Source organism: Hippopotamus amphibius, chromosome 13, assembly GCF_030028045.1.
Source record: "Hippopotamus amphibius kiboko isolate mHipAmp2 chromosome 13, mHipAmp2.hap2, whole genome shotgun sequence".
Classification (NCBI taxonomy): Eukaryota; Metazoa; Chordata; class Mammalia; order Artiodactyla; family Hippopotamidae; genus Hippopotamus; species Hippopotamus amphibius.
The window spans coordinates 17,381,380-17,525,558 of NC_080198.1; the positions used below are offsets into that span (position 1 = coordinate 17,381,380).

The following is a 144,179-nucleotide window of genomic DNA, read 5'->3' on the forward strand; positions in this document are numbered from 1 at the left end:
TGTTTTAAAAACTGTAATTTGAATGGGCTGAATGATATTGGTGCAAGGATCAAAAATAGTTGTGCTTAACTCTAAAGGGGTTGAAAAAACGTTGGAGACATCACCAGTGTCAGATTCATGGTCTGCTCTGTCTGTATCCTGTTGGGACCATCCCTTAATCCTCTGTTACGATCCAGTATTCATCTGTAAGCTATCAATGAATTCATCCAAGCCCTCTTGGAATCAGTTTATAACTGGGAATTGCAAAACTTAGGGTATCGAGTCCCATTGTGTACGAAATGATGATTGTTTTTTGCACTACAAGATATGTTATCTAGTGTGTATTCTAATTTTGGTATTTTTATTCTAATTTTGTGATCTTTGCTTATGATTCTACTATTGGTTCCATTTTTTTCCCCTCTCTCAAAACAAATCATCACCTTGTTCACTTCTTAAGAACTAACAATACTAACAGTGATAAAAAAGAAGGGTACAGTTATGGTATAATATTCTTGACAAAAAAGAAGTCAAATTGAAATGTTATAATGATATGTTAGGTGGGAAAAGTGAAAATATAGAGTATGATACCATTTTTCTTTAAAACCTTTATGTACTTTTATGAATAGAAAGGTACTTTTTATGAATAGACAAAAAGTATGAAAAAAATGTATGCCAAAATAATAACAGCAGTTAAGGTGTAGTTTGCAAGTGCTGTGTAAGATCCCACCATCTCCCCACAATGGCTCAGAGAATGAACTAGAGTTATAAACAGCTTATTCAGGAAGCTATTTCCAACATAGATTAAAACTCTCTTGTTTATTAACATTGCCTTACTTGCCTAAATGCCTGCCACCTTCTGGAAGCAAGGGGCACTTCACCGTTAAAAGAATAATACTAGAATTTTGAAATATGGCTGAAATCGGAATTGCTTATAGAAAATAGTTTTTAATTTGGCATTTAATTTTGAACCTTGTGGATCACAATCAAGTTTGTTAGATCAGAAGAGGGTCTATTTAATATAATCAGAGATGGCAGCTTACATACTTATTGTCAATAAAGCGACCACAGGAAAAAACTAATTTTAAAAAATGTATTTATTTATTTATTTATGGCTGTGTTGGGTCTTCATTGCTGAGCGTGCGAGGATGGGCTTACTCTAGTTGTGGCGAGTGGGGTCTACACTTCGTTGAGGTGCACGGGCTTCTCAATGCAGTGTCTTCTCTTGTTGCAGAGCACTGGCTGTAGGTGCGCGGGCTTCAGTAGTTGTGGCACTCGGGCTCAGTAGTTGTGCACAGGCTTAGTTGCTCTGCCACATGTGGGATCTTCCCGGACCAGGGATCAAACCCAAGTCCCCTACATTGGCAGGTGGGTTCTTAACCACTGTGCCACCAGGGAAGTCCAAAACTATTTTTAAAATAGTGAAAGACCATCCAAAAATAAACCTTAAGGAAATGGAAAAACAAACAAAAAATAAAGCAACTTTGAATGCTCAAAAATATTGAAAAATTTCATTCTTAATTGCTTTCCCTCCAAAGCAGAATTAACATGAAATGTTGAAATAATGTCTTTGTTCTCAAGCAATGTCTATATCTAGAAACATGAACTCAGCTGGATCTTTGGTTAATATTGATATACCTAAAAAAGTACCCAAGATAAATAATAAAATAATGTTACAGATTTACATTTATAGTGTGATAACGTACCCATGCACATACAGACATAAAGTAACAGAGTACCTAGAAATGTATATATATATATATTTTACATTAACCTGTTTATTACATTTTGAATTTCTTCCTAGTGCACATGTTGACAGCTTCCCTACAAGGAAAAAGTTCAGAAAAATCAGAGGTGATAGAACTACTTTATTTTTGCAATAGAAAATAACACTGAAATTTCTACAGTAGTTCTCTCCAACAGAACGATAATATACGCTACATAAAATTATTTTAAATTTTCTAGTAGCCTCGTTTCTAAAAGTATATTTTAATAATTTAATTTTATTTATTTAATTAAATCTAATTAAATAGTTTTGATTATTAAATTATATATTATTAGATTAAATAAAATTATTTAAATACATTTATTTAATGTGTGTTTATTTGTGTGTTTATTTATCTAATTTATCTAATTATATATTATTAGATTATTTAATTTAATCTAATAAATCTGAAAATATTATCAACATCTAACCAATACAAAAAGTATTTATGAGATATTTTATATTATTTTTCTCACACTAAGTCTTTGAAATCTGGTGTGTATTTTATACTTACAGAAAATCTGAATTTGGGCTAGTCACATTTCAAATGCTTAATAGACACACATGTCTAGTGGCTACAGTGTTGTACAGGGCAAGCCTGTAGAGTAGTACATATTTACTGTATTTAAACAAGAAATAGAATCTCTTCGATGGAGATCCCTTGCAGTTTCCCCTTGAACTTTTTAGAAGCTTCATTGGCCCCCCTCAAGGCCTTGACACGTTCCTGTCCAAAATGATTATGCCTCAGAGTGCTCTGTATGCTATAAGGGAGCAGATCAACTATAAGCTGATCGTATTGTGCTTCCTTGTATCTTCTGCATTCACATGTGCCCCAAGCCAAAGATAGACCTTGGCTTCTGGCTATGGTATTAATCTTCTAAGTACCCTTCACACTTCGGGGCATCTGGTTCAACAACCTACTGCTAAAGCTGATTTGAATCCAAGAGGAGGCTCATCCAGTTCTGATGGGCCAAAAGCTGTTGTCAAAATGAACGGCCTATCGACTAGCACACACTGAGTATCTATTACATGTTAAGCAGTAGCTTAGCTCATAACCTCATTTACTCGGATCCTCAGTTGCTTTCAGCGGTACCTCAGTAGCATGCTCACCTCTGCCTCTATTCCTCAATTCTTTTTTAAAAATTCATTCATTCATTCATTTATTTACTGGCTGCACTGGGTCTTTGTTGCTGTGTGCGGGCTTTAGTTGCGGCAAGTGGAGACTGCTCTTCATTGCGGTGCATGGGCTTCTCACTGCAGTGCTTCTCTAGTTACGCAGCATGGGCTCTAGGCACGTGGGCTTCAGTAGTTATGGCACGTGGGCTCAACAGTTGTGGCTTGCCAGCTCTAGAGCTAAGGCTCAATAGTTGTGGTGCATGGGCTTAGTTGTTCTGTGGCATGAGAGATCTTCCCAGAGCAGGGATCGAACCAGTGTCCCTTGCACTGGAAGTGGATTCTTAACCATTGTGCCACCAGGGAAGTCCTATTCCTTAATTCTTCAGTCATCCTCCATAGATACACCAGAGTTTGTTTGAACATATCTGATTGTTCTGCTCCCCAGTGGACCTCTGGGATGGCTCCCAAGTTCTAGAGGCTGGGAAGTCCAAGATCAAGGTAGTAGTTGATTTGGTTTCTGGTGAGAGTTGCTTGCTGGCTCACAGACAGCCATCTTCTTGCTGTGTCCTCACATGGGGCAGAGAGAGCTAGAAATGTATATATAAATATAAAAAGCTCTGCAAGAGTGGCTAGAGGGATTACTCTTGGGGAAGCAGGAGAAAGGACAAAAGTTGGACAGCAGTCAAGGGAAATTTAGCTGTAATATTCTATTTTTTCAAAAAGAGAATGAGCTTTTCACTTGTGTAATTTACCACTAATTAGAAATCCAAATAAGGTGAACTATAGCTTGCAAATAAAATAACAAATCTGTTATATATATCAGTATTTTGTGATACAGCAAATGTAATATCTCCAGTAAATAAATAACAGCAGCAATGTACCATGTAGTCTGTTTATCTGTGTTGCAATCGTGTGTGTGTGTGTGTGTGTGTGTGTGTGTTCCCAAACAGAATAGAACATCAAGGAAGTGTACAGCTCTACTTTGTAAAGTGCTTTCGAATAGACTTTTCTCATGCATAGCTTCAGTATCAATTCTTTGGCATTAATAATTTAAAAATATTAATGCTTGTGACCTCCAGGAATGAGGTCCCATGGTAGATGTAAAGATTCTTTTTAGAGAAGCTAATTTGGAATGATTCAGCCCAAGGCCTGTCCCAAGGGACATTTTGAGGGCTTTACTAATTACAAGTTTGTATCAATTCATTTTCATTATTGAGTGCCTGTTATTTGTAAGGCTCAATACGATCTAAAGCTCAGAATGTGAAACAAGTTGGATAGGTGTAATATTAGAGGGAGTCAGCTCTATTGTATTTTAGAGCTTGGGCTCAGGAATCACTCATTTGGGTTTTAATTCCCATTGCACTGCTCACTAGCTGTGGAATCCTGTGCAAACCATGAGGGTATATAATGCCTAGTTCATGGAACTATCAGAATGGGAAAATGAGATTATTACAAATATATATGTGGTACATACTGGCACACAGTGAGTATTCAATCAATTCAATTAATCCCTCTGCTACCCAAGGAATGGATGATTGTGTAAAGAGTACTCTTTAAATTGTTTTACACAAAACCTCTTATTTTGTCTTTATCGAAACTCCTAGATTTAGGCTGAGTGATTTTTATTCTGAATTTTTAAATTTTATTTACTCCTGTTAATATACTTTGCTGAGTCCTAATTAATTTTCAAGACTCAAAAAACTGGAGATTGTAAAGGCTTTTGAGGTTATCTGGTCCACTGTCCCCACAGATGACTTTCACGCACCTTCCACTGATATTTAAGACCAGGGAATAAAAAACATTTCCTGGACTCTTCTAGTTACTGGTGGAATAGCAGGAAATAAGACGAGAGGGAAAGAAGGCCAAGGGACTATGTGGGGGAGGAGGGATACTACTGGGAGAGGCATTGGAAGAATATGACCAGCATAGACTAAAAGGGGGAAATAAAAGGAAGAGAAGGAAAAAAGATGGAAAAGAGAACCCAGATTAAGTATAAGGAGAAAAGTGAGAAAATGAAAGAGGGGAAAGTACAGAGGCATTGCAATCCGTCTATGCAGGCACTAACAGTGTTTTTAATGAGTCAGACTTCAGGGTTTTGGTAATTGTAAAATGCATGATTATAAGACATGTTGCATAATCTCTGTGAGTCGTGTTCTTCGGAGTTCGTGGTGTGGATTAAACGAGGTAAGTGGGATGGCCACTCTCTAAACGAGAAAATTCTACTTAAATAAGGAGTTGGGAAGCGGAGAGAAAGTGGCAGAAAAAGACACAGGGAGAGGGACGTGTAGGGGGAGAAGGAGGAGATAGAAATCGGTGGAGAAAGACGGAGAGGGAAAGGGAGAGAGAGAAAGAGGAATTGTTGACCAAGCAGGTGAGAACTAAGGAAAACCACAGTAACGATGCTTCTGTGGCTACTGCGGTGACTGCTCCAACACACCGAGCACTGACAACTTGCCAGGTACGTTGTTAGGGCTTTACATGCACAATTTCATTCTGTACTCACATCATCTCTACGGGGCTATAGTGTAGCCTCATTTTATAGAAGAGATAGCTGAAGTACAGAGAGGTTTTGTAACTTTCCCAAGGTCTTACAGCTGCGAATGGAGAAAAGGGTCGGGACGGGGAGAGTGGGGGGTAGTCGCGGGAGGGAGGGGATATAGGGATATGTGTATAAATACAGCTGATTCACTCTGGTGTACCTCATAAGCTGGTACAAGAGTGTAAAGCAATTATATTCCAATAAAAAGCTTAAAAAAAAAAAAAAGCCAAGAGAAAAAAAAAACCAAAAACCTCAGGTCTCTCTGCCTGCAAAGCCAATATTAAAATCGTCTCTAAGAACCTCCAAAGAGGCTTGGTGGGTCTAAGGCGGACTCCAGCCTAGGTTCTTCCAAATTATGCCCTCGGTTCAATTTCTGCACCCAAAGGCTCATTCACCACGTTCCTTCTCCACCTCCCCACTAACAGCGTCCCGTCTCCATGGAGATCGGCGTGAGGTGGGACTTCCTCTCTCACGCACAAGCACTTCCGCCCCGAGCCGGAAGCGTCTTGCCTCACGGAACGGGTACCAGCGCGTGGGGACTCGGAGAGTTTGAGTGGCAGGACCGCGGCGGCGGCGAGAGTGACGGACTTGGGCACCGGAGTCCGGCGCGGTGATGCTGACCCCGGCGTTCGACCTCAGCCAGGACCCCGACTTCCTGACTGTCGCCATTCGCGTGCCCTACGCCCGGGTCTCCGAGTTCGACGTCTACTTCGAGGGGGTCGACTTCAAGTTCTACGCCAAGCCGTACTTTCTCAGGCGAGTTCCGGGTGTCTGGCTCTGGGGAGAGCGTGTTTGGGGATTCATGTATTCATTTGTTAGATAATAACTGCTCATCAAGCGAGGATGAAAGAAGACAAGAGCACTTCTCAGCGTCACGACTGCCTGTTCTCGAGGTCCCAGCGGCAGGTGCTGAGGAGCGAATTCTTCCAGGGCGTGCGTTCTGGATGCTACAGCAGCTCATCCTTTCTTAAACCTTCTCACCTCCCCGCCGGGAAGAGATTTCGGAGCCCGTTTAAAACGTGGAGTTTGGGACCATTTCGCCTCTCCATTTTCTCTCCCGTCGCCTTCGTTCTTGTTTCTCTCTGTGTTTTCTCTTCGCCCTGCCTTAAGTCCTCCTTGCCCTGGGACGGCGCGCGCGGAGTTCCCGGCAGACCGGTCCCTTTGACCTTCCTCAGTCCCCGCCTTCTGTTCCCCGACCTCTTGTCTGACCGCCCCCTACTCCCTGGAGTTTTCGCCTTCCTTTCCGCGCTGATGCCAGGCTCGTTCTCCTGCCTCCTCGTTGTCTGCCCCTTCTCTGTTTTGGTTTTGCCCCTTCTTTGTGGTCGTCGTCCCCCAAGCCCCAGGGAGGGACCTTCAGCACTTGTGGGTCTGCATTTTCCTCCTTGCAGAACCGTAAGGGCAGTGGTAGCAACGAACCCCTTCTACTCCCCTTCTGGGTGGCGGGCAGGCAGTGCGTTTAAGTGGCGAGTTAAGTGCTGGTGTGCACGATCTCATTTTACCTGGACAGCGATCCTTGGAGATTCTCGTTATTATGAGACCCATTTTAGAGAGGACACTGCGAGACACTGCCGGATTGTTCTTCCTCAGCATTATCGGTACCTTGTTCTCTCCTTTCCGCTGTAGGAAAACCCATTCTCCTCATCTTTCTCATTCAAGTGTACTTCCAGCCTACCTCTCCTGCCTGAGTACTTTCCCAGTACAGACACTCCTCTTGAATCAGTCTGGTTCCTTCACTGGGCCTGAACCAGTTTTGCTCAGGTATCCATTAGGCCTTAACTTAGGTGCCACCTACTTGAGTATTGAATATCCCCATTTCTTCACGCATTCATTCCTTTGCTTGATTTATTGAGGTCATAGTACATTCCGGACTCTGTTTTCGGTACTGGGGATGTGGTGGTGTCTTATGTAGTTTACATTCTGGTGCGGAGAGAAAAGCAATAAACAAACAAGCAAACGTATAACTACGAATTGTGGTAATTTCTCTGAAGGAAAATAAAATGCACTGATAGAGAATAAAAAGGAGCCTGGGTTTATACAAAGTGGCCAGGGAAAGCCTTTCTGAAAAAGTAACATTTAAGCTGAAACATGAAGAGTGGGAAGAAGATGAGGAAGCTGTTAGCAAACATTTATTGACTTTTTACTGCAGCTTAGTAGTTTATGTAAATTATCTCACTTGATTTTAGGACATCGCTGCGAAGTATGTTCTGTAATTTACCCCTGTTACACATGAGGGCTCAGAGGCTCAGAGAAAAGATCTTAAATGAAATAGGACTGTAAAATTAAGTGAATACAATAAAGTAAAAATTTCAAAATAAAAGCCATTTGCTTTTATTTGGGAGTTTTGGTGAAGACAAAGAGGCTATGCGTGAAGCAATTTAAAGAGTTCTTTTTATACAAATTCATCCATTCCTTGGGAAGCAGAAGCTCGGGAGTTGGGCACGTGTGAGTCTCAACAAGTTATTGTGACTTTCAGCAAGTTATTCAGTCTCAGTTTCCTAGTCTGTAAAGTGGGGCTAATATTAGAGATGCTAAAGAGTTGATGTGAGGATTGAGATAATGCTAATTACCATGCCTGGTAATTAACTATGTGTTCCATAAATGGTAGGTATTATTTATTAGGGGGGGCCTTACTGTTGCAGTTACCTGCTGCCCAATAACCAGTCAAACCTAATGGTGTAAAAGCACAATCATGTAACTCCCTCTCCTGGTTCTTGTGCCTTAGGAATTTGGTAAGGGCTTGGCTGAGCTGTTCTGGCTTGAGATCTTTAATTTAGTTGTAATCACATGGTGGCTGGACCTGGGACAGGAAGGGCTGAAGCAGCTGGGGGCTGATGGGGTGGGTGGAAGAGGGAATCTCTTTTTGTGTGGTCTCAGGACCTCCCTGTGTGGTCTCTTTTCATGGTCTTGTTTGTGATTCCTTCACGGAGTTGGACCACTTCCATACTGCCTGAAGGTTTTAAGAGCAAATATTCCGGGAGCAAGGCAGAATCCATATCATCTTTTAAAACCTAACCTCATAAGTCATAGTGTCACTTCTGCTATATTGTATTGGTTAAAACAGCTCTAGAAGCCCACTCACTTTTAAGGGCAGGGGACATAGATTGCACTATTGGGAGGAGTGATATGAGATGGGCCATTTGGAAATACAGTTTGCTATAGTATCCCAGAGATGAATAAAACCTCACCCCTCTCCTTGAGGAATTGAGAGTCTAGCGGGGAAGGCAGATCTGTGAGCAAATATGATTTTACCATCATGCATTAAGAATTTTTAAAAATTAATTTATTTATTGGCTGTGTTGGGTCTTCGTTGCTGCACATAGGCTTTCTCTAGTTGTGGCAAGTGGGGGCTGCTCTTTGTTGTGGTGTGCAGGCTCCTCATTGCCATGGCTTCTCTTGTGGAGCACGGGCTCTAGGCACGTGAGCTTCAGTAGTTGCGGCATACGGGCTCAGTAGTTGTGGTGGATGGGCTTAGTTGCTCCACATGTGGGATCTTCCTGGAGCAGGGATCGAACCCATGTCCCCTACATTGGCAGGTGGATTCTTAACCACTGCGCTACCTAGGAAGTCCCGCCTTAAGAATTTAACTCTATACTTAAAAAGAATTTAGGAGAAGGGAGATGATAATAATAGTTTACATTTTCTGAATGCTTGCCGACTGTGCTAGCCACTAAGCTTTTTGCACTATCCTTTCTTTCTCACAGTAACTCTAGGGTAAATTCTGTTATTTTTCCCTTTTTGTAAATGAGGAATATGAGCCTCGGAGTTAATTAACTTGTACCAAGAAAGTCACAGAGCTAGTAAATGGCACAACTTGGACTTAAGTCCACAAGTGGACTTAATTCAGATTCTGAGATTAAAGGTAGTGTTTGTATCCGTGATAAACTGATTTATTCATAACTGAATCTTTATGCTGGGTTTAGAAGGGTTGTTTTTGGAAAATGTGTTACAGCTTCAGGAAACATTGGGATCAAAGTTAAGTAGGTTGGAAAGCCCTGGACCTTCCGGGGTCTGCCAAGATGGATGGTGATGATGGTGATGGTGATGGTGATGTTGGAGTAGGAGGTATGGTGGAGGGGGAGGTGGGAGGGAAGGAGGGTCATATTTGAGGTTTGGAGTGGAATGGAGCTGACCTCATATGTAGTACTGGCGAGTTTAAATTGTCTAGTCAGTAGCAAGCAGCCATAGAAGCTTTTTTCAGTAGAAAAGTGACAATCATATTTCTGTTTGAGAAAAATTCTTTCGGGGCCTCAGTGGAAAACTGACTGACCCAGGGTAAAACTGCAAACAGGGATATCAGTTCATGTCCTTTAGTAGGAAAGAGGGGGAAATCCCCATACAGTAATAATGAGATATGAGAAAAACACTTTTGCTTTCTGCCTTTTTTTTTAAAGTAGTAATTTGCCCAATATAAACAATTGGTTTTGTTGGTTCTTTATTCTTTCTCATTCGTTGATCTTTTTTTTTTTTTGGAAGCTAATGAGTACACTTTTATCGAGCCCCTGCTATATTAGGCACCAGGTATATAAATAACTCTCATTAGGAAGGGAAGGAACCATAACAGTTGTGATAGCTAATATTTATTGTGGCTTTTCTTTTTAAGTGTTTTATCAGTGACTAGCACCTATTCAAACAGAAAGATGAGTCATCTCTGATTTCTTTTTTCTTAGCTAGGGAAGAAATATAAGTTATTTAGTTTGTAAAATGTAATGCTAGGAATATCCTTTTAAAGTGGTTGATTTCAGTAGTTGATGTTTACTATAACCATGGTCCCTTATGATGCTTTGTAATTTAAGGACTTCATGAGACCTTTTATTAAATCTGCAGATTAACCCTTCCTGGAAGAATTGTAGAAAATGGAAGCGAGCAGGGATCCTATGATGCGGATAAAGGTACTGCCTTTGAAATTTTTGGCAGTTTTTTTCTTTGGATTCTTCATGTTGGAGTAGTTACATAATAATCTCCTGTACTGTGGGGACCTTTAGGTGTATGGCAAGTGCATTCTGTCCCTGTCACTGTTTATTGTTTCTTAATGTCCAGCACCTGTTATTCATAGATTTTTAACAATTACAGTTTCCTTAGTCCTTTAAAGTACTTCACAATATGCTTTAAAGTTCAATTAGTTTAATACTCTGGCTTTGTTTTCTTAAAGTTTTATTTCCTACTTCTCCCTCCATTTAGTAAGTGTTTAAAAGTTAAAGTTAGATTGTGGGAGGTGACTGATTAGAAGATATGTGGATGATTTTTGTAAGTTGTGAGTTGAATATTTCTTGTGCAGTTTTTTTTCTTCTTAAAAATTTTTAAAATTTATTTTTTTGTTGAAGTATAATTGATTTACGGTATTGTGTTTCAGGTGTACAGCAGAGCGATTTAGGTTTTTATATGTATATTCATAAATATAGTCTCTTTTCTTGCACAAGTTTCAACCTTAAAATTTAGTTACATGTAGGTGAGAGAGAAACTGTCCATAGGGGGCACTTAAAGGCTGATTGAATTTTCTTCCCCTAATCGATAAGCCCTTCATTTCAGCTCATCTTGAAACCATTTATTTTCCTTCTGTAGAAGCCACTGGATTTTCCTTTATCACTGGATATAGAATAAGAAAGAATATCTTGTGTACTGTTGTGTGATTTATTCAGTGAATATCGACCTCAGTGATCTAGAGTAAGGGAGGCAAGATGGAATGAAAGAGTGAAATGACAAAAGTTCTAACCCATAACTCAATATAACTAATGTGGTAATAAAGTATAATGAAACTGCCTTTCTAGGTAGTAAATCTGCTTTCATTACAGATAAGTTGCATACTGAAGCAAAGTTATTAAATCTTGAAAGTACATGGGGGTTTAGAGAGGTTGTATATGTGGAAATATTTGGGTTTAGTTGTTGTTGACACATTAGAATGTGGCTAAGTATACTGAAAGAGGTAGAATGTTCTAAAACATAAGATGAGTGAATAATGTAATCTGTTCATAGGGGAGCCTAGATGAAGTTGAGAAACCAGTCAAGGAAAGGAAAGAAGTACATAGATGGAATTTGGGTCTGCATTAGACAGACTTTAGGGATATATCTCTTGCGATATCAAAGAACTTTATCAAGCCATCATTGCCTTATTTAAGATTTCGTGTATATTTGAAACTGCTGCTATTCTTCATTGGATTAAATATCCCGATCCCCCCCCAAGTCAAGAAGTACATCTTATGAGTTAGCTACGGCTAATTTTAAGCTATTGCCTTCTCAGGCCATTGTGATGTTTGTTTATTCTTAATTTACTTTGTTTATGTGGTCGCACCACAGCACCACATAGCATGTGGGATCTTAGTTCCCCAACCAGGGATCAAACTTGTGCCCCCTCCAGTGGAGGCGGATTCTTAACCACTGAGCCACCAGGGAAGTCCCTTTGACTTGAATTTTTAAAATTATTAATAGGTGAAGGTGATATTGGGTAAGATTTAAGCATTCTGCGACTTTAACAGATTAATTTCTCATAGAGGTGACAGCTGAGTCAGTGGTTCTGAAAAACCTTGTTTGAGCCTTTTTCTATCTTGATTTTTAGTCACTAACTATATAATAAGGGTATAATTTTGGAGCTCTGTGTAATAGAATCATAGTTTACCAAGATACCTGTTTCTTAGCTGTATTTGTGAAGTCTTTGAATTTTTAAATCTAGCTAAGCATAAAACAAATTTATTTTTAAGGAATATTTACCATTCGATTGCCCAAGGAAACTCCTGGGCAGCATTTTGAAGGGCTGAACATGCTTACTGCTCTACTGGCACCAAGAAAATCCAGGACTGCAAAACCGCTTGTGGAAGAAATAGGTATGTTTATTGCAGTTGGGAGGAAATACAGGTAAACGAGTATTTGGAGTGCTGTGTGTTTCTAGGGGGAAAGGGATATAGCAAATAGGAAATTGGAGAAAGTCCTTCAGGTGACAAGAGAAGGAGGTCACGTGACACCCATGTGAAAATAGTTCATTTGGTGGATATTTTTTTTAAAAATTTATTTATTTTGGCTGCGTTGGGTTTTCATTGTGGTGCGCGGGCTTCTCATTGCAGTGGCTTCTCTTGTTGCAGAGCACGGGCTCCTAGGTGCGGGGACTTCAGTAGTTGCAGCACGTGGGCTCAGTAGCTGTGGCTCATGAGAGCACAGGCTCAGTAGTTGTGGCACACAGGCTCAGTTGCTCCACGGCACATGGGATCTTCCCGGACCAGGGATCGAACCCATGCCCCCTGCATTGGCAGGTGGATTCTTAACCACTGCGCAACCAGGGAAGTCCCGGTGACACGTAATTTAAAGACAGAAACAACTCTATTGAAGCAGTAGGTCAGTCATGTTTTGGGACCAGTTGAAATAGCATCTTTGTGTTTGGCAAAATATTGGCCTCTTGACCTAAAATCAGAAGCTTATAATTCAGTGTAGTAAATATAAAGGCAACTCCGCCCAGGTCAAGAAATGGGACATTTCCCACATCCTGGAATCCTGCCCTGGTTCTTTCTCCCTCCTTACTCTCCCAGGTAACCACCACCCTCAGTGTTGCCTGGTTTTGAGTTGTATATGTAATTCATGCAGTAGGTGTTCTTTGCTGTCTGGCTTCCTTTACTTAACATTTTTGTGAGGTTTGTCCATATATAGCTGAGGTCTCTTTGCTTTCATTGCATTTATTATTTATACCTCCTACCATGGATGGAACTTTGGATTGGCTCCGTGTTTTTGTTTCTGTGTTTGTTTTTGGCTAATAATAATAATAGTGGGACTAGGGGTGGGCGAAAGAGGTAAAGGGGATTAAGACATACAAATCTCCCGTGATATAATATTCAAGTCACAGGGATGTAATGTACAGCATAAGCAATATGGTCAATAGTAGTGTAGTAACTTGGTGTGGGGACAGATGGTGGTCATTTCGTACTGTTTGCCAATGTCAAATCATTATGTAGTACACCGGGAATGAACCTAGTATGAAGTTAACTAGACTTCAATTAAAGAAAAAGAATGGTGGGGCTATTCATACTCTAATACATGTCTTTTTGGATACATGGGCAGGCATTTTTTCCGTATACTTCTTCTTCCCCAAGTGGTACCCAGGAAATCCAGTGCTTTGACAAATTAGTATTTCACGCATTTAGGTGCTTCTGAGGTTTCTGAGGAAGGAGCAGAAGATGACAGTGAAGACTTTGATTGGGAAATTGAACAGTCCCCTTATGAAGAGGTACCAGAAAGTGCTTTGAATCCGGAGTGCCGCTATGGGTTCGGGAACTTACGCTCAGGAGTGTTTCAGCGATTACAGGTATGTTTTTCTAAAAGACCTTGGTATATACCAGGGGTTTTACTATTTGTATATTTTAATTGCAGTTCTGCTCATACCTTAGAGCACAAACCACACAGCTCCTTGTGTGTCGTTGTTACACGGATGTTCACCCCTTCCCCGTTGCACTGGCTGTGCTGCCCAGTCTCACTGCGCTTGCACGTGGAAGGCGTCTGGGTACTTTCTTTTTTCTCCACTTTGTTATCGTAGACATGAAGTCTCCAAAATACAGAACAGAACCACTCTCTCATACTTCCTGAAAAGCTTTATGTTTTATACTTCAAAAAAATGAAAATCATATACTTTTGGCATGGTGTCTCTTCTGTTTTATATGTAAATGAGAGAATATTTCTGGTGAGAATGGGTGTGTGTCTTTTTTTTTTTTTTTTTTTTTTTTTTTATTATTTTATTTTATTTTTTTGGGGGGTACACCAGGTTCAATCAACTGTTTTTATACACATATCCCCATATTCCCTCCCTTCCTTGACGCCCCCACCTCGATTCCCCCCCACCCTCCCTGCCCCAGTCCTCTAAGGCATCTTCCATCCTCGAGTTGGACTCCCTTTGTTATACAACAACTTCCCACTGACTATTTTACAGTTGGTAGTATATATATGTCTGTACTACTCTCCCGCTTCTTCTCAGTTTCCCCTTCACCCCCCGCCCCCTCCCATACCTCGAGTTCTCCAGTCCATTCCCTGTATCTGCTTCCCTGTTCTTGTCACTGAGTTCATCAGTACCATTTTTAGATTCCGTATATGTGAGTTAGCATGCAATATTTGTCTTTCTCTTTCTGACTTACTTCACTCTGTATGACAGATTGTAGTTCTATCCACCTCATTACATATAGCTCCATCTCATCCCTTTTTATAGCTGAGTAATATTCCATTGTATATATATGCCACATCTTCTGTATCCATTCATTTGTTGATGGGCATTTAGGTTTCTTCCATGTCCTGGCTATTGTAAAGAGTGCTGCAATAAACATTATGGTACAAGTTTCTTTTGGGATTATGGTTTTCTTTGGGTATATGCCCAGGAGTGGGATGACTGGATCATATGGTAGTTCTATTTGTAGTTTTTTAAGGAACCTCCAAATTGTTTTCCATAGTGGCTGTACCAACTTACAGTCCCACCAACAGTGCAGAAGAGTTCCCTTTTCTCCACACCCTCTCCAACATTTGTTGTTTCCAGACTTTGTGATGATGGCCATTCTGACTGGTGTGAGGTGATACCTCATTGTGGCTTTGACTTGCATTTCTCTGATGATGAGTGATGTTGAGCATCTTTTCATGTGTTTGTTGGCCATCTGTATGTCTTCTTTGGAGAAATGTCTATTTAGGTCTTCTGCCCATTTGTGGATTGGGTTATTTGCTTTTTTGGTATGAAGCTGCATGAGCTGCTTGTATATTTTGGAGGTTAATCCTTTGTCCGTTGTTTCATAGGCAATTATTTTTTCCCATTCTGAAGGTTGCCTTTTAGTCTTGTTTATGGTTTCCTTTGCTGTGCAAAAGCTTTTAAGTTTCATGAGGTCCCATTCGTTTATTCTTGATTTTATTTCCATGATTCTAGGAGGTGGGTCAAAAAGGATGTTGCTTTGATGTATGTCAAAGAGTGTTCTGCCTATGTTTTCCTCTAGGAGTTTGATAGTGTCTGGCCTTATATGTAGGTCTTTAATCCATTTGGAGTTTATTTTTGTGTATGGTGTTAGGAAGTGTTCTAATTTCATTCTTTTACATGTTGCTGTCCAATTTTCCCAGCACCACTTATTGAAGAGGCTGTCTTTTTTCCATTGTATACTCGTGCCTCCTTTGTCAAAGATAAGGTGCCCATATGTGTTTGGGCTTACTTCTGAGTTCTCTATTCTGTTCCATTGATCTTCCTTTCTATTTTTGTGCCAGTACCATACTGTCTTGATCACTATGGCCTTGTAGTATAGTTTGAAGTCAGGAAGCCTGATTCCACCAACTCCATTTTTCCTTCTCAAGATTGCTTTGGCTATTCGGGGTCTTTTGCGTTTCCATACAAATCGTAAGATTTCTTGCTCTAGTTCTGTGAAAAATGCCATTGGCAATCTGATCGGGATTGCATTAAATCTGTAAATTGCTTTGGGTAGTACAGTCATTTTCACGATGTTGATTCTTCCAATCCAGGAACATGGTATATCCCTCCATCTGTTTATGTCATCTTTGATTTCTTTCATCAATGTCTTAAAGTTTTCTGCATACAGATCTTTTGCCTCCTTAGGCAGGTTTATTCCTAGGTATTTTATTCTTTTGGTTGCAATGGTGAATGGGAGAGTTTCCTTAATTTCTCTTTCTGCTCTTCCGTTGTTAGTGTATAGGAATGCAAGAGATTTCTGTGCATTAATTTTGTATCCTGCTACTTTACTAAACTCATCAATGAGTGCTAGCAGTTTTCTGGTAGAGTCTTTAGGGTTTTCTATATATAGTATCATGTCATCTGCAAAGAGTGATAATTTTACTTCTTCTTTTCCAATTTGGATTCCTTTAATTTCTTTTTCTTCTCTGATTGCTGTGGCTAACACTTCCAAAACTATGTTGAATAACAGTGGTGAGAGTGGACACCCTTGTCTTGTTCCTGTTCTTAGAGGGAATTCTTCCAGTTTTTCTCCATTGAGAACAATGTTGGCTTTTGGTTTGTCATATATGGCTTTTATGATGTTGAGGTAATTTCCTTCTATGCCCATTTTCTGGAGAGCTTTTATCATAAATGGATGTTGAACTTTGTCAAAAGCTTTTTCTGCATCTATTGAAATGATCATATGGTTTTTATCCTTCAATTTGTTGATATGATGTATCACGTTGATTGATTTGCGTATATTGAAGAATCCTTGCATCCCAGGGATAAACCCCACTTGATCGTGGTGTATGATTTTTTTAATGTGCTGTTGGAGTCTGTTCGCTAGTATTTTGTTGAGGATTTTTGCATCTATATTCATCAGTGATATTGGTCTGTAGTTTTCTTTTTTTGTGACATCTTTGCCTGGTTTTGGTATCAGGGTGATGGTAGCCTCATAGAATGAGTTTGGGAGTGCTCCGCCTTCTGCAATATTTTGGAAGAGTTTGAGAAGGATAGGTGTTAACTCTTCTCGAAATGTTTGATAGAATTCGCCTGTGAATCCATCTGGTCCTGGGCTTTTGTGTGTTGGGAGATTTTTAATCACTGCCTCAATTTCTGTACTTGTGATTGGTCTGTTCATGGTTTCTATTTCTTCCTGGTTCAGTCTTGGAAGATTGTATTTTTCTAAGAATGTATCCATTTCTTCCATGTTATCCAATTGATTGGCATATAGTTGCTTGTAGTAGTCTCTCATGATGTTTTGTATTTCTGAGGTGTCCGTTGTGACTTCTCCTTTTTCATTTCTAATTCTGTTGATTTGCATCTTCTCCCTTTTTTTCTTGATGAGTCTGGCTAATGGTTTATCAATTTTGTTAATCTTCTCAAAGAACCAGCTTTTAGTTTTATTTATTTTTCTTATGGTTTCTTTCCTTTCTTTTTCATTTATTTCTGCTCTGATCTTTACGATTTCTTTCCTTCTGCTCACTTTGGGGTTTCTTTGTTCTTCTTTCTCTAGTTGTTTGAGGTGTAAGGTTAGGTTGTTTATTCGATCATTTTCTTGTTTCTTAAGGTAGGACTGTATTGCTATAAACTTCCCTCTTAGAACTGCTTTTGCTGCGTCCCATAGGTTTTGGGTTGTTGTGTTTTCGTTGTCATTTGTTTCTAGATACTTTTTGATTTCCTCTTTGATTTCTGTAGTGATTCCTTGGTTGTTTAATAGTGAATTGTTTAGCCTCCATGTGTTTGTATTTTTTGCAGTTTTTTTCCTGTAATTGATATCTAGTCTCATGGCGTTGTGGTCTGAGAAGATGCTTGATATGATTTCAATTTTCTTGAATTTGCTGAGGTTTGATTTGTGACCCAAGATGTGATCTATCCTGGAAAATGTTCCGTGTGCACTTGAGAAGAAAGTGTAGTCTGTCGTTTTTGGATGGAATGTCCTATAAATATCAATTAAGTCGAGATGGTCTAATGTGTCATTTAAAGCTTGTGTGTCTTTATTTATTTTCTGTTTGGATGATCTGTCCATTGATGTAAGTGGGGTGTTCAAGTCTCCCACTATAATTGTGTTCCTGTCGATGTCCCCTTTTATAGCTGTTAGCATTTGCCTTATGTATTGAGGTGCTCCTATATTGGGGGCATAGATATTTACCATTGTGATATGTTCTTCTTGGATGGATCCCTTGATCATTATGTAGTGCCCTTCCTTGTCTCTTTTAATAGTCTTTACTTTCAAGTCTAATGTGTCTGATATGAGTATTGCTACTCCAGCTTTCTTTTGACTTCCATTTGCATGGAATATCTTTTTCCATCCCTTCACTTTCAGTCTATATGTATCCCTTGGTCTGAAGTGGGTTTCTTGTAGGCAGCATATAGAAGGGTCTTGTTTTTGGATCCATTCAGCCAGTCTGTGTCTTTTGGTTGGAGCATTTAATCCATTGACATTTAAAGTGATTATTGACATGTGTGTTCCAATTACCATTTTCTGAATTGTTTTGGGTTTGTATTTGTAGGTGTTTTCCTTTTCTTGTGTTTCCTACTTAGAGAAGTTCCTTTAGCACTTGTTGTAAGGCTGGTTTGGTGGTGCTGAATTCTCTTAACTTTTGCTTGTCTGGAAAGCTTTTGATTTCTCCCTCAAATCTGAATGAGATTCTTGCTGGGTAAAGTATTCTTGGCTGTAGGTTTCTCTGTTTCAGGACTTTCAGTATATCCTGCCATTCCCTTCTGGCCTGCAGAGTTTCTGTAGAAAGGTCAGCTGTTATCCTGATGGGTTTTCCCTTATATGTTGTTTGTTGCTTTTCTCGTGCTGCTTTTAATATTTTTTCTTTGTGTTGAATTGTCGTTAGTTTGATTAATATGTGTCTTGGTGTATTTCTCCTTGGGTTTATTCTGTATGGGACTCTCTGTGCTTCTTGGACTTGGTTCATTATTTCCTTTCCCATGTTGGGGAAGTTTTCCACTAGAACCTCTTCAAATATTTTCTCAGACCCTTTCTTGTTTTCTTCTTCTTCTGGGATGCCTATAATTCGAATGTTGGTACGTTTAAGGTTATCACTGAGGTCTCTGAGGCTGTCTTCTAGTCTTTTTATTTTTTTGTCTTTTTCCTGCTCTGTGGCGTTTATTTCTTCCATTCTATCTTCCAACTCACTTATTCGTTCTTCTGCCTCAGTCATTCTGCTGGTTAGAGCATCTAGAGTATTTTTAATTTCAGTTATTTTGTTATCCATTGCTGTTTGTTTTTCTGAGTTCTTATGAACTGTTTCTTGTACTTTCTCTAATTTGTTATCGAGATTTTGTATCATTTTTACTATCATTACTCTAAATTCTTTTTCAGGCATTTTTCCTATTTCCTCCTCATTTATTTGGTCTTGTGGGTTTTTTTCCTGCTCCTTTGCCTGCATGGTGTTTCTTTGTTTCCTCATGGTTGTCCAAGCTTTTGGGGTTGCTTGTCCTGGTGATAGAGGTGTTTATAGAAGACTGTCCAAGCCTCAGACTAATGTCCAAGTATTGGAGTAGACGAATATTCAGTTCTCATCACCCTCTTGGGCATCATCGTAAGGTGGGAATCAGCTGCATTCTTTATTTATCCCTCTGATTTTTCCAGAACATTTCCTTCAAGGAGAAATCTCTGGGCTCTGCAGGAACTATGAGTGGTGACCACCAGGTAAAGCTGAGACCAGACCAAGTTCAACTTCAAATTGTGATTCTTATTTCCCTTGTAGCAGTCTACATGGTATTAAAGACACCATGGGAGGTGTATATTAGTAGCTACCATGTCTTGGGTCCTGTGGATTACCTTTGTGAATGGGAGCAATTGTACCCTGGAGATGAAGAGGAGGGGGTGTGTGTCTTTTACACTTGATCTTAGCCAAAAGACCGAGACGCGATGGGTTTGTGTCTTTTAATGAAAATGTTTAGTTCTTGATGTACAGTAGGCACTTTTGTCTATTTACTCTTGATGCGGGTTGAATGTAATCTCTTCCTAAAATCTGATCATTTGTCAGTTAGGCTAAAAAGGAATGACATCACTCTTTCTCTTCCTCAAACGTAGGAAATTCTACTTCGTGAATGAAATGGAGATTTTGGATTATTTTCTATTTATGTTGTATTATAGAAAACAATGTAAGTGGGGTCTTAATTTTTTTTTAAAGGAAAGAAACAGTGATGAACAGTTTTTTAACTTCATCCTTGTCTAGGTAGAGGATGTTAAACTTGCTTCACAGGTGGTTTAAGACGTATTTGAGTCTGCTAAGGAAAGTTAAAGCACTTATGTTTTAGTCCCACTTGTACCTCTGTTTAGATTTGGAATGCAGGTCAGTTATTTGACCACAAATACGTTTTGTCTCCTCTTTGTAAAATAGCACTAAATTTGCTCACCTACTTTATCAGGCCATTTAGAAAATTTAAGGAAATGCTGCATTGTGAAAACTTTGAAAAAAAGAATAGGATGCTAGAAAGACCTCTGCTCTTGAGAAATATAAAATGCTCTCAAGAATCCTTAAAGGGAACAAAATTGGGATTTGCTAAAGAGCAGATAATGCTACTTTGTTCAAAAAGCTTATGTTTTTCTGCTGATTTATGGTTTCTCTGTGTTCTCTCTCCCTACTCGTCATCTCTGAGGTAGTAAGAATAGATTCAGTTTTTTTCTACAGCAGGAACTACAGCAAGTGGACCTCAGTTGTTTGGCAGAGTGTAGTTTGTGGTCAGTCTGTTTTGGGATTGTCTGTCTAAAGCTATAAATGAATGAGAGAAAAGATAATATATATATATATTCTTTTTCAGATTCTTTTTCCTTATAGGTTATTATAAAATGTTGAGTATAGTTCCCTGTGCTGCACGGTAGGTCCTTGTTGGCTATCTATTGTATATAGTAGTGTATATATGCTAATCTCAAACTCCTAGTTTATCCCCCTCCCCCAGGACCTTTTTCTGCTAGTAAACCAGCTAGAGGAAACTGAGACCATTACTGCATAAATAAGAGCTTTGAGAACATCTCTTCTATTTTAGAATGATGTGTTTAAGAAACCCTCATTTTCTCAAATAGTGAGAAAATATTTTCTCACAAGTTTATAGCTTCTCTGGTTCTGCCTTTGGACGAGAAAGTATCCATAAAGTTTTGTTGGCTGCTCATATTTTACTAGTAGTTTTACAGTCTTACAGTCTCTTTCCACCCCACCCCCCCTTTTAAATGAAATATAGCTTCATTTTTCTCTGATGATAGAAGCAATACATATTCATTATGAAAATACAATACATTACTTTTACAAAGAAAGTTAAACATCATCCGTAATTTCCAATACCCAGGTATCTTCTCCGAATTGAATAACTTAACCCTTTATTGGGGGACGGGGTATAGTCTTTCATATGTTTTTTCCCACCAGTCATTTACACAGGGTTTGCTTGTGAATGTCTGTATTTTATACTGATACTGAGAAAGAAATAAAAATAAGTGTGCTGAAACAAATCCTCTGTCACCCCCACAAACACACACACATGGGTGCACGCGCGCGCACGCGATCTCTCTCCCCCCTCTCTCTCTCACCCCCCCCGCCCCCCCTTTCTCTGAAATTGCTGCCAGCCGCAGGGCGCCCTTGGAGGACTGCCCTGGCTGCGCCGAGTCAGGGCTCCACAGCAGGCTCTTGGCGGCGGTGGCGGCTGCCAGCAGCAACAGTCCTCGAGTCTCTGGGAGCCAGCCCAGCAGGCGCCCGGGACCACCGCTGCCAGCAGCCGCAGGACGCTGGCCTGCTGGCCCTTTCCTTTCCCTCGGCGACACTGGGGCCCTGAGGCCGTGGTTTCCAGGAGACCTGCTGGCCCGATGGGCACACAGTTCTGCGTTTTCTCTCTGGAGAGTCTCAGCCTCCCTCTGCCGAAACCTACACTCGCCTGGTTTAGATTGTGCACGACCTTTTCTTGGCACTGCCGGTCTTTAAATAGCTCTCCTCGCAGTGACCTTAGCAATGCTTTCAAAACAAAAAGAGAATCCCTTTCACCCTGCTGTAGTGTGTCATTTCTCAGCCTCTCTTCTTCCTTCCCTTTGGTTGACAAGTGCCTTAGACAGATTTCACTACCTCAAGTGAACTTCACTTTTTAGTTTGTTCCAGTTTCTCTTGAGGGTCCAGTGCGCACAGGGCCTCTGTGGACGATTGTGCAAAGGACAGGCCTGGGCGGGGTTTGCACTGCCGGGCACGTTCACGTTCTGCAAGGCACGAGCTGCACTGCTGCGTGTGGAGGCCGGGGGAGGAGGGGGAGAGGATGGAGGGTTGGTTCTGGCTGTTGACATCTCACTCCCACGGGAGCAGGGGCCTTGTCTCTGTGTTTATGTCTGGGTCTCCAGCACCCAGAGCAGGGCCTAGCCCAGAGCAAACCCTCACACGCTGTTCACTGAATGAATGTTTTGAAACTGGACACCGGGTGCAGTGAGCAAGAAGACAGACCAGATCCCTGCCCTCACGGAAGATTCTAGTGGAGAGACAGACAGTCATTGTGTAAAGCGCAGATCAACAGGGTAATTTCAGATACTGACAAGTGAGGGAGAAGGGGGTGATGTGAGAGCCAGGGGGTGCTGCTGTGGCCAGGAGGCCCCAAGAAGGCCTCTTGAAGGAGATGACATTAGCACTGAGTCCTGAATGATGAAAAGGGTACTGCAAACACAGAGACTCAGAGTTCCAGAAACGGTGAGAAGTCTGGTGTGTGGCTCGGGCGTATTGGGCCAGAAGGGGAAGCTAGGAGATGAGTTGAAGTACAAGACAGCAGCGAAATTCTGCAGAGCCTTGAGCCGTGTGAAGAGTCTGGGTTTACTCTCGGTGCAGTTAGGGTTTTGAAATGCCTGGGGTTACTTTGGTCCAGTTATCCTGTGAAATGTGAGTCTGAAAGATTATATCCATTGTTGACCTTATATCTGGCCCAGGTGAAATAATGAAGCAGGACATGATAATCCACCCCCCGACCTCCCCCTTTTTTCTTTTTTACTTTTTCTTGCTTCTTGCAAGGGAGGAAACTGAAGAGGAGGGAGGATGTGTGCTCTCAGTAGGAAGTCAGCCCCTGAGCAACAGGGAACAGCCATGGAGCAGGGAGTCAGAGAGAAAGAAACTGATATTAATGAGTGATCATGCTCTGTACTTATGCCTTACTCGTATTGCTTCATTTAATCCTTCCAACAGCCTATGGGAGGCAGGATGATCTACCCCCGCCCCCCACCCCAACCCCAGATGTCCAAGCACTAATCCCCATGTACTAATTACGTGGCAAAAGGGACCACGCACAGGTGATGAAGTTGAGGATCTTGCGATGGGGAGAGTATCCTGGGTCATCCAGGTGGGCCCTGTCTCACCACAGGGTCTTTACAAGAGGGAGGTAAGGGAGTCAAAGGGAAAACGGAGAAGCCACGTGATGACGGAAGCCAAGGGAGTGGAGGCTTTGTGATGAGCGGCTGTAAGATGGAAAAGGCAGAAAAACACATTGTCCCGCACAGCTTCCGATGGGACCTGGGTTTTAAATTCAGAGTTTGTCTAACTCCAAAGTCACAGGTTTTCTACCTCCTCAGGCTTTCAGAAACGTGTGTGGGGGAGGGGTGGGGGGGGCAGGGAACTCCTTGGGGCCTGAAGGAGGAAACTCATCGGGGGACTGGAGGGTGCTGGGAGAGGGACTAGGGGTCCGAGGGCAGGAAGCAGCTCTGAGTACTCATCCAGTGGCGGGGGTGCTGCGGACACGGCACCGTTGTCGTCTCCTGCCAGGCCTGCGTCACCGCCCCTCGGGCTCTGTGGCTGCGGAGCTGCTGTCAGGCAGGTGAGGAAGCAGGGGCGAGGAGAGGAAGCGGGTTGTTCGGGTTGCCCTGCTTAGGGAAGAGGTGTTTCTGATGGAGTAAACTGGAACCCTGAAAGCACGTTCCCGTGGAAGTGTTGCCGATTGTGAACTCTCTGTGTTGCGAGTGCTCTATTTCCAGTTTATTTTGAATTGAATAAACCTGCGGGCTACCCTGAGAGTCTATGTATAATTATATGTCTGTAGGAGAATACATTCTGAATCTCCCAAAAGTAAATTGTAAAAGAACGTTTGGAATGCAAAGTTTTCCAAGTTTGGGGACAGCCAGTGATCTGGTTTTTGCCCAGAATGTTTATACTTGAAAGTTTTAAGGTGTTTTGGATGTGACTTCCAAAAAGTTCCCTGAGCCCCTTCATTGTACTAGAATGTGCTTAGATTAAATGTTGTTGATGTTACTTGAGCTAAATGGATTGCGGGAGAGATGGGAGTTTTTGTTTTTTGTTTTAAATGCAGAAATTTTGATGGTGTGGAGAGTTCTATATCCTAGTCTCTCCCTGGCTGATTCTGTATAGCTGCTTTCACTGTAGTGATTTTGCTGTGCTACAGCTGTCAACTTTAAGCCTGGGTATTAGGCACTAACCTACCATTCTATTTACAAGTCTGTTTTAACAGTTTGCTTCCACAACTCTCTACCGAGTTATTTCCCTTGATTTTTCAGCTAATTATCTTCAAGCTGCTTCCATTTTGCTCAGGTATCCCTTGCGGTTGGTAGTAGGAATGGGGAGATTGAAGAAAGAAAAGATAGAGCCTTAGGAATACTTTGCGTCGTACAAGTTTTCTTTCTTTCGTAACTCTGATTAAAAGAAAACCATATGGCATTGAAGGTGGTTTTACTAATACACCTGTTTTCTGTGGGGCTGGGCTTGGGAAACACACCCTACATCAGCAGGTATTCAGCCAGGTGAGGATGATTACAGTAACATTGACTCTTACTTCGAATTAGAGTTTTAAATTTTCAAATGGACAGTCACATCCATCAAAATTGCCTTTAGAAATTCTTGTTCGGATGAGAAGGGACAAGAAAATAAGGATAGAGCGCAGAGTTGGCTTGGCCTTTAGGGGTCGACTGGATAGACTGCATTTCAGGTCGGGGGGAGTATATATAGGGACACGAGAGTGATCTAAGTTTCCGTTTGCTGATGTGGTACCCCAGGCAGCAGCAACTCCATCTTGGATCTAGAAATTTATTTCAACTTGTCTTTCATACCTTGCAAATCTCTGGGAGTAAATGGGGAAAATGAATGGAGAATTAAATGTTCCCGTTTGCTTGCAGAGGTTTAGTCTGTTCTGTTTTTCATGTGAAACTTTTCTAGCCTTAATCTGTGTTAATCACTTGGTTTGTTGTAAGGATTAAATGAAAGAATTGATGTGAAAGCTTCTCCCAGGGCCTGGCAAAGAGTAGGTGTTTAACAAACGTTTGCTGTATTTGAATCTAAATGTCACAGGTGGTATCATGGCTTACCGATCAATTAGATTCTTCCTGTGCTTGGGCATTTTGTACAAAATTAGATTTTTCACGGCTGAAATAGGAGATGGCAATTATTCTTTCTTTCCTGGGTGTTCTTAGGATGAATTGAGTGATGTTATCGACATTAAGGACCCAGATTTCACCCCTGCAGCCGAACGGAGGCAGAAACGCCTGGCTGCTGAGCTGGCCAAGTTTGATCCCAATCATTATCTGTGAGTATTGAGGGTTTTTTGAAGGATTAAATAATTTACTTGACATGGAGTACTTAAAAATTTTTTTGAGTGTCTTTTTAACTATGTTAGGCATGTGCTTTTTGGATTCTAGGAATGAGTGATGGCTTACAACTTTAATTGACATTTGAATCAACCTACAACTGTTATACCTCTGTGATCTCTGTAAGATGCTGTTTTTCATTACCTCATTCCAGCACCAGGGAAGTCTTTTAATGTACTCTTTTGAGTTTTTTCCTCGCCAGGCTTAAAAATAAAACACTGCATTCATGAGATATGTACCATTCTTTTCAGAAGACTCTTTGTTGTGATTAATGGTGTATATATAAATGAAAACATGTTTCAGTTTCTTTAAGAATTTGAGTCTCTATGTCCTGCGTTTCTTGGCTGATCCAGGATTTTCCTCACATTTTTATCCACTAGCACCTGTAAGTCGTGGATCCGTTTCAAATTAGCAAATAACTGTTCATTAGGGTAGGGTATAAATAAAATCTAATGTTAAGTTTTGCTGTATTTCCCACCTGTGTTAATTGTGTCTTGAGCCATCGTGTGTCTCTGTCAGGCTTACATCTGTCTAAGGAAGGAACCTAACTAACGGCTAGGTAAATAATCACTTGCCTCGGAAAGACTGCATTGCGATGTCCCTTGTTGGCCACGATAGCAGCATTTCTTTCAAGAAAGTGGTTGTCCATGGGGCTCTGTGGGCATTCGGCGGCTTTCCTAGAATGGGAGTCGTATTTTCATGTAGACCTCAATTATTATTTTTGCCAAGCTCTGGGCCCACAATTTCTAAACTGTTATGTATGCATCTGTCATCATCGTAGTCCCTTACATTTGTGTAGTACTCAGCGTATTGAGTGCTCGAGTGTGATAATTTAATTCACTTTTCACAATAGCTGAGGAAAGGAGGTTAAGGGACTGGCCCAAGGTCACACCACTACTGAGTGGCTGAGCCAGGACTTAAGAGTCTTTCCATTTGTCATTGTGTATTTCCTTTTCATGTACACTATTGCAGTGTAACTGCTGCTGCTCCTGTGATTAACATTCTGTCTCCTGTGACACAGTGGGAGACTAATTGGAATGGCAGAAATATATCCTGTGATGTGCAGATGGGTTGAGTGATGTGTAGGGATGCATGGGGGAACTCTGACATCCTGAGGGAAGCTGGGTGAGAGCAGGGCGGTTTATATTTTGGAGGACAGCTGAGAGATTCAACTCCATTTATACTGCCATTTCTAATTACCTTTATCTCTCCAATTGTGATTTTAAAGGTCCACTGAAGAATAATTTGAAGAAACCCATTTAAAATCATGCTGAATATTTAAAGCAGGAATTTCATTGTCAGCACATTTCCTGGGCAAGCATGAAAACAGATTGAGCTTCACAAGACGGAAATTTCAAGTGGGAGGGAGCTTAATTAGCAGAACTGCCTATCTCTTCTCTTCTAAAACTCGAAGAATAGCGATACAGCCTGAGAGAATTAGGAAATTGGAATTCATAGTTAGCAGTGTGATATTAGAAGCAATCCTTATTTTTCTCCATCTTCTGTGTCTTTATTCAGGAGCACATTTTCTTTAATAGTATGCATGAAGTGTTCTTTGCATTTCTCCAGGAAGAGTTCTTTTTACACGAGTGGTTTACATTTAGTCATGGGCAAGTTGGAGAGTGGGAGTCAGGAGGTAAAAGTTCTTTGTGACTTCTCTGGTAGGAACAAGCCTTTGGCTAATTGTCATTTTTGCATTACTCATTATTTATATTAGCGGTCTGTCACCCAAATGTATTATATGAAGTGCAAGCAAAGTTCTTTTAAATTGTCAATTTAATTTTTTTAGTTCAGTGCTTTTTCTGTCATTCTTAATGGTTACTACAGTGGAAGAAAAAGTTTATTTTAAATTCTTATCTACCATGCAGACAATACATTGCATGTGTTGTATTAGACATTTATACCGATATATGTAAATATGTAATACGTAATATATATTACATTAGCATAATATATGACATTTTCAAGTTGTTTGACTTGTCTCACAAGTCATGATGTCTTTTCATGTTGTCAGGTTTTTTAGGAGCTTAAGGAAAACTAATTTTAATTTCACCCTAAAGCAGAAAGGTAAATGGACTATATACAAAAATTTACACATTTCAAAGACATGTACAAATGACTTTAGATTATTATTGTTTTTAAAATCCTTTGTTGTAAAATCTGGGTGCCAGTGTGTGATTTTTTTCCCCCTGTTTTGCATCCCAGCAGAAAGCTGGGCATATGAGTGATCAGTAAACAATTACTCTTTCTTATTATCCATTTCCTGCCATTTATAATTCCTTTCGAATATTATTTTTGTAATAAAATATGTTGAAGGCATCTTGAAACATTCCTTCACAGTCTTTCCGCTTTTGCTTATGATAGTTAAGTTTTCATATTTCTCTCACTGAGCATGGTGGGTTTTTTTTTTCCTTCCTTGGCAAATTGTTTTTTAATTGTTGGCATATTTTTTTACTTCAACCAGTTCATAAAATGTCACTTGTTTCCTTCTTTGGGAGACAGTAAAAGAATTTAGTCAACATTCAAACTATCTGTGAGATAAGAAGAGGGAGAAAAATGATCGTATAGCATTTGGGGTGCCTTTTTTTGGAACAAGAGAAGGCCCTCTCTTTTATTTTTTATTGAGGTACAGTTGACTTACAATATTATATTTGTTTCAGGTGTATAACATAGTGATTCAAAATTGTTATATATTATACTCCATTTGACTGTTATTATACAATATTGGCTATATTCCCTGTGCTGTACTGTGTGTCTTTGTGGCCTGTTTATTTTATACATAGTAGTTTGTACCTCTTAATCCAGGGTGTGGTGTAGACTTGTAATGCACAGTGCTATACATTTGTTAATGAAGATGATAGGCTGCTCAGGCTTCTGGATTTACTGAGGAAATCTCAAAATGACAAGTAGTAATTAGAAGGCTGAGAAGAGAATCACCTACTTCCAAGGTGGCTCTTTATTTGAAAGAGCAACCTTAGGAAAAAGCACACAGATAAAAATGTCACTTATTCATTCCTTCATGCATGTACTTCGTTTGTCAACAAATGTTTGTTCGAATGACCTCCACGCCAGGCAGCATTGCAGACAGCAAGGAGAGCGTGGTGAATACAAGGTAGCTGCCCTCATGGGGCTTACGCTCCAGTGGGGAAGGGGACAGTATTTCGACTGTGGTAAGTGCTATGAAGAAAAGCCAGGTTAAGGGTTTAGAGAGAGACTGAGCATCTCACTGACTCTTCTATTTCAACATATTCAAAATCGAACTCATCTTGTTACCTGTGAAGTCTTCCTGAATTTTCTGCGTGGCAGAATGCCCTTTTTTTTTCATCCCAGTCACCCAGGTTAGAGACCCGGGCTTCACCTTTGGCTTCATTCTTATCCCACACTCTCAATCAACCCTGAAATTGTACCATTTATCTCTTCACTCTTTCCTTCACTCCATCTCTTCCTGGCCCTTGTCTGTGTCTGGCTTGTTGCAGCTGTGCCCTGACTGCCCAGCTGGCATCTGTCACTGCAGCCTGCACTTCTGCAGATCCGTCAACCATAAAACCACCAGTATGATGTCTTGGGTACTGAGAGTGAAAATCTGCTTAAACCCTTACTAAGTTCTCCTTTGCCTAAAGCATGAACTCCTAACTCCATAGCATGTATAGAAAGTTCTCTGTGATCTGGACACTGCCTGCCTCTGTAGCATCTCTTTTGCCACCCCCTGCCCACGATTCATATTATGGCGGTAATGAACCTTGGCATTCATTCTCCCCACCTGCACCATACCACTTCTCACACACTTTTTACTTCTGGTTGCCGGCTGTTTTCTCCCCATGTCCCGCTTTCCCCGAGTAACTTCGACTTACCCTTTAAGGCTGGGCTCAGTTGTCCCCCCCCCGGCATTCCCACTTGGCCTGGGAGGTGCTCGTGTGTTGTAGCTCATCTTGTTTTTACCGCATGGTTTTGTAGCATTCTGTGTTTGTGGTTCCTGTTAAATTGTGGCGCCCTGAAGGGCAGAATAATTTATTCTAGAAAGTAGAACATCAGTCGATCTCAGATCTTGGGCATCGTAAAGAATAAACCATCACTGTTTAGATGAGGGACTGTATTAGTGAGATTTTACTCAAAACATTTTGAAATTTTTTTTTGGAGAGGGGGCATAAAGGTGCAGAGATACTGTTTTATAAAAGCATTTTTCCCCATTATTTTTCTCCCAGGGGAGAAAACAACATCTTTTGAGATGGACCTTTCTTCTTCTACCCTTGACTTAAAATGGTCTCGGTGCTCCAGCTTTCGACACCCTTTCCTCTCACTCTGCCACCTCTCCCTGGGCGTTCTGTCCTCTTCTTTGGCCCCAGTAACTGTCTGAATGCTCCGGACGCCCGTGTGTCTCTTGAGCATCAGATCTGCATATCTGACTGCCTGTTGGCAGGTCTCTGTTTGCATGTCCTGTGAGGACACCTCAAACAACCCGTCCCAGAGCAGAAGCCGTTCCGTCTCTAGTCGTGTCTCCTAACATCCTGTGTTCCTGTCTCTGCAAAGGGCACTGCGACCCCCTGAATTGTCAAGGCCAGGAGTCCTGGGCAGCAGCCTGATCCTAACAGAAATTGGTATTGAGAATTACAGTTTTAAGATAAGTGCTGTTCAGTTTTATCCAATATGTGCTTTATTTTCTCGGTCATAAAAATGAAATGTTTCTACTGGTTAATAGCTTGGGTATCAGACTGAGTCTTAAATGGGTCCAAATCCTGGCCACACTTCTTACTGGTTCTTTGACCTTAACCACGGTATACAACTTTTCTGACCCTCAGTTTCCACTCTCGTAAAAAGGGGAGTATTAATAGCACCCCTCGCCTATGCGGGTAGTGTGAGCATTCGAGGAAGTGATGGATGAAAAGCACTTAGTGCAGTGCTTGGCACATCCAGAGAACTTAGTAAGTTATCTGTGATCTTTCTAATTTTAAAAAGATTTCAATATCTCAGTTCAAAGAAGAAAGGTCTTAAAACTAGGAGCTAGAGAATGTAATTTATCAAAACAACCAATGTCTTAAGGTTCTAATAACCTGAAATATAAATGAATTTTCCACTGAGTTATACTTTTTGTCATTCTTTTCCCAAGAATATCAATTTCCAACTTTGAGTGCAAGACAGTATAGTTTCTGAATAAGTGTCCTCCAAGAGTGTATTTTGAATTGAGCAGTTATTTTTCTAGTTAAAACTGAGAAAGTGCAGGAAAATTAGTTTTCTGTTCTCTACAAAGCTTGTTTTTATCTTTTGCAATAGTTTTGAATTAAGGAACTCTTAAGATTAGCATAGCTAAATAAAATAGATTGCATCTTGGAAGGAAACGTTGAGTGCACATGCTAAAAAATAAGGGGTGTGTGTGTGTGTGACATCTGTGGAGATGCAGTATCCTAAATATTCTTCTCATGTGTTTATTTTTTTTGTTGGTGGAGTTAAAAGATTCTTTCCTTTACTATAACCTTAGCAAAAATCTGTGATATTTGCAAACCTTCCACAAGTCGTAGGCTTCAGTCCATTGTGTGTTCAGATTTACTTCATCCCACATGGCTGTGGCACAGGGCATGGGACTTCAGGGCCGGAAACTGGTCTTCCCTGTCCCTTCTGTCTAAAGAGATCACAAATGTCAAATATCCCTTTAGTGATACTTAGGTTTCATTTATAACAATTAGTAGTCACAACGCAAGTAATAGCAGTGCTCAGTTTTGCCTTGAAATGTACTTTGAATTAGTCTGTATTTCTATTGCAAATGTGGTGAGTTAAGATAAAATTTTAAAAAGTGAAACAGCCCAATTCTATGTAACAAGCCCCTTCATTTTTTTTTTTTTTCCCAGAGCTGACTTTTTTGAAGATGAGGCAGTTAAACAGGTTTTGGAGTATAATCCTTGGTGGACTGATCTATATTCGAAAACGATGGCTTCTTTGGAAAAAAGTCAGGAGCAAGAGAATCTCACTGTATTAGGTAAGAAACTCAAAATTAGGCTCATTTGTTTATCGCCTTTCCTAAGCACACAATGGTAATTGCCTCATAGAGTGAGGATATTATTTTGATTTGCTAATTTTGGAAATGGGGTCTTCACCCCAGACTGGGAAATGCCATGCAAGAATTATACTTATTTGTCTCAGAAAATTCTTCTGGAATATGTTTTACTTTTGAATCATTAGGGTCCTTTAAAATTTTTTAATTTTTAATATTTTTATCAAATTTGGGGACATTGACACAGAGGATATTTGTAGTTGATGAATAATCTGGTTCAGAGATCTGACTGTTCCTCTGTGAGAGCATTTGAGTATTAGGAGTGGTGGAAAAACACCCAGTTTTCAATCCCTTTGTCTGTTGAATGAACTTGATGAGTTCTCCCCAGGTTTTTCATAAGCGATTTCACGTGGGAGCAGGACTAGTTATCTTCTTTTCTGTACAGAGAGCAGGTGGGCCAGTTTTTACCAATGAAGGCTGAGCTGGAGGGTCTTATGAGCCACAGGAGATGACTGTGCCATCTTTAATATTAAGCCAGATGTTTACACAGAGTCGCTTCTTAGATGGGCATTTTATTAGCACCGTCTCTAAGTGGGAGGTTGGTGTGTTAAGTCTGTAAATTAGAATTATAACAGTTTCAAATAGATCAAGAATAGTGGGCCAGTGTTTTCTGTTATACAGGTTTGGCTTTTAATTATATATTAAAAAAACTGCACCTAGATTTGTGGTGTGGTGATCACTTTGTAGTATATACAGATGTTGAATTTTAATGCTGTATACTTGAAAATTATATAATAAAAGTATATGTAGTAAAATTAAAAAATCCATTCTATGCATTATTTGAGAATGAATAATTTTACTCCCCCCCCCCGCCCAAAATTCAGTGTTTAAATGAAAGGAATACACACACACACACATAAATACATTAAATGGAATATAGAGTTTCCCTGCTCCAAATTCCTCTCCCTCAAAGTAATCGCTGTTAACAGTTTGGGGTATTTTCAATGCATATACCCACATCTAAATATTTGCTTTAAGAAATTTATACACATAGGTTCATATACACTATCTTCTTACTTTGCTTTCTCTAGTTTGTAGTATATGTTGTACATCTTCCATCAGCACTTACAGTTCTAGAAGCTTCTAATGCCTGCCTAGCGTTCTCTTGTATGTTTGTGTCATGACTGGTGGCCATTTGATCTGTTTACCACTGGTGGACGTTTGGGTTGTTTACAGGATTCTGCAGTGGCCTACTTTGACCAGTCATTCAACAGCAAATCAGAAGTAGTTATTGCACCACAATGTTTTGATCCTCTGCACAGCAGTGCAATAGTCTGCTATTTGCTCTATTTCTAGAGCCTAGATAGAACCTGTTACGTAAGAGGTACTCGAAAATATTTGTAGAATAAATAAACATTGCAGTAAATATTTTTGTAGTTAGGTTTCATTAGAGTGTAGGTGATCTCTACCAGGTTGAAAAATTGCCACTGTAATTGTTTTGAATTGACTCTACAATGAAACTCATTTATAAATAATGACTCTTGTTAACATTGTTTTCAACAAGTCCTTGGTTTTATATTTGACTTAAGAACCTTTCAGAGACCCCGCACGTCATGTAGGCGCATTTTCAGGTATGGGATTGCTAACACAATGTAGATGATTAACCTTATATGCCATGTGGATCTGCTCAGAAAGTTTGCTCAAGCTTAAATCATCAGTGCTCTCTGTTGGTCTGAATCAGTTTCCCCAATTTGGGGGCAGTATTTTACTGAAGTGGTCTGGAAGGAATTGGTGGTTGTGTAGTTAAGTTTTCTGTCCACAAGGGTGAGCTAGTTGCCCTAAAAATCAAGAGACAGCATTACCTTTGATTTAAATTTTAACTTGCTCCACTTTGATCACTTGCAGCTTGTTCTAGGTCCTGTTTTCTGTGTCAGCCATGCCTTGGGTTAGTTCTCTATGTGTAGTGTTAACAGACAGTTAAGCCAGTCAGTGCCTTTAACCACTGGCCCTCCTGTCCCTTCATCTTTACCTGACCTGTGGCGTTATGTCCTGACTGGTGCTTCAGGCACAGAGTCTGCTAAGCTATTAAGGTGATTCATTCTAAGAATCACCTTTAAAAACAGCAAGGGCATGTGATAAAGGTAGAAGAACTTGAATTCTGTGTTGTACAGAAAGTGTCTTTTGTAACTGTGCCAGGTATTGGGTTAGGCATAGGATATAAAGTAAATATGGGATTCTGGGTTTAATGCCTTGCTCCTCCGCAGGCTGGCTGTGTGACTTCGCAACTTCTCTGGGCTGCTGTGGAAATCCTGTACCTACCTCATAGAGTTGTCACGAGGATTGACCTAGACCATGGACTCAAAATCTTAGCATACTATATTAGAAACTGTCATTACAGAGTCAGTCAGTGGAAGGAGAGCCAGGAGTTGACTGGCTTCCTTTTGAAATTACAGTTTTTGTACATCTACACAGCTTTAAGGGGACGTTCTTTGTTAACATGATTCCTCTTTCAATTTTTTTTTTCTTGTTCAGATATTTGAGGCACATAGAATTGGACACATAAATTGAAGTGTGTCAAACCAGGCTCAAATAGGGGAGAAAAGAACTAGACCAAAAAACAAAGCTTAAAGTTCTCAGCTAACTCAGGCAGTATGATGCTGCTGTAGTTTTTCCCTCCCTCCTCTTCCTCTTTTTTCTTCTTTGCCTCCCAGACCTTCTTCCTCCCTGTCACCACAGTGGGACGTCACCAGGCAGATATAACCGTGCAGGTGAGGGGTGCCCCTTGATTCCTCCTCCTCATAAATATTAAGGTGGGTTGTCTTGATTTCCAGATAAGCCTTAGGTGGTGAACTTGCCCCCCCGCCCCCCGTCTTTGCCTTGTCATTATGACTTTGTCATTTTCATCGTCACCCTGAGTTACAACACAGAGCCTTTTATTGCCCTCCTCAATTTAGTAAAGATCCGGATCTTCCTCCCCGAAGGCTTGTAAATGAAAGTGGTAAATGCCCTGTTCCCACTGAGCTCTGGTGTCACGAGGATGGACTTCCCGCACTTTCCCTATTATCTGTCGGTGGTTCATCTCAGCCCAAGAATCCTGGCACACGGCTGCTTGTTATGACACCACATAACATTTATAGTCAATGAACTTCCTAGCAGGGACATCCTGTTTGGCAGTGTTTGCAGAGCTAGCTGTCCGCATCAGCCCTGAGAGCTGCAGCACCGCAGGGCTGCCCATGTGGGCCAAGGGTTTGAATGCAGCACATTTTCTTCGGAGTCCCTTGATCTGTTTCCAGAAAGTGTACAATGTAATAGATCTGCATTCCTCTGAGAGGAGCCAGATCATGGATGATTTAGTTGTTGACCTGCAGGGAAGACAGGGATGTTTGTGGGGGGAATTAGGCCGAAGATAAGATTTAAAAGTAGCAAAACCAGACAGTGCTCGAAGTGAAGTGACAAGGTCACTTTCCACTTTGGTGGGAGCCCCTCGCCAGCCCTCAAATGTATTGATGGGGTGTTTCATGTTGGGAGGTGGTCCTGGGCCATTTGCTTCAGTGTTAGGGCACCAGTTTCTCCCCCAAATGAACTGAACTTTCAGCTGGCTTTTGTTTGACTGTAGATTATTTATAGAAGTATAATTAACCAAAATTTTGTGAACTATCGATATATAGCAAAGTTGCTTTGTCGTGTAGCTAAGTCACACAAATGGTTGACAAATGTTACTCGCAGTGGCAAGCATCCAAGTATTGTTGGCATCAAGTCTGGAGTTATTTCCAGGCCTCCTGCTTGGTTAGACCTGACTATGTGCAGACCTCCCCAAGGTCCCCTTTGGGTGATATGAGTTACAGCTCTAATAAAGAAGGCCTGGGGGAGCTTGGACTTTTGGTTTCTCTAGTGATTTCCCGATCTGCTGTTATTGTTATTTATGATCTCTGGTTTCTTTGGGTGAATTTCAGAATTTAAATACTTATGTGTATTATTAATGAACTACTTGGGCCGAAATGAAGCTCAAAACCACTCAGAAGAAGGTGGTGGTGTTTTAAGGGAAGGTTGGGGGCGCCCAGCATTCAAGAATTCGGAAGAGTACATTGAAGTCGGCCTTCCTGGTATGTACAGTCATGGGAAGTGACCCGTGATGTGTCGGAGCACTTACTTGTGGGTCATGTAACATCAGAACCCACAGTTCCCAGGTCCGCCTTTGCAAATCATTGAACACATACAGGTTTGATGATTTAAGAGGAATAAACAAACACGTGGACGAGCTGATGTGTTGTTCAGCGGTTCTGGGCACGCTTACCTTGTGACTCAGACTTCATGGAAGCCGAAGTCTGTATTAGCCAGCTAGCATCTGTAGGCTTTTCTCTAGTGAGATACTATCGTCACGAACACCTGGCACTTTCCTGTTAGCTAAACCAATGAACGTCTCCAAAACTGTACCTAAGGGAATATTGTCTCAGCCCTTCTTGCTAAGTACTAGGGGTCTTCAGATACTTTGTCAGATATACGTTCTTCAGGCAGTGAAGCAGTGTTCCTTCTTACAGTTTCCTTGCATCAGACCACTGTAAGTGAACTGAGAGCTTCTCTTTAAATTGAGAAATCGTCACCCGAGCCCCGCAGTGGGACAGTCAACACCCAGTTGATGTGTCACGTGAATTTTTTTTAAATGTCAGTCTTTAAAGAATGCTTTATCTGACACTCGCCTGCGTTGTTTTAAAAATATACACACTTTTTTTTTTGTACTGATTATGTGTGAAATGTTTATTAGTTAATAACTATGGCAGAATTTTTATGGACTGTAAGATATAATAAAAGGTATAAATATAACTATACCATATTTTTATTTTTCCTCTGGTTATATTAATACTTACTGTGCGACGCCTCCAACTTTGTTCTTTCTCAAAATTGCTTTGGCCCTTTGGTGTGTTTTATGGTTCCACACAAATTTTATCATTTTTTTTCTATTTCTGTGAAAAATACCATTGGAATAAAAATATACATGGTTCTTTATATTGCTGGCCAGCAAATTAAATAAATACTTTTTCATGATTATTTGCTGTTTATGTAGGCAATGCTTGTACAAATACATTAAAAAACTTTTTAAACATGGGATTTTTAACATGGTTGAAAAAAATAATATATTTTATGTCAAAACCCTAAATTTTTTTTTTTGTACTAAGTGTATTTTAGTGAGTAAAGGAATATTGTTTCTAGTAATTTCAAGTAAGTGTATTTAAGGTTTTTTCCCCCAGAGGACAAGCTGCAAAAAACTGCTGGAAGGAAGCCTTACAGCAGAAAGAAGTCATGTTAAACTTAAGACTCCTAAGAGAGTATAGAAGTGAGTTTGGAAAATGATATGTGAAAAGGGGCCATTATATGGAAATAATCATATTCTTTTCCTTCTGGCTTTTGCCCAGCTGTGATGAACAGAAGGGCAGTCTTTTGTTGAGCAGGGACAGAAAGGGACTGGGACTTGACTAGCTATCAAGAGAGTGGTTGGGGAATATTAAAAAGGCAGTTTAATAATTTTTCGTCTCCGAGAAGGTGTCAGAAACACGTGTCTTTTATTAAGCCTTCTAAGAAGAGGCTTCCTGAGTTAGAGCTGAGCTCGTGACCACTCAGCTAGTGGCTGTTTCCTTTCCTTCCTTGCCCCCTGGGTGTGGTCACGAGACTAAGTCCTCGATGACGGGAAGTGAGTGGAAATGCTGTGTGCACTTTCTGGATCAAGACTTTAGAAAGGAGGTGTTTGTCCTCCTCCTCCTTTTCTTCTTCTTCTGCTTTCCCGTTGGTTGGAAAATTTTAAACCCCGAAACAGCATCTTGGACAGTAGATGGAAGTCATATGGTGGGGACGGAGCGTGCCCCCCCCCCCCCATCCTGGATCATTCACTCCGAGTAGTAACATGAGAGAGAGACATCTGTCCTACTGAAGCCACTGTATTTTGGGTCTGTCTGTTACAGTATTTTAGCTTGTCCTGACCTACATTATAATCGACAATTCTAAAACCTGGATTAAAAAGGGTTATTTTGGCATTGCTTTGATATGCACTGGCCCTGGAAGCTGAATGCTCCTCTTGACTGGGCTGAACAACTTTTAAAGTGAATTTGAAAGTGGTTGTCTGATACAGCATGGGAGGAAAATGAAGGATTGCTTTGCAAGAGAGGAATTGATAACACTCTGATTTAGAGGTAACAATATATCTCGATGCTTAAGTTTCTTTACAAATTGCCCTAAGAAAGTAGTAGGCCGTGTTTTGCTCATACTAACTAGGAACTCAGCACATGTATGTGATTAACTGTTACTCTGTCTATAAATCTTGCTCTAAGACAAGACGTATTTTAATTCGTATGTATAGTAGTGAGGAACCGATAATGCCCGTGTTTTGTTAACTTGAGAAGATGGATACTTTATGATAGCTTGCCCAAGTTGTAGACATCAAAGGCAACTTGGAAGGAACTACAGTCTTAGACTTGGTTGCCTTCCCAGTACAGACATAAACTTTTTTCAGTTGTTAGCATTTATTAAATATTTTAGTTTTTTGGTCTGGGTAGCCAACATTTGGTAAGGTGACTGATACGTAAAAAGAAATTGCTTCCCTCTCTTCTGTCAGTAATTTATTGGTAATGGGGAAAAATATTGTATTTTCAAGTGTCAAAAACCGAAAGTGCTTGGAAGCAGTTTTTAGCAAGAAAAGCAGCTGATCTGTTTGGTAAAGTTGGTGGTTCAATACAGTGGAAAAGATGGATTACTGAACAGACTGAGCTGGCACAATTAACTCTTCATCTGGAATTAACCAGAATTTTAAAACCTGAGAAAATAACTTTCAGATGGATTAAAGTCTTAAATTTAAAAGAGAAAACAGTAAATCTTAAAGGAAAGCTGAGAAGAATGTACAGTTCATGGGTTGGGAAAACCTTATTGAAGGCTATAAATTCACAATCTTGTTAAAAAAAAGATAGACATATTGGACTACATACAAACATAATTCAATGGCAAAAGATCCCCTAAACAAACGCAGTAGAGATGCAGTAGATTTGGAGAGATGACTAGGGTTTGTAGCCATAATATATGAGTTCTTAAATACTTGACAAGACAAGCCATCCAGAAAAAACTGGGCAAGACATATTCACATGGATAATTTACAAGAGAGCAAATCCAAATTGTCAACAAGCCTATGAAATAATGTTCAGAGTTTAGCAGTTAGAGGAATACTAACTGAAGTAACAATATATGTCACTGTATAGTTTCCTCTTGCTGCGTGACAGGTTCCCACAAATCAGAAACACAGTTCTAATTTGACTCAGTTTCCATGGGTCAGGAGTCAGGCATGGCTTAGCTGGCTCCTCTGCTCAGGGTCTTGGAAGGCTGTAGACAGATTTGGACATCTTTTCTTTTCTTATTCTTTCTTTTAAAATAGGTGTTGGAAGCTGTGATCCTTTCTGGAGCTCAGGGTCCTTTTCCCGGCTCACACGATGGTTGGCCAAATTCCATTCCTGTGGCTGTAGAGCTGAGGCCCCCGTGTTCTTGCCGGCTTTTGGCCTGGGGTCACTCTCAGATCTTAGAGGACCCCACCGTTCCCTGCCACGTGGCCTCCTCACAGCTTGGCATCTTATTTCTTCAAAATCAGCAGGCGAGTCTCTGGCCCCAGTCTGCTGATGATAATATAACAGTGACTGTTCTGTCACCATTGCCGTATTCTTTTGAATAGAAGCAAGTCACAGGTCTTGCCCACACTCAGATGATGTGACTCTTTGGAGGTCATTTTGTAATTTTTCTTACCACACTGGCTTCACATCCATTAAGCTGGAAATGATGTTTAAGAAAGCATTTACTGCTGGGGGCAGGCAAGAGATAGGCGTAGGAAAGGGTGCTTCTACCCGCGGCCGTCAGGAAGGAGAGTTGTAGCCCTCAAGTAAAGTCTCTCTTAAAAACAGATAAACTTTTTGACCCAATAAATCTACCCATGGGAATCTGCTTTATGGAACTAAAGCCTGCGGTATCCAATGACACGTGGTATGAAAATTTATTGCAGCATTGTTAGCAGTGGCAGAAAGCTGGAAGCGGAGTGAACGGCCATCAGTAGGGGGATGGGTGGACAGAGCTTGCTACACCATGGAGTGTTCTACTCCTTTACAAAATTAGCCAAGTACCAAGTGACTTGGGGCGATGTCCTAGAGATACTGTTGAGTGAGATAGGCTAGATGGAAAAAAAAATCTAATTCTTCGGGGGAGGAAAAAGCTATCAGCTCGTTTGTATACACGTTTGTGTGTCTGTAGAGTTATAAAGAAAAATATGAAGAGATATATGCTAGATTTTTTTTTAACATGGGAGAGGCTATTGATGAGGATGGAAAGAGGGTGCCAAGCAGAAGGAGAAAAGGAAACATCCTCTTCGCACAAGTCTAACGTGTGGTATGGTCACATTTGTGTATTTATGTAAAGCTTTGTTTCTCCATGTAAATAATATTAAAAAAAAGTACTATGCCCTTAAAATTGACCAGTACATGGGAATATTTCCGTTTCTTTGTATAGAACTTTCAAAGTAGATAATGAATATTTACAGAGTGCTTCATTTAGCTATTATATGTTTTCTGTTGTCAAAATGTAATTATCTTAATTTTAAAGTCAGTGACTGTCATTTAGCTGCCTTGAGTACTGAACAGTGTAGTGGAAAAAGATCGGGGGGTGGGGGGTCTGGAAGTAAGGAATAGATATTGTTTAGGCATTTTTTTTCTTTTTTTAGCCCTACTAGGATTTGAGCAAATACATAGCTCTTAATAAAACTGTGACGTCTAGTTAAAAAGTCGTTTCTATGTCCAGAGTTAAATAACTTTTCAGTTTCTATAATGAGTTCTAATTTTGACAAATCTTCTGTCTACAATGCGGGTTTTACCAAATGGACTGGAGCATCTAATTTTTAAATGTATCTTCTTCCAGTGCCTTTTTCTGAAGAAGAGAAATATCAGCTACGAAAATTTGTCAATAAATCTTACCTGCTGGACAAGAGAGCCCATCGTCAAGTGTACTATAGTTTGATCGATATCCTTCTGGCATATTGCTACGAAATTCGTGTGACTGAAGGAGAGAAGAATGTAAGTGCATGTGTGTCTGTGCATGTTGGCATAGACTGTCGTACAGAGTAAATTGTATCAAGGTCATGAGTGAGACCAGTCGTGATTATTTATTTAGCGATGCTCCAAACAGAGGTGCACAGGTGTGTTGGTGATGGGTACCAACAGGAAAGCATAATGCTTTTATTTGGTCTTTTTTTCTTCTCTCGTGGCATTAGTCTCTACCCAGTAGCAGAGTGGGGAAGTAAAGCTGAAGGCAGAGAAGAAGGGTGTCCTGAGCTCTCATCTCTTTTAGGAGATGAATTGACCAAACGAGAGAGCTGTTGCCACATGACACTTGACATTGGCAAGGGGTACTTTACTATACCCATTTCTAGTCTTTTTCTGAGCTGTCTGTTAACACATGTAAAGCATGGTGTTTTACTAAAAAAAAAAAAAAGGGGGGGGAATCTGAGCATTTATCTGCAGGTGTCCCTTGATTTAAATAGTATTTGTACTTCTGAAAAATTGTATGTAAATCACATTTTAAAAACCTGAATTGTATCTTTTTGCTATTCAGTGAAATTCTGTTGTAAAAGTAAATCCTTTTGTAAAGTATGTTTTTTCATTTATTTATTTATTTATTATTTTTTGGGGGGTACACCAAGTTCAATCATCTGTTTTTATACACATATCCCCGTATTCCCTCCCTTCCTTGACTCCCCCCCTGAGTCCCCCCGATATGTTTTTTCTTAAATGATTGTTTTTAAAAAAATATAGACTGTATTGTATTTCTTCTTAAACCACACTTGATTTTGCAAATGAAGAGCTAAACTTCTTTCTCACCTATATCACTGATTGTAAATATATATTTAAAAAAGGCTGGAAAACCAAAAAAAAAAAAAAAAAAAAAACTCCAGTTAATGTCTCCCTGCACCTATTTATAATAATCCTTTCTCAAGGGGTTATTTTTGAGCTTTGACTATGCTTTGCTCTTTTTCATTTTTTGTTAAAAATTTTTTTTAATTGGAGTAAAAAAAGTTGATTTACAATATCAGGTTCAGGTTTACAGCATAGTGGTTCAATATTTTTATACATTTTACTCCATTTAAAGTTATAAAATATTGGCAATATTTCCCTGTGCTGTACACTATATTCTTACAGCTTATTTATTTTACATAGTAGTTTGTACCCGTTAATCTCCTACCCTTATTGTGCCTCTCCCCCCTCCCTCTTTTTAAATTACACAAATAATTCATATCATTTTAAAGGAAAATACAGGAAGAAAGTAATTAAAATTTCATGTCATCTCAGCCATCAGGGGTAGCCACTGTTGAAAGGTGACGTTTCTCTTCTAGGCTTCTTTCATTGTGCATACGTATTTACACTGGGTCATAATGTATATACTGTTATTTAACCTGCTTTTCTCACACAACATCATAGCATGAGCGTAGTGTTAGGATAAGGATTTGATATGTGCCAAGCTTTTTGCTGTTGAGATCCTGAAAATTTCAAAGATGACCTTGAGATTTGCATTTGACTCCAAAGTGAATATTAATGAGAGCATCAAGGGCATACGATAACTGAAAATGGGTTTTGTTTCCGCTCATCTTTTTAGAATACCATCATCAGAGAAAATGTTTTCTTTGACCAGAAAAAAAAAATGCTTCATATTGCTTGAGAAGATGCATGAGAGTGTTTAGTTATGCCTGGTAAAACTGTGCATTTTTGATTCTTGGATGCACGTATATGAAATCATGAAGTCTTGCAACTTTGGGATCGTCTCTAGGTTGCATTTATTCTCAAAGGCATTCTCGGAAAGGCCAGATTCTTGAGCAGCTTTTTAAGTGCCACCGAGAGCACTTCAACATTGTCTTTGAGTCTTTTGATAGATCATTTATAGAATATTTGGGAGGCAGGTAGCCTAGTGGAGAAGGACAGAAATTGAGCACGCATTGCTTTGCTTTTCGTTTCAGAGCCCTTGCTTATGTGCTTTTGTGTTCTGCTACTCTTATCAGTGCAAAAGCTTTATTTATAAGATTCCGAGGAAAGTAGACAGAAACTTGCCTTTGATCGCCTCGATGTCAGTAAAGCCATTATTTTTCCACAGTCATCGATGCTTCTTAGGTTTTGCATATGTCATTACTGTTCATATACTAGTTGAATAAGTGATACATTTGCTTTATTTTTGAATGACTTTTCCTCTAATGTGACACCATCCTTTTTTTCAAAACAAATAAAGGTTGAGTCTGCATGGAATATCAGAAAACTCAGTCCAACACTGTGCTGGTTTGAGGTATGATTTTCAGTTGCAGTTGTTTAGATCTTGTTTGTTCAGGGTTATTTTTTGCTGTTATTAGTTCATTTTGGGTAATTTAAGCAATTCCTTGACTGTTTAAAAGTGGTAGCTTTATTGTACAAGTTGCTTTCCATCTTTTTAATAAAACTTTTGTATCAGCTATTAAGGCAACTAGTTTTGTTTCTATTTTTTTTTTTTTTTCCAGTTTGAATCCTAGATAGTGTACATTTTAAGTTGGAAAATCAGAGTTGTTTCATGGCATCAGTTTGTTCAAATAATAGATAAGATATAAATGGGAACTGAAGCACTTAACTTTAGCAGAGAATCTTACTACTTTAAGCATGTCCATGAACCAACAGCTTGACCAGTATCCTCTGCTGGGAGCTTGTTGGAAGGACAGAATCCCAGTCCAGACCCTCTGAGTTAGAATCTGCAGCAAGATCTCCAGGAATTCATATACATATTTAAGACAGAAAAGTGCTCTTCTCTGAACTTCACTTGGGTTCTGCATATTTCCATGATCATCGTATAATGGAGAAACTGGCTTTTGTAATAATCTCATTGATTATTCCAATATTGAAAACAAACTAGTTGGTGACTAGATAATTTCATAGTTTAGTTATTAAAAATCTGCATGAAGAAATTCACCTGTTTATAATTTTATTTTGACCATTTTTATTGTTTTTGAGATAATTTATAATTGCCAGACATGTTAACTAGCCCTGCTGAACTTTTGTAAGTATTTAGTTTTTTGCCAGAATTTTTTACAAGTTCATCATTCTTTTTTAAATATAAACTATTCTTTGTAGGGTACTCAGTATTCATAATCAGATCACTTAGTTGTTAAAGGATGAATATACATGGAAATGATGTATACTTCCTTAGTTTTAATTTTATACTTGAAATTTTATATGTGGGTTTCTTTTTTATACATTTTTAATCAAACCCAATTAAGAAACAATTTTGTAGAAAATTGCCTTTGTTTAGTGTTTCCAGTAAGTTTTGCATTGCCAATAGTATCAGTCTGATACCGTTCAAGATAAAGCCTTTTTTCCAGAAATGAGTGGTTTTCTTGTTGATAACTGAAAGCAAATTACTCAAGTAAATATGTATTACTCAAGCCCAAAAGAAAACAAAACAAAAAAACAACAAAAAAAAAAAAGAGGGGGAAGAGGGTACTGTGAACACACTTCACTAAAGAGTTCTGTATTTTTCATCTGTGTTATCTCAAATGGTCCTAAAAGACAAAAACGTGAAACATGTATCATTTAGAAATGTCTTTTATGTGCATCTGTATTTTGTTAGTGCCATGTGCTTTACATTCATATTTGTAATTCTTAAAAGACTTTTTAAAACTTTCCTGCTACATATGTGATTTTTAAGGAGCATTTATGATAACGTTGATAAAGTATGAAAAATTATAAAGACTGAGATAAAAATTTTATTGCCAGGTTTACAGAAAGTCTCACTTCGTGGCTTTGTATTTGTCTTCCACTTGGCTTCATGTGGATCCAAACTTGGTTTTTAATTGAGAGTAGTTTTACATTTCATTGTGTGCTTTTGTTCTGTGTAATATGGAAACGATTACTCATTTAAATGATGCTTCACAGACTTGGACTAATGTTCATGAAATCCTGGTGTCTTTTGGAAGAAGAGTTTTGTGCTATCCCCTTTACCGCCATTTCAAGCTGGTGATGAAAGCCTACAGAGACACTATAAAGATATTGCAGCTAGGTAAGATGTTATTATGCTTGCAAATTTGAGAGTGAAAAGTTAAACATTTTTAGTCTGTGAGGATGTAATCCTGATTTTTGCTTTTTTTTTTTTTTTTCTCATACAAAAATAAGTGAGGAAAATCATCCAATCCAACCACTTTTCCTCCCAGGTGTTATATAAAGTAAGTCCCTCTGCATAGGTATGTAATCACACAGAGAAGTGTGGTACTCTTTTCAGAGAGTAGCAGGGAGGGAAAGTAGAGACAGTGTTCCAAGCTATTTTGTGTTATAGTAGATTGTATCATTCAGTATTTCTGTATCATTCAGGTGCCTGTAATTTTCTAGGCATTCTAGGGTTGTGAGTAAAATAATAAAGTTCCCTGCTCCTACGAAGTTTACAGTTTTGCCAGTGTGACAGATGATAAGTAAGTAAGTAAGGAATTGCAGCATAAGTAAAAAGTTCTTTGCTGGGGGAAGGACAGTGATCATAGGAGCAGGCACAGAACCTGGACTTGGGAGATCAGGAAAGGCTTTCGAAAGAAAGCACAGCTACTCTGAGGACTTTTGACTATTGCTAAATCGAACCCGAAAAGGCCAATATTTGCCACTTTTAAGGGTGTGGAAAATTCTAAGCTCTGAAACAATTTCCAAAGTGCCTATAACACCATCACTGGGTTAAGTATACAGTTTCCAGGGTAATGACTTTGAAGAGGGCAACATCCATTTGTGTGTATTAATTGCGGCACATTTATTTAAATGTCGCTTGCTGTACTTCATGGTCATTTCTTGTATTTTTCCTTGGGGAGTCTTCATCATTTCTTTGTCCTTAGAAAAAAATGCTTCTGGGGGTTTTGTTTTCAGACTTGAGGTTGAGAAGGAGAAAGAAAGGAAGAAGTTCTTTCCTTTACATCCAGGTGATTTCATTGGTTTAATGGGAAGAATCACATCTCTTAGGTTTTGTCCCTCCTAGAGGTTTATCTAGGTTTTTCTTTGACTTCTGTGTAACCTACAGTCTTCTTGCCCTGGGGAAAAAAGTCATGTTTGAAGTAGATTCTTTTAAAGTAGGTAATAATTGTAAAAATGAGTCATAGTTAAATGAAAGATACTTTTTTAATCATGCTGTTAGTTTAGACTAGCTATATTTTATTTTAAAGGATTGTTGATTATAGGACAGCAGAGCTACTACCTTTGAGGAACCTGTCTTCTTTAATAGTGGGAAACAAACTACTTTGTTCTTTTTTTACGTGTTCTTTCTTCTTGCCTTCTGTTCAAGATATTTTTTGAACTGCAGAAATTAGCTTGAAAAATCAGTCTATTATAAGTGACTGTTGAACTTGAGTTACACATCACAATTAATTTCTTAAGTCATGCTAGATTATCTGTGCATTATTCATAGATTTAAACAGTGAGAATGCAGTTCTCGATTATCTTGTTATATCATGGCTTCAAGTGGAAAACTGGCAAAACCCCCTTGCGCACGTACACACGAGTGCTCACACACACACACACACACACACCCCCTCTTACTTGTTACTTTTTATTCTGGGAAATAATCTAGTTCTCTGGATTTTTATTTGAAAAGTAATCAGTTCTGTGATTCATAACCCAAAATAAATTTGGTTGCCTTGACTTACACTGTAGTCAATTACTCAGACAGTTTTAGTAGGTCGGAATTGAAAATTTAGACTTAACTTTCCACCATTATCTATCTGACAAAAAATAGGCGTATCAGCTGTGTTGTGATAGTGACAGAAGACCTGAGGTAGCACTCTGAAAATGAATCCCAGCCCTCTATAAACCATGCACAGTATGTTCTGTGGCTAATTTGGGTTGTGGCTCATTAGTGCTGAAACAGAGCGGGGTTGCCTTGAGTTCACGCCATAAGCTGTGGGGATGGCAAGCTCTGGATGAGGGTTGAAGCCTTTGTAGTACAGGTGGGGGACACTGGGGTGCTTTTAATGCCATTGAAGAGGCTCCGTTGTTTAGACACCTTATAATTTTAGTGCAGGTAGCTCTGGTTTGGCATTTCGTGTTTTCTAAGAACGAACTCATGACTACTTATAATTCAACAAAGCGATCACACTTTTATTATGAAGGTCAGTATAGTGCTTCCATAGTTGAAAGTAATAAATAACTCTTTCCCTAGAAGAAATACCAGTCCTAAGAGAAACACAATTCTAAAACCAATGAAAGAGGGCTGGTGTCAGAATCTACAGAAGCTTGACTAAGAGCTAAGTTTCTAAAGAGCCATGAATTTGCTTTAGCCGACTTCACAGAGGCCTTTACGAAGATTCTTTCCTGGGCCTTTGGCTATTTTCAGTTTTACATTCTGTCCACTATACCTTCCCCACGCCCAGAAGACTGTGCAGTCATAGCTCACTGTTGCTGTATGTCTAGCTCAAATTCCTGCAAGGGCAGAAAACCTGCTCTGTCCCTTTCAGTGATATCTTACTGCTTAACTTAGGGCCTTGTATGTGGAATTGCTCTGCCTGAATTCATCTTGAGGCACACGACCATCCCCATTTTTTCCATCTGTTCTTGTCTCGTCAGCAGTTTTCACTTCCTCCTCCTTGTTCCATTCCTTTGGGAAGAGTGGAAAGAATCCTTCATGGAAGCATCACTTAGCTGCCGTTACTCACTGAAAAATCAAGAAAAGGAATCAAAAGAGAGCAGCTTTTCTAATATGTCTTAAGGAATTGTATTGTCTTTAGAAGTGACATAGTTTACTGTTTGTACATTGTTCATACAAAGACTTACTGTTTGCACTACCATCTACATTACATTCATCTTTCTAAAGGCAGTCTTCACTCTTCTTCCATACTCTTGCACCACTCTTGAATATATAATGTGACTCTTAGAGTGAAGCGGCTAAACATCAAGGGGTAAAAGGGAAAAAACTTAATTTTTTTCTCCCTGTTCCCCATTTGAGCTCATTCTGTGGAGTCTTTCTTTGATTGTGTCTGGATGGAATATATCCTGTAAATAGCACGACGCACACATATATCCTATAATAAATGACAAATATTCTGTAACTTTTTCTATTGCTTTAGATTATAAGAGGAGTCTCATTTCAGTACTTCAAACATTCCCTTTGAACTTGATTAAAAAAATAAATCTTCCCTTCCCCAGCTTGGGCCTGCCTCAGGTTGGGAAGCCAGCAGTGAGGAGGGGCCCCTCCCCCTGCTGCCTGAGCACTGCTTGCTCCCAGAGCTGCCCTCCACTCGGCCACAGGCTGCTTCTTCCTGCGTCTCCGTGGGGGCCTTTTAACAGGTTTGGGCCAGGCACCAGTCTCTGTACCCCCACAGTTTCCAGGACAGGTAGGTTATGGTCTCCAAGGTCCCCCCCTTAAAACCCTGCTTTTCTCTTGTTTAAGGTGATAGGAAAGTACCTTCTCCTCTCCCTCATGAAGCGTGATAGAAACCCCACAGCACTCCAACAACCTTATCCGCAGAGATTTTCTGGACCTCTTTATCCTTAAATTCCCAGAGGTGAATATTGTTCTAAGGGGTCACAAATCAGTTTTTTGCTAGTCTCTCTACAAGCTTGGTACAGAGGGTTTTAGCGTGTCTTTTTAAAACATGGAAACGCTGGATAGCCATCTGTCCTTTGTGAGCCTCATTGGAAATGAGTCAGAGAGAGTCCTGCCTTAACGTGCTAGCGCAGTGAGCATTCCAGCCGCAGCGCCCTTTTGACTCCTTCCTGTGTGGCAGCGCAAGGCTCACTTCCTCAGCATCCACTCTGTCTTCCTGGGGCGTCGGGATTTCTGTCTCCATTTTGCAGATAGAAGACAAGCTCAAGGAAGTTCAGTCGCCTTGCCCAGGGTCACCCAGCTAGGAGTTGGTGGAGCCTGGACTGGATGCCGGGTCTGTCTGACTCAAAGTCAGTGCCCTTTGAAGTGTTGCAATAGTTCTAGTAAAAGAAATTATATGAAAGCTGGGATTGACTTCACAATAATCCAGTGTGGGTTGGGGGAAAGTGGGCAGGGTGTGGAGGAAATAAGGCTGGCCACGAGTTGGTACTTCCTGAAGCTGGGTGATGAGTACTTGAGGGTTTACCATCTTGTGGTCTCTCTTTGTACGTGTTATGATCTCTTTTATAAGAAGTTTTTTTTGTTTTGTTTTTTTAAAGTCTCAACTCTTAACCTCTGTACATCTGTGTTTTAAATTTAAATTTATTCACTATTTTGCAGAGAACATTGTACTTTTTGTTCAGGCAGCAGCCAATTTTTTGGCTAATAAAAATACACATTTGAAGTTATTATATTTTTATTTTCTGATTCTGTTTCGTTTTTAGGGCTAACCAGAAACCTACCTTTCTGTGAACACTTGCGGTCTGGTGCCTAGTGGCTACGTGGCAGACTATAACCTAAGGAACAGGCTTCCAGAGATTAGTTATTGTTACCAAGTAAAAGCTGGTATTACTTCATATAATTAATAGCTCTTACCTGTTAGTCTTACTGGACTCAATAATCAGTTTTTCAGAAATGACTGCTTTACTAACCTCTTCTGTACATAGATATAATAACACAATCAGTGTGAAAGAAAGGGACCACAGCACAGGGCTTGGGGCTGATCTTTTCCTTTAAGAAAAATGATAGTTTAATAAACTGAACTATAGCAAGTGTATTGTGTGAGCTCTGAGTCCTCACGCAGCCTGGAAGATGAGTTTGTTTCTAGCGTTTGAATTCTATTTAGTCCCACGTCCACATGCTTCTTTTTAGTTTTGGTGGGTTCTCGATTATGGATATTTTAAAGGACTCTTAGACCTTATAATTTTTCCTCCTTAAGTACATTATATAAAATGATTCTGAGGGTTATTCAACAGGTATTTGTTGAGCACTTGCTATGTTAAGGTGCTGAGCTGGGTCTGAAGATCCAGGAGTGAGCAGGAGGGATGTGACTCGCACTTGGAGAGCTTAAAATTCTAATGGGGACCCTGGAATAACACAACTACCAAGTTCTTTTTTAAAAAATTATGTTCATAGTAAGTAGCTCAAAGGAGAAATACTGGCTGAGCTTTAAGTCACGTAAGACATGTAACCTACAGAGGGGAGCCTCCTGCCTTAATTGACTTCTGATTCTCAGCTCCTCCTAATTTCCTGTTGCTCTAAAGTAGTTGTTCATTGGTTGATGTGTCCATCTATTAATGTATTCATTCAGTAGGTGTTTTGTCTGTACCTACTAAAAGCCTATTTATTGATATTATGTACAAAGTGCCCTGCACATATGCAGAGCTACAGAAAGCTGAATCAGATTCATGTACTGTATTTGGGGAGCACCTGCACAAGTACAGGAGCTAAGGTGTCCATCACAAACGTAAAATACAGGGTAGACGGTGGTAAGCACCTCAAACGAAATGCCAGCTAAGTCGTTCAGAACAGTGAGAGGTGATGCTTCCCTGGAGATCAGAGAAGGCTTCATTTGGGACCTGAGATGTGAATTGGGGCTTGAAGGATGGATAGTATTGGACATAGGAGGGTGGGGCGAGTGTTCTAAATATTGTGAGAGAGGGGCATGAGGCAGTTCACAGAAAAGCATCGTTTCTTCAGTGAAACTTGGGCGTTGATAGGTTCTCTGACCCTGACATTTGTCCTGCAGCCTCTAAAACTAGTTGGTAGTTCCCTTCCCACCTGAATCAGCTGGTCTCCAGAATTGATTTCTCTGCTTCCCTAATATGATCACTTAATTCCCTGCTCCCCAGCCAGGAGATGGTAATTCTTTCTGTTTTCTTCTTCATTCTAAATTGTTCTTGAACTTTTCATTTCCTAATCAAGTCCCCATCACAATTAAAATGTTTCAAACAATGGAACAACCGCAGTGCTTTTAGGAAATTTCAATAGCATGGAACTCAGATCAAAAATTAAAGTACTGTTGGTACCTGCTTCTGCTGACCACTTACGTACACCCCAGCTAACCTAAGAAAGGAGGGGCTTCGGAGCCCTGGCGCATGGGAGCTGCAGCTGGAGTGTGTGTGTGAGAGAGTAGAACTCCGCTGGGGGGGGCGGTCCCCATGTGCCAGTCTTCAGTCTCACTCTCCTGGGTTTCTTCCACCAGGCAAAGCACATTTCTTTTACTCTCACCTCTTCCTAAATCTATGTTCCCAATCTTAAATTGGCACGTTCTTGCTATCTGTCTGTATTAGTTATCCTCAGAGCGTTTGTGGATTTATACACACATTTTTGTATGGAAGGATAGTATATATGAGCATAAACATTAAAGGGAAGACGATCAAACCCACCAACTCCATAGACACTTGTTTCCTCTAAGAAGCCTGTTAATCATTAAATATTGTTAATCACTGAAATTTTTTTAGACTGCTCGTGTGGTAATCACTGGGTTACATTTGTATAGAACATTCTTTGTTCTCTTAAAATACTCTCTAGGGGGCAGCATTTCCTGTATGGTTTACAAATAATAAGTTGCCTTTTAATTGCCACAAATGGTTAAGATCTTGTGGTTATTCTGCTCCAAAAAAATCATATCTCTTAAATATTTGCATGTGTGTGTGTATCCAGTTTGTCTACATTGTATTTCCAGTACTATTTATAGAAGATTTTTTGTTAATTTCTGCAGTTTTTGAGCTGAGTGATGTAAAAGAACCCCAGGAGGTTAGTTACATGGTTTGATATTGTGGCTTTAAAAAAAACTTCTGTGGTTAGTGCCTCTTTTAATAAATCTAAACTCAGTTTAGAGATTTTTTTTTTTAATTGATCTGAATTTTTAAGGAAGTAACTATAACTTTTCTTTCCTCAAGTAAGAGGATAAAGGCAGGAGAATGTATATACTTAACACAAATCTGGAAGAAGAAAGAAAACGTATTGATATTATTTATGCTAATGAGTGAAGGTCCTGTTGCATGGTAGTATTGAGACCTAGATAAGGTAAATTGAATAATACTTTATATGTTAAATGGAAATCATGGGAGAATTATATTTTTACAATTTAGGGTTTCTTTAAATTGGAATTAATACTGAAAATAACAAGCAAGCAGATACTTATTCAACAGACAGAAATCAAATGCTTTCTCTGCAAGACATTAAAAGAGAATCAGCAAAGAGTTAAAAGAGTTATGAGAATGTATATGACTTGGCTTTGGCTCCTGAGTTGATTGTATAACAGGAATGGTAAGACAAAAGATAAGATGTGAAATATAAGTATTTACGGTACACAAAGGAGAAGAATCTCTTAAGAAAAAACCTTCACTACCATCCAGAGGCCAAATCCATCCTGTATGGCTGATGAGTTAAAAATGCTTCTTACATCTTCACATGTTGAAAACGAATCAAAAGGAGAATAGTATTTCATGGCACATGTAAATTACATGAACTTCAGATTTTTGAGCCCATAAATAAAGCTTTATTGGAACACAGTCATCCTCACTCACTTGGGTGTTGTTCGTGGCTGCTTTGGTGATATATGGCAGAACTGAGTAGGTGCTACAGATTATGTGGCCTGCAATGGCAAAATATTTACTCTCTGGCTCTTTAGAGAAAAAATGTGCCTCCCCTTGCAGTAGGTATATATGAAGTTGACCCTCAGACAGCGTGGGTTTTCAACATGGGCAGGTCCACTTATAGGCTTTTTTTTCCCTAGGAAGTACTGTAGCACTACACCATCCGTGGTTGGCTGAATCTTCGAATGGGATGGAACCGCAGATACAGAGGCCGACTATAAGTTATATGCAGATTAACCCTGAGGTTGTTCAAGGGTCAGCCGTGTGCAGGTGTGGAGGGGCGCCCTCTCCAAGTGAGCAGAGGTCTTTGGCTGCCTTCCATTCCAGATAGTAGCCAGTATTGAAGGGGATCCTGTGAGCTGTTTGTCTCCTGCCCGCAGGATGAGACGGACCTGCACTAGTTGATTCACATTAGAGTAGGTCCCTCAACATTAGGAGAAACAGAGATGCCTGCTTGGCCAAGCAGGCGAGTGAAGGAGGGTGGTAGAGTTTAAGAAGCACAGTCATGAACTGGAGACATACATGCTCCATCAGTAGCCTGTTGTTGCCATGGGGATATGTAGACTTGGCACCTTTAGGGACTTAAAAAGAAGTAGAAAGTCATGATCTTTAATATAAAATTGCTCAGAAGTTTGAATGTGAAGAGTGATGTAAAGATTTATTGTGATCCTGTAAGAGCCGTGGCATCTGGGCACCCAGCTCAGCCTGCGTGGGCCATCAGTTTGTGATTTCAACTCTAAAGCCAGCTAAGTGCCAGCCTGATTGCTCACACCCTCTTGGACCTGCCAGTTTCCAGCTGCAGTCAGGCCTTGTGCTGGGTCTCTCCTCCTTCCATCGCAGCTTGAGATCCAGTCTCCCCCTAGTATGGGTTCCAAGATGAGGTGGGGAAGGAGGTAGAAGTCCTGTATTCTCTATGTGACTGTGACCAGAAACCTTAAAAAATTGAGACAGAACAAAACCTCAATCCCTTACCTCTCTTTCTGCTTACTTTTGTGTTGTCACGCTCCTCACTTTAGCCTGGTCTGGGTGGAGGGGATGAGCCACAGGATTCCAGCACCACACTCACTGGGACTCCAGAGGGTGCTTCTGTCATGGGGGAGGGGAGGGGCTAGACAAGACGGACGCAAGCAGTATGGCCCTCCCTAAGGAGACTGGGTCTTATTTTTTTTTGATTTTTAAAATTTGTACTCTTGTGTACAGTTTTTAAAGGTTACATTCCATTTACAGTTATTACAAAACATTGGCTGCATTCCTCGTGTTGTACAGTATATCCCTGTAGCTTATTCTGTACCTAATAGTTTGCCCCTCTTACTCCTCTACCCCTGTTTTCCCGCTCCCCCCTTCCCTCTCCCCACTGGTAACCACTAGTTTGTTCTGTCTTGAGTATGTATCTTTTTTTTTGGTATATTCACTAGTTTGTTGTATTTTTTAGGTTCCACATGTAAGTGATATCTTACAGTGTTTGTCTTTCTCTGAGGAGACTGCGTCTGATTCAGTGAGGGACCACTGCAGAGTTCAGTGTTGGGATCTGTATCAGGCTCGTGGAGTCAGATTCATCTGGCAGGAATACCAAGGGTAGAGTCATTGCAGGGGGTGAGATTTGAGGCGTGGAGAAGAGAGGAGACCGCTGTTCTCCCCGAAGCCGAGTAGTTTGGGGGCAGGTACGGGGTCTGGACTGGGGCACCAGCAGTGGTGCGGCGAAGGAAGGAGGAGTATGTGGGCACTTTCTTTGCAGGTAGGAGGGTAGGAGCTAGTCCAGGGAGTCCTGGGGCCCTTGATCTCACACGAGGTGATGTCCTCCTTCGTGTGTCATCTGTAAAGTGCTTACATGCCCTTGTCTCACTGAATTCCCAGCGCAGTTCTGAAGAACTTCCCCTCTCGATTTATGGATGTGGAAACAGATTCAGATTAAGTACCGAACAGCTAAGAAATGACACCAAGGACAAGCAGGTTCTGGGCTGTACAATTGTTCCACAGTGCAAGGGTTATAATTGTTATTTTTACTGTGTAAAGAAATTAGCTAAGAAGTGCACAAGATTATTTATGTGTAGCTTTTTAAAAGAAATATATATATATATTTGCCTGTGTTGGGTCTTGGTTGCTATACGTGGCTTTCTTTAGTTGCGATGAGTGGGGATTACTCTTTGTTGCGATGCGTGGGCTTCTCATTGCAGTGACTTATCTTGTTGCAAAACACGGGCTCTAGGCACATAGGCTTCAGTAGTTGTGGCATGCGGGCTCAGTAGTTGTGGCTCATGGGGTCTAGAGCACAGGCTTAGTAGTTGTGGCACACAGCTTAGTGGGATGTGGGATCTTCCTGGACCAGGAATCGAACCCGTTTCCCCTGCACTGGCAGGCAGATTCTTAACCACTGTGCCACCAGGGAAGTCCCTATGCATAGCTTTTTAATGATCTTTCCTTAGCCTTTTAGAATTTTGGGATAGAATTCTAAGATCTTAATTTCATAATCAAAGTTTTCATGTAACTTTTTAATGTAAATTAAGCTTACATGTAGATATAGCTGTGTAATTATCTTTACTAGATTCTATTTCCTGTACACTAATTAATATATAAAGAAGCATAACTCAGTTCTACCAGTATATACACCAGTTAGCCATCAGCAGACATTCTCACTGTGATGCAGTGAGGGTGTCGAAGGGCTTTGGTTTTTTGCCTTTTACCTTGACGTGCTGGTCAGTATTTCACATCACCAAAAGGGACTCAAACGTCTGGTCGGACTGGGTTTGTTTTTCCCTTCTATGAGCCATTTAAGGAATCCAGTTGTCCTTCTTTATATTTTTTCTCTCTGCATGCAGTCTTAGTTTTCCCAATTCAAAACTAAGCTAATTCCAAAAAATAGGTCAGAACTTTTCATATTAAGTAATATCTACTGGGAAAATGAAGTATAATAGTCTTAATTAAAGCAACAATGCAAAGAATTTATTTTGAATTGAGCTACCAGGCATTCAGATACATGCTGTATTTGTAAGCTGGAATAGTTGAAATAAAATTTCATTCCCAGAATTAAGAAGTTTTAGATGCTTATGGATTTTTTAAAAAAAATTCAGCTCTACATTGCAACTGTTCCAAGGGCTTTTTTCCATGCATGTTCAACTTCTTAACCGTTCTACTTTTATACTTACTGTATAGATGGGTTTTTTTTTTAAATGTTCTACGTTGAACTTGGATGCCTCACTGTTAACTGTCTAAAGAAATGGAAATTAGTCATGCTGCCATTATGTAATTTTGATGACATCTGGCCATGTATTTCTAAACTGACACAACCACTGCTTTGACAGGTGACTTAAGGAGGAGGAAAGAGTGAATGTCAAGGCTGTCCTTTCAAACCAGCAAATCTGGCAGGGATTGTTAGAGCAGAAAAGGCAAAAAGCAGCCTTGGGTTAAATTCAATATTTGAATTTGTGGTGGTGTGGTGATAGAAGAAAGTTGGCACAGCTACATCCTTTTCTTGTCAGGGAATAGAAATAAAAAGGGAAAGCAGACACATTGTATACCCCACATTTGTCATCACGCCGTGGCTTCAATGTACAGATCACGAAGGTGTTATAACTAGTATACATGTTAACAGAGCAGTTTGACCAGGTGCTTTTAAACTTAGGTTCTGTGTGCTCCAGGCTACATTAACAACCGGCCTTTACCAATCAGGATCCTGCAGTCTGCCAGACGTTGTTCTAGACCCGGGAAGACACGTGAGAAGCTGTGTTCTTTCCTGCCAAGGAAGTTGCCACACAAGGTGATCAGTAGTGACACTACGTATTATGTAGGCTGGGAGGCAGTCGTACCTATTTCATCCTGAGTGTTGCTTCCTAGCTGTGGTCTTGGCCAGCTCCTTCATTACATTGCACCTCAGTTTCCTCATTTATGAAAGGAGCAAGAAAGCACCAGCCTAGTAGGGTTCAATGATGCAGTGTATGGAGAGTACTTGATGCAGCGGAAGTGGGTGGCTATTAACTACCAGAACAGACAGTGTGGCGGGCATTATGGAAGGACCCAAACCAGCTTGGGTCGGGGGTGGGGGTGGGGTGGGGGAAGCCACTTCTTAAGGAATTATTGCCCGTTTTGAGACTTGATGGTGAATTAGGTTTGGGTTAAGGGTTGTACATTCCAGGCAAAGGGATCATTTATGAAGTGTGTATTTGCTTTGTGTGAATTTTGTTTGTGGCTATACAGATAATATATGTAATTTTAATAACAAAAAAGAATATAAAAATTGATTTAGGACTGTGGATTTGTACTCAAAATAATAACTAACATTGCTTCCAGTATGTTTCTTATTACAACTCAAAAATGTAAGCGCTTAAATGGCGTCTGAGGAAGTTGAGGATAAAAATACTAAACAGACTGAGAAGCTTTCATAAAGTTAAATTTAATGCGTGTTTGTGTTAATTGTTAGGAACTTGACTTCATGCTACTTCCTAACAGGGCCCGATATCGAAGCAAATTACCACGCTTTGATTCTCTTAATTTTGATTAATTTGACACACTTCTTCTGTCATCCCTTTTTATGGTCAAATGATCTCTGAAAATTAATGTTAAGAATAATTCATAAATTATCCCTCCTGATAATGTGGTCTCATCAAAAATCCCAGAATTCTAGCCAGATATGTACTCAGTTACGCATTTGAAGATGATAGCCGTGTTGGCTTTCATTTTGAGATGATTTTACAAATAAAGACCAGGCAGTGCTTTCCTCCAGGTGTTTTGAATAACCACCTCTTTTCCCTTTACTCTGTTTGGCTTCTTATCTTGTACGGCGCAAAACTTTAAAGGAGAGAACTAAAAAAAATAAAAAATAAAAAAAATAAAGGACAGAACTAGATACTCACAGCCATGTCATAGCTATAATGTACCAAGAGTTGAAAAGAAATTCAACTTTTACTATATAGAGTTAGCAATTTATATTATTATTTTTTTTTTTACTGGCTTTTAGCCAGTGAAAACATCCACTATGCTTCTAATCTCCTAGCGATGGGAGCCATTTCTTAAGAGCCTTCAACCATGAGCTGGTCTGTCAGTGAGTGATTATGGCCAAACCTGTTCAGCTAATAGGAAGATTTCAAGTAGCCAATGGATTCTAATTTAGAACAGCTCAGTCTTGTCTCTGGTTTAACATATATTAACCTAAGATGCCACATCTGTCCGGAACAGGAAAGCACATTGTTCTTAGTTTACGTTCCCTTTAAAGGAAAGCTGGAGAATGCATAGCCAGAGAGTGTGTTAAATACTGTTCACTGCTCATCTGCGTGTTACTGTCATCCTTTTTTCTTTTTTTAAACATTGTCATTATGTTTCTGTGTTGTCATTAGACAGTCATTTTCCCTGAGGTAAAACATTCATGGCCCTTGTCATTTATATACCAGGTTACTAGTTTTAAACTGCTTTCACTGGTTTTAAACTCTCTTGTAGAGATCTTGGTGTCAGAAGCCTTTCCTCCATGGCTAGGGTTGGCTTCAGTGAGGACCAGGTTGAGCACAGACAATCCCTAACTCTTTGGAGAGGCCTGCTATTGCATGTCTGCAGTGAAATAGTTACCGTGGTTACTGTGCAGAGAGGTACCTGCTTTTTCCTGCTCTGGACCAGGCAGCGAACTGGCGGAAAACGGTCACTTTCCTGCAGTGCCTTTGAGCAGACGATTCTCTTGGATTTAGGCCTGAGCAGTTTTTTAGGCCCATACAATGTGTGACAAGTCTACGACTGGATACAGTCCCACAGCAGGCAGGTACATCGAGTCCCCTTCTAGCCTCTGGCTGTGTGACAGCCTGGAGGAGGGCCAGCTCTTTCCTTTGCTGATAGCTGTTGGATAAATGGTTGGCAGCCTGAGAGAAGGAGCAGTCAGTGCAAGAGAGATGTAAAAAAGAAAAAAGGAGAGAGAAAAAAAAAAGCTGCAGGCTTCCTAAACTTCTTGGCTGTGATGTTGTAATCATCTATGGTGATTTAGTGGGAATACATGAGATCAAGTATGTCCTTGGAATTACAGTACACATTGCTGGGGGCAGGATGGTTTTAATGTGTTCTTTGTTCTAGAGTGTCAGCTGACAGTAGCTTAGTTGTCTTTTACCTGATTTGTTACACAGCACACTGCAAAAATAGTTGGAATAAGACTTACAATGAAAACACAATCTTTTGAAGCGTGCATAACTTTCCTTTTTGAGACTGCCTCACATGTGATTTTCTAGAATCACCTGATCTAAATATTGCTTCTTAGTTGTTCAAAAATACAAGGTAAAGAAAATTGAAATAGGAATTTACAATTTTAACATTTGTCAATATTTCAAGAGTTAGCTATATGGTCAGATATGTCTAACTTTTTGTTAAACAAACAAATGTTTATTGTGGAGAATTTCGAATATGGGGCAAGTGTAAAGAAGAATAAACGGCTGTAACCCCACGTGTGAAACAATGCCAGGCACATGTCAGGCGCTCACATATGTTCAGTGACTGTAGAGACGAATACTGTTAATATCATTTGGTTGTATTTATGTTTAAGGGTTTTTTCCATGTGTATTTGTCTTTTTTTTTTTTTTTTTGAGAAAATAGGGATCAAAACATGCTAGTACAATGTAGCCTCACTTTAAATTTTAAAAATGGATTACTCTGGATGTTGTATTGTTATTATTCTTTAGTGATAACTGACAGATTTAAATGCTCCTGGGGCCCTTAGCAAGGGGCAGCCTCACCTTCTGCTAAATGAAGCTGGGAAATCTTTTTTTTTTTTTTTTTTTTTTAATTTAAAGATTTAATTGGCTTCACTCAGCAGTTCATGAGTTGGGCAGCATCCCATCCAGCAAGTAGAAAAGAGGTCTTATAATTTCATTACGTAATAGTTGCAGTGGATTCTTATTAAATATGTGACTCTAATTCCATACTCTTTTTCAGAAAAATCTCTGGCGTGTAGCGTCTTGTATCACTACTGCCCGCACCTGCCTTTGGGTCCTGTCCCCGCTGTCCTGCCTGACTGCGTTCATCTCCTCCTCCTTGTCACAGCCTCACTTCTGCCAGACTCACCTGTGTACTCTGTTTTCCTACTGGAACCATCTGCTCCACCTAAATGGTCTTTTTCTGTTGTTCCCTCAGCCCACCCCATTTTAAGTCCCACCTCTGCTCCTTTTCACGCCATCCTGCAAGCTGGCATAGCTACCCCTTTTCTTCAGCTCCAAATTCTGCATTTTCTATTAACCTGCTTATATTAGTAAGGCATGTCACCTTGAGAGGCAGTACTGTGGGGGGTCACTGTGTAGAGGTGCTTATGCAAGCTTGAAGTGAATAGTTTATTTTTTGGATAAAGACCTATGGTTGACTTTTAAAACTTTAAGTTAGTAGTTGTCATAAAACCCCTTGTCCCCCTCCCCACGAACAAGAGAGAAAGTAGGAAATTGGCGTATGCTTGCCCTGACATTTTCTTCTCTGTTGCAGTTTAAACTGTTCCAGAAATTCTCAGTTTAGTTAATTCTCCCTTGCTTTTTTTTCTGTTTGGATAACATGGCTAACTTGACTTCATCAGTTTTGTGAGTTTTGATTGTATTCTCCCCTGTCATCAAACTCTGCCTTCAAGATTACCTACTTTATAATTAAAATAGGGCTGCGGGGGCATGGGGGGGAGGTGCCCACATGCTCATTAGATAGTTACCCTGGGCCGCTTTGATAAGACACGAAGACCTTGACTTAACCAAATGTAGTTTCAGGCCTTCTAAATATTTATTTCTTTTAACCCACTGAGCGACGGAGGGTTTATTGGCATTCTTTGACTCTGCATGTGAGGAAGCCACATAAATAGTGAACATTTTTGAAAAAGACATGCCCCTGTTTTGAACTTACTTGATTCGAATAACAGAAATGTGACGTAGACCGAATGGGCCAAAAACACATAGGTAGCATAGCACAGCGGGGAGCTTCTGGAGTAAGTTCAGAATTTGGCTCCTGGGCCCTCCACTCCGTGGCACTGTGAGCATCTTACGGTCCTTGAGCCTCAGTTTCTCCTTCTGTGAAATGAGCAAGGGGGGTCATGGGAGAATCAGCCGCGTTTCCTTGTCACTCCTCTGCTTTGCTGGGCTTTGTCAAGAGCTCTGATGACTAGGGAAGTCAGTGTAGGCTTCCTGCAGGATGGAGGCTTGAGCCGGGCCGCGAAGGCAGGCTAGGACCCCGCTAGGCGGAACGGAGAAGCAAAGCCGTGCCGGTTGTGGGGAACCAGTTGAGCAGCGGACCATGGGCAGGTCCACAGAGCCGTGAAAGCGAGTGCAGGGCGGCCCTTGACGACAGCACTGCATCCGCTTGTGTGTCAGGGAGCTCGGCGGGAGAGAGTGTGCGATCGACGGGACACGGAAGAATTGATAATCTAGCCGTGAGTGAGGATGGGTGGTCGGGGAGTGGTGGGGAAAGAGGCATTTCCAGGGAAAAGTCATCGGGGCCTGGTGTGTGAGGCTGTGGGGTGGAAGAAGTTGCCAGGGTTTAAGCATGTGATTACTGTGCCATTCATTCATTCATTCTTAAAATACTTAAAAATCTGCTGTTACAAGGTTCTAGGTATATGGGGATTGACAACTAAATATCACAGAAGTCCCCGCTCTTTTCAAGCTCACTTTCTAGTGTTAATTGTGTTAAAAATTTAGTGGCAGCAGTTTTGGCAGCTTGCCACGTCATTAGGTAGCTCATGGTCCTTTTATCATATCTGAAAATCAGGTGGGAAATGTCGATGAAAGCACATCCAGTGTCTATTCATGAAATCAATAGACAGCATTTTCACGTTTTAGGACTATAAAGATAAGAATAAAACAGCAAAACTGAAAACGTTGTATTTCACAGATCAAAGGAAGTGGTACTACTGTAGATTTAATAATTTGCCTTATAGTTAATAAATTTCAGGGACTGTCTCGAAGTTTGGAACACCTAGGGAATTGTTGAGTTGTGAAACGTTCCTTTTGTAGGCTCGGATTTGGATTAAAATTAGGTTCATTTAACAACCAGGAGGAAGTAATTAGGTTGAACAAGGCTTCAGTACTTGATGGCTTTTTTCCCCAAGTGATTTTGTCAGCTTGTTTTTCAAGTAGGGCTATGGTATTTTAGTTTTCAGTCTGAGTTTTCTTCCCTTCTTTAAGGTGAAAAAATTTAAGTTCAGACTAGATAATTCCTTGACAAAAAATGTTCATGTAGGAAATAGAGACATTTGAAAACTAAAATATAATTTTCATGGTATTTTCAAAGCTTTAATTACAAGCACATTATCTAATTAAAGTTCTGATGCAATTAAATATTCATTTACTTAGGAAAACTTGCTGTCATTTAAGGTACCTACTCATTTTTTAAAATTAATTAATTAATTTATTGGCTGTGTTGGGTCTTTTTTTGCTGTGCGTGGGCTTTCTTTTTAGTTGCAGTGAGTGGGGGCTACTCTTCGTTGTGGTGAGTGGGCTCCTCATTGCCGTGGCTTCTCTTGTTGCGGAGCAGGGGCTCTAGGCACATGGGCTTCAGTAGTTGCAGCACATGGGCTCAATAGTTGTGGCTCATGGGCTGTAAAGCACAGGCTCAGTAGTTGTGGCGCATGGGCTTAGTTGCTCCACGGCATGTGGGATCTTCCTGACCAGGGCTCGAACCATGTCCCCTGCTTTGGCAGGCAGATTCTCAGCCACTGTGCCACCTAGGAAGCCCCCTACTCATGTTTTATGTTATTTTTATGGAACCACAATTAATCAGCTATAACAATAGAGTATAAAGATTTTTTCATAGTTCTTAAGGAAAGAAAGAAAGAAAGAAAGAGGTTTGGACTAAATAGTACTGATACAATTTCCTGCAATAAAAGAATATGAAAAAATTCACAAAATGGTTAAAACTCTGAGCGGCTATAAATATATTATGCCCTCAGTATGTGAATTTCTCAGTTAAAAAAAAATCAGACTTTTTTTTCTTGAGGATGATTTTTTTTTTTTTTTTTCAATTTCCTTCAGGTAAAAGTGTGGTTTTAAAGTGTCTACTGGATATTCACAAAATTTTTCGGGAAAACGACCCAGCTTACATTCTAAACGATCTCTACATCTCAGACTACTGTGTGTGGATTCAGAAAGCCAAGTAAGTTTTGAGTTACGAATTTAACATGCTCCCACTTCTGGAATACCTATACCAGGAGGAAGAAAATGAAATAACCTGGAGGATGTTTCAGTGAGGGAGAAACCGGTACAGCTGCCAAATACTTGAGATGTACTGGATCAACACGGGGAACTTGGTGAAGTTGCTTAGGTAGGAGGTGCAGATGATGAAAAGGTTAATTTTACTGGAAAAAAATGGGCACAGCCTGGAAAATAAGGGTTAAAACAGACAGTTGTGACTATTCATTGTTATGCTATTGATTTTCCTCAGTGGAATCTCAAGGCTGATCTATCTGAACCTGTGTCTATATTTTACTTACAGTAGGGTGTGAATGTGAGTGTGTGTGCAAGCATATGTGTAAACATCACAGGATACAAACCTAATCAAATCTAATCACAGTGAGAGCTGTGCCCTCTTTGGCTAATCACTGGCCTACGAAATCCTTTATTCAGATTATAAGAACAACAACCTTCAGAGCCTAATAAAATGTATCTAAGGGTCTGAACACTCACAAATGGGCTCCTTGAACTTGGTTTGTAAAACAGTACTTAATTGTTTGCCATTGCCTCACTCAAGGAAGCATATCAAGTTTTAAAATGTAGTGAATTTTCATTTTGTAAAGGGCATTCTACAGGCCTGATTCTTATCAGGCATGCCCAAAATATCCATTTTGGTAGTAAGAGACTGTGAATTGAGAACATACAAAGAGAGTCTTTGATTGGAATAATTCTTAGGTGTTATAGAAAATGAAGGCACAATATCATTTGTGGCTTAGAAGAAAAATGATCGTGATATTTTTACTATTACTGTGATTGGTAAATGAATGCTTTAGGATGGCTTTAAATGCCTGTTTTGAGTGAGCCGTTATATAGAATTTATTTTTGATTTCTGTTCATGGGGAAGCAATTATATTGCAGAGTGAAATAAGGAAAAAAACTTGAGGCTATACCTGTTGTAAGCAGAGAGCTTAGGGACTACTCAGGATAACGCCTAATAACTTACAGCAGGTGGTGTCAGCATTCGGGCTGGAAATCTAGATTTCGCCAGATGGAAAATTGCATCTTTAACCCCTGAGGTCATAATGGTATGTCATCACTTCATTTGATCCTCCTGCTAATTGAGCTTATCAAATACCCTGCTGCCATTTCCTGTTGTTTTCATAATAAAATGAAATTGAAATAGTCTATTTGTGAGGGTTTAGGTTTTTCTTTCTTCTTTCAGGGTGAGGATTTTATAAGCATGTAATGAGCATTGAGGTTTGTCCTAGGATCCCATTTCTGTGCGTGCCTCCTTGCTCTGTTTGTGGCATTCTTTATTGACTAGGGAGAAGATCGTATTTCATTGAAGTAGGAGAGTGTATGCCCTCAAGTTGATGTGGGGATTAATAGGACTTTCTTTTGCTTAAAAAAAAATTTTTCCCCTTGGTTTTAAGTTGCAGGAAATGAAAGGACATTCTTAGGTTCCTAGTCATTGTTATGATAATAGTAATTTTTAAAAAGATGTTAATGTATTGGAGAGTGAGATAGAAGAGAGAAACCAGCAGGACCTCCTCAAATTACTTTAGAAAAATTGTTTTCAACTTTACCAATTTGACTGTAACTTTCCTTTCCCTAAATAGGCTGTGTTGTTTTTACTTTGTGTACTACATTTTAACTCTAGTCTAGCCCAGCTATTTTGTCTTCCCCCTTGGAGTAAAAGAACCTAATTTTAATTAAATTTTCTAATTTCATGCTTAAATTTTCAAGCATAACATAATTGAGCTTTCCAGCATCATCTTTACTGTGAACTTTCTTGATTAATTAAGAATTAATAATACTGTGGTGAATGTCCATAATTTCCATAACTAATTTTTTCCTTACTTTTCACCTATTTTATTTTTCCCATACAGTTTGTTAGCGAAATGTACCACCTTATTTTTGTGTATTAAAATAGTTCTGCATTTTCCTTAGTCTCTATTTGATGCTTTTGATTTTAATAATAACTTTATAAAATTTTGACATACCAAACAAGTGCTGAATTCTGACTAGTGTTCCGTTTTTACTGTCAGACATTTACTTTGGCCAAAACTTACTGGAATGTGGGTAGCACAGTCATTCTTATGCTGAATTAATGAAGTCAGGGCAACAATTATTGTAAGTTTTGCTTTAGTGCTTCTTAGTTAGTTTTCCTTGTGATATCTGTGTCTTGTAGAACACATATGTAGATCTTAAAAACTGAAGCTCCTGCATTTTTATTTCGAGTTGTAGACTCTGTACATTGTTTTCCTGAAAAGGAGTGCTCCCTGCCATCCTTCAGTGTAAGCTTCACTGGAAGTTTCCAGTGTGGCGGCCCCTGCAGCAAATACACCCTGGGTGTCAGCATGCGGAAGTGGTTTGCTTGAGGTCATGTAGCTTTTAAGAGATAGGTCTGTGATAGTCTCAGGTCTTCTGGCTCCACATTTCATGTTTTTCCAGATATGCCACCTAGACAAGCAGTTGTCTCTGCCTATGGTATGGGTGGGGGGTGGGGTGGGGGAGCCCTTCCTGTAGAGAGCTCTTCCTATAGGAAGAGGGATTAAGGATTTATCTGTCTTCCTCCAGGATGTTCCCATATCATTTGGTTTAGAGGTCACTTGGCACATGTGGTGTCTGCCTCTCATTGTAGTAATTTAGGTACATATCTCTTTCTCCCTCTAAAATTTTAAAGTCCCTGTGAGTGAGCAGCTGTCTGGGCCATTACAGTCCCTTGTGAGCACAGTAAATTTTAGTTGTATTGAATGGTACCTAGTAGAGGCAGTTGAAGGAGCATTTCTTTCTTTCTTTTTTTTTAAACCAAACTGTAAATCAGCTCTAACTTATTTTTATTGAAATTTTTAGCTACATTCAATATAGGATTTCGCCCTTCCCCTGATTTCTTTCCTAGTGGGCTATACTTACTGGTAGCACTGGTAGTTCTGACCTACTGAAAGTTTAGCGTTTTACACCCTTTGGCGTAAGCTGGGGTGGAAAAGCTTGTGCTGTAAAATATGTTCATTGACTGTAAGACCTTAGCAAGTCACTCCATCACTTCATCTAATGCACCCAGTGTTAGTATTTTCATATTTTCTCTAGTTATTTTCCAGGGCATTTTTGAGCCAGTGGAAATATTGCACATATTTTGTAACTTGTTTAATACTTATAATAGTACACTATAAATCATTTTTCTTTATAGCGTAATATCCATAGCATAGTAGTTTTAAAAGATAACTAATTGGTTCCTTGTTATATAAGAAATGTATGCCCACTGAAGAAAATTTGATACTGTATGGTTTTAATGCAGGTATATTTTGAAATGACACAGAATAAGATATGGTATTATTTTGTTTTTCTGCATGGAAAATTTTTGGTTGTCTATTTTTTTTCTATTTTTTTAAAGAAAGAAATTAAAATCTAAATCTCAGCTAACTTTAGTACAAGTCTGAGCTTGTCACGAAGGTTCTGTATCTTTGTTTTCTCTACTATAGTTTTTTAAGGTAGGTAGTTGTGGGGGGAAAAATATGTCTTTGAAACACTGAACCTTTTTACATTGAACTAATAGATGGTTTAAACTGATTAATACTCTTGGTGCATTTGTTTTTTCACTGCTTTTTCTCATTCTTCCCCCCCAAAATGAAATTTTATTTTGCAACCCTTTGGACATTTATGTGCAAGGTTTGTAGAGGGAAACAACTCCATCATTAGTTTTGTTTTATTTCATAAATCCTGGACCTCAGTTTCCTCAATTGTGAATGAACCCAAGCCATTTCTGCACTGAAATCTTAAAATTTTACAAAACTTAGGACCTTACCGTTACTTCATGCTGCTTTGGTTGCTTCCTCTGTGTATGTGCTTTGGTAGGGGATAGGGTTATGTTCCTGAGGACAGTGTAGATCTCTTCCTTTTGGCTTTTTCTTGTTCCTGATTTATCTGCCAAAAGCTGTGGGAGTTGGGGTGATATACGCAGAGGTAAAACATCAGCATTGAGTGTAAAAGTGGAATTATTTATTTTTTTCAACCACTGATTATTGAGCCCTTCTCTGCCAGGTACTGAGACAGTGATGGGGATACTCTGGTGAACAAGGGACACAACACCTTGAAGCTGATCTTCTAGCGGGGAACACAGATAGAAGGAAAATTTTTATGCTGTAACCTGATAGTGGCTGCAGTGGGGAAGTATGGGTACTATGGAAGCATCTAGGAGGCCACATGCCTTGTCTTGGGGTATAGGAAACCACTTCTGGGAGGAAGAGTTGAAGCTGAGAGCTGAAAGTTCAGTAGGGGGTGACCAGATGCAGATGGGGAAGCAAGGGTGGAAAGTATTTCAGACAGTAGGGATGGAGGAATATGGCCCTTTTAGGGAGCTTGAACGCTCATGGTGGTTGGATCTCGGTACAGGAATGAGAGGAAAGAAATGAGGCTGGAGAGTTCACGTAGAGCCTTGGCCACTTGAAGATGTTTGAAGTTTGTCCTGGGAGAGTGTGGAGCAACTGAAGAGTTTAAGCAATGGAGTGTCTGTGTGAGTGACGTGGTGAGATTTAGATTCTGGGAAGGTCCATCAGGTCACATTGTGGGGAATGAATTGGGGTGGGGGCGGAGCTCAGACTCAAGACTGAAAGGTGAGCGATCTCGGCAAAAGGCGGTTGTAGCCTGAGCCAGGGCAGTGAGAGCTGGGGAGACTGGTGGTCAGGTTTAAGGGATAGACAAGACAGGGCTTAATAAGGACTAGATCTCGGGAGAGTGAGAAGGGGAGGAGTCAAAGGTGAGATCTGGATTTTGACTTGGCCGGTAAATTGGGTCTTCGGAGGTGCATTTGCTGAAATTAAATCATGTTGGAGAGGGTGTGGGTTGGAAGAGAAGCGAGGGGGAGGGAAGATGAGGAACTCAGGTTTAGAAATGTTGAGCTGCGGTCTCTCAGGAGTGTCCATAAAGAAACGGGCGGGACATCGGGATCACAGCGGGAAAAGACATGTGGAGAAGAGTTGAAGAAAAACGGAATATGAATTAATAGCAAAACATAAAAAGTGGTATCTGGTTGCACAGGGCTGTTACACATATGAGTATAATCATAATCGGGCGTGGATGCCTTCCAGGCTGGCAAAACAGCGTCACGCAGAGGGGTAGACAAGTCAGACATGTAAGCGACACAGAGAACAGATTTCCTGGTTGTAGCTCCAGTGCGTTGGAAGGGCAAGAATGGACATGAGTGGATCGCAGTTTTATCTGTCCTTTAGTTTTCCCTTTATTATGGAATAAGAGCGTCTGCAGTTAACCTGGGGTCATGATGTGTCAGTAACAGGGCCAGATCTGAAACCCTTATTTCTCCCTCTGGTGTGCTGGAGACTAGCAATATTTTTGACTTAGAAAACTCTTGGTTACGTAGGGGAAACCCAGTTGGACTTTTATAGTAAAAATGGGGACTGTATTAGGAGGCTACAGGTTATCTTCTGGAACCCAGGTGCTGGGAGTACAGCCGGGCCCTGTGAGCTCAAGGCACGAAGTGCAGCAGTGGGCTTAACTTTCTGGTGACGTGTGGTCCCTCGTGCTGCGTCTTTCTGCAAGTCCCTGCTGCCCTTCTCCCTTGATGCATGTGGAGGAGATGTGGCTCTTCCACTGCTCTGAGTTTCCATGTGCCTAGTTTCAGTAGAGATGCCCTAGAGTCCCTTGTTTATGATTCCAAGGGAGGGAAAATGTGGTTGGCCCAGTGTGGGTCAGTGTTTTTTCCTGGTCTAGTTGCCTTGGTCACAGTGGGCATGGGGCAGGGGTGCCCCCTGAAGCGGTACACACATGGTACCAGGGCCCACTTTGTCACTAGTGAGTGGTCTTTCTCAGAGAAGGGTGCATGTGGGGCACACAGACCCCTTAAGAGGACGCTGCTGTAGTTGCATGACACCATTCTGAGACATAGCCAGGGGAGAGCCCTGACACCTACCACTGCCGGTGTCACTGATACTTGTGATAAAAATACAGTGCGGAGGCTGATTTCAGAGGTCTGTTCCATTCAGGCCTACCAAATGCTAATCAGGCACTCTAGGTGGTGTCACTTCTGCAGGCGAAGTTAGTTCTCTGACAAATGGTACAACGTTAAGTGTTACATTAGCTGCTAATGATTAGCATGTAGAAATTTCAAGAAACAATTGTGGAGAATTTCCAACAAGTTAAACCTCCGTGGAATTGAAATCATTCTTGGTAAGGTGCTTATTCTGGCCTGTCAGGTTCCTCCTCAGTTTTACTGTTTATTTTTAATTAAATCCACAAATTCATCCTGGCTGGAAGTGGGTTTTATCTCCATAAGAAAAGATTAGTACATGCCAGTATCCATTCACTGTAGCCCTACAGTGTGGTTTCATATAGAAAGGATTTACTTAATGGTTCTTCACCTTATCACCAGTAGTTCAGCAATGCCCACTGGGGACGGCTGCTCTTCATTAGACTTCTCTAACAAGAAATATGCCAATAAATCATGGGATTACGAATGTTCCGAAAGATTTCAGGCCAAAATAACCCTTTGTAAAGATACGAATACTCTGTGTAACTTATACACATTGAGAAAACTAGCCAAAGAATTCTTTATCTGAATGTTCAAGTTTTGTGGAGCTTTTTGTTGTTATTGTTTTTGCTTGTGGTTTTTTTTTTTAATGTGTAATATCTATACTCTTTTTTTAAATAAATGTATTTGTTTATATTGGCTGTGCTGGGTCTTTGTTGCTGCGTGCAGGCTTTCTCTAGTTGCAGCGAGTGGGGGCTCCTCTTCGTTGTGGTGCGCGGGCTTCTCATTGCAGTGGCTTCTCTTGTTGCAGAACACGGGCTCTGGGCACACGAGCTTCAGTAGCTGTGGGACTCAGGCTCAGTAGTTGTGGCGCACGGGCTTAGTTGCTCCGCGACATGTGGGATCTTTCCTGGACTAGGGCTCAAACCCGTGTCCTCTGCATTAGCAGGTGGATTCTTAACCACTGCACCACCAGGGAAGCCCCTCCTTTTTTTTTTTTAAAGGTAACCTTTTTATTTTGAGATAGTTTTAGATTTACAGAAAAATTGTGAAGATGGTACAGAGTTGCCAGATAGCCCACACTCAGTTTCCCCTATTATTAACTTCTTACATTGGTCTGGTAATTTGTCACAATTAATGAACCATTATTGATACATTATTAGTAGCTCAGGTCCATAGATTCATTTAGATTTTCCTAGTTTTTAACTTCATGTCTTTTTCCTATTTCAGGATACCACATTTTGTTTCGTTTTTACTAAGGACTGGAACTCAAATCAGTAAAGCTCCGTTTCTTGCACATTCTGTTTTTCCAAGAGCTTGAATGCTATTGAAAGGCAATGAAATATAATTGAGATATATTAAGATACCTGAGGGGCTTAGTACATACAAACATTCTAATCTAGACCTCGAAAAAAATAGGTTTGGCAGATGGGAGAATGTTTAGAAATTTGGAAACGTAATTCATTTGTCATTTTTACTTCTGTCTGTACTGGGGGCATGTGATTTTGCTACATTAATAAAAATAGAGAAGGTTTGTAAAAATAAAGCGAGCAAGGCTTTACATTTTCATATTAATTTTCTAAAGGTGGAGGACATGAGAGGAGAAAGTGTGAATATACAGGTTCTTGTAAAAAAGATACAAACGTGCAGGAGTGGCTAGGCAGCTCCCAGCCTGGAACGTGCCTGCATTTTTCTCTAGGTAGAGGCTTGTGTGTGTCAGGCCCATTCAAGAGCTATGGTTGGGCGGCTGTGTTTGGTTTTTGTCTCTGCCCTTATTCATTTTGTTTCCGGACACTTGGCTCCAGACTTCTCAAATCCTTGGTTTTGGCTTGCTGGATCCTGGGCTTTTCACCGAGTATAATTAGCTACTGTGTGAGCAAATTGGTATTTTCCTTCACCTCCTTGTTCTCAAGTACTTTTGGCATGTCAAAGGTCTTGGGAGGATTCTCAGTGGAGGAGACCCACAGGATCAAGTGAGTTCAGGTGGGGATTGATGTAGTCAGGTTTTGTAAACTGGCGTTCTCTGCTTCAGATAGAATTTTCCCTGTGCTTGGACGGTCTTCACGTCTCATTCAGGGAAGAGGCTTACATTGATTAATGTGGCATATGTGTGGTTATCGTACTTAGAAAGTGCTCTGCTTAAGGAGAGCTTTGTCAAGAGCATCCTTTGAATGGAGTCACAAGAAAGCTTTTTAAAAAAACTGACAACTTCAAGTACAATTTCCTTTTTCTTCTGCCAAATATGATTGAAACCCAATCCTTGTTATAACATAATTATCTTAACCGGAGCCAGCAGGGAGTTGCTGCCTTAATGTAAGGGGTGTGAAGTCCCCTAAATAAATAGAGGATTAATTACATTCACAGCATGTTGTGAAGGTGATGAGATTGATCGTAATCATTTGGTCCCATTTCCTGCTCTGACTACTTTCCTGAATAAATAGAAGCTGGGAAAATTATAAATAGAGCTTTAGAGAGTATTGTTGTGTTGCCTACTTTTTATTAGGGCTGTGTTTTTCTTTTTGATTTTTAGGTTTCTCTGGTATTCTAGATACTAGTCCTTTATTGATTAAATATGTTGCAAACGTTTCCCTCCAGGTTGTAGTTTATCTTCCAGTCTCCTTGTAGTGTCTATATAAACAGAAGTTTTTAATTTTAATGTTGTAGAATTTATCAGTATGTTCCTTTATGGGTATGCTTTTTGTTTCTTGTTTAAGGAAGTTTTTTGATTTGCTTGTCATAAAGATATTCTCATATAGTATCTTCTAAAATTTTTATTCTTTTGGGTTTAGCATCTAAGTCTTTAGTCCACCTGGAACTGATTTTTGTGTATTTTATGGGATAGGGGATCTAGTTTGATTTTTTTCCCCATATGGATAACCTTATCCCAGCCTCATTTATTAAATTGTCCATCCTTTCCCCATGCATCCTGCAGCGCTCACTCTGTCATACATCAAGTTTACGTATATACAGGGATCTGTTTCTGCGTTGTCTCTTCAGTTTCACCGACTTACTTGCCTATCATGTGCCAATGCCATACTTTCTTAATTCCTGCAGTTTTGTATCTTAGAAGCATCTTGTCAGGTTCCATGAATAACACTTTGATTGGAATTGCTTTGAATCTGTTAATCAGTTTGGGGAGACTAAAACATTTAATCTCTTTGCAATAACATGATGTAACTCTCTGAAGTTTTCTTTAATGTCTTTTAATAAAATTTTATAATTGCTCCATAAAAACTATATATCTTTTGCTAGATTTATTGCTTTGGTTTTTGCATTGCTATTGTAAATGGTATTTTTTAAAAAAATCTTATTTTCAAACTCCTGTCTGAAGTATTATATATACAAATGTAATTCACTTTTTTATATGGATTTTTCTATCCAGCTACCTTGCGAAACTCTGTTATTAACTATGTACAGATTCCCCCCGGTTTTCGATGTAGGCAGTAATAGCAATGCGGATAATAGCAGTTAGGTTTCTTCTTTTCCAATCTTTATATCTTTTATTTCTTCTTCCTTTTTTTTATGCTTCTTCATCATATTGTACTGACTAGACCCTCTAGTAACACACTGAATAGATATGGTGGTAGCATGCTTCCCTATCCCGCTCTTTATCTTTTAGGGAAAGCTCTCAACAATTCACCATTAAGTATGACATTTGCTGCAGGATTTTGTAGATAGCCCATATCAAGTTAAGAAAGGTTCCCGTTATTTGTAGTTTGCCAAGAGTTTCAACCCCAAATGGTGATCAAATTTTATTGCATATTTCCCTCATCTTTTGAGATGATCTTAAGGGTCTTCTCCTTTAACCTGTTAATGTAATGAATGGCATTTATAAGATTTCTAACTTAAATTAGGCCTTGCCTTCCTGGGATGAACCTATCTTAATTATGAGGCAGTATTTAAATAATGATACTGAATTTGGTTTGCTAACTCTGTGTGTGTGTGTGTGTGTGTGTGTGTGTGTGTGTGTGTGTGTGTATTGCATGTGCAAGAGAGAAAAACAGAGGCCAAGAAGGAAAGAGAGGGAGAAGGACGGGAAGGGAAGGAGGTTGGCCTATGATTTTCCACTCTTGTACTATCTTTTTCTACATTTGTTATCAAGATTATGCCAGCCTGATAACATGAGTTGAGGGATACTGCCTTCTCTATTCTCTGAAATAGCTTATGTAAGACTGAAATGATCTCATCCTTGAATTTTCAGTAAAATACACCCCAGAAGCCACCTTGACTTTTTTATTTTTGAGATTTTTTTTTAACTGTTTATTCAGATTTTCCAGTTGGTCTACAACTATTCTAGTACTCTATTTCTCCTTGAGGCATTTTTGAGAGATTATGTTTTTCTAGAATTTTGTCCCTTTCATCTAAATTTTCAAAACTTTCTAACAAAGTTCTTGTTTCCTCTTATCTGTTTTTTTTCTCTACAGCATCTATAAATTTCTTATTTTACTTTCCTATGTATTTGTGCTTTCTTGTTTTTGTTCTTTTTTTGATTAATCTTGCAAGAGAATATATTTGATTAGTTTGTCAAAGAACCAATATTTTATTCTCTTGATCCTCTATTTTTGCCTGTCTTCTATTTTTTTACTTTTTGCTTTTACCTTTGTCATTTTATTCCTTCTATTTTGGGAAGTTTGTTATACTTTATTTCCTGATTTCTTATGTAGATGCTTAGATTAACTTTGGGCCTTTCTTTATTTAAGAGTATAAATTTTGAGAGAGTAGCATAGACATATATATACTACCAACTGTAAAATAGGTAGCCAGTGGGAAGTTGCTGTATAACAAAGGGAGTTCAACTCGAGGATGGATGATGCCTTAGAGGACTGGGATGGGGAGGGTGGGGGGGTGTCGAGGGAGGGAGGGAATACGGGGATATGTGTATAAAAACAGATGACTGAACTTGGTGTACACCCCCCCAAAAAAAAGAGTATAAATTTTACTTCTAATACCTGCTTTGTGTGCATCTTACAGGTTTTGAAATGTACTGAATTTTCGTTACTATTCTATTCCAAATATTTCCTGATTTTCCTCATGAAGTGTTTAGAAGTATGTTTCTCCAAGTGTGTGGGTTTTTTATGTAATGTCTTTGTTATTGATTTCAAACTTCATTGCATTTCTGTCAGAGAATTTAATTTATCGAGATTAATTTTATGCCTAGCATGTGATCACTTTCTTAAATTTTGAAGCCTGAAAGTAAGGTATATGCTCTAATTGTTTCCTGTTGATTTGTATGTCTGTCCGTTGGTTGAAAGTTGTCGGTTGGGCTGTTGGAGTTTTTAATATACTTACTGATTTATTTTATCTGTTTCATCTATCAATTTTTAGATTGAAAGGCACATGTGAAAATGTCTTACTGTGTTGGTAGTCTTGTCAATTTCTTTCTGTTGCCCTGTGGTCAATTTTTACTTTATAATTTGAGGCATGTTATTTCATGTTACTAGTTTTTAATAACTAATATTATGTCTCCCAGTTATATCTCTCTGACGAATTGCAGTGTTTATTACATAGTGGTCTTTTATCACTGATAATGCTTTTTTTTTTTTTTTTAACTGATAATGCTTTTTTACCTTACAGTCTATTTGGTCTGATATTAATACGGAGATCCCAGCTTTCTTTTGGTTAGTATTTACCTGGCATATTTTCTTTCTTTCCTTGAGGAGGTAATTTTTGTGAACATTGTTTCAATAAACTTTTGGTGACTGGTTTCAGATTCAGAGATAACTACAAAATCTTATATTTTTTGTACCTGGAAAGTACTGAACATTCATTATAAAGTTGTGATGGATCAGTAGTTTGGAAACCAGTTGTAACTTTAGATGTTTTGGGAGTTTCCAGTCTTACCATTAGGTAAGTTGGCATGTCTGGGTTCCCTGATTCGTGTGTGTCTGTCTCTGACTCCCAGCTCCACACTAGATCAGTCCAGCAGGTCTTTTTAATTCTCCCTAACTTCTTTCACTTAAATTCCTCTTTTTGGTCTCACTACCTTTCCTTTAATTCAGGCCTGTATTTTCTCATTTCCTGCCAGAGTGTCCTCTGTTTTCCTTGCCCCCAGAGTCTCACTCCCTGTCTTTTTTCCAGCAACAATGCCAGTCCTGTCATCCTGAAATGCCACGTTGATCATGGCTGTCCTGCTCAGCAGTTCTCCACAATTCCCCCTTTCAAGGATAAAAGCCTAAATAAATGCCTGAGCTGGGTTCAAGACCCTTTACCTCCTCTTCCTCATCTTTTCTGCGTCTTCCCTCACTCCTGCTGATGGGGCATACTCTCTCTCTCCTGCCAAACAGATACACTCACCTTTTTCCAAATTGGCCATAAGCTTCAGCTCTTCATTGCCTCTGTAATTCCATTTTCTCTACCAGAAATGTTACGTTTTGCCTGAAGCTTTCTCTAATGATGCCAACAAAGTCATCTCTCCATTGTAAGGCTTGAAGCTAATGCTGGCATCACTTCCTTGTCATGGTGATGACCGTTGTAATTCCGCCAGTCACAGAGCTGAGATGTCTGGAACCTTTGCTAGCCTTTACTTTGTGGGTCTGTTCCCTGTGCACTGTCGGCAGCATGTGATTTCTACTCCTTGGCGTGAACCAGGGACCGTTTCTAGTCCTTGGTGTGCTGGATGTTGAGAGACTGATGGGGGAGGGGACTGGTTCTATTCTTAGATTGTTTGAAAGTTCTTTGCATTGGACTGAAATCTACTTTTTTTTTTTTTTAAGATTTATTTTATTATTGATTGATTGATTGATGGGCTGTGTTGGGGCTGCATTGGGTCTTCATTGCTTTGCACGGGCTTTCTCTAGTTGTGGTAAGCAGGGGCTACTACTCTTTGTTGCAGTACGCGGACTTCTTATTGCAGTGGTTTCTCTTGTTGTGGAGCATGGGCTCTAGGCATGTGGGCTTCAGTAACTGCGGCACGTGGGCTCAGTAGTTGTGGCTTGCAGGCTCTAGAGCACAAGCTCAGTAGTTGTGGGACATGGGTTTAGCTGCTCTGCGACATGTGGGATCTTCCTGGCCCAGGGATCAAACCTGTGTCCCCTGCATTGGCAGGCGGATTCTTAACCACTGCGCCAGCAGGGAAGTCCCTGAAATAATCTAGTTTTTTCACATTCGTTTTAATTCTGGACCCATATAGAAAAAGTCCACTCTCTCTTCAAATATCTGTTTTAATCCATCTAGAGGATTGCTATTACACTCTTCTAGATTAGCCTCTTCTGCCTTTAAATGGTTCTTACAGGTCCAAATTCTTACTCCTTTGCCCTTCCTGGTCTCTTTTTAAATGGTAAACTGTACTTTGTCACTGCCTCCCCTCCTTCCTTTTTGGGTCAGTACCCTTTTAAAGTATCCTTTGGGTTAAATATAATCCTCCGTGTTTGGCCAGAAAGTAGAAAGGAGCTGTTGCTCTCATTTTTTATCACCATTCCTGTGTTAATATGGTCTGGGAGCTCATTTGCTTATAGTTGGAAACCTCAATACACTGCTTATTGTTAGTTTACCATTAATCCTAACCCTTAAGATTTTTGTCTCAGACACTGTTAATTAATTATAATTTGTATCAGCTATTGTTAATTAATTATAATTATAATTTCTCTTGTATCAGCTATTGAAGAACTTTGTTCCCTGGTTTTTCCCTTGTCGGATTTGATTTTTGTCCCATCTACCTGCTTTAACCTTTTTGGAACGAGAATCTGTCATCCCAGGTATTTCCTGATCTTTTTCCTTTCACAGCACTCTTTGTAAACTTGACTCCTGAGATCCAATAAGTAATCATTTTTGGAGCTGCTTCTGTGTGCAAAGCACAGGATGAGGGACTGGGGAACTGAAGAGGAATTAGGAAGGCCTCTACCCTTAAGGAATTAGAATGAATGTTCTATGTTTTCACTTAGGACAGTGAATACATGTTGAATGAAGAAGTCTGACTTAAAAACTATTTACTCCTCCACTAGATCCCTTCCTTAAAGTTGGTATTAATCTTACCTGTAAGGTCAAATATGAGTCCAGTCAGCTTTATAACCATACACCCCATGTTCTGTATTTCACCCATAAAGAAGCCATGGGAGACTGTCATTTGCCTTCCTAAAACCCAGGCACAGTCTTTGTCCAGGGCTCCCAGGCACGGACCAGTTCAAGGGATGACATCCATTTTCATGAACCCATGCCAGCTCCTGGGGATGCCGTTTCATCTCCTAATGCTCACAGTTCATGGGTTTGGGGTTCACTGTTTTGGGTTCATGGTTTCATCAGTTTCCTTCTTCACCTTCTGAAAGTTAAGCAAGATGCATTTGCCTTTCCTGTCTTCTGTGTGGATGTTGGAGGCTAGAAACATTGTTCTCATTCCCTCTCCAGTTTTTTCTATGATCAGCAGGATGCCTTTTCTGTTAGTAGTATTCTGTGTCACAGTTTTTGCCTTCCATGATGATAGCTATAATTTTATGGTACTTCCCGGGCCTTCTTCTCTGTTCTTCGTTATTCTCATTTTATTGAACAGATTGCCCTTGGTCAAATTGACAGAGAAGCAAATTGCTTCTTCTTGAAACTTCTGAGATACAGTCTGGTCCAAACCAAGCCCTGATCATTCTGTCATCTTAAGCCATGGTCCACAAAGCCAAATCCTGTTTTCCATTTGAAAAGGTTGAGGTCAAAAAGTTGTCCCATTAGAATGTAGTGAGGCCATCGAGTGTCGTGGTTAAGAGTATGGGAGCCAGTTGGGCCAGTTGGCTGGCTTCAGATCTGTACGGCCTTGAACAAGTCATTCAAACTTTCTGTACCTCAGCTATCCACAAAATAGGTAGAATTAGGCAAATTAGATGAGCTGACACATGCAGTATGCTTAGAGCACATTAGCACAGAGTAAGTAGTCAATTAATGGTTTGCAAACAAGAAAGTTCCTCCATTGATGCATTGCTTGCTTAACGGTGACATTGGCTGAATCAGGCAATTGGTCCATGATAATAAGAATGGCTTACTGCATGCCAGGCGTTGTGCTAAGTGCTTTACCTTCATCATCTTAATCTCACAGGCTCTATATGATGTGAGTTATGTCCCCATTTCATTGTAGCCCCAGGTGACAGTTATGGGAACTGAGGCTCAAAGAGATGAGGAAACCCAGGGCTGCTTGTCTTCAGAACCTGAGCTCCTAACCACCTTGCTCTGGTCAGTCAGTCCCCTGTTATCTTCCAGAACATTAACCCTCCTTCTGCATGAACACTGCATGCTCTGTCTCTCTTGACAAAATTCCAGTGTGGTTCCTGTTATTGAGCATTTAGCTGGGGAGGTAAGATATGCAAATGACAGAATCAGAGGATTGTGGAGTGAATCCTCACCTCATTGCCAGTGATACAGCTGTAAGAAAGATAACAATTCAGAGAAGAGGGAACTTGGAGTGGTCTACAGGGCTGAGTGGAGTTAGGGGTCTTGACCTGGAAACTAAAGATGGGTGGGGTCTGACCAGGCACAGAGAGAGAGGAGGGAGACGTACAGACAGGAACACAACTGGAGACAAGTCCCCGACGTTAAAGACGGTTGTGCTGGGAGTGAGAGCAGCGGTAAGCTGGTCTTGCTGGTGTAGTGGGTACGTGCTGGGGTATGTAGAATATGTTAGAGCCTTGGGGAAATGCAGCTAAGCCTGCCCAATGTGAGAGTTGAGAGCTAGTGGCCCTTGGGTCACTAATGGTTCTCAGCGAGTTTTCAAAAACTTCAAATTGGTTGTCAGCACTTAAAAATTGGAAGATTTTCTGTCAAAGCCTGGATTTATAGCTGCTCTTGAACTAACGGAAGTTCTGGCAGTTGCTGAGCCCGCAACCGCACGTGGTGACAATCGGCCCGAGCCAAGGCCAGCTGTCTCCATTGTGTGGGACAGGTGGGCTCCATTCTGCACAGACCGCCGCCCCTCCCGTGCAACGCCATCTGGTGGCTGCGGAGGGCAGCAGAGTTGGTGACCTTGGCCTCAGGGATACGGGCTCTGAGACTGGCTCGGAGGACTCTGTCCTTTCTTCCTGCCAAACTGCAAGCTCCACGCACGCAGGAGCCAGGCTTTGCTACGCTGCTCGGGCTAGGAAGGTGCCCTGCAGATCTCGGGCCCCCAGGCAGGGTGGCACCTGGGTGGCAGCAGTGGCCACGTTATCGTGAACTCAGTTTCGGAAGCTGAACGCAGACAGGTGGGGCGCACGCCAGTCAACCTGGGGGCTCATTTTAAACCCTGTTTTTAAAAAGGCAAACTGTGGATGACTTAAGAAGCAAATAGTCTGCTTATGAAGTTGAGAACAGTGTGTGTGTGTGTCAAGGATAACACTGCTGGTTGTGCGTTGCTCCGTTTCCAGCTCCACTCCTGGACACGGGCAGGTGCGCTCTGTTCTATCCTTCGGACACACACTGAACAGCTGGAGTAGAAAAGGCGAGGAAGACCTCGGGCACCTGCTTATCGGCCTCGCTCAGCAGGACAGCAGCACGACAGAGATCACAGTCAGAGCCTCGGCTCCGTGCCGGTTTCGCAAAACACCTGTAAAACCCGAGTTGCTTTTCACTAGGGATGTGATCTTTCCTCTTGGCTGCGGATGGCAGCTCTCCGCCACGGCTTAGTTTAGCCCGGGTTCTTGTTTTGTTTATTTCCTTCTTTCCCTTTCTTCTGCACTTGGTATTCCTCCAGGCTCTGGCTGCACGCACCTTGCCACGGGGAGCTCCGGGAAAGAAGAAAGTCCACCCACCTCTCCCCTCAGGGCTCGGCTCCTGAAAATCAAAGCCGAGCAGAGGCAGCTCTTCTCTGCCTGCAGCAGGGTCAGCAATTTGTGTAATGTTTTCCCTGTCAGCGTATCTCTGCCGATGCCTTGTGTTTTTGAGCAAGGGGAGGAAGCACCGCGTGCCCGCGGCTGCCTTTTCAAGCAGGTGGGAGCCGCAGCTGCGATCAAAGCCTGGCCCCGCACTCCCCTCTGACAGTCGTCCCTGCTTTTTTGTCAAGTGCTCCTGGTGGGGCTGGATTCTTCTCTTTGGAGTGAGGTGGCTCCAAGAAAAAACCCACCCGGATCCCCAGACAAGGAATGAAAGGAGGAAAGCACTTACATCCCTTGCCTTACGCAGGAGGCGTTTTGATAACATCGTTTGAATCGAACCATAATTAGGCTTTTGCATCCAGTGCTTGTAGGAACACGAAATGCTGTTCAGCCTGCAGGTTTGGTTCTCACAGCCATCTAACTGGGGGGTTTCAATTGTACTTCTGTATTTAGTCAAATGATATCTTGGAACCACTTTTTTATTCTTATTTTTAGTAATCAGTAATTTTCGTAGATAGTAATTTGGATCTGATTGGACATTTTGGCAGCTCTTCAGTTCTAATTATAGCAGAGTTTTTGCCAGTATGTCTTGATGCTAAAGTTAACATAGGATTTTAAAGAGATGTCCAACAAACTAGTTTTTGAGAGTCATGGTCACTACCTTGAAATAGAGAATAAATTGTAGTTCCCGTCCTAACACAAGTATCCTAGAAGACTTAATTTGCATAAATGTTTTGTCGAAGATTCAATCCCGCAACACAGGAAGGATTCTTCAGTGGTTCTCCTGGCCAGTGTGGTCTTCCAGCATCTTGTTTCACGTAGGTAATAAGCCCTCTGAGGACCCAGATGGTGTCACTGCTTCCGTGGGAACCAGCACACAGCAGGTTGCGTGTTAGAAGCCCTGGCCTTCCCCTGGATTTACCCTCTGGCATCAGGCACATGTAGGCCTGTGAGCACTGGTGAAGTGTGGAGAGTCACGCGTACCTGCTTATTAGCCCACGTGGCAGAGGAAACGGTCACACTGGCTCACGCATACGAAAGCAGTTCAGAAACCCTCCAGTCTGGTGCCAGTGTGGAATATTAGCGCTCCGGGCTTGTGGTAGGCCTGTGGTCTTAGCTTTGTCTAGGCCTCATCTTTGTCACAAAAAATTAGGGCTTTCTGTTCGATCTTTGTGGTCCGATTTTGTACTCATAGCCACCTGAGGCTATTTTAGTGTAAATTAATTAAAATAAGTTTTAGGATTCGGTTCCTCAGTCACTCTGGACATGTCAAGTGCTCAGTTGCCACGTGTGACTCGTGGCTACTGTGTTGAGTAGTACAGATCTAGAACGTGTCCATCATTACTATGTGAAGCTCTGCTGGACAACCCTGTGCTCAGTTATCTGTCACGTTCCTTCCAACCTGCAACTGTGTAGACTTCAACAGAGTGGCTTGCTCAGTCCTTAAAGGAGAATTAATTGTGCCTTTAATGCCCCATCTGCCACCCATACCCAGGGCGTGGCTCTGCTGTCATCTGTACCCTTGTTTCCTTGGAGGCTGAGCGTAAGTAGTTTTATCTAGCTTATATTTATAGTATGAAATACTATAAAAGTCTGGCTTGGCCAGAACTTTTCTCTCTTTTTACTAAACCTCTGGGTCTTCCTTTTTAGAAATAAGATAGCCTGTTGTCATTTTCCTTGAACATGGGACAGCATAGGTTGGATATCAGGCTCAGCCGGAGGATGGTAAGAGAAGCAGTTGTCTAGGTGTGGATACACCATCTGGAGATTAGAAACAGCCACGTGGGAATTGACATCCACGTGGCTTTTAGGACTGGGAACAAGGAGTCGATGTGAGTATTGTACTAAGTTCAGCAAGCTGGAGGTTCCAGCCAGGAAGAAGTGGACTGGCTACAAAGGAAGAATAAAGCCAGATCCCACACTTCAGGCTATTTAATGTATTTGGTCCTTTTTGTCACCTTTCTTTAAACACTGAAAAAAATTGAACCCCTTCTTCCCTTAGCACTCCTGGGCCACTTTTCAGCTGTTTTTTTCCATTGCACTTACACCATCTAGCACACTCTGTATGTACTTAGTTTCTGTTTATTGTCTACCTTTTCCTCCACAAGAGCATAAGCTCCATGAGCATGAGGGTCCCTCATCTGTTTCGCTCAGTGCTTGGGCACCTAGTACTTTCAGTACGTGTTTACTGAATGAATGAATGAACAGAAAATGCAACTGCTGCATTGTTTCAGTGAGACCTGGAGGTGGAGATTGCTTGTAGGAGGGTCCCATACGCAGAGGTAAGGAAGTAATGGGTGGAGGTCGGGGGGGTGCAGGGGGTGCAGGCAAGGGGTGGGGCCTACATGGACGGGAGAGGGTTCGGGGCAGATTTCGGGAGCCTGGCCTTGGGAGAGGTCCCTGCAGAGGTTGAAGATCTTGTCCAAGAAAGCAGCTGGTCCCAGCTTTGTAGAATCAGGGCTGGGGGATAAGATGTTTCTGGGAATGAGCCTCAGGATCAAGCTGGCCTAGAAGAAAGGCCACGGAGAGAACTCTCGAGCCCAAGGACTGTTAGAGAAGGGCTCCTCGCACCACTGACCTGGAGCCAAGGTCGCTGAGCGGCTGCGGGCTGAAGCTTCACATTTATGCTCTGGGTGAGAGCGGGCTGGGGCAGAGTCAGGCCACCCTTTCCGGAACGTGTGAAGGGATAGCAGATGCGTAGCCCTCAGGAGCTGACCCAGGAGTGGGGGAGAGCCTCACGCCCTCCCAGGTTGAGGCAGCGACGTTGAGAGCAGTAAAGTGTGAGGTGGTCGTCATCCTCGCTCCGATACGGTCACAGCTGTCTGAAGCAGTGCCTCTCAGACTTCACTGAGCACACAGGGCCCCTGGGGGCTTGTTAAAATGCAGATTCTGATGCAGGGGTCTGGCCTAGGGCCTGGGATTTTGCAGTTTTAACAAGTCCTGGGGTGACACTGCTGCTGCCGGTCCAGGGACTTCAGTTTAAGTAGCAAGGCTTTATTAAGGAGAGAAACTAAATATGAGTCATTGATATCAATTACCTTTATTAAAACTATTTTAAAATTCCCCTTGGCTAGGCTAGGGACTGTCACTTAAGGATGTTCTGATAGACAAATGCTTTTCACTTTAGTTGAACTAGTTTTTCGAGAGAACATAAGCATTAAGAAAATTGGCCTTCCCCAATTCTGATTTTCTGTAGATGAACGCGCGTCAGCAGTGCTGTCCGTCTGGCTTTCAAATCCAAGGCTTCTTAAGGCATTCATTGAATACTCCAAGCCCGAGCGGACTTTTACATCCATTCCCTGCACTCGAGAGGTGGTTGTGCCCAGCAGGGTGTGGTGTGTGTGCGCTGAGCCACTGACCAAGCTGGTCTTGACAGGAGCCTGGATTGGGGTTAGAAGGCAGCTCTCGCGGTGGAGAAGCTGGCGGCTCCTGGCTCACTCTCAAAGCTCTCCATGCTTTTATAAACGTTACTGTCCTGGAAGACTTAATGGGGGGAGCCGGAAAGGAGGACCCGAAACCATGGGCATTGTGGAATTTGTGTCCCGAGAGTCTAGGTCTCTCATAAATAGACCATCTTACATGCATCTCTCCTTCCTGCCACATTCCAGGATAGTCCTTGTGGAATGCAGTCAGCCTGTCCCGTGGTCTGAGGATGGAGCCATGGACCTAATGGTGCCTTTGGCCTTGTACTGTGATGCCACGGTTCCCACGTTGCTAAAACCTTCCCATGTCGCTAAAACCTTTCCACTTTTCTGTCCTGGACAGCTCCTCATAGTTCTTGAGAACATTTCGGTTTAGGTGACTGTTGTATAATAGGAAACTTTCTCCACGGTCTTCTCCTTGTCCCCTCCATTCCAAACTGGAAATGGTTGCCCCTCTTCTGGTCTTGTGGCCAGTACCAAATTACAGTCGCTTTTCATTTTTCCCAGCAGTTATGGTCTATAAAGTTGATGCAGACACTGAATTAGCAAACTTTCAACCATCAAAATACAGGGTTAGTTTCTTGTGAGCCTCTAATCACAGCATTTTAATCAACCAATCAGTACATAGCTTTGTCTTATTAGTGTTTCTGTTTAAAGACACCTTATTTCCTCTGTATTATTGATTCATTCACAGTGAACTCGCGGCCAACAGCACTGTAACTCATGCCTGAACAAAGCTTATCTAACACATGTGTTTTCTCCATCAGACACATTCTAGCCTTCGGGCACTTAAGAGCACTAGACAGCAATTCAGCACTGAGCTTGGGGGCTGTGTTATACAGGGAAATCATCAACAGAAAGCCTCCAAATACAAAATACGTGGCACTTAAACTGACCATGAAGAAAGACCCATTTTTACAGTATAAAAACTGAAAGAAGAAGGCAGAGCCGCATCCTGTCATACCTCAACTGGGAACATGTGCGTCGGACGGTTGAAGATGCTCACTGCTCTCTGTGTCTCTGTGAATGACCACACAGTGCTGAGGAGTATTGATTTTGAGGTTACAGAATAATTTTGGCAGGTGGTCGGGTTTACCAATATGGAATTTGTGAATAATAAAGCTTGTAAACATTGGTGTACAGACCAGCACAGCAGGGACAGAAGAGAAGAAACCTCTGTGTTGCTTCTCTCAAAGAGTCTGGTATTTGAAAATTTCAAGAGAAGCATTGAAGTCATCAACCTAGGCTGAATTGGGATTTTGGTGGACTTCCCGCTCTTATTTTAAGATGCAGAATGGTTTTCATGTGGAATTGTACGTGGGAGCAGACTGTCTCCTCACTGCCCAGGGCACCCGAGACTGATCCTTCTTGTAGGCGTCCTTCACTGCGGTAGGATGGCTTCTTCCTTGCTGACCACAGACTAAGATGATCTGATCTTCAGAGCAAAGACTGCGTTTTGTATTCACCAAACCTGGCACATAGTAGGTGGTCAGTAAATACTTGTCAAAAGACTGACCTTGGACCTGGGCACTTGAGCTGAAACGCTGCAGCTCAGTCTGCCTTTCCTCTGGTCCTGGTCCACCACCCTTGACCTCAGTTCTGAAACCCAGAAAGTTCTGAAAGCGGAAGTATTTCCAGGGCAGTGGACAGCACAACCTGACTAACCTACTTTCATCTGGTGACATGAGGCTGTTTATCCCACTTCGAGCGACTTAACCATACATTTTGCTATAGAAATGTTCGTGTATTTGATGAGCGGTTGCTGCTGGGGTGCTGGGTGACGCATTGTATAACACTACAGGTCTGACGTGTCAAGCCAACAGACTGGCAGTTTAGGGGGCGAGGGGCAGGTGAGAATTCTACCACCGAACCACCCGTGCAGAACTGGAATTTTGGAACTCGTGTAGGTCTGAGAGTTTCAGACGGGGCATTGTTCACCTGGAGAAGATTTAGGGATTTTCCGTAGAAATTTTGTGAGGAAATTGACAGTTTATTTAGAAGCAAGTGAGCCGGAGGCGTGAATGATTGTGGCCTGGCCGACGGGGGGACAGTGAAGCGAGATGATCAGGCGACTTCACTCCCAGGGGACAACGTGTAGGGTAAAGCCCCAGGGCAGGTCGGGAGAGTGGTGAGAAGAGTTCTTTTTGTGAGTAGGAAGCTTAAATCGTAAAAACGAAGGGGCTGATTAACTTGAGATTTTACCATAAATATTAGAAATGTGAATATTATATCTACACGTCCACGTATCACCTGGGTGGCGTTTATTAGAAACAGAGATTCCTTGAATTTCAGAACTTCTTTGAAACACTGACCGTAATGTGCAAATCGTCTCTCATTTCACAGAGAAATGTGTTTGTAAAACATACTCTTCTGTTAAAAAAAAAAGTTCAAAGCTGAAGAACCCCAAGTGACAGAGAACAGCCAAAAAAATTTTTTCCCATCTAGTTCTTTTCCACTAGTAATAATAATAATAAAGAAGAATGAAGCACTTGAAAACTGAATCTAGTTGTCCTTTTTCTGTCCCTAGGGGGAAGAGTTTTTTGGGTTCCTGTATAAATTTTTTTTTTTAATTAATTTTTTTTTGGGGGGGGTACACCAAGTTCAATCATCTGTTTTTATACACATATCCCCGTATTCCCTCCCTTCCTTGACTCCTCCCCCTCCTGTATAAATTTTAATTGGAAAGTATAGTCTGGGATATTATAAACCTTTATGCTCATTAAACAAACAAACAAACAAACCCTATCTGTTTTGAGAAAGCAAGCTTCACTGTATAGTACACAAATTACATAAAATTGCTAACTTTGAGGAAAATAATCATACAAGTGATGGAAAAATTCCTGGTGGCTCGTTTTCAGGTGTTTGATGGGAAAGATGAAGTATTGGAGAGTTGGAAAAAGTATTAAAAGGAAAAGTAATAGAAATTCTATTTTATTCTTACTTGAGAAAGGACCAGGGTTGGTCTGTGGATCGAATGCCCTGTTGGGGGTGGTGGTGGGGCGGAGGGATGCTTTAAAGATGGTATTTGAAATAACACACAGACAGTGCCTTAACCAGGGATCACCTCCACAGCAGTGAACTGTGTGCTCCTGCAAAGAACAGCTTTCTGTGTAGAGTGTGCTCGTTGAAAGAGATGAGTAATGGATCTTTCTCCAGGCATATTTTGAGATTCTCTTTGTGTTTGGTAGAACGTGCCATGCCTTTTAAAAAGAAATTTGAGATGAGGAGCGTTGTATTAGAAGTCTTGACACTGGCCCCGAGGAAACCAGAGGTATCCCCGTGACCCTCTGCGTCCTCCTCTCTCTGGCTCTGCTCCCCTTTGCCTGAGCAAATGTTCAGAAGCCTGAGACTTCTTTTCCAGGATTTGTGTTTGTTTGTTTGCTTGTTTACTTATTTTGGACTGCTCTGTGTTGAAGTACACACAGGTGAAAAGTACACACATAATGCATTTGGATGAAGTGAAACACCTGTATGGCTATCACCGAAGTCAAGAACTGCGCCTCAGACCGCCCAGCAGCCCCTCGTACCTTCTCCCTTCTGGCACCGTCCACTGGTTTGGCCTGCTTTGGCACGTTGTACAACTGAAATAATACGGTGTGTACTCTTTTGCATGAGGCTTCATCTATTCAGTGTTATTTTGGTGAGGAATCGAACTCAGTGTCCATTTTTAAAGGTCTCTCTGGGGGCACCTTTAATAAAGTCTCCTGACACATTGGTCTGAGAGCATTAAATCCTAAAAAGGCTTCCAGCTGGTCATGTGACCTTGTAAGGAGTATGGCGTGGGGACTGGGGAGACTGGATGTTGAGTCTATTACCGGTGGGCATATCTTCAGAGCACTTCCCTCTTGCCTCTGCTGAGCAGTCCCTTCTGCACGGCTGCCTGCAGACTCCCTGTTGGGGTGTAGCCCTCCCCGGTCCCACAAGGAAAACCCAGGGAATTGCATCTAGGAAGGAGCCGAATGCTGCGGCCCCTGGGTCTGACTTCCCCACACAGGGAGACACGTTAAAGCGCTGCCCTTACCACGTCAGCGAGCTGTGCCAGTGGTTGGCGTAACGTGGAGTCCTGCTGGGCAAGAATGAACACAGGAGGGTCCCGTGGGCCTGCCCCCGGAGCTGGCCACTCAGCATCGTGACCGGCCCTCGTGGGGGGCTGTCTGTTCCATAACTGTGTCAGATCGTGTTGGAAAGCAGAGGCTCCCAGCTCTCTCTAGAGAGTGTGTTAACTGTGGTTCAGAGTGCGTGGGAAGAGGCAGAGCGTGTGTGATATGTCAGACATTTAATAATTCCAGAAACCCCACACCAGGGAGCAGGCAGTGCATGGCTGTCACTCATTTGGTAGAACAAGATCATCATTAAGAAACCGCAGAATGGTTCTAAGTGATTCATGCCGTTGCAATACGCATTGGAGAAGATATTTCATTGAGCATTATACGTGTAAGCAAATAGATATTCTGAACTTTCAAAGTCCTCACCTTCCATAGTAATTCTAAGAGCTGCATGCTGCAGCATGTGTGTGTGGTGAACGTTCCAGCACTTGAGTATTTTCCTGTCTCAGTATTGTGAAAACAACATAGTGCACAAACTTCCTATTTTGTAACCAGGGAAAATTGTAGCATTGAAAACAAGCTTACAAAGAAATAAACACATCAAATCACTTGCCCCAGTCTTTCTTCCTTCGAGTGTGCCAGGAAGTTTGGGAGCAGTCATTTTCCTTCTGCTTTCAAGATGGGAAAGTGGAGACAGAAAGGACATGTTTGAAAACGTGGCCAGAACTTTCACTTCTGTAGACCTCAGAACTCTCCTAGAATGCCAAGTTCACAGTAGTCAGTTTCGGTGTAAGAAGTTGGAGGGCAAGGGACAGAGCATCCCAGCCGGTGGTTCGCGGCACCACAGGTGGGTTTCGGGGGAATGGAGGTAACGACCGTCTCAGCCTTCAGGGTGGCAGGTGGGATGCGAGCCAGCCCGGACAGTGTACTTCTGCACCACGCAGACGGAGACTGTTTTCTGTGTGTCCCAGGGCTTGAAACAGCTTGGAAAGCATTGCTTTAAGTGGACACTTCTCGCACGACTCTCTGAGGGGAACTTCAGCTGAGTACTGAATGAGGAGGATCCAGCCAGGGAAGACTTGGGGGAATAATGTTCCAGAAAGAGGGTGCATGTGCAAGGGCCTTGAGGAGAGAATACATCATTTTGTCCTTTTGATGGAGGGAGGGTGGTGAGTGGAGCCAGAGCACCGTGACCTGGACACAAATGGTGGGTGACGCCGCTGAGAGGCAGAAAGGCCCGGGGCCAGGTCCTGTAGGGCCTCGTCCTCACTGGGGAGGGTTGGATTTTGTCCTGAGTGTTCTGGAAGCCGCTGCAGGTTTTAAACAGGCGAACATCATGGTGATCATGGAGAAGTGTAAAAGCGTACGTAGCTTTGTAGACTCAGAAACTAGAAACACACTGATCCGTTCCCTGCGCTTTATTAGGCGAAGGAAACTTTTCTGTGCCTCGCTGCTGATATTCTTGGTGGTATCATTGTTTCATTTGTAAAATCAGGAACTTGTCTGAGATGCCTTTTAATATCTTTGTGGCTCCAAAGATCTTGATTCTAGTATCTGCCTCTGTATTAGTTTCCTTGGGCTGTGATAACGAATGACCACAAATTGGATGGCTTAAAAGAGCAGAAATTTATTCTCTCACAGTTTTGGAGGTGAGAAGTCCATAATGAAGGTGTCAGCAGGGCTGGTTCCTTCTGGAGGCTTGAGGGAGACCCTGTTCCGGGCCCCTCTCCGAGCTTCCTGGGGTCGCCAGCCACCCTTGACATGCCTTGGCTTGTAGACACCGCACTCCAGTCTCTGCCACCATTACCACGTGGTATGTCCTCGTGTCTTCATATGATGTTCTTATAAGGACACCAGTCTCTGCTAAGTCATTGGGTTTAGGGCTCACTCTAACCCAATATGACCTCATCTTGACTTGATAACATTTGTAAAGACCCTGTTTCCCCAACTGAGGTCACACTAACAGGTTCTGGGGGTGAGGACTTGAACATATCCTTGTGGGGGCCGCATTTCAAACAGAACACCTTCCTTCTGCTACCTCCTCCTTAGTAATGCCTTCTGCCTTTAGTTGACTGGCCTCTACTTAGTTTAATGGTATCCAAATAGCCATTTCATCTGAACAGTTAATAGGTCAAAATACTACACCTCTGTGGTTAAACAACACGGTCTGCCCTTTTCACATGGATGAAAGGTAGAGATATTGTCAGAATTGTGCAAATCGGACATACCCTAAATGTGCTTCATGGAATAATTTTAGAGAAGAAGATGGATTGAAGAGAGGTGTTTGTCTCCACCTTGGGCCTGCAGTCCCCATTTTCTCATATCCTTTTCTACCCAGCAAAGGTCTTTTGTTGTTGTCATTGTTTGTTTTACTCAGCCAGTTATTTGGGTTCACTGATAGATTACTTATTTCCTGCCTTGTACCAGAAATTATTTAAAGCATCTCTGTATGTACAGAACAAGATGACCTAATTAAAGGTGGGGTAAAAGAAGGGAAAAGAAAGGTAGTGACAAAATGGAAATGGAGGCAAGAAGAAGCTACAGGTCGGTGCCATCACGCAGGTGGATCACAGATTGGAGCTGCATCGCTGCTGGCGTGGAAAGGGAGACCTTTCCAGTTGACAGAATTCCAAGAGTTTCATGGGGTCAGTTTTGAAATCGGCTCTGAACGCTTGCTTTGGGGATTTTAGTGAAGCATATTTCAGCCAATGCAGTTCTGCTGGGGTGTGGGGGGCCTAGAGGGAAATGTGGCAAACTTGAGACTCTGTGCTGATGGGTTCGGTGTGCTATAAATGCAGAACGGTTTCAAGGACAGGATGGAGTGTGTTTCCTTCAGACAGTTCTTTACGGACATTGTGCCCTTCTTAATCTACTTGTCATCCTCATCGTACCCTTCTTAGGTGGATACCAGTGACGAAGCCAGTGGTAGCGTCTCTGGATGTGGATAAACCTCAGTTCACCTGCTAGAGGCATCCTCTTCAGTACGTACGATTGCCATAGCAACTTCGTTTTATATAAACTCTTTTACTTAGCTCTGAAAATGTGTGTGTGTGTGTATCTAGTGTACACCACATATATGTCATCTGCACTTAGAAACTTACGAAGAGAAGTGGCGATAGTCAACACACAGAAATACTCACTACAGATCAAACCATTTAAGAAATGTAGTCCCCATTCTAGCACATCACTCTCCTTCCTAGAGTCTTCACCACCCTTCCTGCCAGTGTTTTTGTTCTTTGACATCTTGATGATGGTTGATATTGTACAGTGCAAATAAATTGCGGATTGAGCAAAAGGTCGAGGATTTCGCAAAGGCAGTGAAAAGCAGCTTCAACCACACTCAGGACCACCGACGGTGAGGCTTGGATGTGTGGGATTAGTAACAGTTGAAGAAGAAAACTCTACAATAACACTGACAGGAGTGGAAAGTCTTTGACTATTAAAGCATTGATTTGAGTGTCACATGATTGAAGGGCCCATGAACTGATGATGCCGTGGTGATTATTTGTAAAAATTACGATTCTGCTCCAAAAGACCAACTGGAAGTGAGGAATGTCATGTAGTAGATACTATAATAGAATTTTCTTAGTACAGTTACAAATACAATTTTATTTGGTTCATTCTTTATTTTGGGAATTAGTGCCTAGTTGTAATTAAAACTTAGATATTAATATTGTTAAATATTTTCTAAACTTATTTGTGTAATTACGTCTTAAGGTGAGATCTTCATCTTTTTTAATCACTATTTACTATTAAATTTTGGCTTCTATTTTACGTTAATTTGCTTTAAATGTTCTTTTGTGGTCTTAATTATCCTCCATTAATGAGCACCTCCACTCTCTGTCACAGCTGTGGGGGCTGTACTATTTTTGGAGCCCATCCTTTCAAAATTCACATCCTTTCCAAAACCTTAGAATGTGACCTTATTTGGAAATAGGGTTGTTGCAGATGTAGTTAATTGTTAGGATGAGGTCATGCTGGAGTAGGATGACCCTTTAATCCAATATGACTGGTGTCCTTATAAGGAGAGAAGAGCCACAGAGGCACATCCAGAAGGAAGACAGCCTTGTGAGGAAACAGACACACAGAGAGAACACCATGTGGTGACAGCGCGTGGAGCGATGTGTCTACAAGCCAAAGAACGCCAAGGATTCCTGGCAGCACCGGAGGCTAAGAGAAAGGCATGGAACAGATTGCTCCCTCGGAGCCCCCGGGAGGAACCAACCCTGTCAGCACCTTGATTTTGGACTTCTAGCCTGTAGAGCTATGAGAGGATCAATTTCTGTTGTCTTAAGCCATCACTTTGTGACGGTTTGTTACGGCAGCCCTAGGAAATTAATACAGATTTTCATACTGTGAGTGGGGTGCTGCTGTAACAGGTACCTGAAATTGTTGGAGTGGCTTTGGAATTGGGTCATGGGTAGAGGCTGGAAGGTTTTGGGGTACATGATGGAAGAATCTTAGATTGCCTTAAAGAGGTATGTGGTAGAAATACGGACATTAAAGGTGAATCTCATGAAAGAAATGAGGAGAGCTACAAAGAAAACCTCTGTAGTTTTAGAAAAAAAATATATGTATATATCATCACAGACAGAATGGTGCTAGAAATAGGAATGTGAAAGGTACTTCTAGTCAGGTCTCAGTTGGAAAAGAAGAACGTGTTATTGGAAACTGGAGGAGAGATGATCCTTGTTATAAAGGCAGAGAACTTGGCTGTGTTGTGTTTGCCATTCAGTGTGGAGAGTAGAATTTAGGAGGAAGAACTTGGGCATTTAATTGAGGAAATTTCTGCAGTGTTAAGGATGCAGCCTGGGGGCTTCCCTGGTGGTGCAGTGGATAAAACTCTGTGCTTCCAATGCAGGGGGCCTGAATTCTATCCCTGGTCAGGGAGCTAGATCCCACATGCATACTGCAACTAAGAGTCTGCGTGCCACAACTAAAGAGCCCATGTGCTGCAACTAAGGAGCCAGCAGGCTGCAACTAAGGAGCCCACCTTCCTCAACTAAGGAGCCCGCCTGCCACAACTAAGGAGCCAGCAAGCTGCAGTTAAAGAGCCAGTGAGCTGCAGCTAAGGAGCCCACTTGCCACAACTAAGGAGCCCACCTGCTGCAACTAAGGAGCCAGCAGGCTGCAACTAAAGAGCCAGTGAACCACAACTGAGGAGCCCTCCTGCCACAGCCAAGGAGCCCGTGTGCAGCAACCAAGGAGTCCACGTGCTGCAGCTAAGGAGCTGGTGAGCCACAACTAAGGATCCTGCCTGCTGCAACTAAGGAGCCTACCTGCCACAACTAAGGAGATGACAAGCTGCAATTAAGGAGTCCACCTGCCTTAACGAAGGACCCCACCTGCTGCAATTAAGACCCAGCACAACCAAATAAATAAATAAAGGAAAAAGATGCCACCTGGTTTCTCCTTGTTGCCTGGAATAGAATGAAAGAAAGTAATGAGAAATGGAGGAAGGAATTGCTGAGTAAAAAGGATCCAGCACCTGATGATTTGGAAACTTCTCAGCCTGTCCGGATAGCTGTGCCCTGGAAATGGGGCCTCGGGCATGGCTGGACAGCGTTTGGCTAAAGAGGTTAAGCGTGTGGTTTATGGATCCACTCAGCAATCAGGAATGGAGGGGCTCATCCAGGAAGCACGTGTAGAGAACCCTCTCGTCTAATGGTGTGGATCCCCTTAGCGCTCACAGAGGACTGACAAGCCTTCTGAGAATGTTGTACCAGCAGAAAAATGGCCAGCCTGGACTGGAAAGGGCAGAGACGGGGGACAGTGAAGGAAGAATGACTCCGAGGGCAGAACCACGGATGTGGAGGCCAGAGTGGGTGGAGCTTCCATGCTGGTGGTGGGCCCAGAGGACAGAGCATCGAGCCTAATGGAATTTGACCTGTGCGTTGTGAACTTGCTTTGGACTGGTGACTCCTTTCTGAAATGGGAGCATTGTTTCTACACCTGTCCAACCATTGTATTTTGGCAACAGGTGTGCGGACAGAGAGGAATTTTACCCTAGGATGGAGCATACCTGGAGTCTCACCTAAACCGGATTGTGCTGAGATGGGATTTTGGACCTAGAATGGATGTTGGAATGGATTGAGACTGTGGGAATGTTGAGATGGGTGAATATCTATAGAAGACAGGCTGCACTGGGTTGGATAGTGCCCCCCCCACCTCATTTATATCCTTCTCAGAACTCTAGAATGGGACTTTATTTGGAAATAGGGTTGTTGTAGATGTAACTAATTGTTAAGATGAGATCATACTGGTGTAGGATAGGCCCTTAATTCAATATGACTGGTATTCTTATGAGGAGAAGAGACTCAGAGACACATCCAGAGGGAAGACAGCCATGTGAAGAAGCAGACTCACAGAGAACGCCAGATGGTGACAGAAGCAGAGCTTAGAGTGATGTGTCTACAAGCCAAGGAAGCTTGAGAAGCTAAGAGAAGGGCATGGAACAGATTCTGCCCTCAGGGCCCTCAGAAGGAAGCAGCCCTGCTGATACCTTGATCTTGGACTTGTAGCCTCTAGAACTGTGAGAGGACAAATTTCTGTTGCTTTAAGCCACCCAGTTTGTGGTAGTTTCTTATGACAGCCACTGGAAACTAATACAGGGATTTTCCAGAAAATCATTCTAATGATCCATGGACTAGGTGTTGTTTTTCATAATCCAGCCCAAAAGAATGGTATTAAGTCAAGTTGAAAATAGGATGAAAAATTATTTCATTGGCCCAAACTCAATATGACCTGAATGACTCTTACCTTGCAGTATTTTCTGTATTAAATCAGTAGTTTCTTGTTCAGAGAGATCAGTTGTTTCTGTTAGTGACTGAGCTGGAAATGTTTGTTACTCTTACAGAGTAAGGACAGGCAGTTCTGTGTTCACCTGTGCATCAGTTGGTATTTGTCTTTCATGGCAGTTTTCAGAGAAGAGTTTCACTAGCAACTTCCACCTGAAGCTAACCCATTAGCTTTCATTTAGATCAGGCTGCATAAATGTATTTTGGGCAGGGGAGTCTGAAGTTTGGAACCGGTTTTTTTCAGCAGAGTATGATCATATGTCATTATCATCATTGCTTTTTAAAAATAAGGTTGATATACTGTTTGTTCCCAGAAAGAACCTGAGGGGGTGTGTGTGTGCACGCGCGTGCGCTTTGAAATTAAAAGGCCAAGTCAGCGTATTCCATCATCCAGTATGAAGTGTGTCTGGAGTGGCCTCGCTGGAGTCCTGTCCTACATTATCGGTTGCTGGCTCCAGTGTCAGTATGTCACGCCTGGCAGGTTAGCAGGTTTTGGCAGAGGAAATGAAACCTAGTCAGTTACTACGAGATTTATAGTAGACCTGCTATTGCAGGAAGTGGTGAAAAGTTGATTGATAGTTTGAGACAAAACTCTACAGCAAGAAACAGGATGTATGCTTTCTATTTATACCTAGTTTTCTTTCCCCTACATTTCAGGGCTCCTTTTGCACTTTGTTATGGCTGTTTCATAAGGCTACGGTTCCCTTTATTTTTTTTTTCTCCCTAAATTTAGTCACCAAACATAAAATAATTGAGGAAATTTTATATCAGCTTAGCCACGGTAAAGGCATGCACCCTCAGCTGTTACTATTACTCTTTCACAGTGGTTGGATTTACTGTAACTTGTCAGAAGGCAATCTTTAATTTAAAAAAAAAATTCCTCCAAGTAGGATATTTTTCACACACATAAAGAGAATGGAAGGGTTTTGGGGGTTTTTTTTTGTTTGTTTTTTTTAAGTTACATGGCAGGATTACATTTCCGAAAATTTCCTAAGAAAAATCTGTGTTGAATATAATTTTATTAAAATATGACATGAGTATGATCTATCATGTATCTTTTAAATGCTGAATCTCTTCACTCCGTAATGAATGCATCTTAACAGGTAGGAGTTCTTTACTTAGATGTAAAATGTATACTATAAGCACAACTAGTAACTCAGCATATGTGTTCATTGAGTATATCCACATGTACCTGCTTTTTGTAAGCATTCTGGTTAACTAATAATGTCATTTGACAAGGCTTTTTGACATGACCTAGCCTGGTCTGTTTTGAGTGTGACAGTGAAAAACCACTAACTGCGTTAAATGAGGTGCTTTCTGAAATGGAAAGGCCATTACAGAGTTAGATTCTAGAATTTACAAGGAGTGGCAGACTTAGAACCAACTCCAATTGTGACAGTGTTTGAAAGAACAAAAAGGCTGCTCTTTCGTGGCTTAGTTTTTTTCTCCAAAGGAATAATTTCCTTTTCTGTGAACAGTGACTGCTAAGTTATCTGTGTAAAATAATTGAATAGAAACAAACCCAACTTTCATTCCTCAGGCTGTTGGGTCATATTCTACACCAGTGATATTTTGAAAATTTTAATTAGTTTTTTTTTTTTATCCCAGCATTCTTTGAGCAGTCAAAATGCTTCTGTAAAGTTTCTGTCAGAAGTTCAATATCAGTAATATCAATTTAATATCAATTAATATCTAGCTGGGAAACTAGACAGCCCGAGATAGTAAAAGCAGGGTCATGAGAAACAGAGATAAATCAGGGTGGCAAGGAATAAAAAAAATCAACATATAATCCATTTTTTTACACACATTATATAAATGGGTCACTTTAAACATAATACAGCGCTAAACGTGAGAGACAAACGTTTCCCTGAAGGATACAGCGTCCCCTCAGCTGCTCAGAGGCACACGTTTCCATTGGGGTCACATGCCTCATCCTTGCCGCTTTCCTGCCTGTTAGAGTTGACACTTTTTAGTCCCAGCGTTGTGAGGGATGCTTTGTGCAAAGAGCCAAGATTACCGGCGAGGAGCTTTGAAGTGGCAGATTTCATGGTTATATGTGACAGATGTAATATTTTTGTGCTAGACGTTAGCAAAGAGCTGAATCGTTTTAACTTGCGTACATATATCTGTGGTGTTCACCAACATCCACAAAAATCGTTCACGTTTTTTCTTCCTCGGATTCAACAACCTCTGTAGGTAAAGCTTAGATGTATACTCCATTTCAGATTGCTGAGCTAAAGACCAGTCCTAGTTTCTTTGGAGAATTCGGGACCTTGTGCAAGCCAGAACTTGCTGCTTTGGAAGGTGCTGAATGGCACCAAATTGGGAAGGAGTCAAGAATGTGGGCTTAGGAAGGGAAACTTTTCGGAGCCTGTGGATCCCCGGGAGGCCCTGTGGTGGAGGAGAGAGAGCGCGGGAGCTCAGAGACCTTGCTGCCCGACCTGACGGCCCCTCGGTCAGCAGGGCGAACTTCAGCTGGGCTCTCAACCCCTCCAAGCTTCTGTTTCGTCATCTGTCACGTGGGGATAAAAACAAAGCTGATTCATGGGGTTGCCATTAGGAGCAAGTGCAGCGAGGTTTGGGGAACGTCATCGTGTGTTGTCGAAAGTGTTTATCATGGCTCTTAAAAGTGTGAGAAGTGTGGTCACCGTCATCCTCTCTCTTTCCAGCTCCTGCAGTGCCCCCTTCACGTAAATATCAGCGTTTTCTGTAGCTCCCCAGAGTCCAGGGATGAGTGTACAGGCAAATACAGATATGCTTTTATTTCTTTACTTTTTGTGTGTGTTTAACATAGAAGGCAGCACATACATATGTATCTGGGTCAGCCCCGGGAGAGCCTCGTCTGTTACTCAGCTGCAGGCTGTGCCTGGTGTGGATGTGCCGTAGCTGAGCCGACCGGTACCACGTTGATGGGCATTTGGGGGTCTCTGGTTTTGGAGTATTAGAAACAACGCCGTGGTAAATATTACCTTGGACCTGTGTCGTATACCATATGTGTTTCATTTCCAGATGTGGTTTCGCTGGGTCAAGGGTATGTACGTTTTCACTTTTGAAAGTTATTGCCAGGTTCTCCTTCATCAGAACTATGGCTGTTTACTCTCTCACCAGCTGTGTGTGAAAGCGCCTTTCCTCCACAGCCCTGCTGGCAGTGTTACCAAACGTTTGGCTTTTTGCCCATCTGATGAATGAAAACTGTATCTCAGCACCACTGTAATTTGTATTTCTCTTATTTGACTGAAGATGTTGAACATCTTTTCATGTATTTAGGAGTCATTTGTATTTCTTTTTGTGAGAATTGTCTGCTTGTGTCTTTTGCCCATTTTCCTATTGGATTATCATCTCCATTTTTAAGCACTCTGTTCGGGGAACCAGCCCTTGCTTTGTGATATGAATCGCAAATATTTTTCTCAATTTTGCATTAGCCTTTTGACTTCTCTTATGATTTTTTTTTTCTTTTTGCCCTACCGAAATTGTTGATTTTTATTAGTTGAATTTATCAACCTTTGCCTGTCTCTTGTGGCTTCTGGATTTTGAATCATAGTTAGAAAGGCCTTCCTTATTCTAGGCTCTTAAGGGAAATCTCCGACGTTTCCTCGTGATACTTGATTCCTTTTTTCCATGTATATCGTTGATCTGTTTGGGGAGTCATCCCGTGTGCTATATCAAGTATGGATCCAACTGCATTTTGTTATCTCTAAGCTGTGGACCCTGTTATCCCCAGACCAGTTCATGAAGAGTCATAACATTTCTTCTTAAAATGGTTTTCAAGGTCCAAGAAGTTGGCAGCTCTTGCAGAAGCCTTAAAGAAAGCATCCCTGACCAAGGCCCAGCTGGGGTTAGAACTGGAGGAACTAGAGGCAGCAGCACTTCTGGTCCAGGAGGAAGAAGCTGCATCCAAAGCAGGAGCCCGTCCCGTTTCCGGGCAGCAGACGCCTTCCTGCAGCTCTGAGACAAGTGATTCGGGGGAATCGGAGAGCAGCGCATCATCTGAGACTGAGGACTCCGACTCGGAACAGGAGGAGCCCAGAGGTGGTGAACCTGGGGCAGAGCATCCATTGCTCGGTCCCTTTGTTGAGGACAGCAGTGCGGCCCTGCTTCTTGACAATGGTGGGATGTGCAGAAGCGTGGTCTTCCCGGGATCCGATGATGGTCAGGGACAGCCGCTTGCCTCTCCCCGAGCTCCTGGGGCATCTGGGCCCCTGATCCAGGAGCTCGGAGAACAACTGGAGACTTTGGTTCACATTTCCGAGCCCGAGAATTCTGCTGCTGGACAGGAGGGCAGTGTGCTGTAGGGAGACGGCCGGCAGACACCCGGGGATGGACTCTGAGTGGTCTCATTCGTCACTGAGAGTTACGTCAGATTCGGTTTTGTTGAGTGAATTATAATTTTTCATTTTGATTTTGTACTTTTCCTTAGTGTATATGTCATTATTTGTCAGTGAGCTAATGTTGACACCAGTTGGTTTTCTTGTTTCACCTTTAAAAATAAAGTTCTAAAGTTTTTTTAAAAGCAAAGTGTAATTAATATTTGAAGGTGAGAATCGTAGTTCTGCCAGCATCCCTAGATGGTGGAGCCCATTAATATTTTGAATAGCTTTACCGAGATATGCAGGACATACAATAAGCCACACACATCTTAAGAGGACAGCGTGATAAGTGTTGACAGATACACACACCCAATGAAACCAGCACCTCAGTCGAGATGCTGTACTTAGCCCCCACCTCCAAGTGTCCTCCCGCCCCTTTGTCACCCCTCTCCCCCCTCCACCCCTGCCTGCCACCCACGCCCATTCCCCAGGCAAGCCTCAGTCTGCTGTCACTGTATGTTAGTTTGCATTTCCTACAATTTCATATAAATTGAATCATACAACATGTACTCTTCTTTATCAGGCTATTTCATCCAGTGTAATTATTTTGAGATTCATCGATGTAGTGTGTATCGAGGATTTGGGGGTTTTTTCCCCCATATCTGAGTTGTGTTTCATTAAATGGGCGTTTGGGTTGTTTCCAGCTTTCGGCTATTCCAAATAAAGCTGTTATGAACATTTGTGTGCAAGTCTTTGTGTGGACATATGCTTTTATTTCTCTTAGGTAAATATCTAGGAGTGGAATGATGGTGCCGTATGGTAGGTGCATGTTTAACAGTTGAAGAAACCACCAAACTGTTCTCCACAGTGGCTGTACCACTTTGCCCGCCCACCAGCAGCCTGTGTGAGCTCCTCTTCTTTCCCATCCTTGTCATCACTTGGTGTCATCACTTGGTGTGGTCCATTCTTAACATTTTTACCATCTTAATAGGTGTGAAGTGGTATCTCAGTGTGGTTTTATTTTGCATTTTTAAGACTTCTTATGTTGAGCATCTTTTCACGTGTATTTGTCATTCACATATCTTTGGTGAAATGTCTGTTCAAATCTCTTGCCAATTTTTTTAAGCTGGGTTCTTTTCCTATTTTTGAGTTTGGAGAGTTCTTTATAAATTCTAGATACAAATTCTCACTTGAGTCCATCCTTGCTTGCCTGATAATCTTTGATTGGATAAACATTGTGAATTTTACCTCGTTGGGTACTGGGTATGTCTTCTTATAAATATCCTTTAGCTTTACTTTGGGATGCAGTTATGTTACTTGGAAATAGTTTGACCCTGGTGGGTTTTGCTTTTGGAATTTGTTAGGCAGGTCTGGAACAGTGCTCTGTCTAGGACCAACTATTTCCCAGTCCTAAGGAGCGATTTTCCCATGCCCCGGGGATTATGAGTTTTCCAGCCTGGCTGATGGAAACAGACACCTGTATGAGTGCTGAGCACTAATCCTTTGACATGATTCTTTCCTGGCCTCATTTACAGGCTCTCCTCAGTGAGTCCTTGACCTTCTTCAGGTATCTGGGGTTCTCTGCAGCTCTCTCCTCTCCGGTGCTCTGTCTTGCAGACTCTGCCTGCCTTGGACTCCCCAAGCCCCCAGCTCTGTCTCCTGAACTCCGGAGTCCATTTGGTTCTGTCTGGGTTGCCCCTCCCTGTGCAGCCTAAACAGTCCTCCAGGGCAGTAGGCGAGGCCCTTGGACTGCCCCTGGGGCTTGTTTCCCATCCCTCGGGATCACCATCTTTCATTGCCTGATGTCGAGTGTCTTGAAAAACATTCTTTCATGTATTATTTCTGTTTTTCTTTTTTTGGTTATGTCAGGAGGGAGAGTAGATATGGTCCCTACTCTTCCATCTTGATTGGAAGCGTAAGCCTCCATTAATATTTTAAATGTGAATTTTCCCACTTGAGTGTAAGCTCCTAGGGAGAAATGTCTGTGTCGTGTCTTGTTACCACTGAATCATCAGTGCCCATGTTCTCAGTGCTTCATAAATATTTGTTGAATGAATGCACAAATGAAATAAACCAATTTGCTTTGGGGAGGAAATGAAATGAAATCTGATATGTATTCATCTCAGTAGCATTTTTATTTCAGGGAAGGGTATGATCCCTTTTACTCTGGGTCTGTATAGGTTGCGAGTATTTGTATTTCCACTCTAAATTCCAGTTTGTATTAACAGGATGGTTGGGGTGACTGTGCCATTTGACATGCATGTTAACTCCTGAACACTGTAACAGCTTTGTTAGAATGTGTTCAACTTTTCTCAGGCTCCCCGGAGAGCTTCAAAATCCCTATGACCATTGAAAATGCATTTCTTCTCAGTAGCACATGACCTGAGGCCAGTTTGAAAATGCGTAGTCCGTTATTCCCCTCATTTACTTCTACTAACGTCAAGTTGAGCAAATCCACTCTTGTCGAAAAGTTTAAAGCTGTGGAAATTTCTCCTTCCATCACCTTGTGTCCTTACTTAGGAATCTAAAGAGGATCTACTTTGATGAGACTTGTCTTGAGTGTAAAAATCCCAAGGGGAAATACTCCCTTCCTTGAAGGATGGGCAAACATGATCCTACCCAGACATCCTCAAAGCAGAGGAACTCACTGAAAATCTCTCATGAGTTTTAAAGACAACGTGAGTACCTTAATTTTAGATTCCATGTCTGCAGTGTTTCTTTTACCTTCTCTTTGTTCACAGAGGGTTAGAGATTTGGTATATCGTGTTACCCTGTCTGTTTAAGATGAGTTAACACTATACCATGTTGTAACCCAAAACACACCCAAAAGTGCTGCCTTTAATATTTTTTTTAACTAGACAACCTGCCAGGCAACTCGAGGGATCTCCTATAACCATATATGTTTCCCAAGAACCCTGGGTGATGGAAGAAGAAAATAAAAAGTTAGGGAAAGCACAGGGAGGAGGCCTCAGCAGCTGCCTAGTTGCAGCTCAGTGGCAAGAACCAGGGCCTTGGGGTCAAGGAGACGAGACATTGAGTCCCAGAGCAACAGCTCAGGTGCAAGCAGCCTGCCGGGGTTATGCCAACCTCTGAACCTCTCCCTTCTCTTGGAAATGGGAATACAACTACTTTTCTTGCTCCTCTTACAGGATGTTGAGACTGTATGTTCAAAACACTTTATCAGCTGGAAAGTATTAAAATGAGACTAAGAGTTAATTATTATTGTTGCAGTTCCAGGAGCTGCACAGGGCTCTTTTCAGCTACCTGACAACAGGTTGCTGGGGGAGCCAGCCCTTGGAAAACGAGAGCCCTTTTAACTGCTTCCGAGGCGTGCTTGTGGTAAAAGTCTATACAGTTCAGTAGATTGGACAGAAATATTAATTACATCAGTGAATCACAGCACTGCCTCATCTTCTGGGTGGGCATTATCATTGACTATTTTTCTGTGTTCTGTCTCCTCTCCCATTATCCTTGAAGAACGACGCAGGGCCTTGCTTCAGGCATGATGGGTTTTAGGTACCAGGGACTAGGCTGATATCATCTTTCACTGGCATGGGATTAATTTACAAATGAGACAGGGCTGCTCCCTACCACATTCTAAATTGGTTGAACAGCTGGGAGGTGGTTTTCACACCTGCTAGTGAAAAATCCATTTGGGTTGCAGAGATCAAATTCTGTTTCCAGGAATTGGGCATAGGAGGGAAAGGATCAAGTTTTCTCAGCCATAAGACTTTATAAAATTCTTCTAAATCAGAGGGGGCTCCTAGAGATCTCTATTTTGTTATAAGATTTTTATTTTCTATCTTGTAACTAGAAATTGACCCATATAGTCAATGGGGACAAAAGGGACCCTTCGGAAAGAAATGGAAATGAAAGACGATATAGGAAGGAAACTCTAGGCAGCTTTAGAGTTGCTGCTCTATTAAAAAATACACCAACTCTTCAAACTGTATTAGTTATTAAATCTTGGAAGACGCAGACATCCTCTTGTATAAAACGATCTGTCACGTAATGTCATTGCACGTCAGGTAGACTGAAGTTAAAGCTTCACAAACACAAGTCTCTGTGACTGGCCGGGCACCTCCCTGAAAGCAAATCAGAGATTCCAGATGTTTCCTTAACCTCATTCCATCCAAGTCCCCGACGGGGTTTCTGTTCGGGATGGGCTGCTCCCTTTCCCGCCCGTTTTCCGAGTGTGTTATATATAGCTTCAATCCATACCAAATGAAGGAGGCATTGATTAGACTTGATTTAAGGCAGCAAGTGATAAATGCAGCTGGAAATTGATTCATGCGTCTCCAGTGACTGGGGCACAGCCGTCCGCAGTTGACACAACTCTTGTCTCAAGGCTGGAAAAAAACAAACAGGGAAACACATGTCAGACAGATAAATGACTTGGCTGTTTTGAGCTCTCCGTGGAGGCCGTTTGTTTCCTAGATAAGGAAGACTGCTCTCCAAAGTCATGAAAAGATAAGCTGGAGGAAAAGGATGAATGTGGAAGTGGATGCCTGAGCACTTGGGAAAAAAAAACAAACAGAAGGGATATACCTCCCGGAAGAGTCTCGCTACATGGATCTGCTTTCCTTTCTCCTCAGATATGCTGGAAGCAGCAAATTGGCCACGGGAGCCTCCGTCCTAGCTGGGACCACGTGCTGAAGGCTCTGCCTCTGGTATTTCAAGTATTCGAAGTGGTAGGCTGTTGTCGCCTAGGCTCTTTCCAGGGGGACGTTCCCCATCTCCTCTTGCTGGAGTGAGCATTCAGGGGAAGCAGCAGCAGGAACAGCTGAGTGACATGAGAGCCCTGCCTAAAGTCTATCTGAAGCTCCAGCAGTTTGACCACCAGCCCAGAGACCCCCGGAACATAAGAGCCCTACTGCAACCCAAGGCCTCCTGGGCAGCCTCACCCACAACACACAGTTCCGTATTTACTGTCTGTATTTCTATACATGCTGTGTTATCCCACCTCCATCTGTTTGCTCGTGCACTGCTTTCTCTTCTCCCTGTGAGTTTGCCCAGCTTGTCCCATGCAGTTGCTGCCTCCTCCATGAGGTCACCCTTCATTCTTCCTGGCTGCAAATAATTTCCCTCCTCTGAACTCTCACTGAATCAGGGCCAGGTCCTGCTGGAAGAGCCTGGAATCCAAGGAAAGCCAAGGGGACTGGAGCAAGGAAGAGAGGTTTGTACCAGGCTGTCCCCTAGAGCAGTGGGTTCCAGAGCTCTGTATTCAGACTTCTGTAAAATTAAAATTAGAAAGAAACAAGAAAACTAGGATGGGGTAGGGAGGAGAATAGGCTGCCAACATTTAATTTTGTTCACAGAGCTATACAGCTCATATTCTACTGAAACCATGCTTCCATACAAAGCATGTTATCCTCAAAAATGTAAAAGAACCTTTCAGAATAAGTGTCAGTCCTCTAAATCCAACACATTGACCTTCAAGAAAAACTCTCTCACCTGAGCATCACGGTTACCTGTTCGGTGTCTGTAGTCCCAGGCTTTTTTCTGTGTATTTGTATACAGATCTATATACCCACATTAAAAAAAGAATTAGAATCATGTACCACATAAATTGTATATCCATTTTTTTCTCGTAGCATGAGCTCATGAGTATTTTCATGTCAATGAATAACCTCAAAACAAGGCTTTTCATAGCTGCATCGATGTAGTCGTATTTAAAGGGAAGAGATTACTCTCAAATGTAAATTGTATTAATCAGAATTTTCCTGCTGTGTAGTGTATTTGCCAAGCATGGGCACCTAGATTCTCTAGGTACTTCCTTGGCAGCGTTTCCTCAGTTGCACTACTGCAGCCTGGTGTGTTTTATAGAAAGAACACCCTGGAATTAGAGAAGAGACAGGATTTTCATAATATCCATCGCTGTGGAGCCTGCATGGTATCAAGCTCTGTGCTAGGCTTGTCTTGTCCTATGCATGTCAAGCAGGGCCTGTCTCCACATCAGTCCTTCTGTAGGCACAGACCTGCCGATGGACGCAGCTTTTGGCATGTTGAGACCAGGTGGCTGTGCTCTTAGCTGACTGCATCAGGGTTGAACTTGACCCAAGAGCAGGCTGTGGGCTCTGCTGGTCCAGAATGCTTTCCTAAACCAGAGATTCTTGACTCTGGCAACAACACATTTGGACCATCTGAGAAACGTTAGAGAAACACTGGTACCCAGCCTTCTGTGCAGACAGTGGAATCAGAATCTCTGGTGTCTAAACAGGCAAGAGGTGGGATAATCGGATTCTGCTCTGAGAAATCTGCGCTGGGACACGCAGAGGGCATCAGGCCCATGGCAGCAGAGGTTGAGGGCGAGAGATGCCTTGAAGGGGATCTGGAGTCGGGCTTGCAAACTCGGCTAGGAAGGCGAAGAAGTGAATTTAGAAGGATCCATGCAGTGGAGCAGAGACAGAGAGGATGAAGACGCCAGCTGCTCATGGAAAAGAGACTGGCTGGGTGCACAAGGCTGCAGACACATGGAGTTGTTAAGAGGACCCAAGAGCAGCCTTGGATCCCTACACCAGCCTTGCACCAATTCCAGTTCCATTATGCTTGACCCTATGCCTGTGATTACTCTTGGAGATTAGAGGGCATCCTTTTCCCTTATTGCTGGTCAAATCAGAGGTTTCTCTTAAAGTCACAGGAAACCTGACTGTAAAGAGGGTTTATTAGTTCATGTGAAAGTCCAGTGGTAGAATAGATTTCAGGATAGGCTTACCTAGCTGCTGACTTTATCATCAAAGCCCTGTTTCTTGTGGTTTGTCTGCTCTACCATCCTCAATATTGACTTCATCCCAGTTTGCACCACCTCTCATATCCCAAGGCAGCTGCCAGCAGCCCCTGCAGCTACCTACTTTCTCGGTAACATCCATCCAAAAACAGAGTATTTGTGTTCCAACATCCCCATGTTGGAACATGTCTTACAGGTTCACTCTGATTGGATCAGTTTAGGGAAACTGATCATTCATGGTTGACCAGTGAAATGTGCTGGCTGGCTTTTCCTCAGTCGGGATAAGCAGGGGAGTGTCAGCTCAGCTCTCCCTCCTGGGAGAACCTGCAGGGGACTGTAGAGAGCCCAGGCTGCCACACTTTCACTTCCTGATCCAGCGCAAGCTTCGTGCTGGGGCCACACATTCCCCAGGCTGTTCCCAGGTGCTAGTGCTGGACCACTGCTGCCCAGTGTGGCACTCTATGCTGTGGACTCCCCTTCACAGCTCTGAGACTTTCTCAGGCTGCGGACCCTGTGGGGCTCTCCACCAGATCTTCCTTCCCTCCTTTCTTTCACAGGTATCAGTCCTCTTTCTGCTTGAGGCCCTCTCCTGCTAACTCCTGTTTCCTCTCCTCTCTATCCTTCACCGAGGAGGCACTTGTAATTCTCTTTGGGCTGCTGCTTCCCACAGGACCCACCTTGACATACTCTGGTTTTCCAAGTGAACCTCTCATTTCACAAAGGAGCTCAGCTCACACGCACAGTGCCCTACAGTGCCTTAGGGGTAGAGACTATCCCCATTGCTATACAGAAGAGGAGACCAGGGTTCCAAGCTGAGAAAATTGCCTGATATCACCCAGGCAGCAAGGGGCATACTAGGATTCCAAACCGGATTTTCCCCCTCTCTGCAGCCCAGGCTCTTTACAACCTTACATGCTGTCCCCCCTGAGGCCTGGTGAGGTGGCCTGAGCCACTCAAGGTCCCTTGGCCCCTCGTGGGAGGAGAGGGTGAGTCCCAGCGTGTGTCTACTCCAAAGGGCTTTTCTTGACTCCTTCACAGGAGGGGGTCGCGGGGCTGTCGGTGGAGATCGTCACTGGCTACCGCGCAGGCTGGGGCACCCACTGCCACTTGGAGCTTGGGGACTTGACAGGTGAGCTGTCAACGTGCCTTGTCATCCTTTGCGGTTAACTCATCCCGGCAGGTTTTAAAGGAAAAAGCAAAGTCAGACGTCGCTGAAGAGGGCCGGGAATTCCAGGCGCAGCAGCAGGCGGGCGGCCCGCCACCCGGGATGCGCTCGCGGGGCCCCCGCTGCCTCCGGGCTGGGCGCGGGTGTGAGCGCCGCGGTCCCGCGAGCCTCACATCAGTGAGGACGCCTGTCCTCCGTGACGCGAGCCCACCCCCTTCTAATCCGTCGCATTGTCCACTGACGTGTCTAATTATGTGTCTTACAACCGCAGAACTCCCTCCAGAGCAGCGGGGCCCTGCTGGCGGAATGAAGAGGATGATCGCGCCATCTGTTCCTCGGGCGCGGACGGGAGCCCGGCGAGGGGGCGCGGGCGGGGATGCGCGGATGCGCGTGCGCGCGGGCGAGGGCGGGGCCGGAGGGCGACCGAGCGCAGGTGCCTGGAGAAAGGGGATCCCGGCGGCAGGTGCAGATGCCAAACTCGCCGCGGCTGAGTCTATGTTTAATTACAGTCGACGGAGGGGCCTATTTTAGTTAAGAATCACAGGAGGCAGGTTCAGATGGAGCTGTGAGCCCAACTCGAGAAGGTAGCAGGCTGGAAGCTACCGGGGAGGGGAGACATCTGCGTCTTTAATTGGGGGGTGGCGAGCTCAGAATTTCCTGATATGTAAAAATAATCACCTGGGACATCGGGAGGCTTTAATAGAGAAGTCAGAGCGCCCACTTCCACACCCCCGCCCCCCAAGCCGGCTAAACTGGCGCAAAGCAGATCCTTAAATCACAAGCATATTTCATTCCCCTCCCGATGTGTGGGGACCTGGGTCGAGGGGCCCATGGAAGTATTACCTGGAACGGAAGGCACAGACAGGTTCTCTTTGGAACCAAACGCCAGTGTGAGCTTTCCAGTTAGCAAAGTGCTTTCTTCTCCGTTGCCTGGTTTTCAGCAGTGGCAGGCAGGGGTAGGCCATTTCAAAGCGAGGAAGCGGAGAAAGCTCAGGCTTTCCTGCGGAGGACGCTGCGCAGCAGGAGCTGAGGATGCAGTGGGAGTCAAGGAAGATTGCGGAAGAAAAGATGAGCAGGAGTTGGTTAAGGAGACAGAGGCTGGGGTGGGATGAGCGTGTCCCAGGTGGAGGGATGTGATGGGTGAAGGAACCAGATTGCTCTGATGGCTGGGACAGAGAGGGATGCAGGTTAGTCACCTCACTGGATTGGAAAGCAACCTGTAGAAATCACATGCCCTTGTGGGCCCAAACTCAGCTTTGAGGCAGAGAGAGAGAGAGGGAGAAAGAGAAAGGAAGGAAGGAAAGAGGCAGGCAGGCAGGAAGAAAACCCAGTGTACACAATGGAGTATTATAGACCCTGGTGAATTTCACTGTAAGGTGCAGCAGATATTATAAATCATCCCCTTTCATCTCTCTTTCATTCTCTTACTCTCTTGGTCTCTATCACTCTTTTATCATAGCCTCTGCCCACCCCCAAATGGAGAGTCTCCTTTCCCCTCCAAACGTCCCTCTGTCTTTCAGACTCTACCCCCACAGTTTCTTTCCTTTCTCCCCCCTTCACCCTCATGGCTGTGATTTTGATCCTACAGCACCCTCTTCCCTTCAGTATAAATTCTGCTCACTTGTGGTTCCTTCCGCCTTGGATGGTTTAGCACAGGAGTCCACGAATTAGACCTCTTACAGGCCAAATCCATCCCATCACTTATTTTCTGTATGGCCCGTAAACTGAGAATTTAAAAAAAAAATGTGTGTGTGTGTGTGTGTTGGAATGATTGAAAAGAACTTGTAGAAATTTTTTTCTGTTGTCATGTGTTACATCTCGTTGTATGTTTCCCTACGTAATAGCCTTGGATTTGCCTCTTGGCCTGCAAAGCCTAAAGTGTTTTACCATTTGGCCCTTTTTAGAAAAAGCTTGCTGACCCCTGGTTTAGGAGAAGTGGGATATAGGTACTTATCCAGTAGCATTTTGCGTGCCTGGCCCAGGGCTTCTGGGGTTTGCAGGCCTGCCTGGGGCAGGGGGAGGCTCTGAGGGAGGCTGGGGTGAGAGGGCTGAGGCTTCTGCGTGCCAGTCAGGGAAGAGGGGGCAATCAAGGGGAGGGGGATGGAGGCTGCTTTCAGGAAAAAAAACCAAAGCCTATTGCCCGTTGTCACAGGGGCCAGCCAGGGTCATACGTGTTTTTCTAGGATGGGGAGTGACTTAGAACTCTCTGATCCTTCCTGAGATTAGGAATAGTGGACTTCTGCTTCAGGATTGCCTTTCCAAAAGCTGTGGCCCTTGTTTGGTCCTCTTTGGAGGCCTTCTCCCATCTTCTCTTTTGAGTATTTTTTAAAGCCTGTCATATGAAGCGTCTTCCCATAACCACTTGCGCTCCTGGGCAACAGTGGACATGCGTTTTGGTCTGTCTGGCATCCTCCCTGGGAAATCATTCCTGTCTCACTCTGTAATAATGGTGCCCTTTCCCTGACTCTCTGAAGGTCTGACACTACACTCTAGTCCCACCACCCATGGCAGTAAAGCAAAGCTCAATAAACAGAGGTATGTCTGTCGTAAGCAAGGAGCCCGTGGCACTTACTGAATTCTGAGCGAAGTCACCCGGGGAAGCACCGTGCCTGGCACTACCCCTTGACAGGCGTTCTGGGCAGCGTTCCCTGCAGCCGTCACAGCCAGCACAGATTTGTCTTTCGGATGGAGTGGTCAGATACGCATCTGACCATCTAGAATTTCTCTTAGTCATGTCCTAAAGCTGTGACATTCAGAATCAGAAGGTTGCAGTGTACTGAACACCTACCCACAGCCACATGTTCTTCTATAGGCCTGACTTAGTCTGCTTTTACTTTTAGTATTAAAGTCTCTCTGACTTAGTTTTTATTCTTTTATTAGGGGTGATTTGCTAGGTGTAATTTATAATTTTCTCCCTGTATGAGATGGTTCATATCAAATATGAAAATACTACTACTAGTAATAGTCACAGCTCACATTTATTGAACACTTACCCAGCACCAGGCTCTGGACAAAGGGCTTTGCAGGCCTGATCTCCTCTAATCCTCACTCCAACCCAGGGAGATGGGTGCCAGCAGTCCCATTTTACAGATGAGAAAACTGAACCCCTTACCCAAGCACACAAAGTTATTAAATATTGGCATTAGCAACTAAACTTGGTTTTATTTTAAAGGAAGACTAATAATATGGGCTAGAGAAATGGGGAGCCTTCATGAAGAACACACATCACCTGCTCTGATGACAGATCAGGATTTACTGGCCACTACCTCTGTGACCTTGAGCATCTTACCAAACTTCCTTGGGCCTTGATTTCTTCATCTCTAGAGTAGGGGTGATAATTTCATCTTAGGGGAGAGAATGAAATGAGAAATATAAAGCTCCTGGCACATCATTAAGGCCATAGTTGGAGCTCAATCCCTTTTACTTTTACTTCCACCAGAGGTGACTGGATCATTACTGGTTTCCAGAGAGTCCATGCAGTGGAATTTAAGCTCCCAGAGAATTTGGGTTTTAGTCATTTTGTTTATGCTGTATCCCCTGCACCCGAATGGTACCTGGCATATCACAGGCACTGAATACATGTTTCTTGAATTGAATTCTCTCTTTCTGTGAGTCTGCAATTCTGTCACATATGATTAGCAGTGGCTTCCCAAGTGCTGGTTGGGACCAGGAGGTGGAGGGGGACCCAGGAGCAAAGCTTTGTAAGGAGGAGGGGAAAGAGCCACCCTCATCTCACTCGACAGCCCTCCAAGGAGCCAGACCCAGTGGCCTGCAATGCTGTTAAGAACTCAGCCCTGGCCGCCCAGCCTGGGAAGGCAGCTTGGGAGTTGCTGGAGGTGCCGTGTCCTAATGCAGTCAGTGGACCCGACTCCAAGCCCGCCTCTCTCTTCCTTCTCCCAGGCTTGTCCCGGCCTCTCCCTGGGAGCTCCCACCCGTATGCACAGCAGCCAGGCTCAGAAAGAATCCTTCTTCCGTGCCAAGTATCAGCAGGGCTCTCTGAGGGTATGAATTATTCATCAACAAACCCAGCACCCATCTGTCTCCAGTCAGCGCTGCTGGCACCTCTCTGTGCCCGGAGCTGCCCAGGGCACCCTCAGCCCAGGCCTGCCTGAGGTTTTCTCCGAGTGAAGACGAGCTGCCCTGAGCCTTTTGCCTTAATTGGAGAGATGATGGGGCGAACAAGAGGCCCTAAAGTGTGTATTTGAAATCAATTTGCTCCTTGAAACAGCATGAAAACAAAAGGCTGAGGGATGCCCGCTGTGAGGGGATTGCCCTGGTGCCACTTCAGCTCAGGCTCCATCAATGACCTGTGGCTAATGGCCTCCTCCTCGCACCTTTGCTCTGGAGAGGTTGGCAGAAGCGTGAGGAGGGGGCAGAATGTGGCTTTCTAGTCTCAGAGGTTTCACAGGGGGCAGCCTCTGAGAACCAGTGATGGAAGATGGGGGGCCTGATCACGTGCACATTTGCGGTGGCTGCCGTGGGAGGCCTGGTGCAACCCACCAGCTCCTGGAGGAAGGCAGTAAGATTTCAGAGATTTTAAAAAGAGGTTCCATAAAGAAGATGTGGCACATATTTACAGTGGAATATTACTCAGCCACAAAAAGAAACGAAACTGCGTTATTAGTAGTGAGGTGGATGGATCTAGAGTCTGTCATAAAGAACGAAGTAAGCCAGAAAGAGAAAAACAAATACCGTGTGCTAACTCATATATATGGAATCTAAAAAAATGGTGCAGATGAACCCAGTGACAAGGCAAGAATGGAGATGCAGATGTAGAGAATGGACTTGAGGACACAGAGTGGGGTGGGGCAAAGGGGAAGCCGGGATGAAGTGAGAGAGTAGCATTGACGTATATACACTACCAAGTGTAAAATAGATAGCTAGCGAGGAGCTGCTGCATAACACAGGGAGATCAACTTGATGATGATGGGTGATGACTTAGACAGCTGGGATAGGGAGGGTGGAAAGGAGTCACGGGAGGGAGGGGTATGGGGATATATGTATAAGTACAGCTGATTCACTTTGTTGTACAGCAAAAACTAGCACAACAGTGTATAGCAATTATATTCCAATAAAGAGCTTAAAAAAAAGAAGAGGTTCAGTTGCCTGTGAACCCAACCAGCTTCCAGAAATCTCTGCAGGTGACAGGTGTGGCGGCAAATCTGGAGGACAGTAGGCAGAGGAAGGCTTATATATGGGTTGCTGGTCGTGAATTCTTTTAATTCTAAGGGGTAAATGGCCATTTCTTATGTTGAAATAATAAAGCAGGAATTGTTTGTGTGCATCTCTCATGACCAGTGACTGAGGGTCCCCAGGGGGAAAAAATAGGGGCTTCCTCAGGAGAGAGGTATACTCTAGGAAAGAGTTCCCCAAGAACAAATAACAGTTGTGACTTTTGCCTCATAGCAGGCCAGTTAAAGATGCTTACTGGCTCTAGTTACTCTTACTTTTAGAACCTCACCATATAGTATATGTTGTATCAAGCATTATATTGCAATCATATCATATGTATTTATATATTAATATTATAGATAATATATAATACATGCATTACATATACCACATATATAGTATAATGTACCCATATCATATATATGTATATGTATTTATTTTCATATATTGATATCATATACTTTTTTATTTTTTTAATAAATTATTTATTGGCTGAGTTGGGTCTCCGTTGCTGTGCACAGGCTTTCTCTAGTTTTGGCGAGTGGGAGCTACTCTTTGTTGCAGTGCACAGGCTTCTTATTGCGGTGGTTTCTCTTGTTTTGGAGCACGGGCTCTAGGCATGCAGGCTTCAGTAGTTGTGGCACATGGGCTCAGTAGTTGTAGCACTCAGGCCCTAGAGCACAGGCTCAGTAGTTGTGGCAGATGGGCTTAGTTGTTCTGCGGCATGTGGGATCTTCCAGGACCAGGGCTTGAACCCATGTCCCCTGCATTGGCAGGCGGATTCTTAACCACTGCACCACCAGGGAAGTCCCGATGTTACATATATTTTAAAGACGTTCTAGAGGTTTGGTTTTCAACTTACTTGACTATGAATAATAACATTTAATTTGCTGTTGGCTCTGCTTTCTAAGCAATCATCATGCATACTCAAGAGTTCTTGCAAAGCAAGGTAACCAGCTCACAAATTGTCTTCATATGTAACACGATCTTTATGAAAACTGAACTTGACAATGAAGAAAATGCACATAATGTTTGTAAACGTTGAATTAGACATTTATTCGTTCTAATTCTGCATATTTTTCTTTAAATATTTGAAGTCAGTGCCTTAGATGTTTTCCTGGTCTCTGACGTGTTTGTGAGACCTGGAAGGTGACATGTGCATGTGTGAGTGTGTGCGTGTGTGTGTGTGCGTGTTGTGAATGCGTGTGTCCTGATGGGTAAAACAGGCTTGCCTGGAGGAGGTGCTTTTAGGGTCTCCAGGCTTCCAGGGTCTTCTTTATGCAGGTCTTACTGGCTCTTTCCCTTGATCGAAACAATACGCTTGGCAGGGTTCGTGCTTAGGTGAGGAGGCCCAGGACTCGTGGTCAGTCAGCACCGCCAGGTGAGGAAGACCTCAGACGGTGCCAAACCCAGGAGGATCTGCTGAGAAACCCAGCAATAACCGTGGCCGTTACCCTCGCGGCATAAAAGTCAAGAAATAAAGAGGGAAGGGGGGTCCCCTCGCCTGGTGAGGGGTCTCTCGAGGGGAGTGTGTCTGTGCATCTGTTCACCCCGCAGAGGAGGAGTGGAGGAGTTGTTTTCGTGCCAGCCTGAAGCGGAGGGAGGGGAAGAACAGATGGGGCGGGAGCTCTGTCACCACCACCTGATCGGTGGCCTCCTTTCGTGACCATTTTATAGCCTGGCACTAGCAGAGGCAAGCGCTCAGCACTAGCACGGGGCTGACTGGGTTCTGAGTATCAGGGGGCCTTGGACGCCCATGCACGTGGGTCCCCGTATGGCCCTGACCACCCAGTGAGCCCAGCTAGCTGTCTGGGGAGAGCAGTGCAGGAGGAATGAGGAGGGACCAGCACGGAGAGGGCACCTTCTGACTGCCAGGCACCGCACCCACGATTAACTTCCTAACTTTCTGCCTCAAGCAATGTCCTTTCTCAACTGGGTCAGTGGGAGCCACGGAGTATTAAAATGATGAACCCAAAGTGACACAGGTAGGACGTGGCAGCAGCGGGATTCAGACTCAGAGCAGTCACACTCAAACTCCGCACTGCTTCTTTCATAGTCTGCTCGTGCCCTGAATTCCTAGGCTCTCAAGAGTATGTTGGTGGAATTTCTGGTATGCCTCAAAAATAGATGAGTGTCCCTTCCAGTAAATCGTTCATTCCCTGAAGCTGTGAAGAGAGAAGAGGTGGATGCTGTGGTGCCTCTGCGTCGGGCAAAGATGCCCAGCAGAGGCATCAGGCGGGGGCCGAAATCCAGCCCACATGTCACCTGCCGGTCGGTACCCTGGTGTCGGGCTTCGTCAGACCAGAGAAGGGTTGCTTGTCAAGTCCTGCATCCCTGAGACTATATCGACCCAGACAGGTGCCTCTTAATAAACTGCACAAAGACACTGCCTTAGTTTGGGTTTTCCTGGAAGAAAACCCAGAGACAAATACTGTAGTGCAAGTCTATAGTCTGGGAGGTGATCCTACTCGTAGTGACTAGGGAAGTAAGACAGGGAAGAGGGACACAGAACTGTCCAGGTGTGTATCAAAGTGGGTATCGTTGTGGACAAGCAGAGCCCAGGCTCTCTGGGGTGGTCTGGGGAACAGCAGAGAACAGTGCCCTGACGTCATCCCCGTGCCTCATCGGCCCTCGCTGAGGGCTGCTTCCGGGGCTGTTCCGCTTACCCCGCACACAGGCTGTGCTCTGGGAGCGGCAGACGGCCCTCCTGCCGGGTCACGGTGGTTCCTGATGAGCTGCCCTAGTTGCAGGTGTGTGCAGAGAACATCTGGGCAAGGTGGGGCCAGGGTCCACTCGGGCACCCTCTAGGTGAGCCTGACACTGGGTCTTGGGACTTGTATCCTGCTGGATCTAATCAACCTAAATGATTAACTAACTCCCCCAACCCCATTCATCAAGGGCAGTATGCGTGCAGGGACCCATCTGTGACGTTGTCTGGAGAAAAAGCCTATGGCCGCACAAACATCATCGTGACATAGAGCCTCGCAACTCTATAATCAAGTCTGGGCTCTGTTCCTGCCTCTGATGTGCCCTTTCTTCATTTTTTGCCTCTTTCCCTTCCTCCCCTCCACCTTCCGAAGCCAATAAGGAAATCCAGGTTTCCTGGCTTCCTGCCTTCCTGTTTTGTATCCTATGGACCTCCGGAAGGGTTGGCAGGAGTGGGAGGTGGCTGCCCGGAGGGACTGCAGGCAGCTCAGGAGTGGGGCTTGTGAAGTGGGGGGGGTGAGGGGGGGTGCGTGGTCATTGCGAAGCTCTGTGTGTCACTTTCTCTGACATTGTTTGTTTAATGGGGGTGGTGGCCAGTGGAAACTTGGGGGAGGCTCCGTTGACCCTCGGAATCAGCCCCAACAAAGCTGAATCTTTGCTTCACCCCCAAACCTCAGGACCCGCTGTGCCTCCCAGCCCTCTCCCCAGACCACCTGGGGCTGTGGTTTTGCGTGTTCTCAGGCTAGATGGCCAACCTCAGAGGAGCTGAAGCAGGAGTTTGGCAGAAGCGTAAAGAGCTGATTCAAATCAGAAACCCCCAAACACAAAATTGTGACTACGTCAGTTTCTGTTTCCTCCAGCTCGGTTGCCGTCGTTCCCTGGAGGGTTTGGATCCTGCTTTCTGATTCTCCTTGGTGACTTTTGCCCAGCACAGACACAGCCCCCGCGGAGGGGACGGCCCAACCCTGTTGCTTCATTTGGCACTGCCGATCTAATGAGGTGTAAATCCCACAGATGCCGCTCCGGGCGGCCGACATAGTAATTTATATCAATTGGTGTGATTAGAGGAAGCCCTCAATCATCCCGCGGTGTCGCGTTGCAGTCTGTCATAGTCCTAATCAGACGCGCTTCACCCTGGCTCTGTGCTGGGATGAATACACCCTTTCCTGGGGCCTGCTCAAGAGCCCAAATGGAAGTGTGAAAGAGGGGCCCGAGGAGGTAGGACGTGACCCTTGATGGCCTCCCAGGAGTGAGGATGCCTCCTGACCTTCACCTGGGAGGCGACTGGCCGAGAGCTCGCAGAGGTGGGCTCAAAGCCGACTCCTTGGGCGTGAGTCTCGGCTCTGTCCCCGATAGCCTGGTTTCCTTGGAAAAGTAACTCCACCTCTGGTGCCTCAGTCTGTTCATCTGTAACATGGGGTGATTGTAATGCCACAGTCATCATACAGTTATTGGGAGGGTTGAATGAGTTAATATTTGTAAACTGCTTAGAAACATACCTGGCACATAGTATTTGTCAAATAAATAAATTCTCTTTTTTTTTTTCTGTCCACTTCAGAAAGGCTCTGAGGAATCCACCTGTGAAGATTCACAAAGACCAGTAAAATGAAGACTGAGGAACTCAAGAAGCACATAAGGAAGCGGGTAAGGAGAGAGGGTTGCCGTCTGCTGTATTCAGGAGGGCTCTCTGAACTGAAAGGAATGCATATTCAGCCAACGACTACCTACTGAGCACTTGCTGGGTACCAGACAGTGTCACTTGGCTTACAGCAGTGACCTTGTGGAGCTCACATTTGAGGGTTACTTGTGCAAAGCCCAAGTAAACAAGCAAATAAATAAGATTATTTCAGAGTGACAAAGATGTGAAGAAAGTAAACAGGATGGAGTGAAAGGATGGAGAGGGGTGGAGGGCAAATACAGGTTGGCTGATCAGGAAAGTCCTCTCTGAAGGTGACGTGACAAGAAAGACCCAGCCGCGTGAAGCTGTGGGAGGAGAACTTTTCATGCAGAGGGAGCAGCAGGTGCAAAGGCCCTGAGGTACATGGGAGCTTAGAGTGTTAGCAGAAGAGCAAACAGGCTGTTGTGGCTGGAGCAAGGTGAAGAAGGAGGGCAGTTTGTCGAGGCTGGATGAGGCCAGATCAGGTGGAGTCTCTTCAGGTATAGTGAAGTGTTCAACTTTTATTTTAAGGACTTTGGGCCCTTGAAGCAGACAAATGGCATAGTCTCCTTTACCATTTTAAATATTTTCTTTTTATTATTTTACACTCTTTTTTTTTAAAGTCTTTATTGAATTTGTTACAATATTGCTTCTGTTTTATGTTTTTTGGTGTTTTGGCTTTTTGACCCTGAGGCATGTGGGATCTTAGCTCCCCGACCAGGAACTGAACCCGCACTCCCTGCGTTGGAAGGCAAAGTCTTAACCACTGGACCACCAAGGAAGTCCCCTCCTTTACCATTTTAAAACATTTGGAAACCCAACTCAAAATAGCTGTAACAAAAGGAAGGATTTCTTAAAAGACTGGGAGTGTCTCAGGGAAGCTATAGACAAAAATAGAGCTGGGCTTGAGCACTGGAGGATGAGTTCTCCACCCCCATGTTGGGTTTTCTCTGTGCTCTCTGCACCCCAATCCACATGGAGCCAACAGCTCCTCTGTTATGTGAACTTGACTTCCGCAATCCTGCGTCTCAAGAGCAATGAGTCTCTCAGTTCCAACATGCCTCAGCTAAGGACTTAGGGGCTAGCTTGAGCCAGGATTCCATTCCTGGACCCACCAGCTATGGCCAGAGTGGGGTAGGGTCACACCTGACATCCTGTTACTTCTGAGTAAGGATCAGGGTCGGGGCAGGAGGAATAATTCTCCAAAAGGGAAGTAAGGGTGCAGGGCAGAGTAAGCAGAGTGTCCAAGTTGCCAGAAAACCAGAAACTGAAGAACGTAGCAGGAAGCAAGCTCAGAACTTAACTCTTGAGTTTCCTGGTAGCCAAAGCTCAAAAAGAAACATGAGTGGGTTCCAGACTTCTCATCTGCTAATAAAACAAAGTGGAGCAGATCAATAAGAGAGAAAAGCGTTTTCTTCCACTGAAGCTAAGGGGACTTTTTTTTTTAAGCTCTTTATTGGAATATAATTGCTTTACACTTATGCCAATTTCTGCTGTACACCAAAGTGAATCAGCTGTATTTATACATATATCCCCATATCCCCTCCCTCCCGCCACTCCCTCCCACCCTCCCTATCCCAGCCCTCTAAGTCATCACCCATCATCGAGTTGATCTCTAAGGGGACATTCTTGAGAGGTTCTCTGTGGTAGGGGAACTGAGAAATACGGTGAAAGAGCCATCAGCAACTTTTTAATTTAAATTTCTGCGATCGTTTAGTTTTTCGGAATGTGTGGAGATTCCGTCCTGGTGAGTTCTGAAAGTGGAGGGGACATGACGGAATCTCAGCAGGGGGGTGGGCAGGATGTATTTGTGGGGAGGCAGAGGGACGGCCCGTGGTGTTGCTTTCTGATGACCTCGGCACAGGGCTTGAACGCTCAGGTGCCCTGGCAGCAGGCCGCCGCCCGGGACGCGGGCTGGGTGCCCTCACCGCGGCGGATGCCGCTTGCGACCCAGCTCGGTCAGCACAGAGGCCGGAGGAGACCGCTCCTCTCAGCTCCCGCCAAGCGCGGCCTCTCGGGCCTCATGATTTTCCAAGAGGAACTGGAAATTCTGGATTCTAAACCTTGAGTGTTGACAACTAACTGAAATCTTTTTGAAAACTTTCCAAGAGCCAAAGCAAAACGGGCGTGAGGAACAAAGGCGGCCGCAGCCAGGGGAGTGCAGCCTCCGTGTCCCCGTGACCAGTTGGCCCGCCTCGCGTGAGCTTCCTGGAACACGGAGGGCTCAGTGGGGATTTTGTCCACATCTGGGCACAGCAGGCCCCCCAGGTGTGGAGACGCTGGGTCCCGCGGAAAGCCCGCCACCCTCCCGGTTTCAGGCCCTGCGCTTGGCCCTAGGTATCCCGAGATGAGTGAAACAGACCCACCTCTGCTCTCCGGGCTTTACAGTCCAGGCAGGGAGCCAGACTTTGGACCACTAAACACACAACGGGGTAGTTAACCGGACTTGTAAGAGGTGCCAGAGGGGGGCCGACAGAAGGCCACCTTAGGTATCCATAGGGGGTGTGACCTAGTGCAGGGAGTTCGGAAAGTTCCCTTGAGGACAGACTTCAGCTCAGAGCTCGAGCATAGGAGTAGGGAAGGGGGAGGTTTGTCCTTCCAGACAAAGGAGGCAGCCGTGGTGGGGGGCGGGGGGGGGGAACCTATCTCAGGAGGGCTGCATTACCTCCCGCATGGGGCCAGGGCCGGGGGAGGAGCCCATGACGTCGTCCATGTGAAAACTCAGAACTCCTAAGACAAGTGATCCAAAACTTAGAAAGCGGGCAAAAAGGAAGACCACAGGTTCTTTCGATGTCGGACCAGAGCATTATTTACTCAGCCCACCCAAGGATGACTGGATTGTTTGATCTTCCTTGTCACTGTTTGGGCCTGATCTCTCTGATGTTGCACGTGCGTTTGTAGAGAACTGTCCTTCTGCAGAGAGGCCAGTGCTTTCTGTCTGGTAGAGGAGGTAATCCCAAAGGTTATCGCTTTATTACCCTGAAGGACTTTAGTCAGTGTTGTTTCTAACTTTAAAAAAATGAACAAGTAGGGAATTCCCTGGTGGTCCATTGGGTAGAACTCCACACTTTCACTGCTGTGGGCCCGGGTTCGATCCCCGGTCGGGGAGCTAAGATCCCACAAGCCATACAGCGCAGCCAAAAAAAAAAAAGAACAAGTAAATAAAAACTGACTTCCACACATCTTTCCTGAGGGACTGTTTAAACCCCTGTCATCAAATGCTTTTTGAACCAGCTCTACCATATCTCTGGTTGTCTCGTTAATGAGTTAAACAAACATCTGACACATTTTTATTCTGTATCAGTAGGAGCTGGGTTTTCAGAAATCAGTATCTCAAAGAGATATCTGCGCCCCCATGTTCACTGACGCATTATTCACAGCAGACAAGACACAGAAACGACCTAAGTGTCTAATGACAGATGAGTGGATTAAGAAAACGTGGTGTATATATAAATGGAATATTATTCAGTCACAAAGGAGAAGGAAATACTGCCATTTGGGAGAGTGTGGATGAACCTTGAGGGCATTCTGCTCAGTGAAATGAGTCAGACAGAAAAAGACAAACACCACGTGATCTCATTTATATGTGGAACTTAAAAAACCCAAACTCAAAAAGATACGGCACATAGATTGGTGGTTGCCAGAGACGGTGTAGGGAGTAGGCAAAATGGATATAGGGGGTTAAAAGGTACAAACTTCCAGTTATAAAGTAAGTTCTGGGGATGTAACGTACAGCATGGTGACTCTAGTTGACAGTACTGTTGTGTATTCGAAAGCTGCTGTGAGAACGTCTTAAAGATTCTCATCCCTGGAGAAAAAATGAGTTGTAACTAGGTGAGGTGACAGATGTTAACTAGACTTACTGTGGTGATCATTGTATACTGTATACAAATATCAGAGGCTTCCTAGGTGGCACAGTGGTTGAGAATCCACACGCCAATGCAGGCGACACGGGTTCGATCCCTGCTCCAGGAAGATCCTACATGCCGCGGAGCAACTAAGCCCGTGCACCACAACTATCGAGCCCATGTGCTGCAACTACTGAAGCCCATGCACCTAGAGCCCGTGCTCTGCAACAAAAGAAGCCTCGGCAGTGTGGAGGCCACGCACCACAACGAAGAGTAGCCCCCACTCACCGCAACTAAAAAAAAGAAAGCCCGTGCAGAGCAAAAAAGACCCAAACACCAATAAAATAAATAAATAAGTTAATTAATTAAAAAAATATATCAAATCATTTCGTTGTACATCTTAAACTCATACAATATTATATGTCAGCTGTAGCTCAATGAAACTGGGGAAAAAAGAGTGGGGTTTTTATCTTCCAAACATTATTTTTTGACAGAAATTTCTCCGAAGCCTGAGAAACCATGGAGGGTTTTAAGCCGACAACTGCCATGATCACGTTTGCCTGTGGATCGGTGTTAATGTTCCGAGCATTGAAAAACCAGGTTTCTAATCTGATCATCAGATGGGGGACTTTCCCTCTTGGGACAAATAGCCGCTTCGGTTGAGGACCAATCTGCTGCTGTCATCAAATGTAGGTTTATTATAGGGTCTTTCTACAAACACAGGAGACTCGAATCATGGCAGTGTCCATTTTTGTTAAGACTGAAAGCAGTGGCTAATCACGTATTTTAATGGGATCTAAACTAATGAACTCCGCTTACAATTAAAATGTTTGAGAAAGCTCCCGTTTCTCCTGGGTCTCCCCAGGAGGTCCAGCTCCAACAAAAGTGGCACCACGCAGCCACCGGGCAGATTGCTCATCGACTGTGTCAAGTGTCAGAAGATTGGGTGATTTCTTTAAAGTGCTTTTTTTTAGGAAAGGGGGGGGAGGAATACCAACAGCCATTTCCATACATTATTTAATAGGAATTTCACATCATCCCATTGGAGAAGGGTTGAAATTGTGCACGCTAATTGGCGAGTCAGGGAAGCAGTGTTGGGACTGCAGAGAGCAGACTAGTCATCGCAGTTCCCGAGCCCATGGTGGGCAGACGAGGGAGCCCTGCACGCTGGGGCAGCCACGCCCATCCAGGTGGGTCTCAGCCAAGAAGGGCACGTGGAATTATGCTAGAACCTTCCTCCGTTATCTTCTTTAACCCTCACAGTGCTCTTGGGGACCCTTGTGACCATCCCTCGGTGACCTGCCTGAGGCCACGTGGCCAGCAGGTGGCTGTGGTGACTTTTCGCTCGAGGTGCTTCGAGTTTAGCGTGCCAGTGTGCCTTCCTGTGACTGCAAACATTCTTCACGTCGGTTGTCCTTTTCTCAGTGTTTATACTCCAGCAAGCTCACTTCACCTGAAATGGTAGAAAGAGCCTGACCCCCCACCCCCACCTCCCACTTGATAGAGTGAATACGCAGCTTTAGGCAATTGATAGATCATTGAATTGGGAAATGATGATTCCTCCCTCCCTTCCTGCCTATATTCTTTCCTTTTTCTCATCAGTATGCATCCTTCAGGGTTTTGCTCAAACATCATCTATTCACCAAAACCTCTCATGGCTATTCTACTTAAAATTTCAACCTTATGAGCCCTGAATGCTGTTATCTGTCACCTTATTCTATTTTTTCATTTTTCTCTGCCCCCATAATGCTTGTCATCTTCTAAGTATATAATATTGTATATAACATGTATAATTTATTTGTATTATCTCTATTATTTATTATTTGTCTTCCCCAAAAAGAATTTAAAATCTCAGGAAAGCAAGAATCTTTGGTGTGTTTCATGTGCTTGGAACAATGCCTGGAATGTAGTAGGTGCTTAATAAACGCTTCTTGTGTGAATGAATGAATGAATGAATGCCTGTTATATGGCCTTTTGTATTTAATGAAAATCAACAAGGCAAGCAAACCAAGCATATTGCGCACACCCATATTCTCAGTGTTTGCAATATTCTCTCCTTTAATTTTCATAACATAGCTACTGTCATCATCATCTTTTTACAGATGAGGAAACTAAGGTCCAGGAAAGTAGAATAGCTTGCCCAAGGTTACCCTTTTAAAATGGCTTTAAAAATGAAGTTTGTTGCGGTATAAACTTCATATGATACAAGGCACCCATGTTCAGTGTGCAGTTAACAAGTGGATACACCCATGTGACTGTCACTGAAGCAAGATGTGACCTCTCCATTACCCCCAGCAATTCCCTTGTGCTACTTTGCAGTCAATATCCTTCAGCCCCTGGTAACCCCTACTTTGTTTTCTGCCCTTATCCTTTTGCCTTTTCTAGAGCATCTTATACAATAGTGTCATGTAGCGAGTACTCATTTATGCCTGGCTCTGTGGCTCAGCACAGTTACTGGAGATGCATCCGTGTTGCTCTGCGTATCAACAGTTCATTCCTTTTTCAGTGCTGGGTGGTGTTCTACTCTATGGGTAGACCATAATTTCTTTATCCACTTCTTTATCCATGGTAGACATTTGGATTGTTTCTGGTTTGTGTCGATTAGAGAGAAAGCCGCTGTGAACATTCACGTACAAGTTCTGTGTGGACATCTGTTGTCATTTCTCCTGGGTAGCTGCCTAGGAGTGGAATTGTTGCATTGTGTCGTCTCTCTGTGTTTAGCGTTAGAAGAAACGGCCAAGCTCTTTTCCAAAGTGTTGGTGCCCCTTGGCGTCCCCACCAGCAGCATGTGAGAGTTCCAGCTGCCCCCACACCCTCATGACCCTTTCGTGTGGTCGGTTTTTTAGCTTTCAGCAGAGAAGCGGGTGTCCAGCATTACTTCCTCGTGCCTGACCTTTTCATTTCCCAAACGACTGATGACGTTGATTGTTTTTCACGTGCTTATTGGCCAGTAATATAGCCTCTTTGGCAAAGTATTTATTCAGCTCTTTTGCCCATTTTTAATTGGATTGTTTGTCTTATTATTACTGAGATTAAGTGATGCTTTATATATACTATTTTATGCAGTTGGACATTTACACATTGTGCACTTGTTTATATTATACAATATGATTTCTCCTCCCCACCCCACCCCCGCCACAGTATGTGGCCTGCCTTTTCATCTCCTTATTGGTGTCTCAGAACCAAGGTCCCTCTAGAGGAAGAAGACCCTCAAGGGGTAAGAAAATAATCGTGAAAAATAAACTAAAATACCCAGAGGAAAAACACAGTCCTGGCCTGCGGTTGTTCTGTGGGTTCGGAAACAAATTACCCTAACGGGAGGCTGAGGGAGGTGGAGAGGGTTAATCAGTAACCCGGCTCACTGTTATTTTAATTAAGCATCATAAGAGTAATGGAATTATGTACCTCTCAGAACTTATGGCTTAGCTATTAACGTGGCACGGAGGGGATTTCAGGAACAGGTATAAATGATGGAATCCCAGGGACTTTTCCTGTCGTGTTGGGTTGTCCTTCTCTAACCCCACAGGGTGGGGGTGGGGGGGATGTGATGAGGTGGAAGCAGCAGAACAGGGTGGGGATGGAGGCGGGGCGGTCAGGGGACCTGAGTGTGTTACTTGGAGCAGGTGCTCGGCTCCCTGGAGCCCAGCCTCCTCCCCTGGGGAGAATTTGACGCAGCAGTGTGTTGGTGAATGTTTAATGCTTAATAAGTGCTTCTCCAAAAAAAAGAACAAGGAGATGTATGGGTATACATGTATATATGTATTTGCGTATGTACCATGTGCTTATTATAAAGTTTACTAATGTTAGTGATATATAGTATACAATTTGAAATAATAAAACAGGGACTTCCTAGGCGGCACAGTGGTTAAGAATCTGCCTGACAATGCAGAGGACACGGGTTTGACCCCTGCTCCAGGAAGATCCCATATGCTGCAGAGCAACTAAGCCCGTGTGCCACAATTATTGAACCTGTGCTCTAGAGCCCGTGAGCCACAACTGTGGAGTCTGTGTGCTGCAACTACTGAAGCCTGCATGCGTAGAGCCTGTGCTCCGCAACAATAGAAGCCTCAGCAGTGAGGAGCCCACGCACCACAATGAAGAGTAGCCCCCGCTCACCACAACTAGATAAAGCCTGTGTGCAGCAACAAAGACCCAACGCCGCCAATAAATAAATAAATAAATAGATTTTTTAAAAATAAAAAAACAAAATAAAAGATAGGAAGAAGTAACCTAATAGCCTTAAAAAAATAAATAAAATAATAAAGCATAGAATGTTATATACTCTACGTAGTCAATTGATTTTCACAAAATGCTTCTGTTGATTTTTGCCCAACTCTCCCGTTAGTATCCAACCAGCAGCTGCAGCTGACAAATGAATGTGGTTCTGACATGAATGTTGGTTGATATTTTTTTTTATGTTAAAGAGGAAGATGAATGTGAAACAACAAAGACACACGTCGAGACATTATGCATTCATCAATGCCGTGAGTGACTTCTTTGCTGAAGTGGGTAACGGTGTTTGAATACTGGAAGAATATTTCCTTGATTTTTGCTCTATTCACTGCGTAACTGTTGATGTTTTTGCCACTATTCTCTTAAGTCTAGACAGTCAATAAAACAATAGATCAAGCTGTGATGTGTAGTGTTGGCCAGTATCTGAGGTGTAAAGACTCCTGCCTTGACCTACGTTAAGCTACCCAGGTGATGTCAGTGAAATTGGATTTGGGAAGAGCTGTGTGGTCGAGTGCCCTTGTGTGGTGTACCTTCTCTACAGATACAGGAGATATAAATAACCTCAGTAGTACATATAATAGTAAAACATAGTAAAATACTTAGGAAGAGGTGGTTTGAGTATTTATGACCTAGTAAAATACTTAGGAAGAGGTGGTTTGAGTATTTATGACCTTTTTTTTTTCCAGATATTTATTGGGGTATAATTGCTTTCCACTGTTGTGCCAGTTTCTGCTGTACACCAAAGTGAATCCGCTGTATTTATACGTACATCCCCCCATCCCCTCCCTCTTGAGCCTCCCTCCACCCTCCCTGTCCCAGCCCTCTAGGTCATCACCCGTCATGGAGTTGATCTCCCTGTGTTATGCAGCAGCTTCCCACTAGCCATCTATTTTACATCTGGTAGTGTGTATATGTCAATGCTACTCTCTCAGTTTGTCCCAGCTTCCCCTCCCCCCCGTGTCTTCAAGTCCATTCTCTATGTCTGTGTATGAACTTTATTTTTAATATAATTTATTTAATATAAGTTTATATCATCTAATTTTTAATTTTGGCTGTGTTTCATAACCAGCTTGGAAAATTCCTAAAAATTTTAGAGTCAGCTCTCAGGAGGGTATGAGCTGGTTGCAGCACAGCAGTGGTTTGATGAAATTCAACCCAGTGTCCACAGCCAGGTGAGATTTCCAAGATGGACCAGCACTTCAGATCCTTCCTGTCCCATGTCACTGTCCCCTCCCTGCCAGGGCCAGGCCTGCTTCCTCTCTGGGAGGAGCAGGTACAGAGCAGTTAATTACTCTGCTCAGGATATCGTAGCAAATACCACAGACTGGGTGGCTTAAACAACAGACATTTATTTCTCACCACTCTGGAGACGGGAAGTCTAAGATCCAGGCGCCGGCAGCATTGTTCTGGCGAGGCCTCTCCTCCTCGCTTGCAGACGGCTGCCTTCTGGCTATGTCCTCACGTGGCCTTTTCTCTGTGCACCACACTCGTGGTGTCTCTTTCTCTTCTTGTAAGGATACTATTAGATCAGGACCCCATCCTTATGACCTCACTGAGCCTGAATCACCTCCATAAAGGCCCTATCTCTAAACGCAGTCACAGTGGAGGGTAGGACATCAACAGATGGACGTAGGGGGGGACACTGTTTCGTCCATAACAAGCGGTGTGGTGTTTCTGCTCTGCCGCAGGAAAGGTGACGAAGCGGTACTTGATGCCAAAGGCAGGGCTGGGGGTCCTTTCCTGTGGTCTCCAGAGTGTGGTCAGTGCCAGAGGCTGGCCTGGAGAAGAGAAGAGGGGTGGGGGGGAAAGTGTAGGACAGATTTTTACAGGGCTGAGTGCCCAAGCCTAAAGTGGGGATGTGACAGTGCCCTTGGCTCTCATATTGCTGCCATGGTTAGGACCACATTGAATGGGCAGTGGAGCACAGGGGTCAAGGCCGTGGGCATAGAGCCAGGTTTTCTGGGCTGCAAGTCCCAGCTGACCATTGACTAGCTGGGTGACCTTAGGCAAGTTACTGACCCTCTCTGTGCATCTGTGTTCCCATCTAAAGACTGCAAATAATGCTGGTTCCTTCCTCAAGGGTTGCTATGAAGATTAAATGAGAAAACATACATTTGTACTTATATTTAGAATATAAGTGCCTGACTTACTGTAAGTGATATGTCAGTGTTATCTTTTGCAGCTGCATTTACAGTCTGTTTCCCTTTCTCAAGTGTGTGTCTTTGAAAAGACAGAGAATCTGCCATAAAAATCATATAGTCTGAAAAATACAAGTTCGCATAAAGAGCTGCAAATGATTATTTTAACAACTAAGGGCAGCTCTGGGCTCATCATTTCACAGTCTCTTGGTTATTCCTCTTACTTTCTCAATGAGGTGGGTTTTACTGTTTACCCATTTCACAGATAAGAAAACTGAGGCTCAGTGAGGTTAGTCGCTTGCTCAGTATCCTCACACGGCAAGGAAATAATCAAGTTAGGATTAAGACACTTGTTTCCACACTCTGGCTATGCTGTCTCCCTTCTACAAACAAAACACTCACAAGTATATTCCCCACATCCATAGAAAACCTGGCCCATCACAGCTGTGCTGTTGGTTCTGTTCTCAGATTGATCCACGGGCCAAGCGTTGGGTTTAATTTATGAAAAATACAGAGAAAGGAAGATGCTAGCTCTGCCTGCCTTTCTAGCCCGCCCATGGGAACGGGACCTGAGTGGATGGAATTCGCTTGATTTATGTCTCATTTCCCAGGATTGATATTTGGCAGTGTCTTCCCGTCTTTATGTGGCTGGATGGGAATTAAAAACGAATGTGTGTGATGCAGTGAATCCAGCAGCAGAACCAGGGATGCCTTTGGAGCTGACCTCCTTCTGGACCCGGTGACATCGTGATCCAGGGCCTGGGAAGCGAGTGTCTGTGTGTGTGTGTGTGTTTCAAAGAGTGATTTCGATCAGGGAAAAAGCTCCAGCTTTTAACCCTCAGCATTGGAGACCCTCCAAGGCCAAACCAACAGTGATTCATTCCAGCATGCCGACATTGGAAAGGAGAGTGTCTCAAGGTCAGGCCATCCCCAGGAGAGGACAGCAGCCTGACAAGGTCATGACCAGGAGATATTTACCTTGTGAGTCAGTTAGCATAGGTCCCACCTGGGCTCAGACACTGCCTGTTGCAGTATTCCTAGGAGGCAGGCATCAGCCAGGAAAGTGAATGGATGAAGGGGGTGTAAAGCGCCATCATTTCCTGGATGCCGTCTGCACTCTGGAAACTTTGAGGCTGTGCCTCTGACCCTCAAGGCTCATTCATCCTCGTGATGCCCACTTTCCAGATGAGGAAACCTAGGCATGAGAGGAGAAGTGAGCTGTGCAAGCTCCCGCAGGAGTAAGCAGTGGGGCTGGGATTTTTTTACCCAGGTTTATCTGGCTCCCAAGCCAACACCAAGTGATTCATTGACAACAAGAGATAGAAATTTCCAGCAGACGAGAACCTCATAGCTCCCTGTAAGGAAGAAATAGCCGGAGGTTGCAAACTGTGGATGCTAGTCTAATCCTGCTTGCGATGTTGTTTTGTTTGGCCTGAAGAGTGTTTCTTTAAAAGTGTTTGAATTTAACCAACTCTTAAAAATAGGGAGTTTTCATATAGAATGCAGATTTCTGGCTCCTCTCGGGAAACCAGAAGATCTGGGAACAGTCAGTTGGAGCCGAGGATGACTGCACTTTCTAGAAGGAACAGGAACCCTCTGGAGTGCCACAGCCCCCACCCAGCCAGGGGCCTGTGGGAAATTAAATGATCCCACAGCTGCACAGGGAGACTGGACCCAGCCAGCGAAGTTCTTGGACACCAGTGTGTAAGGGTACAAGCCTGTCCTGAACTTCCTCAGTGTACTAGTTTGCTAGGGCTACCTAACAAAGTGCCACACACTGGGTGACTTAAACAACAGGAATTTATTTCCTCACAGTTCTGGAGGCTAAGAGTTCAAGGTCAAGGTGTCAGCAGGGTTGGTGTCTTCTGAGGCCTCAGCTTGGCTCGCAGATGGCTGTCTTCTCCCTGTGTCTTCACTCAGGGCATCTCTGTCCTAATCTCCTCTTATAAGAACACCAGCCATAAAAAAAAAAAGAAAAAAAAAAAAGAACACCAGCCATATTGGATTAGGACCCACCCTAATGACCTCATTTTAACTTAATCACCTCTTTAAAGACCCTCTCTTCAAATATAGTCACATTCTGAGGTGCTGGGGGTTAGGACTTCAATATATCAATTTGAGACAGGCCACAATTCAGCCCCTAATGATCAGGTATCATTGTCTCCCCACAGGGGCAAGCCCAGTGTTGTAGAATCTGAAGCTTATACAATATTGGAAGACTTCTTTTTTTTTAAATTTTTTAATTAATTATTTTATTGGTTGTGTTGGGTCTTTTTTGCTGTGCGTGGGCTTTCTTTTTAGTTGCAGTAAGTGGGGGCTACTCTTTGTTGTGGTGTGCAGGCTCCTCATTGCCATGGCTTCTCTTGTTGCGGAGCACGGGCTCTAGGCGTGTGGGCTTCAGTAGTTGCAGCACATGGGCTCAATAGTTGTGACTCATGGGTTCTAAAGTGCAGGCTCAATAGTTGTGGTGCACGGGCTTAGTTGCTCCGCAGCATATGGGATCTTCCTGGAGCAGGGATCAAACCCGTGTCCCCTGCATTGGCAGGCAGATTCTTAACCACTGCGCCACCTAGGAAGCCCCTGGAAGACTTCTTGATAAAAAAAAAAAAAGAGAGAGATATACAACCCTGAATGTAGACTTTGGTTCAAGGAGCAGAGCTGTTGGTGCCCTACCCACGTCCTAAAGGCTCTGGCACCCAGTGTCAGGAACCCCTGCTTTCTTCAAGGGCCCTTGCCCACCAAGAGTGCCGGGGAGATAACTCCCACCACCACACTCAGAAGCTTTGGCCAGTGACTCCCTCTCCCTGGGGTGGAGCTGCTCTGAAGTGTGTGTTCTACCCTGGACATTAACCATGTCTTTATCTTCTGTGTGGCTGTTGTTTTGACCTCTGGGGCCTTGCTGACCCTGGGGGAATACCCACTCCCAGGGTTAGCCAATTCTTAGAGGTAGTAAAAAATATGCCCTTGGATGTATCTTTCAAATGCAAACCTGACAATCCAAGCAGCTTCTTTGCCTATCAGGCCCTCACACTCCAAGTCACCCTCCCCTTTCCCTAACCACCCCAGGCCCAGGTACCAGCCAGCTAGGAAGAGCCCTGTGCCCAGAGCCCACCGAAATGAGTGAAGTTAGCCAGTCATAAGCATATTTACCCTGCATCACCCCTTCCCTCCTGCAGAAACCACAGTAAAGGCTCCTCATGGTCGCCCCTCCCCCTGCCTCCTGACTGACCCTGGTGCTTCCCCGTGTGGCTCCTCCTGTACCGTGTCCCCTCCTCTTGGGAACTATGAGTAACAAGCTAGCTTTTCAAAGGCAGTCACCTCCTGATGTGTTGGCCTTGCCTTAGCTAAATAATAATAAAACCCGTATTTTAAAACATTCTGTTCCCCAAAGGCCCCTGTGGGATTAAGCTCCAGACACCCACAGTGGGAGCTGGCTTGATAATGCAGCCTTTGTTGGCTGACTGCCCTTCCTGGTCTCATTTCCCCACATGCCTGCCAATACGCCTCCCAAATAAACCAACCGTATTCCCATCCTTGTCCCAGGGGCTGCTTCCAGGGGAACCAAATTAAGTCAGCACAGAAGTGGATATTTATTTTAAACACAGAGAGGAAATAAAAGTGGAGACAGTGGCCTTAAGTGATGGCCATTGAGGGATCTTACAGTGGCAAATTTTACAAAAACATGTGACCACATGAACACACCGTTAGGGCTCTTGGAAGGGGCCCAGGCAGGTGAGGGCCTTGCTGCTCAGACACCATTAGCTCGTGATAAATCACCCTCTGAGTAGGATGTAGGCTCTGTGAGTGCCGGGACAGTGCCCAGCACAGTGGCTGGCATGTACATGGTAGTTTAATGAATGCATAGCCTAACAGAGCAGACTTGATGTACCTACCTCTCTCCTGGGAAGTGCTTGGTGGGCATCCTTTGAGTCCCCTTTTTGAGGGTGTCTACTGGTAGTAGCCAAACCTCCTACAGAGGGACACAATTGTTTTCTTTAAACATGCTAGTATCTTCATTCTTCCAAACCTGGGAGCCAGACTCTCTCTTTAAAAGCACCTTGCAGTTTGCTGATCAGATCCATTGTGGGCTGACTATATGGTTTAACTCCAAGGTGGCAATTCTGTCTTCCTTATTTCCGAGTTCTTTGGTGCGGCAGGGTGGGTAGGTTGGGACACCTTGGCCCCCACATGGGGAGCGATGTATTATACTGACTAATGTGTGATGTGGAGGCACACAGACCAGTTGGAGGCTCCTCAACTTCCCAGCAGCGTGACTTTGGGCAAGTTACTTAGACTCCCTGAACCTCAGTCTTCGTAGAATTTTATAGAATGGGGCTATGAAGATAACCACCTTCCAGATGAGCAGGAAGATTCCTTGAGATAACGCGTGCAAACCCTTCACACGATGTCTGACCCATCGTCAGAGCTCAGTCAGGGGAGGCTGTTTATGAGAAATGTAATACTAAACCCAAAGACTGTTGACCCCGTGAGGCTATTTCAGTGCTGTCCACAAGCCCAGGCCAGCATGGACTTGTTCTCCAAGTGACATTTTACCCGTCTCCAGGAGCTTGTGAAGCAGTCAGCAGATGCTGTAACGTGAACAAGGCATCATACATAGTGTGCTTTGTTTCCTGTGAGGGTGAATTCCTGTGGCTCTATCAGGGCTTCAGGCCTCTCCTGATTGAACACTGGGGCTTCCTGAGGAAAACAGCCATCCTGTGGTCAGTCCAGCAAGAATGGGTTGCTGGAATACTGTTTGCCATTGACAGCTTCGGGTAACACAGAGGGGAGAAACTGAGTGGATGATCTGTAGGAGCAGAGAGGCAGAGAAAATAAGACCAAGGGAGCAGGAGGGAGTGTGACAGTGAGAACTCTCGGCAAGCTTGACACAGTGGGGGTGTGGTCTGTAGGAAGTAAGATTTACAGAGATGAGAAATGTGTGTGAAGAGCAGAAACAAAAAAGAAGGGAAAGGTGAATTGGAGAGAGTATAAGGAAGAAGAAAGGAGCAAAAGAAGTCAGCCACAAGGTTCCACTGTAAAGACAGCCAAAGCCTGGAAATTGAGTAAATAACAGAATCTGTAAGTGCACGTACCACTGTTTCCCATCCCTGTGTCGGTGGCAGACATCACTATTCAATCACAGCACTCTTTCAGCTGAGCTCAATTACAGCCTCAGAATCCTTCTCAACCAGAGATCCATTAGAGCTGGTGTTTGCCCTGACACCTTCTTCCCATCTGGGTTATAATCTCTTGCCACACATTTAGGGAGAAGGCTTGGACCAGAAGCCAAGGCACAGAGGACCTGAGAGCAGTAAGGAGGGGGTATTAGGACCGACACATTCCTGGCCAAGGGGCACAAAGAATGGGCCCTTCGTAGTCTGAGAGGCTGAAGCCCTGTCTCCAACCCTGTTGCACTTACCAGGCAGTCCTATTTCTCTGACGGTAGAGTTGAGAGATAAAGCTGCCAGACTGAAAGGAGAGTGTGTGCTACACATCTCCAACAGTGCTAGAAAACAATGGGAGCTCCATAAAACACTGTTGAAAGAGTTGAGCAAGGAACGCTCAGGGGTAGTAAATACAGGGGAAAGAAATGTTCATCCGCCGCTGGGGGGAGTGATACCACTCTTCCTGAAGGGTGCTATGGTCCTATGTATAACCTTAACAATGTGCAGAACTTTTGACCTGGGAGTTCTGCTTCTAGGAATTTACCCTAATTTATCCTAGGAATAGAGCATGGACATGCACAGTTTTTTTATTTCCAAGACTGTTCATTTCAGTGCTGTTTTTAATATTGTAAAAATGTTGGAAACAACCTAAATGTCCAACGGGAGGGGATCAGTTAAGTGCATAGTGACATATTCAGAAGATGGGAGACTACACAGCTGTTTAATATGATGCTGTCTAGGAACATTTAATGACATGCGGCGACGTTGGTGATATATGATTAGTGGAGAGCGCAAGTTATAAAAAAAGCAAGTACCAGCCTGCCTCCTTAGTGCAGTAGGCAGTGCGTCAGCCTCACAAAAAGCAAGTATGTTGCAAAAAAAAATTAAATATATTTATGAACACTAAAAAGAACTGGAAGTACATAGGCCAAAATATTAAAAAATGTTTATCTGTCGGTAGTTGGATTATAGGTGGTGATTACTTTTTCTTTCCACCTTTCTTTATTCAAAGCATTTCCCACAATAAACACATTTCTTTTATAATAACTCACATGTTTAGGAGAGACTGACAGAGGTGGGTATACTTGGTTATTTTACACCAAGACACACACATATTCACATGATGTATGTGACTTTTTAGATATTTGAATTCTCTGGACTACCTAGTAATAATGAAACGGAAACAGCTGATATTTAATACACATAAACACACTGTATGTAAATGCCAGGGACGGTGTTAAGCTCTTTTTGCATTTGTCTCCTTTAACCTCACAGCAAGGCGGGGAGACAGGTTCCATTGGTCTCTCCATTTCAGATGCGAGGAAACAGAGGCTTGGGCGTGCGTTGCCCAAGGCCCCCTGGATGCTGAGGGGTGGGGGCAGAACTCGAAGGCAGGAAGGCTGTCTCTAGAACCCACGCTCTCAACCTCCTTTCTCCATTGCCTCCAGCAACAGAAAATCTTAGCCAGAAATTTTTGAAATTCTAAGACTGAACCAGCGGGTATTAAGATATCACATTAGCAGTAATTTTGAGAGCCGCAGATTAAAGTAGGTTCACATTTTTGTGTATGTGTATGAGTTCTTGTCAGGAAAAAAAAAATGAGGGAATTAAAGTGTCTTGAAAAGATCCCTTTTTATAATGAAGCCTTCTTTGCCTGTTTTCTGTTATCCGTACTGACACATCACAGCGATAAACAGAGCAGGCAAGGAAGCCGCTCCTGTGCTCTGTCAGGGCGTGAAGCATGAGAAATCTCACACAGAAAGCGCTTTGGTTTCGTTGGTCATTTTCTGGGTACTCTGTGTACATCTTCAAAGCTGCTCCCGCCTTGGAGATCCTCTGGGATAAATACATTTTTTTTTTGTCCCTGAATGGCATGTGTAGTTTCAGTATCTATCTCCACGGAGCGTTTTTTGAGGAAATTGGGCCTGAAAGGGAGAGAGATGGAGGAAAATCTTCACTGCCATCAGAGCTGATCCCTGTAATCACTCTTCTCCCTTTGAACAAACCAGAACTGCTGCTCGGGGAAGGAGACTCTTGGGAGAGCCTGTTGTGCATATTGGGGGTTCTTTAAGCAAGGGTGAAGGGTCAAAAGATACATTTAACTCTTACACTTTAACTCTTACATGGAGGGTGGTATTTGGGAACTGGCAGAAGTGTGGCCGCAGACTAGCCAGGGCGAAGGGCTCGGGGACCCAGAAGGAAGGAAGCATGAAGGATGGAGAGAAACAGCGCTTCACAACCTCACTCACTAGCCACGTGACCTTGGACAAGGGGCTCCCCTTCTCTGAAGTATAGTTTCTTCATCTATAAAATGAGAAAAATGTTGGGCTCCTGGGTTTCCTCCCTTCCCCTCCCCTTCCTCCTCCCCTCTCCCCATCTCCCTTCCCCCTCCCCCATCCCCTCCTCCCCCCTTCCTCTCCCCTCTTCCTCTCCTGCTCCACCTCCTTCTTCTCCTTCCTCTTCCTCTTCTTTCTCCTCCTCCCCCTCCCCCCTTCTTCTTCCTCTTCGTCTTCTTCCTCTTCTTCCTTGTCTTCTCCTTCTCCTCCTCCTCCGTCTCTTCCTCCTCTTCCTCCTCCTCCTCCTTCTTCTCCTCCTCCTTCTCATCCTTCTCGTGCCTCTTCCTCTTCTTTCTCCTCCTCCCCCTCCCCCCTCCCTTCTCCTCCTCCTCTTCCTCCTCCCCCCTTCTTCTTCCTCTTCTTCCTTGTCTTCTTCTCCTTCTCCTCCTCCTCCATCTTCTCCTCCTCTTCCTCCTCCTTCTTCTTCTCCTCCTTCTCCTCCTTCTCCTTCTTCCTGCCCCCACCTTTTCCATTCATTTACAGCTAAGTGAAACAGGATGTGTACATGTGTCCAATGCCTGGCACAGAGGAGAAGGTCAGCCATAGCCAGTGAGGCAGTGTAAGTTCATGGCTATGGCTGAGGGCTCTGGAATCCAACAAAGACAAAATGTGGTGACTCAAGATGGCTGCAGACTCTGACGCTTCTCCCACTGAGAGGCTGAGTCTGTGTCCCTTCCCCTGGGTCTGGCTGGGCTCTCTGACAGCCCTGGAGGGATGCTCTCCCAGGCCTCAGGCAGCTTCCATTGTCTCCCTCATAACCCTGTCTTCGAGCCCCGAGATGCCATCTCAACGTGCAGTTACTGCGAGACAGCTGTGCTGGAGAGATCACACCCGCTCCCTCCAGGTGACAGTCCCAGCTGAGCTGCCCAGCCTCCCGGCCAAGGCACCAATCATGTGAGAGAAGCCACCTCATACCCTCTCAATGAACCCCTCTGCCAGCTGAATACCACCAGGTGACCCCAGTCAATGCCACATGGAGTGGACCCCTTTCCTAACGGTTGTCTTTTTAAGCCATCAAATGTCGGGGTGATTTGGTACATGCAGTACCTAACTGGAGCACCAGGGTGCATGGCCCTCCTTGCCCACTTGCTAACCAACTATTTGATCTGTAGCTATTACCTCTGCAAGCTTCTGTCTCCTACCTTTAAATGGGGATGGGAGCAGTCCCCGCCTGGCGGGGTCCTAGTGAAGACTAAATGAGGTGACTCCAACAAAGCGCTAGGGGCAGTGCCTAGTACGCCGTAAGCCCTCCAAAATACTGTTACTGCTGTTATTCCCTTCCCAGACTTTGCTGGCAGGATAAAGAAGGCGCAGAAGGAGGGAAGCTCTCAGACCCTGTGTGTTTGAGGGCAAGAGGCCCTGGGCAGCCGTCTGCTTTTCCCAATGAATAGAATTGTCTTAATCATACTTAATCCTGTTCTCAGGAGGGCATTTAAAATTGGAACAGTCATTTATTTGATTTCCTCTGAAAGAGTTGCCCTCATGAAGCCGTGTAGTTTGCAAGAGAATTTAAGAGACTCTTCTCCATCCTGAGGTCACTCTTCTCTGCTCTACGATGTGTCCGTGCACTCTTCTCTGCTATACGTGGGGTCACTGCCACAGCCATCTTCCTGGTTTTCTTCCTCCCTTTGCTCCAGTGACTTTTCTTTGGGGGGAGGAGTCTCTATGGACCTTCTGGTTCCAGGTAGGCACCTGGAATGTTTGCCTTGGTCTGCAGCCCAGGACCACACCACCCACGGCTCTGCCTGCCTCCCACAGCCGTGGCTCCTGAACCGACTCACGGTTTGCCTTGGCTTCTTTTTACTGCTGATTCTAAGGCTTAGATACCGAAGGCATACCCTCAAGTCTGTTTTGCCTGATGTTTGAAACCGTGCGGTTTCGGAGGAGCAGTTGGGAGCCGTGATATGCAGGAGTCTGGGACTGACGGTAGCAGCAACAAGCAGAATACTGTAGAAAAAACGCTGTGGGGCCATTCATTGATTGATTCATTCAGCCAATATCCCGTGAGCACCCCCAAGTGCTGCCAGGCACCAGGGTAGACACTGTCCTAGAAACATGTGTCCTAGGTCTGATGCTCCACTCCTCCAGCCAAAGTTTCTCTGACCCTAGCAGCATGGCTAGAGCAAAAGTGAGAGGCAATCTCAAGTCTTAATGAGGCAATGAGGCAACTGGAACTCTCCTATGCCACTGGTGGGAGTGTAGATGGGTCCAAACACTTAGGAAAGCAGACTCTGCTAAAGCTGAACTTTCCACTCTGAAGTACATGCTGGCGGAAGCAAACCTCTGTACACCAGAAGATGCCTTCAAGAATGGGCATGGCCGCACCGTTTGTAAGAGCCACCAACTGGCAACAACTCGGAAGTTTGTCAGTTACGGAATGGAAATCCACCCCGTGGAGTATGACCCTGGAAGGAGGATGAACAAACTGGTGCCACACAGGGCAGCGTGGGTGAATCTCACTTCCAGGACGTCAGGGGACATTTTGGAGAAGAGTGACTTGTCTGCATGATTTCATTTCTGTGCTTTTCTGGTGTAAGTCAGAGCAGCAGTTACCCTTGGGGGTTAGTTGGTGGGAGGAACAGAAGGGGCTCCTGGGGTAACGATGTTCTGCTTTTCGATTGAGGTGATGGATGCATGGAAATGTTCACTTCGTGAAATCCTTCCCCCGGTATACTTTTCTGATGTATATTTTAATAAAAGGTTAGAAACACATTAGCCAACCTTGATCAAATTGTTTTGCCTCTGTAAGCTTGGTTTCCCTGTCTATTAAAAAAATGGATACGAAGCTTTCGTCTTTAGGGCCATTGTTATACTGAGATTTAGTGGGTGTGAGCGTTAGGGTGAAAACCTTAAACACGTTAGGTGCTTCATAAATGACGGCTATCATTCTTATTTTTTTAATTTATTTCTTTTTCTTAGACTTAAATTTCTCTGAATATCTAATTTAAAAAATCTGGGGAAAATGTCATTATTCTTCAAGTCAGAAAGAAATTAAAAAAACAACACGGCCCTGTCAAAGGCTTTTCCGTGGGTTGAAGTTATTTTGTGACAGGCGTCACGTCACCGCAGAAGATGAGATAGCTCCCTGTTTTGAAAATGTTCCTTTTCGTTCTATGATCCTCAAAACCTCTTTCCTAATTGCGCTCTGAGTGTGCAACTTTGGAGAGAGAATGTCGCAGCACCTGAAAGAAATACCCCCCCACCCCCACACTGTCCTTTCTCCACACATTTTGGAGAACGTGACTGAGAGCAGATTTTTCAATTCCTCTGGAGCTGAAAACATGTTGTGATAAAGTTGATACCTCTGCGCCTGCATTTTTCCTCAGTGTCACGGGACCGTGTGTTGTGAAAGGGTTTAGCAGCCCAGGCTCTGCTCTACCTTGGCCTGAACACGATCTTCAGCCCCTGGAGAAACGCCCTGGGCTTTGCTGCTGGGAGCGAGTCTACAGTTTTTATACTCTGGATATTACATTTCATCAACTTACAAAGTGTAATCCTGGAATTAGCCATTGGCGGCTGGAAACAGCCCCAGCTGCTCACAGCTGGGAGAGGAGAAGGGCTTTGGAGGGCGGCCTGGGCTCCGGGTGGCTGGGAGACCCAGAGAACTGTCCATGCTGATCCCCAGTCCTCGCTGTGAAGGGTGGCGCTGGTTCCAGACATATCCCTTGCCCACTAGAGACAGGCCAGGTTGGGGGCCGGGGTCCAGGGGGCCAGGGTAGAGATGCCTAAGTGTTCCACTGATACACTTTGGCAGACGTGACTCCAAGGTTCAGGCAAGTCTAATGTGATTTAGTCACAGTGAGAGAGGGCGGATGCTTCTCTGCCCTCAGGGCACACCAGCCATCTCACTGTTTCTTACAGGGACTCAACTCAGGAGGCCTTGCTTCTGTGGCCTCGAGAAACTGCTCTGCCCGCTCCAGGCCCTCCCTCCCAACACAAAAGGAAGATGCGTCAACCCAGCACTTACCTGGTTGTGTTTGCAGGGCTGAAGAGAAACCAGATTCTTACATTTCGTGGGTGATGCGGTGTTTCTGGAGGGCAATTTGATAGCGTCAAGTCTTTAAAAAGTACAGCCCTTCCGACCTTAGGAACTTATCCTGAGGAGGAGTTTTGACTAAAGTGCAAAGCTATTTAGTGATATTTCAGTCCACTAAGGATTTGGTAAGTGCCTGGTAAGTGACCGAGACCTAACTGGTGCCAGGCACCCGGCTAAGACCTCACACATGTGATCTCACAGACTCCTCAAGGCGAGCCCCTGAGATGCCACCATCCCCGTCCCCATTGCATAGCCAGGAAAGCGAGGCCTACAGACGTTCACTGGCCGCCCAAAGTCACAGAGCTGATTGGCAGTGGACTCAGGTTTCCCTCGAGAGCGTCAGCTTGTAACCATTTCACGTTAGAGCTTTCAGCATCCCAGGTGAGGCCAACACTGAGCAAAACCTAGACACGTTCACTGTTGCTGAAGGAAAAGCGCAGGGCACTGTGAGAAGCTGTGCCTGGGACATCGCTGCGTGGCTGATCAGCAGCCCGGCCAAAAAGGAAATCACCTAAATGTCTGACAGTTAGGGTTTGGCTAAATCACGTTATGGCCATACTTAGGAATACGAAGCAGCACTGAAATGAATGTTACAGGACTGTGTTTAGTGACATAGTGAGATGCTCCCTTCACATTATTAAAGGGAAAAGAGTGGTTACGGTAAAAGAAAAAAAATCTCTCTCTCTCTCTCGTGTGTGTGTGTGTGTGTGTGTGTGTGTGTGTGTGAGCATAGAAACAACACTTACTAGTTGGTTTCTCTGGGTTTGGGGATTATTTATAGATAGTTTTTTTTTTCTTTCCGTCTCCCTGACCTTTCCAATTTTGGGAGTAATCAGCACGTATTACACGTCTAATTGGAATAAGAAACTGTTTCTATTTGAGGGCAAAATAGCTGCTGCCTCTTCAGACACACAGATGGCTTGGTGGTCCCAAAGCACCTTACTCCTTGTTTTTTGTTTGTTTGTTTTTACTAAAGGGAAAGGAGTCGCCTACAGATGGTGAAGGCTGGTCTGTGTACCTTTAGAGCCGAGCGCCTTGAAGTGGGGCCCGGGGATCTTCTGCAGCTGCATCACCTTGGGGCTGCTTGTTAAATGACAGCTTCCTAGGCTGTACCCTCATATGAATAATAAGTCACATTTACGGAACATATATTATGTGCTGGCTACTGTTCTAAGTGCTTTTTTTCACTTACTAACTCATTTTAGCCTCACAAACCCTAGGATATGTACATGATCACACCCACTTCCCTGATGAGAGAGCTGAGGCACAGAGAGGATACGTGGCTGCTCCAAGTTACAGAGCCGCCGGGTGGTGGAGGGGCCTCCAGGCCCGCCAGCCTTGGCTCCGAGCCCAAGCTCACAGTCACCACCCTCAGAGTGTGGGGCTCTGGAATCTGGATTTTTAATAAGCTCCCAGCGGATCCGTGCGCACATCAAGCGAAGTACTGCTGCTCGGAAGGTTCTTTTGTCTCAGAACCACTTGCGTTGTTTAGGATTAAGAAAACAGCTGATCTGCGGACTCCACATGGGCCGTGAAAGGGCTTGGGTCCCCTTGAAGTCCTTGGAACAAAAGTGTCGATCAGAGATTCTTGGCTGTGGGCGAGTCATCAAACGGGAAGAGTCGATGCGCTCTGACAACCCACGAGCCTCATTGTCAGCCCCCCTTCCTTCTGCTTTCCCTTTCAAACGCATTCTTCTTTAGAGGCCACTTCTCAAAGGTTCAGGACTCAAGCTGCTGTCTCTGCAGCTGGGATATGGGGCTGTTGTGTACGCAGAGAGCAGAGCTCCCCCCTACCCCACAAGACCCTCTTCCTCTGGGGACTCGGAAACAACCTTGGAAACACCATGTGGAAAGCCAGGGACGGTTGAGAAGCGGAGGCCAAGATTGCCCACGGGCGCCCAGACTCTTTCCTGACTCCTACCTTTAAAGACTAACTTGGTGCTATTTCCGAGGTTGTTAAGGTTGTTATTTCCTGATGCGTTAAGACACCTGCAGGCTCCAGTGGCGATTGCAGAGCTGGGCAGAGTTGCGGTGTCCAAGTATCAACCCCAAGCTGAGTGGCACAATTCCAGGGGCGCCATCTGCAGCACGTGAACAGAGTTGGGCTTCCGGGGGGCGACTCATATACATTACAAAGTGGATGGTGAAGCACCAAGGACCTGCCCAAGCTCTTCCATTGGGGGATCAGGATGAAGGGCCTAGTGGCCAAGTTGGACCCCAAAGGAGCCGATTAGACAATTAGACAGTTAGACAGTGGACATGATGGCCCTTAAATGCACGTCTTCCCATCCTGAGGTGGTGAAACAACGCGAGGTGGCTCTTCCAATGGGCCACTTTGGTCCAGTGCCTGCTGTGGAAGCTGCAGAGCTGGACACAAGATTGAGCCACTGGTGGTGTGGACAGCAGAGCAGGAGAAGTAGTAGAAGGCTTGTTCCCTCGCTCGAGGGCTTGGGAAGGTGACGTGATGAGAAGGTGACGTGATGGTCGAACACCATATTCACCACTCAGATCAGCTTTAGTGCCCGGAGCCCTCTGAGTGAGGGCTCATAGCTACGCAGGGTGAGACCACAGAGCTAGGGAGAGACGGTGGCCCCAGGACATTTGAACCTAGGATTTTTCTCTCTCTGACTCAGTGAATGGTGCCAGAGAACAAACATCCCTGGGCCTGACTAGCAGAGAGCGGTGAGTGGTTTTTCTGTCTGGGAAGGCGTGAAGTTCCACATTTCCTGGAAGGCTTCCCCACTTCCAGCTCCTCTCAGCTGCAGTGATGACCTGTGCTCGGCTGGGAGTTCTTTATATCCCTCGGTTACCTCGAGACCTGATTTGACAATTCCGATTTATACAGGGAATGAAGGAATGAAAAAGAAAACACTTTTGACCGTGAAAGATGTCACAGTCTTTATCCAGAACGAAAGGCTTTTACAGGAGTGCAGGAAAAAAGTCTGATCATTCTTGGCTGCTTTTGAACAAATTGGAGTGTTGGGAGAATGGATGAAGGAGTAAGGGGTGTGTCAGAGACGGATGGAATCTGTGGGCTCCCCAAGTGAGAGCCTGCAGTGTCTGTGAACTACAGAGGTCGTGTTGGAGTTGAACATTGGAAAACACAGCCATCTCCCCTCCCATTTCAGCTTGGGCCACACCTCCCCAAGGAGCCTTCTCAGACCACAGACCAGGCTGGCTCCTCTGTCTTCTGCGGTCTGCCAGTCCTCTGCACTTAACCTTTGTAACCCAGATTATGTCTGTAATTCTTTGTTCAGCACCTGCCTCTCCCATCTGACTGTGAATTCCATAAGGGCAGAGCCTGGGTCTGCCTTGTTTGCCACTTGCATCACTTGGGAATCTTTTGGTTGCAAGGAACAGAAATCCCAACCCAAACTGGATTAGGCAAAAAGGGGCTTTTTTTCTGCCCAAGTTTGGAATTGGCTTTGGACAATCCTGGGTTCAGGGATTCTGAATAAGTCATCCAGATTTGATCTCTCTACCATTCTTGGTTCCACTGCATTTTCCTCCTTGTGTTGGCTTTATTTTCAGGCTCCACGTGATGCCAAGTGGCTGCCACAACTCTTGCCTAAGATGCTTTCAGGAAGGAGTAAGTGTCTCTTCCTGGTGACTAAAGCAAAATTCTCAGAATTAACTCTGATTGGCTTAGCTTGAGTAACTGTGCCCATCCCTAAACCAATCACTGCAGCCCAGAGAGCATGGTGCTCTCTGATTGGCCAGTGTAGCACACACAGACCACTGTCCACCCAAAAGTCATTTCTTCTTCTTCCTTGTCGACAAGAACCCATTACATATCAAGCAGGTGGACAAGATGCTCAGGGAAGGTGACCTCTCCTCAATCCAGGAAATCATTGTTGGTAATCCTGTCACCTTTTGGTGACGATTGGTTTAAAAATGTACATTGAGCCACTTTTGGCTAATAGGATATGATGCAAAGTGTGCTGAAGGCTTCTGGGAGTAATTTGCTTCCTGACAATTCAGATCTATAGGGGGGACTAGTGCCCTTCTCGTCTTTGGATATTATTGTGAGAGGATGGGATGTTTGGAGTTGCTGCAGCCATCTTGCAACCATGAGGTGAGATATTGCTGATATACTGGGAATGGCAGAATGCAAAAATGTCTGCCCCTGGCCTCTGTGCTGTTTCACTTCTACAAAGTGACTGTTGGAGCCACTTTGCACGTGCAGAGCACAAGAGTACCTGGCATTTACGCCCCTACTGGGCAGCCCTTACCAATGACTGGTGCAGAAGTGTGAAAGCTCAGCTCCTTTGCTTTGGCTTGGGACAAATGGTGAGGTGTACTTTCCACGCCAGAGCTCCCTGAAGGATCCAGCTGAGGCTTGGGCTTGCTTGAAATCAACCTTTGCTCGGAGTCTTCTCCTTCCCTGTCCTTCTCCACCTCCCAAGACTCCCCACCAGACGCCCCTGGGAGCACTTCCTTAATCAATCGCTTGCACACAAATCGTTAGCTCCTTCTGGGGGACCTGTCGTATCACCAGGGCTTGCACATCACAGCTGCTCTGTAAATATTTGTTGCCTGAGTGAATGAATACATGAATGGATGAACAAGCTGGGGAAATCACAGGCAGGTGGAATCCGAACAGGTTATTATACTAATTACGGGCTGTCTACTTTTTTTCCCTCTGCCTCCGTGAAACAGGTTGTCCCCTTGGGGAATTTCCCCAAAGCTTTTGAAGGGGACAGGGTGTCTTCTTGCCAGGCTCATGTTCTTCCTAATTGGGCAGACCATTAGAAGGTGAGGTCATCTCCCCAGGGAAGGAGGCGGGGCCTTAGCACGCAGGAGAGGGGCCCTGGGGTGGGGACAAAACTGGCCTGAACATCTGCAGCGCCTGTTGTTACTGGAGCAGCGGCTGGAGGGGATGACCGTTCAGGAACGAATCAACTAAACCTTTGACCTGAACTCCAGTTTAATTCACTCTTCCCCCTCCATTAGCTAGTGGGGGGGGGGGGCGCAGAAGGGAAGGGAGACATATTTTATTTTTATGGCACTTTTATTCCAAATGACCTGCTGGGTCAAACCCACTCTCCTTTCATGAATTATGCATTAGAGGAATCCTTTTGTTTTTCTAATGGCGTGAGTTGAGTTCATCTCCTAGAAAGATTTTTTTAAAACAATCAGGAATTTCAAATCAAAAGCTCACTTCTTGCCACATCAATTAATGTGGTTTAGATTGGGCTATCACATGAATGAGTCTCCATTGGTAGAATTTTCAGACTTCCTAGGGTCTTAGAAAATCATCCAGCTGCATCCCCTTATTTTATACACAGGAGGACTAAGAACCCGGAGATGGGAAATGACGTGCCCAAGTTCACCCAGCCTGTGAGTATCCACAGCTAGTAAAAGACAGAGATGGCAGTATATTTCACATTCTTTCTTTCAAGTCCAGTGTTCTCTTCTGCAAGTGAGCCTGGAGAGGTAATATCGTTGCCATGGCTGCAGACCAAAATGCTCCAAAATCTAGTGGCATAAAACAACCACTTATTATGCTCATGGAGTGTGCGGATTGGGAATTTGATGGAAAACAAGGAGGATGGCTTCTTTCTGTTCCTGGGTGTCTAGGAACTCAGCTGGAAGAGCCAAGGGCTTGGGGCTGGGTTCATTTGAAACTTTGTTCATTCATATGAGTAAAGGTTGATGCTTTCTGTCCTCTGACACACTAGCTGCAGTTGTTGGCTGGCACAGCCACATGTGGCCTCTCGTGTGGCCTGGGCTTCCACACAAACATGGTGGACTGGGTTCCAAAGGGGAGAGTTGAGGGAGGGAGATGGAGAGAGAGAAGGAGTGGGGACGGGTGAGGGGTGAGGGGAGATTGGTAGAAAACATGTTACTTTATGGACCTGAAAGTCACACAGTGTCACTTCTACAACATTCTGTTGGTCAAAGCAGTTGCAGAGTTCACTTAGTTTCCGGAGGAGGGAACACAGACCCTGCATCTCAGTGGCAAGTGTCACATTTGTGAGAGGGCATATCAAATGGGATAGATATTGGTGCAGCCATCTTTGGAAAACACACTCTCCTGAAAGAGGGTTGGGGCTACTACACATTAAGTGTTGCTGAATTATTTATTTAGTATCTATCTTGTCTGCTGGGTTATCATTTCCTAAAGGGTAAGGTATGTATCTGGCTTGTTTGCTGGTATATCTGTGTGCAGCACAGCTGCAGCTGACTCAGGGTAAGAACGAAATACATTTTTGCTTGGAAAATTAATGTCAAAAAGAAAGTCTTTATTGGCTAAAAATATACTCCTAGATTCCCCTTCTCCTCTTGTGACCTTTCCTTTTCATTAAGCACCATCACCATCTTCCCTGGAGAGTTGATTGATTGATTAATTGATTCATTCATTCATTCATTCACATTTGGGGGCACATGGAAGAGGTAGTTAGCTTAGTCTTGGGTGGTCAGAGAAGTTGTCCTGGAGGGAGTGATAGGTATAAGAGGAGACCTGGAGGATGAGCAAGAGGAAGCTTAAATGAAGGGGCAGGAGGAAGGGTGCTCCAGGCAGAGGGAACAGCCTATGCAAAGATGCAGGCAAGCAGTTCGGTGTAGCAGGCACATAGATTTTGAGAAAAGAGTGACAAAAGGTCAGGGACGCTGGAGGAGCAAGCAGGGCCTGGGCTGTAATGGAGCCTTCAATGCCACCTCAAGGAATTTGACCTGTTCCTAAGAGCAGTGAGAAACTAATAATTAAGCAACCTAATGCGATACGTGTTTAGAAGGACCTGACTGCAGGGTAGATGATGGATTGGAGCAGGACAAGGTGGGAAGACAGTTGGCAGAAATATTGATGCGAGATGATGGGGGCCAGAGCCGCAGTAGGAGGCGGTGAGGATGGCAAGAAGCAGGTGGGTATTTCCAAGGACTGAATGGATGTGGGGTTGAGAGAGAGACTGGGTCAAGACTTGATCTCCGGTTTAGGCAAGTGGATGATGGGTGGTACCAGGCCCTCAGCCAGGGAAACCTAGGGAAGGAGTAGGCTTGGGGTGAGGCTGTGAAGAGTTTATTTTTTGGTCATGTTGAGTCTGAGATGCCAAGGGGATGTCCGAGTGGAAGTTCCAGGGGCCGCTTAGATTTACAAAACCGAAACTCAGCGGAGTGGTCTGGGCTGTGCATCGAGATGAGGGACCAACAGAAAGATGGAAATGGAAGCCCCAGGTGTGTGCATACTCACAGATTGAGGATGAGCCCCATGGGGCCGGGGCCAGGGCCATGGAGAAGGCAGGCAGGTTTCAAGAGGGAGGCAGGCAATGGTACCCAGTCGTCTGGGACATCAGGGAAGGAGAGTAGCAACATTATCCAGGGAATTGAACAAAAAAAGTCGTTGGCAACTTTTGCAAGGACAAGCTCCCCTGAGAGATGTAGGAAGAAGCCAGATGGCAGAGAGTTGAGGGGTAAAGAGGAGGTGAGAAGAGTGATGAATGGATGAGTGAATCGTTAGATGGTTGAATGAATAAATGATTGAATAGCATCCTAGGAAATTCTTTACATGCCTCCTTGCAGGTCTGGTAATTCTGGAGATGCCAGGATGTATTTGCTAAGTAAACTCTCCAAAGAGACCAGTTAGGAGGAATCTTTTCTGCCCAGCTCTCTCTGTCCCAGAAGAGTATCATCGTGTGGGCTGTCCTCAGCATCCCTCCCTAGCAACCAGCATTTGTATTTAAATTTTTGGGGGAGGGATGCTGTCCTCTTGTGGCTATCAGCGTGGCTCTGTGGTCACATCTGTTGTTTTTGTCT

At 43.4% G+C, this 144,179-nt stretch overlaps 1 protein-coding gene across 9 annotated transcripts; it reads left to right on the plus strand.

The window, feature by feature from the left end:
• The first annotated feature begins 5,902 nt into the window (after positions 1–5,902).
• Positions 5,903–97,999, plus strand: SHQ1 (SHQ1, H/ACA ribonucleoprotein assembly factor). 9 transcript variants are annotated; one of them, XM_057706050.1, is made up of 14 exons: positions 5,903–6,152; positions 10,221–10,285; positions 12,089–12,211; positions 13,517–13,677; positions 19,382–19,441; positions 25,166–25,278; positions 31,180–31,307; positions 40,254–40,408; positions 42,609–42,662; positions 44,276–44,399; positions 51,973–52,125; positions 61,792–61,912; positions 89,041–89,121; positions 96,707–96,841. In XM_057706050.1, the coding sequence occupies exons 1-13, from the start codon at positions 6,010–6,012 to the stop codon at positions 89,105–89,107; spliced, it is 1,467 nt and encodes a 488-aa protein (XP_057562033.1). In that variant the 5' UTR covers positions 5,903–6,009; the 3' UTR covers positions 89,108–89,121; positions 96,707–96,841. The 9 variants fall into 9 exon arrangements, with proteins under 9 accessions (XP_057562033.1, XP_057562032.1, XP_057562027.1 ...); XM_057706049.1 differs by lacking the exons at positions 89,041–89,121; positions 96,707–96,841 and adding exons at positions 62,935–63,014; positions 82,862–82,949; XM_057706044.1 differs by lacking the exon at positions 89,041–89,121 and having other exon boundaries at positions 96,707–97,999.
• Positions 98,000–144,179: the final 46,180 nt, after the last annotated feature.

Coding starts and splice junctions, on each gene's coding strand:
- SHQ1 (XM_057706044.1), top strand. CDS start 6,010: ATGCTGACCCCGGCGTTCGACCTCAGCCAGGACCCCGACTTCCTGACT. Junction 12,212..13,516: donor ACCGCTTGTGGAAGAAATAG/GTATGTTTATTG, acceptor TCACGCATTTAG/GTGCTTCTGAGGTTTCTGAG. Junction 52,126..61,791: donor TGGAGGGGCGCCCTCTCCAA/GTGAGCAGAGGT, acceptor AATTTCCTTCAG/GTAAAAGTGTGGTTTTAAAG.